Source organism: Typha latifolia, chromosome 5 (genome assembly GCF_019914945.1).
Source record: "Typha latifolia isolate L0001 chromosome 5, TyphaL0001v2, whole genome shotgun sequence".
In the NCBI taxonomy this organism is placed as follows: domain Eukaryota; kingdom Viridiplantae; phylum Streptophyta; class Magnoliopsida; order Poales; family Typhaceae; genus Typha; species Typha latifolia.
Genome location: NC_133090.1, coordinates 9,547,806 through 9,691,984, shown reverse-complemented (window position 1 = coordinate 9,691,984; position 144,179 = coordinate 9,547,806). Strand labels below are relative to the sequence as shown.

Genomic DNA, 144,179 nt, shown 5'->3' with positions numbered 1-144,179 from the left:
TGTTTTTTTGTGTGTGTGTGTATACTCTTTGAAAAATTTCTTATTTATTTTTATACTCCTCTAAAGTTGGTATTTGCATGTATACCTCTTAAAATATATATATTATTTGCATAGATATCCGCCCAAATAATTTAATAGAAAAAGATTAAAATACCCTTAACTAAGAAAAATTTATGGAAACTCATCTATTTATGTCTAAATTGTTCAAATTTTAATGGATATCCATACAAAAGAAAAGAAGGGTTTTTATGGATATACATACAAAAACTGTGTGTTTTAAAAGGTATACATAGAAATATCAAATTTAGAGAGTTAATACAAGCAAATAATACTATGAGAATTTTTGAAGGGTATGTATGCATAGTTATCACTAATTTCTTGGAGGGATTTTACCCATATGAAATTGGGTTTCTATTGAATTTAACTCTTATCTTTCTATGAGAAGTATTTTAATTTAAGAAACTTATTTCTAAGTCAAGTAGAGATCCACGTAAAGCCACGAACAAAATAGAAAGGATATATATATATATATATAATACTCTGTAACGTTAATGCTTATTGCTTAAAATCAAGCTAGAAATTTACTTGGCTCATTGGAAAATCTTGCATCTTCTTCAACTACTCGTATCTTTATATTGGTTCGCAGCGAGAGCTGCAATTTGACTGCAGAAAAGAAGAAGAAAGATGTGAATCAATAGCAAACTATAGACTTGTTTTAGTAACACTACCAATCATAATATCATGACAAGAATATATTACTCACGAACAGCGAGAGGATCCAAGCTCAATTTGATCACTCCAACGAAGAAGATAGGAAGAAGAAGGCAACCGAGGACGATAGCTAGAATGCGAAATTTCCCCAGTTTTCGGGCCTCGATTCGGCCTGCGATACCCTTAGGCGACTTCATATTGGCATCCTTGTTCTCCTTGCTTCTCTTGCATAGAGCTCCTGAGCAATGGTGATATGAAGTGTTAGATGACATCTATCCTTCCTTCCTTCCTTCCTTTTTTGCAAGCAGATTTAGATGTTTAATTCTTGTGAGAACTTTGGACCTTATAATGCACGCTAGAATCTTATAAAGTTAGTAGTTAGTAATCACATCCACGCCATCAAAGAGAGATGTTGACATTCCAATTACCACTTACAATTTTTTTTTTGAAAAAAAAATTCCTACGGAATCCAAAACTTGCTTTGCTGCTCTGTACGCTGTAGCAGATACATCTGGGTGATTAGTATAATCCTTTTGTTAATTTCTTTGATCATAATGATGCGATTAGCATCTAATTAATTATCTGTTTGATGGATGATTAGATCTTAAATTTAATTAAGGACTACAGCTATGCAAGAGGCCAAGTAGGTCTATTTTCTTTTGCTTTCACAAGCTATGTGGATACTAATCTACATGCTGTCTTTGATTCATACTGAATAGGACAGTGTTGTCCTAACTAAAATTCTCTATTTAGATAATATTTGAGGTTATCAATACAACCGCCCTATATGTTATCCACAAGTACATATATTATAAGTTTTATAAGATGAGACAATTATGTGGTCGATCGCTATTTGTAATGCAGTGGCGAAGGAGGACATTATCTTGAGATACGTTGTGGATCGAATACATTAAGCCCTCGTTCATTTCAGGAATAACTTTTTTCTTATTCTAGAATACATTTTAAACCACTTACCAACTTACTAATTTACTCTTAATATTTATCTCATTAATTTACTTTATATCAAATTAAAAGATATTTATAATAATTCTATAAAAATTAAAACACTTTTTTTCTAATATTTATCTTCATTTTAAATCATATCAAAAATAAATATTATACTCTTATTCTAAAAATAATAAAAAAGAATATCTATTTTTAGAATTGATCTCCTAAAAGTAAACAAGGCCTTGAGAAGAACTAGTCTCTTAGTCTAGACTATAGAAGCCGATAGAAAAGGCGAAAAATAGTTTCTTATACTCCTAACATTTCAACATTCAAAGTTTTAAAATTGATGCAATCCTAGCTTTTGGTGAATTAGGTTGCACAGGAAGTCCATAGTGGCTGCCACAATAAGGTCAAAAAGAACCTACAGCCAAACACATAGCTGACAAAGAGAATAATAGCAGAATATTGAGAAAAGAAAATGAACAGTTCATAGTTTGCTGCACAACAACCTCTGACACCTAAACCAAAGTAGTTCCAGATTGGTTTCATGGTTTCATAAGACAAGACAAGCTTAATATTCATAGGACTATGCATTATTACCACATGACCACCAATCATTGGCATAGTTTTTTGACAACTCATAGGAGAGTTCCAAGGAAGATAGTAGGTGCTTATTGGATCATGAATAATTTTTAAATAACACTCTATATTTTTTATTACTTTATAGTTAACATTTCATTTGCGAGCTATTTGTAATTTGATCTTTCATTTTTTTCTTATAATTTTTATATAAAATCTGGTTTAACTGTAACTAGTCAAATGAAGATGACTAGTTAGGGGTGAAAACTGATTGGATACGGACCGGATATTGCTCAATCCACATCCGGATCCATAATTTTACTCCGGATACGGATTCAGACACGGATATTAGACGGATAGTAAAATTTAAAACCATATCCTAACTAAACAGATACGAATAATTTTTCCGATAGAGGATTAGATCTTAAACGGATATTGATCAAAATTTAAACGAATTATAACTTTTTATTTAGACATAATTAACACAAAAATATTAAGAGTTTCACAAAAAAATAAATTTGTTGTATGTCAAATACATATAAAATTAGAAAAATTAATCTCTACAAATAATATATAATACATCATTAGTAATAATATCAATATTCACTATTTCAATAAATAAAATAAAAACTGTAAATTGTTCAAAAATATATGCGGGTAAACGAATATCCAATACTCGTATTTGAATATTATATCCGACCCGCATCCGAATTCATATCTGAATTTTTTTCAAAAATTCTATCTGTATCTGAATCGTATCCGAATCAGATAGAAATTTTTTATCTGAATCCAATCCGAATCGGATTGGATAGCGGGTCGGATAAGAGTTAATCCAACCCGTTTTCACCCCTATGACTAGTGCATATCCTCGGGTGAACTCCTTGATGCAAAGGTTATGACCCTAGCTGCTGTAACAAGTGGTCGGCTCAACAGTATTGAAAAAATTAACATGAAAATTTAAGAAGATTGGCATATTTTGATTGACTAAATCAGACAAATCGAGCTAAACCGAGCCAAACTGAATGTTAACACCTCTGGGGTACAAGTCGGTTGCTACAATGGCTTAATGAGCTCGAACTTAGCTTGAGATAGAGCTCCAAGTTAGTTGTTCTAGCTTGGCTTGTTTGCTTTTGAGCAGATTCTAAGACCAAATACTTCTATGCAACTTGGTTTACAATCAAATCCACCTCAACTTGAGCCATCAGCTGCCATATTTGCAATTTGGAGAATAGCAAGAGGAGAGACTCTTGTTTTCTTTTCTTTTTTATTTTTTTCTTTGAGAAAAAGTTCCGTATATATCTAATTAATGTTCAAAAATATGATTAATCAACCTATTATTATTATTATTATTATTATTTATTATTTATTTTTTTTACATAGATAATCTATAATAGCAAGACTGGCTTGATTATACACACTTGAATTATTGCATTAAAGTTGAATAATGAAAATGTGCACTCAAAAATAAGGAGTCGATTTTCCAAATTGAGTTTCTTTTGTTAGATTTTGTAATTGGCAAATTAGTAATTAAACAAAGTTACTCATATTGTACTCTCTAATTTTTACTGTATGAGCTATGGCATAATGTTTTATGAAGTTTGGAAGATAAATGGTGCTGGTGCGGTAGAGATTAAAGTTCGCTTGAAAGTTGTTCGAAGCTTGTTTGAAGCTTGTTCAAAGCTTATTCAAACAACTTCAAGCAAATCTTGCCCAAGAGATCGAGAAGATAAAGCTGAGTATTTTGTTCGAAGTTTGTTTGAACAAGCTTCCATTGGTCGAAGTTGTTCGAACAAAACTACTTCGAACAAGATTTTTCTGAGAGTTCCAAAAAATAATACTGAGTACATTGTTCAAAGTTTGTTCAAAGTTGTTCGAACAAGACTTTCCCAAGAGCCCTAGAAAAATAACGCCGAGTTGTTTCTTCAAAGTTGTTCAAATAAACTTCGATTGTTCAAAGTTGTTCGAACAAACTTCGAACAAGATTTGCTCGAGAGCTTTATAAGTCATTTAAAGTAGCTTTTAATGGGTTTGTTCGAAACATGTTCGAATAGAGATCATTCAAAGGGGGAGTTAGGGAGATCGACATTTCATCTTGTTTGAGTTCCACTATATTGAATATTCAATTCGACATTATCTCAAGGTTAGATACCAAGCACAGAAAGTGGTGCATTGAGGGGAGTCAAGTAATGCATCATCAAGAGGAGGATTGTGAGAAATAACAATCGAATTATAAGTGTTTTGTAACCGTTATTTTTATAGTGCTTGGTTTGATCTCATAGAAGAGATCCATAGTTTTTTTTATACTTGGTTGATAAGGAGTTTTTTTATGTTAAAATTGTTGTGTTTGATTGTGTCTTGTGTTTTATATTTTGATTGTCTTTTATCATTCAAAGTGAAATAGATCTTTTAGAGATAATTAAATATTTTCATCTTTAACCTTGAACTACTAATAGGAGATTCCTCTCTCGTCAAAGCTTCTCTCTAAAATGAGTTTGCAAATAAAGCCTTAATTAGGCACATAATTATTATATTTACTCTTTGAAAAGAAAAAGAAAATTAATTCTGTTGGCTCTGTGATATCAGACTCTTTGATAAAATATTATCCTCATTTGGCTCAGTCCAAATTAATTCTGTCGGTCCGATTTCACTTGACTCCTGTGATTTGAGTTAACATTGAGTCATCCATTAGAGGCCTTATATTTATGGTCTAAGGGCTCTAGCTTAATTAGATAGAGATTAAGACTACAATTATTTGTCATACTCATATGTTTTTTAGAAAAATATAAAACCTTTCTACTTATTTAAGTCATGTTCACCTTTTGGGTCTTTTAAAAATATCTCGAGTTTAGAAGCGAGGGATAATATTAGATTATAATACAACAAAAACATCGTATTTTATGATTTTAGAATAGTTGGTGCGTTAATAAAACCGTACTTTATTATCTACATAATGTTGCATCTAACATTATTCTACACAAATTAAGATTAATGCATTTGTTTTCTTTCAAAGCACATGAGAGTCTAGTATTCTTTCACATTTGGTAAAAATCACAGCAAGTGGCACATTAATAATGTTGAATATTCTTTTCTATCACAAATGCTATACCAAGTATAAAAACTAAACGTTACCAACAAATTATTGTCGACTCATTCAAAATTAAGCCTTAATTTAGTTGTAACTTGAGCTTTGCCAGTTTGTATGAACAGTAAAAAAACTTTGTAGGATTGCTAATAGGCCAAGGTGGGTCATTTAAAAACAATTTGCATTGTAGACATATATTAACAAACAAGAGGAAATGGTGAACAAGTAGTGCATATATATATATATATATATATATCATTCTGCTATTACCAATAAAATTTTCAACAAATCAAAGAAGGAAAAGGAAGGAAAGATGGTCATTTAAAGTTTATAAAGGAGGCCACACATCCACTAAAATTAAACTCTCTCTCGCCCTCTTCCACTACTTTCTAGCAGGCCACATATTGGGAGAAGTCTTGTTTTGTTTGTGTTGTCTTCTACTTCTATTTTCCTTGAGAAATATTGCAGAAACTCTTTAATTTATGTTTTAGTAAAAATCATAATATTGCCATTGTGCTTTACTGCTCATGTTATGGTTGTGATGGTAATGTGTGGCAAATTCTCTTTCTTGAGAGAAAATGAAGTCTAAGTTGAATGGTTGTGTTAATTCATAATTTTGGATGAATGATTCATGCTTTATTTCCCTATTCCCTACTATAATGACATGCTTGATTGAATCCGAGATAAGTTATGACTCTAGAAACTCATCGTTTTATGAAAATAAACTATGCTTTAATTTGGAAATAGATCTTTATGTATTAATTTACTTTTGCTTCATTATCACTAAGATATTTTATATCTATTGATGCATTGTGTTGCATTTAAGTAGATAGAATATGTCTACATGAGTGATGATTTCATGATTTCAAGCCATAAATTTAGGTGGATACTAAACCTAAGATTTTCTTAGATTATTTTCTCTCAAATATTTCAGTATATTTTATGATTAGTTTAAGATAACTCTTTATTATTCGCACAATTGACAATCTGTATCTATCTTACCAACAATCTTTAATTTAGATGCAATTATCATTTTCTCCTTGTGGATTTGACTTGGTCTTGCTTCTATTCTCATGTTTAATAGCTTAGATCTGATTTTAAATTTAAATTGTGTTATAGTTTTAACAACACCCATTTTCAAACGATCATATGAAAGGCTAGAAGCTGCTCTCATGTAGGGAGGCTTGTTCTTATTAAATCAGTTTTAACAACATGCACATCTTCTTCATGTCCACTATTATCTTTCCTAAGAAGCTTCTCAACTCACTCAATAATATCCTATGTGTCCCATCGTTAAGGAGCTAGAAACTTACTTACAGACTATTCCTATCTAGAGGTTTTGGTATCAGGGAACGTGAACCGATCAACCACGCTCTTATCTAAGCTGGCACTGAGGAAGACAACCTATGGGCAAGAATCTTGAAGGCGAGATACTTGGGTTTTGGAATTCTTTATTGCAGGTTAGAAGACGACTACGAAATTAAGGATACACATTGCTGGTTGGTGATGGAACCAAAAATCTTTATTTCTCATTGACCCTACTTCCTGCTAGCATCTATCACATTAGTGATCTCCTGCATGGTTCCAACTAGAATTACAATCGCATATTTGCATCATTTCTCCCTGACGTAGACTCTGCCATCTTGATCAAATGCCATGCAAACGCCTCTACAATAATCTCTAATGACATACTGGTGTGGACGCCTTCCAGATTAGGCAGCTTCTCCACCACATCTACGTACATCGAGTATCATTTCAGAGGGTGCATGCTTGGAGCATCAAACTCATCCAATCCAGGTGACACCTCTTCCTGGAGTGTAAGTACTTTTCGAGAGTTGTTTGGTTTGCTGGACTTTTGGTCAAAAATTAAGACTGTTCCCTCGCTCAGTTGGATAACTAGGTCACAGCCTTGGAGCTCTCTCCCCTCACTATCCTGGAGTGCACCTCTTGCCTCCTTGTGGGTAACCCTCTTAATTCCTTCCCCAAACTCATCTCGAACCGCTGCCCCATGCCTTCTCTAGGGGTGATTTAAATTAATCTGTGGGTAGTAAAAAGAAAAAAATTAAAATAGAATGAGATGATTGTATATTTTATTAAGATGAATCAAGTACATAAATATGAGGAGATTACAACAATCTCTCCTATAATTAAGCTTGTCTATCTAACAGATTAGGATAGAGCTGCTATATAAAAGAAAAGTAAATAACAAATAAATTAACCAAATCAATAACAATAGTAATAAAATCTGATTTCGATATTTCTTTTTAACACTCCCCCTCAAGTTGGAACCAAATCTGATTTCGATATTTCTTTTCAACAAACACTCCTATTCAAGTTGGAACCAAATCTGATTTTGATATATTTTTTTGAACAGGATGTGATATGGTGGCTATTTACTTACTGTCAGGAGGTGATCAATGCATTCAGCAGTCAGTGGCCTTGGAGACAAGGTCAACTAATTCACCACTTCTATTATCAAGGACTATTCTGACATGATCTCCACCCTATCTTAAGGGACTGGTCTTCTCCTCCCTTGTAATGGTTGTCAACTTAGATAACTAAAATACAATGTTAGACAGATAATTAGTATTTATGTCGATCAAAGATAATGATTTTTAACGCTCTCTCTCTCTTATACTATTGCAGTTATTAAGAAAAGTTGAATATTTATTGAACTCTGTTTTTCTCTTATATTTTATTTTATGTAGATAGCAAAGAGTTAATTATTAAAGAAAAAAAGACTAAAATCTCAACAACAGCAGGTTTGGCTGGCACCTATGTGGTGCAAAGGTCAATGGATCATAGGATGGCATTTCCTAAGCTTGTCATAATTTTATTCCACAAAATCTTAGCCTAAATTAAACTACCACATCATATGTTCGTTTGTTAAAATTTGCATGAATTGATTTGTATTGGGGAAAGATAATGCCTCAAGAGAAGTAAGAAGCATGCCAAATTATGATTATGATCTCAGGCTATTCCAAATTTACATTCAATTTGGAAGAAGATTTGAATCCTATGAACATTTTTATCCACAGTAGTTTATATTAGCTGTAACGCCCCCGCCCGGCACGGGCACGTGCACGCCCACGTGCCCACACAGCACGCACGGCGCACGCGATAGGTCGGGCGGGGCCCGTCACACACAAATACTCTCCTGTACACATATAATCATGACATCATCAAATAAAACCTGCTAACTTATCCATGATTATATAATTCATCACCAAATAAATCATACTATTAACCAAATAAATCGGTTAACATATGAATATCCCAGTCCACAATAATATACATTAGACCACTACATAATCTGGCAGGACCCATATAGGCCACAACAAATCATTAAGATACAACTAAAATAAGTAATACAAGAGTACACTATGATTCGACCTGTAATATTCAAATCATCGTCTAATAAAAAAGAGTACAAATATCAAATACTGATACAACTCAATATTTGGTTAAACTATCATTTATACATTCTCGCATCTATAGTTTACCTCATCATCGTTCTAAAATATCTTATCAAAATATCTCAAGTCGCTATCACGTACCACATATCTGAGAGGGTTAGAAAAGAAAATAAAAAGAGTCATAAGCAAAATGCTCAGTGAATAGACCTTACCCCGAATCAGTGATGACAAACAGAAAGTAAATCATATACTGGATAATATGAATCAGAAAGTAGCATGATGCCATGTAAGAACATGTATATATGTATCCTCAATGACATATATATGAATGAAATCAATTCTCATGAATGAGCATATTATATCCTCAACCAAAAATATATCACATGATAAAATTACCATATAACATCATCGAATATAACGACATATTATGTATAACAATTATGATCCAATGAAACTGGTCACATCAATGATGATGCATGATGCATGCCAACCACTAGATAATCGTATATGTCATAGCCAGATATAATCCACATATCTCTCACTATCACAATCAACCGTCTCAACTCTAAATATCATCCATCATGTTGGACTATGGTACCCAGCTCCAAACTCTATACATATCATATCACAAGCTCAGAGCATACACTGTCATACGCTAAGAGTATCTCTATAGATGAATCATACCCTGCCATACGCTAAGGGTATCTCAGAAGAAAATAATCATACCTTGCCATACGCTAAGGGTATATCAATGATAGTTGTACCTTATCATATGCTAAGAGTACAACCATCAGCCATCACCACACTCTGCCATACGCTAAGAGTATATTCAGTACCAGTCCGACCAGGTACCATTCTAGCCACCATATCATATCACATCACATCACATCACATACATATGTACTTTTATAATTTCCTATGCATGATAAATCATATGCATATATATCCAATACGACAACAGATCATGCAACTCAGGAATTTAGGTGGTAATGAAGCCAAGAGAAAAATGATGCAATGCCGACTCTAACCATGTATCTAACACATGTATACTTTTTCTAGTTTATCACATGCATACTCATGATAGAGATCATCCCAACATAAAAACCATAACGGTATAATCATCTCTATATATCACCAATGTACTTATATCTCAGATCATCATAATCAAATATATGATAAAATATGCTTGACTGAAATCATCTCTAGATAAAATCAAATAATCATACTGGAGGCCAAAAGATGCGTGTACATAAGATATAATATATCCTAATTTGAGAAAAGCGTCTAGGGGATAAGACTACTTACTGTCTGGATCGAAGACACAAACCACGCATTTCTCACGTCCGTCAGATAACCGAGTGACACTCATCATTAGCAGGGTCCACGGGGTCTCAAATAAGGGGGTTCAAGATCTGAAAATATTCAAGTAATATTAATTAGTCGTTTATCCAATTAAAATTAGTTCAAGTAGAATATAAATGTTTATTTGATTTAAATCACTTCTTTTACTTTGCACATAACTAGATTCACATTATAGGTACGATTCAATATTATGACATACTATTATTATAAAATGCTAGTTATAATATACGGAGAAAGATTAATTTCTTTTTATTTAATAATCTAAATATATAATTATAAAGTAAAAGCTAAACAATTATAAATGGGATATAAGTATAGATAAGATCTATTTATAATAAATTTATATTTCTTAGTCTATTTTGATTAATTAGAAGTTATATAGTATTTACTTAATTATGCAAAATAATTAATTAATTAATAAGACTAGTATCTTATTCTATGCACAATAGTATATAATAAATTGTTAAGATGACTTAAATTGTATATATTATGAATATCAGTACATAAATCTAATAATTATAATTTACAACACTATCTATTAATCTAATAGAAATATAAATACATAGTTACATCAAAATAAGTATTATCTATATTTATGCATAATATTTTATAACCTAGTTAATCATTAATTATACTATTTATAATTAATAATCATCATGTTGAAGAATATATATTATTATTAAAATAACTAATGCCTAAATAATTTATCTACATTAATTAAGGAAGTAATACCTAATTAAATAAATAAATAAATATAAAATAAAGTAGAGAATAAAACAATGTCACTAGTGTTGGGTTCGGCCCAGCACTGTGTAGAAAAGAAAGGAGTAGAAATAGAGGAGGAAGAAGAAAAAGAGAAAGTAGAAGAAGAAGAAGAAGAAGAAGAAGAAGAAGGAGAAGGAGAAGAAGAAGAAGAAGAAGAAGAAGAAGAAGAAGAAGAAGAAGAAGAAGAAGAAGAAGAGAGAAGGGGAGCTGAGGGAAAGAAAGGAGAAAGGAAGAAGAAATAAGAAAGAAGAAGAAGAAGAAGAAGAAGAAGAAGAAGAAGAAGAAGAAGAAGAGAAGAGGAAGAGAAGAAAGAGAGGAGGTGAGGGAGGAGCTTGCGGACCCAGGCAGGCGGGGAGGGCACCGGCCGCTGCTGGGCAGCTAGCGGCCGGCCTCTCGTCGGCGGCTCGGCTTCGACGAGCCCGAGCTCGGGCAAGAGAGAGAGAGAGAGAGAGAGAGAGAGAGAGAGAGAGAGAGAGAGAGAGAGAGAGAGAGGTGGAAGAGTTTCTTACCGCCGGTGGCTCAGCTCCGACGAGCCCGAGCTCGGGCAAGATAGAGAGAGAGAGAGAAAGCGGTGGAAGAGTTTCTTACCGGCGGCGGCGGCTTCGGGAAGGTGGCGGCGGGCCGACGTTGGTAACGAGGAGTGCGAAAGAAAGTCGAGAGAGAGTGGAGTGAGAGAGAGACCGAGAGAGATAGATAGATAGAGAGAGAGAGGAGGCGGTGGAGGGGGGTCGCATCGTGCCCAATTATATATATATATATATATATATATTGGGTTTGGGTTGTTACATTAGCTCTACTTGAGTTGCCATTATAGTTTGTGAGTGGATCAAGATTCAATAAGTTATTTAAATATCCAAAGTTCTACTTAAAGATAACTAGATCAATCTTTGCCTTTAGTTGATGAGGTGTAGCATTTTTTTGATTTAGCTTGTATGAACTATATCTGTTGAACTATAATTTAACTCTAGTAAATGAATGCTAGTGGTTTATTGCATGCAATTTTTATATTATGTTTTTTTAACTGATTCTATGAATTTTTGATCATCTGATTTGCTTGCATTCAAAATTTCAAGATAGTGATATCCTAATATGCTTGATGTTTATGTATCAAAAGTTAGTAAATATCAATACATGCTCATTAAGTTATTAATGTTTGGTATGAAAATCTCAGCTTTTTTTAATCTCTCTATTTTCTCTTTCAGTTATCTACATTCTCTTTTATTCTTTTGGGCGAGAGCGTGAACTCGTGGTTTATCGACAATAAAACAAAGGGCTCAATATTATTATTTCCTTATTTCAAACTATTTATAGTTTGTAATGGGTTAAGAATTTAATGTTGGAGGTTGGTAGTTGTATTGTGAACTTAAAATTATATCATGCTTATTGTAACGGAATAGTTAGATTTGAAAGTTAAAATTTAGAACAAAAATGAGTTGGAGTTTATAGAGACTCTGAAAGTAGGTGAGAATGCTTTATTTCTTGTCTCCTTGTTTATAAGAATTTTCAGTCTGATATAGTTACTATCTGCAAGCATATGACACTATATATTATATGTAGGTGCTCGAGAACTTAAACATTCGATCTAACCAAATATAATTTGTTGTCTATTTGAAAATCTGTTTATAATATTTTATATAGGGATGATTTCACTTATACCCCAACTATTTTTTTATTTTTTAAGGCAAAAAAATATATATAAATGCCTCTCTACTTATATTAGTATTTTGTTATATTGACATTCCTCTTTTTCTATTCTTACCTTACAAAATAAGTGCATAAAGATCAAAGGAGGCAACTTTTGAACGAGAAAAGTAAGGAAGAACTAACGGAGAAACAAATAAAATAAATTTGATCAAAATATAAGACAATTCTATCATCGATCAAAAAACTAAATGAAATCCAACAATACTTCCCTCGAAATATTTTTCTATAGTATAACTTTGATTCAAGTCAATCTTGAATTTTACTGCAGTTTTTTCTAATGGGATTAAATTTGATCCCGGATTTAACTTTCATGTCTTACATATATCAAACCATATAGAACTACACAAACACACATATATAGCTATACGGCAGATTGAAACTAATATTGCCATAGTTATCAAGATTGGGCTAGACGTTGATCCTATCAAAGATCAAGTCACTGGATCATTGGTTCAACAATTGGTTCATATGATCCAATCACTAATTTTTAAAAATATTTAAATAATATATAGATATTTCTAAATATTTTAAAAATTAAAAAATTGCAAAATATAGTATAATTGTATGTATATTGTAATAACCCAGAAAAATTTAAAAAAAAATTAAATAAATAATAATAATAATAATATAAATTAAATTAGAAGAAAAAGAAGAGACAAAAAGAAAGAAAGAAAGAAATATATATATATAGTGTTGCATGGCATGAGCTCGCGCCATGCAGATTGTGGGCACACGCTGAGGGCGCCACGTGCGCCCACAACCGTCGGCCCGGCCAACCAAGCCAGGCCAGCTGGCTGTGGTAGGCCCCGCCGCTGCCGCAGCTACCGCCCTTCCCCTCCTTCACCGCCTCTCTCTTTCTCCCTCTAAACCTCTCTCCCTTTCTTTCGGTCTCTCTCTCACTTATTTTTTTTCTCTCTCTCTCTCTCATCACCGTCGTCACTACCGCCAACACGGCACCCTCCCCTCACCGCCTCTCTCTCCCCTCACTGCCTCTCTCTCTCTCCCTCTTTATAGCTCTCTCTCCAACTCTCTCTAACTCTCTCACTCTCTCTCTCTCTCTTACCCTCCTCTCTCTCTCTCCCTCTCTCTCTCCGCCCTCTCTTTCTCTCCTTCTCTTACCGACGCAGCCCTGCCGCCGTCGTCGTCCCCATCGTTGCCACCGCCGCACCCTCCTCATTGCCTCTCTCTCCCTATAGCTCTCATTCTCTCTCTCTCTCCCAATCATCTTTCTCTCTTGAGCTCTTCTTTCTCTTCTTCTTCTTCTTCTTCTTCTTCTTCTTCTTCTTCTTTTCCTCTACTTCTTGCTCTCGTAGATCTAACTTCTTGTCTGACAATAAGGAACCCATCTAAATCACTTATTTTATTTAGTTAATCTAAATTAGATTTTCAGTTTAATTTTTCAAGAATAGATATATTTAGTAACATGGTTATTAGATAAGTGTAATTAGTGTAATTTCAATTAATTATAATCATAAATATCTGTACATAAATATATATTTAGTAACATGGTTATTAGATTAATACTGTCTTTATAATTAGGTGTGTATATATATACATACAACTTATTATACATTATTATGCATGTAATAAAATAGTAGGCTTACTTAATGTTTATATTACATGATTAAGTAAAGATTATTTTACATGCAACTCTTAATTTGTTTAGTAAGGGTAGTAGTGACAAAATAATTAAAGTATAACTATATAATATTTTATAATATAGGTGCTTGTATTTTAAATTATATTATTGTACATGTAGCTCTTTTACATTTTTTTAATCAAAAGAGATTGACTATTATATACTTAATATATAATTAGCAAACTATGGTTTTATAAATAAATCTACAATTAGAATAATAACATATTAATATTATTATAATTAAATATATGATATAGATCAAATCATTTAATAAAAATAAAAGAAGAAATTCTAAACCTAATAAATCATCATATGTTACACAAACAAATCCCAATTGAATAAATAACTAACTTTATATTACTTAAACATTTTCAGATCCCAACCCCCTTATTTGAGACCTCGTGGACCTTGCTAGTGATTTGTGACGATTGATCGATGGACGGGAGAGATACGTGTATTGGATCTTCTGATCAGACTATGAGTAGTCTTATCCCTTAGACGTCTTTCTCAAATTATGATATATTATATATTATGCATATGCATGTTTTGGCTTCTAACATGATTATGACTTTATCTAGAAATAGTTTCAGTCAATCATATTTTATCATGCATTTGATTAGGCTGATTTGGGATATGAGTACATTGGTGATATATAAAGATGATTGGAGATGACTATACTATTATGATTTTATATCGAGATGATCTCTAGCATGAGTATGCATGTGATAGACTAGCAGGAGTGTGCATGTGATAGACTAGCAGAAGTATGCATGTGTTAGATACATGGTTGGAATATGTATTACATCATTTTTCTTTTGGCTTCTTTACCACCTAAATCCCTGAGTTGCATGACCTATCGCAGTACTGGATATATGCATATGATCTATCATGTATAAAAAATTATAAAAATACATGTGTATGTGATGTGATGTGATGGCTGGAACGGTATCTGGTCCGGACTGGTACTGGACATACTCTTAGCGTATGGTAGAGTATGGTGATGATTGGTGGTTGTACTCTTAGCGTATGACAGGATATAACCATCATTGATATACCCTTAGCGTATGATAAAGTATAATTATTTTCTTCTGAGATATCTTTAGCGTATGACATGATATAATTATTTTCTTCTAAGATACCCTTAACGTATGACAGGGCATGATTTATCTCTAGAGATACTCTTAGCGTATGACAGGGTATGCTCTGAACTTGTGGCATGATAAGTATAGAGTTTGGGGCCGGGTATCGTAGTCCAGCATGGTGGATGATATTTAGGGTTAAGACGGATAATTGTGATAGTGAGAGATATGTGGATTATATCTGACTTTGAAATATATAATTATCTAGTGGTTGACATGCATCATGCATCATCATTAATGTGATTAGTATCACTAGATCATGATTGTTATACTCCATAGGTGTTATATCGGGTGATGTTATATTGTAATTTCATCATGAGAATTGATTTCATTTATATATATATATATATATATATATATATTATCGAAAATACATATATACATGTTCATATATGGTATCATGCTTCTTTTACATGATTTACTCTTTGTTTAGCATCACTGATTCGGGGTAAGGTCTATTCACTGAGCCTTTAGTTCATGACTCTCTTTATTTCTTTTTTAACCCCCTAGATATTAGGGTACGTGGTAGCGACTTGAGATATCCTAAGGAGAGCGATAATGAGGTGAGCTATAGATACAAGATTGTATAGATGATAGTTTATATAGAAATTAAGTTGTATAATTATTTGATTTTTGTACTCCATTGTATTAGATGATGTTTTGTATAATACAGGTCGAATTATATTATACTCGTGTATCAGTGGTTATAGGTTTTATCTTGATGGTTTGTCATGGCCTATGTGGACCCTGCCAGATTATGTAACTGTCTAGTATAGTTGTTATGGATACAGATATAAATACGTTACAGATTTATCCGATTGATAGTATGATTTATTTAGTGATGGATTATGTGAGCATGGATATATTAGCAAGTTTTATTTGATGATGTCATAATTATATATGCATAGGAATGTATCTGTGCATGACGGGCCCCGCTTGACCTGTCGCGTGCGTCGCGCATGCTGTGTGGGCGTGCACGTGCCGGGTGGAGACATTACATATATCCCTCAAAAACTATTTATATTTATATAGAGATCCTCATAGTTACTTTTCAAATTATGTTATTTAATATAAAAGATAAAGTTACCGTCGACTAAGTGTTATATTTGAAAATTAAGGATATTCTTATGTTTTCACATTTAAATTGTTTAAATTTTAAAGGTGGTTATCTCTTAGGGATATTAATGCCAATTCAAGTTTAAATTAAGTTGGTTAATATTGATTTGTAGTGTGCATAGATAAATGAGTTTATCTTTATTAAAGTCAAACTCAAACTTATCGAGGTAGAATTAAATTTATGGTCGTTTTGTATAGTTGAATTATGGTCACATGTACGAGCATAACCAAGCTGAGCTTGATCGATCTTAGCTCTGATTAAGCTTGAATTAAAAATAATTTCAAGCTTGATTGAGTCTTATTGAATCGAGCTCAACTCAAAGTGCCTACCATGAAAAATCAGTCAAAAAACCACACCACTCTTTTTTAGTATGTATCTCTTTCATTTATTTAAAGTTGAAATATTTTTCAACATATACCACATATTTGCAAATAAACTTCTTATCGACATATTCTTTAAATTAAGACGCTAAAAAAAATGATCTCTTTCATTGCTGACTTCTTTTGAATAAGAATGATCTCTATAGTGTTTTTTTTGCACTATGCATATTTAAAAATGGAACAACTCGCAATGCATGCGTACTAGGATGAATGATAGATTCTATGTTTCTTAATAATTGTATGATGCTAGTACCTCTACCAATCAAACCTTACTCATTTTGCTCCTACCTTCCTAAAATTTAAGTTGCTACATACCAGTATTCTAAATTAGTTAATTCATGAGTTAGCATTATCTAAGTTGATATAGTTCAACTCTGATAAATGTACATCGATAACTATTTTGTATATGAGAAGAAAATCACAATATTCTCTTTGAGAACTTGCTTCTATTAGTATTAGGGATAATAATATAATACATTCTATATGCAAGTAACTAATAGTTAACCTTTAACGTGTAATAATAGTGGATGTACTTTAGATTTGTTATGTTGCTTACTAAACATCTTAATTTTTTTTCTTTACTTGTAGGTTTCAATTTGGCTTCAAGTCACTCCCATATTAACATAGTATATCTTAACACAAATTTTATTATTATTAATCAAGTTCATGAAGATTAATATTATATAATTTATATACAAGATTGATTAATTATTTTGTTGTATTCATATATTTTGCTCTTTTCAAGAGATACCAAAGACTGAAATTGAGGTTACCACCAAATCGTTTTAGGAACATTATTAGTAAACTAAGTGAAGGTCAAAAGGAGGCAATCGGGAGCTTGGGTTTGGTTGCATGCTTCTTATGTATCCAATTAGAGTTAGACATATTCTATTTTTGTGGTTGGTTAAAATATATAACCCACATACAAGAACATTCGAAAGAGAAAATGATTCCATTCTTTTTTATTTGTGAGATGTTCATTGCCTCATGAACCTATCTGCTATAGGATGAAGATAAAAAGAATGGAAAAATGATCAAATAAAAATTTACATAATCTTTATATGAACCAAACTAAGGGAAATACTATTCTTGGTCACATAGCTAAATGTATTGAAGCATGAACTTATCTGCTATAGGATGAAGATAAAAAGAATGGAAAAATGACCAAATAAAAATTTACATAATCTTTATATGGACCAAACTAAGGGAAATACTACTCTTGGTCACTTAGCTAAATGTATTGAAGAAAACAGTGTTGCTGATGAATATTTTATTCATCGATTTATGTTAATAATAATTGGTACGATATTGTCACCAAATCTAAAAAAAATAAAGTATGATCTTGATTTTTAAACCTTTTGAAAGATATTTCATGTATTCAAACTCTCAATTGGGTTAATTTTATGCTTGAGTATTTGCTTGATAGTTTGACACTGTACAAATCCCAAGAAAGTAAGTATTTAATAGGAAACTTGGCATTAATTTAGATATTTTTTTGGCTTTGTTAGTTTTCATATATATATATATATATATGAAAAATTACACTTAACACCCCTCTTTTCTATATATTTGGTAAAATACATGGAAATATTTGTATGTATTGACAAGGTAGGATATAAAGTATAAATAATTAAAAGAGTATGGTGGTAAATGTAGAATTTTCTAATTTATAGTATATTTAATTAACATCTTCTGACTAAATTTTAATTATTAAATATAGTATTAGTATTTATAATATTTAAGAGCTATTAGAGATGAGTTTGAATACAGTAGTTATAAGTATTCACTAATGGTGGATTGTGATGGTAATGAAATTCTAAAAAAAGATCATATGATGGGAAATATAAAAAAAAGGACCAATTTAGCTAGACAAATTTACTTTGTCTAATTTTATTTTTCTTAAAATATTATTGTAGAATAAGAAGAACATAGTAAATATCAATGATGATGTTGATATTATTTGAGATTCCCAATTATGCGACTAACATATCAGAAGTAGGTAGTAGTGAGATCAAAAAGAATAATTTGGAGAAGAGATGTATATCCCTTGAAGACTCATTCAAGCAAGTAACTAAAATGAAACCACTACAACAAAATAACTTTTGGTATAATTTTCATACTTATGGTATAAATTTCTTTTAATACATCTAATTATTATTGTTAAATACTATTTATTTACTGTAAAATGCTCTAGAAATCTTATAAAATATCTATCAAGCTTAGAGCAGTCCATGCAACAGCATAATAGTAATAGAATATCGAATATGAAAGATGATGTAAATGTCAGTATAATATACTCATTAGTTTAGCATGATTATCCTATACTTTTATGGTATGAAAATTTACATATTTGAATATAGGAAATACTTCAAACACTAGATGCAATAGAAATGAATGTATTTGCCAAAAATATGTTCATGAAAATAATGTAGATAGTGTCAGAAATAGTTGCAAGCATATTACGAAGCTTTCATCACACAATAATTCATTAAATGAAAAACTTGAGGTTCTACAAGAACCAAAGAACCATGTCAAATAATCAACAATTGCAAAAAGAGTGAAAATTATATGGAAGGCATCGAGAACTAAGTTGATATCATAGATCATCATATTTATTGGTTGGGCATAAAGTTAGTCCACATGAAGAATTTGATGATATTATAAATGTACGCAAAGATTTTATATTTGAATTTGAGAATGTCAAGATAATGCAGAGAATTAGAATAGATTATAAAGCACCGATGCAAAAGATACAAGTTCTTAATGTTCCAAGATCATTACGTTCAAAGAAATTGTTGCTATCAAATACATGATAATGCATACTTTTTTAGATGAATATATTATTATTATGGAAAATATTATGCTGAAAGGTATATGAATGGAATGTCTCGTTACATATGTTAAAGAAGATAATATGAATAAATGGATATCAGTATTTAGCTATAAATTTTTTCTTATATCTAATTTTCTAGCACAATAAACTAATTAGTTATTTAATTATTGTTAGATTATTAATTTATATATATAATTTTTTAACTATGAGAAAAGCGCGGCTAGGTCACATGTTTTATGCGAAAGCACATATCAATATCAATGGTTGCATGGATTGGGAAAAAATATGAAAATAATCAACAATGTAGTAAAAGAATAGAATAATGAATCGAGAAGATTGGTGATAGTTATGTTAGATGTGACATGGTAAATTCAATTTTTACTTTTTAACCTATTTATAGTGTCTTTAATCATTGATTCAATTTGCAAGTCTTTATCCCTACGAATCGAGATAACAATTATTAGTTTGTTGCTATCCTACATATCTTATGTAAGGAGTTTCAAATATTGAAATCATTACCCTTTGGTATAAATTATTATGAAGAAGCTATATAGGACTTGGTACATATATTTTATATACTAAAATTTGTAAAATTATTCAAAGATGTTATTGTGAAAAACTAATAATTATTATATAGAGAATTGGCATATAATATTGCATGGAGGTAGTAATTAGTAGATCTTTTAAATCGAAAAAAAAATATGGCCATCCCAATATTATAGAATGGCCAATTGATGTCATTAAGAATATTCCACAACAACTGATAGGTTCTTTCTAGAAATTTTCTATTTTGTTTAGTTATATTTTAATCCAATTTATAGATATATTGTTTTTTTGTACTATTGCTCATGTGGTATATTTACAATAAAATATATGCAATTTTCGGATGGATTAAAATTGATTGATAATTTTACAAGTATTATTATAACATTTTTTGTTCATTTATATATTATATAATAGCCATTTCAACTAGTTAGTATAATAAATATTTATTTACTTTTATTTGATGTTTAGGCAGATATGGAGTATTTTAGAAAATACATGACACTACATAATTAATATTTTTGACACTAAATGAAAGGAACGATGTGAAACATGAAATAAAGATGATAATAAAGTAAAAGAAGATGGTTGAATTCGGTAACTTATTAGAGACTTGATTCGAAGTGACTTAAAGTTTGTTTGCATCCTGAGCCAAGGCAGTCCAAAGAGGGCGACAATGAACACCAAGTTTTTTATACTTCCATTTGATGATTTCAACTATTGTATTATGGACTGTCCTTAGATTACACTTTTATCTAAGCCTTGATGATACCACATAAGTATAATCTAATTTATTATGTTTAATGTCATGGTACTATAATTATTGCTACAACTAACTTATTCTTTGGTGTGAGTAGTTATTTATCTCATTTGTCTCATTCTCACTTAGTTGCACCCAGTTCTCTAAGTATATTATTTCATTATGTTAGCACTTGAAAGCTTTGCAATACAGCTGGTTTGATAGTTTCTTTTTAGATATTCAATTTTAATAAGAGAACTTTTTCTCCTTGATTATCTATGACTACAATCATTATGAATTATTTCAATCATACAAATACTATATATTAGATTCTACAGTAAATGATGCTAATAAATTTGCTGATTCTCCCCCTATACATTATTATATGTGATAGTTTGAATATATATAATAACAAATTTGAATGAATGCATTTTCATTGTTTATGTGCAAATTTGAGCCATAGGCATCTCCATGAACTTTTAGTAACAACTCTAGAACTCGGTTGATCCTATCGAATAACCTTGCTGAGCTTGTCTATAGGCAACTAAAACTTATAGCAATTTTAAGCTTTTCGTACTCATTCCATAGGAGCATCAGAGTCTATTTGCGAGATTTGCTTGTCGATGTTGCTGGTAAGTTTTTCACATAAAATGCTAAAGACAAATTGATAAACTATGCACGACAACATTCAAGCATAGTCTTCCATATCCTGATTAATCTATAGATACTATATAAATTGAGTTCACAGGAAGTCTAAACAAGATGTCCCGTATTAGATATGGTTACTACTAAATGAGATTTATAGATTTCAATCAGGATTGCAACAAAACAATACTATGGTATTAACAGATTGTCATGTTCTTTAAATCAAAGTAGAGTAAATATTCTAAACTACACAATCAATTTCTAAAGTCCCAATAATCAAAGCCATTTTATCCATAGTAGAGAAGAGTTAAATATATATGAAATCTGACAAATAACAAGACTACCAAAAAGTACAACATGGATTTACATAACTTCAAATAAGATCACAATGCATAGAGAGTTAAGTACCTTAATTTCATCATAGAGTTTTTTCTCCCATGCATACAGCCTAGCTAACATAGAAGAATGGCTTCCTAAAAATAATTACTCGATGCCATATTCATCAGCAAGTGATTGTCCTATTGCAGTTGGAACTGCCCGGATGCAATAAAAGCAACATCATCTATAATCTATATTTGTATACTGTCAAATATCACTCTCCAGGATTTACTCACCGATTAGCTTTATTAGCAACATTTTGAAGAGCTTAAATATATTGTTTATAATAGTGTTGATAGTAGCTCTGTATTTTTTCCAAAATCACTTAGTTTAACCCTTCCCTTTAAAGCTGGATCACTCTCTTAATAAGAGGAAAATACAAAATTAAAACATAAGGTCAATAGGAGGACATGCTGGCACAAAGTTTTCTAAGAAAACGCAACCTCTGCATCCATTAGTTGATCATGACAGCATTAATGCTAGTACTAGCTTCAACATAAACTAGAGTTAGGATGAGAACTATTCTAGTTCCCTGTCTTTCGATAAACTACAAACATATAAAAATGCATCATTAGATATATAGTTCAAAAAACTTTTTAGCGATATATCTACAGTCTCATACTTTACTGTAGTGGTTTGTCGTCTTCCTATGTCGTGTAGCAACTAAATTCACGATCCATATTGCATGAAGCCCTCACTTCAATTATTGCCTACAAAATATATAATAGTCTAAAAACACATGTTAAGTTTTTTCATCAATAAATATTATTATCAATTCAAAAAATAACACAAATATTACCTCATTTATTTGGAAAAAAGAATTTTGCTCAAACTCTGATTGCATCTTTCTTTATGGTGGGACATGTACGTCTTGAATGTCTTACTTTATTACAAAGTTTATATTTATATCTTCGAATCTCATTAAAAGATTTTATTATCTTTTTAAGTGCACCCTTAGATGTCACAACCATAAGATCAAGAACTTTATCTAATAGAGCGATATTTTCTTTTGATTATCCATCTACTTCAATATCATTATGAAATTCAACTCTCGAATCATGCTTAGATATTCCTTTTTGTTTTCTTTTTATAACTTAGACGTTTCATCCAGTTCTAAAACTCTTTTTCTGACTTTAATGCTTCAAAAAATACTTCATTGTTAAGACTAGTTAAAACATAGAATCTAGACATTTATTCATTCCATTGGATTGTACCACCCTTTCTATCAAAAATAAAACCTGACTTTGCACTCTTTGTATCCTTTTCAAATTCAACACTTTGAAATAATTACTTTATTAAGTTTTTTTAAATAGTAAAAGTATGGAAAGTATGCGTGTAAGGAATACCATCACGTTCTAACTTCAAACAATTGCAAATAATATTGTTGATACTAGTATTTTGTGTGACATCAACAAAAAATAAATCATCGACATACCTAAGTGAAGTTACTATGAACTTTGAAGACTCATCAGAATTTAGTATATTAATAACTTTATAGTTTTCCATCAATATAATCTCAGCCTGTACCAAACAAAAAAAAATTTGGAGTATACATTTGTGCAATAAAATTTTCTATTTCAATCATATCAATTTTATTTACTAGAATAGTTTAAGATGCTATACAACTATTTTCAGTCTTATTTCTGTGTATGTGAGATAAACAATATTCACAGTGTTCTACAAGATCAAATAATAACATAATTTGGTCAACATGCTTATATAATCTACAATTAAAATTCTCACTTCATTGTTTACTTCTCATTCTAGGAAAAGATTTGTTTTGTAAATATGTCGCTGTCTATAATTTTCTAATCTTATATATTTGACTCAACCATTTTATGATCTTAAGAAATTTTATGTTTGATAAGTCATAAGTCTTTCCATCTTTGCTTAAAATAATTGAATTGTTGAGGTCACATAGGTAATGATTTAAAATCATTTACATTTGAAGAACATAAGTGACGAGTAATATTGTGTTCAATATGCCATGTGCACAATAGATTAATAGTACTTGATAGTATACTTTTTATAGCTGTTCGCATTACTTTATCACCATCTGTAATTATAGATTTAGAACTCCTTTGATACATTGTTGTTAAAATTATAAATAACAACTATTTATATAAATCTACAGTCTCATATGAAATAATCTTACGTATAAAAATAATAGTCGAATGATGATAATTAACACCGATAAAAAGAATAAAAAATATTTTATATCAATTCACATGGTAGATACTACCAAACACAACAGTGTCAATAAATACTTGTCAATTTGAGATTGGCAATTACACCAAAATAAATTTATTAAATGACCTTTTGTATTGACTTAGTATTAAGAAAAGATTCAACATCCTCTTTTTGCCTCTCTCGCATAAGTTTAAGCACTGTATATACATCACTTTCAACAATCTTGAATTTTTTATTTTTATAGAAAAAATTATCTAAGTCCTTTGACACAAATCCAACATTTCCAAAATCACTATGTTGATGTTTCGTCACATCCATTATTTGGTGCTTTCGAAATCCTACTACTTCTAACAAAAATAATATTAGATTTTTAAACATCATTAATTTTACGATGAGAACATAAAAAGGAAATTTCATCTAAGCTAGCAAGATCATGATTATGTTTATCAATAAAAAATTTCACAAACTATTTTCCACTATCAAAATTAAGTTGGGTTCATCTATGAAAGGTAGTGACAAAGGCAAAGGAGCCTCAATGGGTGCCATACTACCCATGTGCGGATCACCATGGAGAGTCGCAAGCATATAGTGCCCCGCGTGTCGAATGTATATGACAGCAACAACTTGTCACTAGCCATTGCATTACTCGACGGTTCGGTTTGCTACGAGTATGGATACCTAAGGGTATACCAGTAATTTTTATATTATAAATTAATTAAATTTGAAGGTTGGTTAGTCTATATGAAGGAAACTAATGGTACTGGCTTTAGTATATAGTAATTGTAAAAAATAGGGTCAATTTAGACAGATGAAAAAAAAGAGTTGAAATAAAAATAAGACAAAATGAGGGGGCGGAATAAAAATACTTTGAGTCGTGCCCATCTTTTCATTTTTATTGACTTGGTGGTGATGGTATTTTGATCATTTTCTACATATAATTAAATTAACTAATATAGATAATTATTTTTAGTTTTAAAAAACCACTTTAAAGTGTTTTTAATAACTAAACCCAAAATGCTGGGCTTAAATGATAAATCATCTATAATAGGATGCAAATGATAACAAAAACAACATGCATAGTGTTTTTGATCAATTTCTCTATATTTTACTCTCGAACTTTGGATGAAAATTATTTTATCTACTAAATGAAAAGTGTTTTTGATCAATTTCTCTATATTTCACTCTGGAACCTTGAATGAAAATTGTTTTGTCTACTAAATGAAAATTATTTTATCTTCTGAAAATGTTATTAATAGAGATAACAAAATAATTTCAATGAATGATTTTTCTTAAATAAATACAAATTTCATGATAATTAAATCTAACTAATTTTGATAATTACATAGTTCTCTCAATAATTTTACATTAATTCTAATAATTAAATCTAACTAATTATGATTGAAACTAAATGTGGATTTAGAAATACTATTTTACGTTGCATTGTTACGATCTGATTGCATGAGTTAAATAAGTCAAATTAATTTAGTTAGTTAATTTTATTTTATGACTTTAAATATTAAATCAAATATATTATTTATATGTGGATTCAATTCGCTAGGACTTTAACTCATAAGTGGACATGGGTTGATTATTATCCTGAAATTGATCAATTTATTAGGTAGAATTCTTCTGAGCTTCATCATAATTCTGCTCTATTCTAATCTTTCTTTACTATTTTATTTTTAAGTTTTCACATGAGATTTATGTGACACCAAAACTACTGAAACCCTTACTCACGAGTATGCCGCTCATAAAAGTATTATAATTTTCTTACTTCCAAATTAGTCTAGATCTGATTCTTAACATTCATAAATTATTTAAAATAGTTTTAAAAGCTATAATTTTTTGAAAAGATCAATAAAAGCTATCCAATAGTACAATAGAAATATCTCTTTTGTATTATGACTATAATAGACTTAGTAATATTAGAGTATTTTTGTAGTAAAAATATTTTGATACAAAATGTTTATCAATAATGCTATTTGTGATGGTCTTTATGTATTGTATAAAATGGATTAAGTCAAATTAAATTTTAACTCAGAATTACAAAATTTAATCATGAGAAGATAATATAACAATTATAAAATGAAATAATATTTAAATTTAAATTTATTTTCCATTTTTTCTCCAAAAAAAACCCCTCCAAATCCCTGGGGAAATAATTGCACTCGACACGCTGTCAAAAGGCTCAAATCACATACACCGTTGACATCCACTCCACTTCTCTTTCTTCAACCCCTCCTCATGCGGAGTTCTCTCACCGGTTGCAGCCCTAGCCGCAACTGAGCACCAAATCCCAGACCCTACATCCCCTCCTCCCGATCCGGCCATGGCCTCCCGCCGGGTCCTCTCCTCCCTCCTCCGCTCCGCCTCCCGCCGCCGCTCTCCCGCCGGCGCCTTCTCCGGCCACCGGACCCCCTCCCCTTCCCCGCTCTCCCGCCCCTCCCCCACCGGATTCCTCCTCTCCCGCGCCCTCGAGTACGCCACCTCGGCCGCAGCGGCCGCCGCCCCGTCCCCGCCGTCGAAATCCACCGCCGCGGGTGGGCCGAGCGGAAAGATCACCGATGAATTCACCGGCGCCGGCGCGATCGGGCAGGTGTGCCAAGTTATCGGGGCCGTTGTAGATGTGCGGTTCGACGAGGGGCTGCCGCCGATCTTGACGGCCTTGGAGGTGCTCGACAACTCGATCCGGTTGGTGTTGGAGGTAGCGCAGCATCTTGGTGAGAACATGGTGAGGACCATCGCCATGGATGGGACGGAGGGGCTCGTCCGCGGGCAGAGGGTTCTGAACACGGGGTCTCCCATCACTGTACGGATGCTTACCTCTCTCGTTTTCGTTTAGATTTTAGTTTTTCTTTTATCTATCTGCGTCTTTGAATGTAGTATATGTGCAGTTGATGATGCATTTAGATCTTAGTATTGATAAACTTATTAGAAGATGAGTGGTTTTCATGTTAAAGGCTAGATCTTTTTGGTTGGAGGCAGCTGTGTATCTCCTATTCCGATCTCCCTCATCACCTTATGTAGATAGATGTGCTTTCTTGTAGTGGGTTTCTAGAATATCTGATTTTTTGACCTATTCTAAGATTGTATTATAGGCCTCTTATGTTCTTCTGTATGTACGGTGCCGCCAACATGATAAATGCTAGAAATGTATGGGATTTTTTGTCCTCCTGTGGTAATTTGTTAGGATATATTGGCACTCTGTTATATGTTAGGATTTTGAGATGTACGCTCATAATTTATGTTGTTTACCTGCATTGTTTGCTAGGTTCCTGTTGGTAGGGCAACCCTTGGACGCATTATGAATGTTATTGGTGAGCCAATTGATGAGAAGGGTGACATAAGTAAGTTTGCTTGATCAGATTCAGATTTACGTTAGTCAATTAAAAGCAGTATTTTGATCTAGTCATCATATTTTATTGTAAAGTTCTATTTTGATGTTTGTGGTCCTTCACATTGTTAGAGACGAGTCACTTCCTTCCCATCCATCGTGAAGCTCCTGCTTTTGTTGAGCAAGCAACAGAACAACAAATTCTTGTTACTGGAATCAAGGTAACCTCATTTCCATTCTGTTGAATTTGTTCTGGTATACTTGATATTCCTTGTGGTATGTTGTCAGATGAGACGGTTGTGGATTTTAGTTTGTAATGAGTTTTACTACTTCCAACAGGTTGTGGATCTTCTTGCGCCTTATCAGAGGGGTGGAAAGATTGGGCTTTTCGGTGGTGCTGGTGTGGGGAAAACTGTCCTTATCATGGAGTTGATCAACAATGTCGCTAAAGCTCATGGTTAGTCTCATTGAGACCTGATCCATAGTTCCATGATTTATTTTTGTCTGTCATTGATTTAATTTCTCATCTCAGGTGGTTTCTCTGTCTTTGCTGGTGTTGGAGAAAGAACTCGTGAGGGCAACGATTTGTACAGGGAAATGATTGAAAGTGGTGTTATTAAGCTTGGAGACAAGCAGGTAGATGATAGTGTTCTGTTCATCGTGCTAATTTTCACAGGTTGAATTGGTTTTCCATTGGTAGCTTCTTTTTCTCACTTGATGAATTTATTGGGCAGAGTGAGAGCAAGTGTGCCCTTGTGTACGGGCAGATGAATGAGCCTCCTGGTGCTCGTGCACGTGTAGGGTTGACTGGCCTGACAGTTGCTGAGCACTTCCGTGATGCTGAAGGCCAAGATGTGCTCCTCTTTATTGACAATATCTTCAGGTTTACACAGGTCGGGGTTTCAATATTTTTTCGCTGAAGGTTTATGGTTGCTATTGAAAGGTTGTTATGTAGTTTTGTTCAAATTTCCATGGATTACAGGCAAATTCTGAAGTGTCTGCCTTGCTTGGACGTATCCCATCTGCTGTGGGTTACCAACCAACCCTTGCTACTGATCTTGGAGGACTGCAAGAGCGTATCACCACAACAAAGAAGGGCTCTATTACATCTGTCCAAGCTATTTATGTGCCTGCTGATGACTTGACAGATCCAGCACCTGCTACTACTTTTGCCCATCTTGATGCTACAACCGTGTTGTCAAGACAGGTTTGTCTACCTAGATATATTTGAAAATACTATTGAAATTTGTAAATTCTGATGGCTTCTTTGTAGATCTCTGAGCTCGGTATCTATCCTGCTGTCGATCCCCTCGACTCTACATCTAGAATGCTTTCCCCCCATGTACTTGGGGAAGAACATTATAACACTGCTCGTGGTGTTCAGAAAGTTCTTCAGAACTACAAGAATCTCCAGGATATTATTGCCATTTTGGGAATGGATGAGCTCAGTGAAGATGATAAATTGACTGTTGCTCGTGCTAGAAAGATCCAGCGGTTTCTTAGCCAGCCATTCCATGTTGCTGAAGTTTTCACGGGTGCACCAGGAAAGTATGTTGAGTTGAAAGAGAGTGTGAACAGCTTCCAGGTTAGTATAGTCACTTCTATGAAACTCTAATTTGTAGTTTTTGTTCTTAAATTGCAAGTTTGCATCTGTTATTAATGGCTATTAGTATATTATAGTTTAGTGATGACTACACTAGTTCTTCTATCTTTTGGCTTTTTTTCTCTGAAATGAATCTATGAGCTGTTTGAGTTCACTTCATTTGACTTGTTTCGCTAAATAGAGGTTCGTAGTAAGTTAATTATAAGAATGTGGGGAACCTTGCCACATGACTCTTGCACTATTGTTGTAACCAAGCATAACCAAGCACATTCTAAAAGACAGGACGATGAAGCTTGATGAGGAGATAGAGTTACTTTATTTTTAGAACTTCTTCTTTCACACATTCTAAAAGACAGGACGATGAAGCTTTGATGAGGAGATAGAGTTACTTTATTTTTAGAACTTCTTATTTCAGTTTGAGGGTTTAACTAGTTTGGTTGCTCATATTATATTTATTCGCTGATCATCTGAAAATTGAACATCAGCCAAAGCTATGTTCAATCTCATACTCGTGCTACTTCAGTGAGGTTCATTATATTGTTAAACAATATTCATGGGAGTATGTTCTTTCTGTATTTAAACTCTACGACTGAAGCAATCTAATGTGTTACTAGATGGAGAATAGTTCCATTCGAGCATAGAGACGTCAGTTGCTGTATTTAGTTTGCTCAGAGTTCTATTCTTTCAATTCTTTTTTGTGCTTTATAGGGTATGTGCTGTTTCACTTAGGATAGCTCACCATATTGTATCACTTGCTCTACCTTTTCGACCAGAATGATAACATATTGGCAGAACAATTTTTGATTCCGATATCCCATTTTTTGTTGTTTAATGAAAGAACATTCTACACATAATCACCACCCTTTTTTTGATGAAGCTTGTGAAACTAAAGGCACAATTGCTGACTGTAGCATGAGAGGTATATATTGCCTACCATTTCTTCCATTTCAGTTCATTAGTACTTTCACCCACTCCAGATCTTCTGTTCAAAGTTCAAACTTTTTTGCTATCTGACCATGTATACTATGCTCTTATTATTGTCCCACCATATATTATGCTCTTATTATTCTTTTCTTTCTCTACTTCATTGCTGCTAGTAAACTATCATTGACGAAATGATAGAATTTTAAGGCTCTATCTATTGTAGAAAGCCTAAGACATCTATTTTAAACTCAAGTTTCATAGTCGTGAAGTCGCACATGATAGTTATACGATTGGTGGCTAGTTTATCCTCTTCGTATCATTATTATTATTATTATTATTTGCAGAAAGCCATTTTCATTGGAAGTATGAGCCTTATATTTGGAAAATTCATGTATTATTAGTCTTTGGGAGTATAATGAATTTCCATGCTTGACCCTTTAGAACATTAGACTTCTACCCTACATACCTCCATATTAAATTTTGGAGGCATCATAATAGCAAGAAAATTTTCTGTTCTCAAATCCTGGTTCCAGCAAAATGTGTTATGTGCATCACTTTTGCAATGCTATTGCACATGGAAGGCTGATATCCCCTAGTCCCTCGTCTTATTTTGTGTTCCCCTTGAATGATGCAACCAGACGCTAAATTCAGATTCACCTCCTTTTAGGGATTTGTTTAGGGCTGTTAGATCATTAAATTTCACTATAATTTCTCAAACTTTATGTAACACAAAATGATATAGTTTTCAGAAATGAAATCAAGTCTCCACTCAGTACGGTTTTGATTTCATTTATTTTAGGAATGGAAGGATCAATCTTTTTCACTTTTTAGATCAAATCAAGATTGATTTATTTAAATGGCAATTCTAAATTATAACATTAGAACTACTGGCAAATTATGAGAAACAAAGTAGAAGGGAAAAAAAATTTGATATGCAGAGGAAGAAGTAGCTAACTAACCAATCAACATACTATCTGTAGCTAACTAACCAATCAACATACTATCTTTCGACAAATGGAACCTCTGGATTACCTGGTGGATAGTGATGACTTTTATGGGTAAACCTCCATAATCATATATGCCTGCTTGGTGTTAATAGGCAGTTCAACTTCTTATCTTAGTTTTACAGGCCAATATAACAGTGGAGAACTTTGATCTCTCCCTTGCCTTCTGTATGATATATAGTTATGACTAGAAACTTATGAAGAGGTTTAGCAGTCTTCTTTCATTGTTATTGTTATCACTATCATCATCATCGTCATCGTGTTCCCTTGAGGAACTTGGAGTTTCTTCCCTTTACTGTGAAATTTGGTTTTTTTAGAGGCTGCGATGAGAATGATGTTAGTCATGCACTCCTCTGATGTCCTGTGCTGATAATAAGGCTTCCTATAGTCGTCTGACTGCTTCTTTCCTTTTGTTCTCCTTGGACTGTAGCTATTTTTTTCCTGTTTGGAATCAATCTGGAAGATTGGTTTAACTGCTATTAAATATTTTATACATGTTATATCTGTAATTGGCCTTTTATTTGATTAATTGTTGTAATTTAAGGTTCTGAATTTTCTCATATCTATAGTGTATTTCAGCAATAAAAGAAGTTTTTATCTTAATATACTGCAAATTGTAATTCCTTATAAAAGTTTTTTTTTGGCCTCTTCCTCAGATCTTTCAGAGTTTTAGTTTTCTTACTTCTTAAGTCTGCTTTTGTTTTACTGGAATTCATAGGCACTTTGGAGAATGGCCCATATTAAGTGGGCCATTAGATGACCCAACCATTTGACAGGTCTTCAATTTGGTGGAGTTCTTGTTATATTAAGTTTTTTGTATTTCTGAAGCCTATATAATGTTTTTTTAGCAATCATCTAAATTTTTATTATAATTGCTTGGTTTTTGTAGCTCATTGAAAAGGCTTTCTTTCTGTATGCCTTACCAACAATCTACTCTCATAGGCTTGTCCTTTTAGTTTCTACTGATTCTTATGGAATCATGGTAAAATTGACCGTATCTCTGGACCAGTAGGTGCCCCAACCATAATGCTGCCCAAATTGCACTCCATAAATAGTGTTATGGGATTATACTAATCAAATTTCTTATAAATGATAAGGTGATTTTATTATCAGAGAGCAATCGATAGTTGTTTAGTCAAACAACTAGAATTGCGAGAATAAATAGTTGATATTTACATTACTAGCTAAAAAGTTTAATTCAGGACAAGCATCTTGTAGTTTAGTTAAAACAGTTCTCTTATCTGCTCTCTTTGCTTACACAACAGGCTTAGCGATGATCAGAACCCTGTAACATTATAACATTATGTGCTTATGTCAACAGATCGGATTTTGATGTTCTTTTTGTAATATTCTTTTTTTCCCGTGTTATTGCTCCCATAGTGTAACTTCTTGTTGCGGTTGCTGTCAAGAGTTTCCTTGTTATTGTTCTTAAACATTTCTCTCTGATAATGCTAGGGCGTTTTGGATGGGAAGTATGATGACCTCTCGGAGCAGTCATTTTACATGGTTGGAGGAATAGAGGAAGTCATTGCCAAGGCCGAGAAGATTGCAAAGGAATCTGCAACGTGATAAAGATCTTTTTCTTTAAACAATAATTTATATCACGCAGGTGATGATACCTGTATCCTGCTAGTTCCATTTTCACGCCGGCTTTTTTTCTATAATGATTTTCATTTTCCTCCGTCAGTTGTCTCCGAACTTTTTTGCTTTTAGCATAAGAGCAAGTGCTTGCTCTGAGGAGTTCTTGTTACCCAATAAATAATTTGGGATTTGTTTAACTTGTTGCATCAAGATGACAAGCACTTCAAAACTACATATTCTGTGTTTTATGTTTGGAGTATTTCTCTAGTCTGATCCATTGTAGAGTTGGAAATTGTTTACTTCCTTAATTCTGCATTGGAAATTCAGAAACTAAATGATGTGGTTGAAACTTAACCCTGGATTCTTAGCATGATTTTGTAACTAATAGTTCGTTGCAAGGTTTTAAATGTTGGGTAATAAGGACGTGCACAATATAGTCAAAACGTGGGCAATCTTAGTCAAAATGAGATGCCCGGTGTGAGTGTTACGCGTCCTAGGTTGGCCATCATGTCCGGTTTCTTACAAGTGGATTGGCGTAGTTATCCAACTTAATTCTTTTGAGATGTAACGAGCCTAGACGCAGCCTCAATATGAAGCCTGAGTTCTAAAATTAGAATTGCCTATGTCATGTATTCCCTGAACCCTCGTCTAAGTTTGCATATGATAAAATTAGAATTGCCCTCCCTAGATCACCCATAATCAGCAAAACCCTTGCTACAAATGATAGAAGACGAATCAGGAGTTTATATAATATAACGAGGATGAGACTGCCTACAGGCTACAGCTAATACTCCCAGATCCTGTACTAGTAAAAGTCCTTGCCACTGCCTAACTTACCAAAGATTCACTCAACACTTACATCTGCAATTTTACAACAGAAATCTACATTTCATGTAAATTATGTAATCTTGAAGGCTGCCGGCTTCTGCCATTCGAGCCCACAAAATTTATCTCTGCATAAAATTGCCAACAGCACTAGCACTAGCACTAGCACTAGCACTAGCAGTAATCGGATGAACAGCATAATACTGGAATATTTCAACTAATATGCAAATATTTATTTAAAGTGTTCAGTATTTCGAGTTCATTCAACAACAGAGGACGCATGCCAAGTCGAAAGGATAAACTCACGTAGCACTTACTACCCACAACCTTAAAATGTAGAACCAACGATAACAAGAACATTCCCAACTAAATAAAACTCACACATACTACTTACTAAAAGCATGCAGACCAGTACGGATATATATATCGACTACTCTCATAGAAACACAGTAATAGTCTAACAGTCCAGGATGATGTCAGATACTTCACTCTTCCTCTGACTCAGACTCAGCGCTCTGCAGCCATTCCACAAAAGGTTTTGCATTCATCAAGACCTGAGTGCTTTTGCCATTTTTGCCACTTGCTGCACCTTCATTGTACCATTGAACTATGTTTTCTTCCTCAAGCACATCTCCATCGTAAAGGGCCTTGAGAACAAGTGCCACCTCCTTCATAGCATCTGCACTGCATTTGCTACAGAAAGATTCAATAGCTTGGAGCAGAAGCTTCTGAGATCCTTCATCTTGCACGGCAGCAGCAAGATAGTTCTTTTTCTTGCCCACCTCCTTCGCGAATCCTTTGCCAGCACCACCAAAGAGTGCCTCAAACAGGGCATTCATCACTTCCTGAGGAGGTTGAGCTACAGAATTCAGAACACTCTGGACTTCCCTCGGCTTGCAACCCTTTTTCAAATTAGCCTTAATCTCCTCAACCAGTTTAACAAAAGTATTAGCTTTAACACCATTTTGTCCAGCACCAGATTTTTCTTGGGACTTTGTGGTCCCATTAGTAGGTACCTCTTTCTTTGCTGCCTCCTTTTTCTTTTCCTGTTCATGCTCACTAGTTGAGAGCATTACCATGTCTGCAGTTGCAGCACTCAGTTGTTCTTGAATTCGCTGTTTTGCAGCCTCCAATGATGTATCCGTCTGCCACTGGATGTCATCATCATCGTCATTATCTGCAACACCATTATCGCCATTCTGACTCCCACCAGGTGAAGTTGAACGATCTTCATCAGAGCCACCACTAGCTTTCTTCTTCACAGCCGCAGCCTTTGCAGAAGTGCCATCCTTTGTAGTGACACCTTTCTTCTTTGCTTCCTTCTTCAACTTCTTCTGCTCCTCATCAGCAGCATCTCCTTCCTTCAATCGCTCCTTCTCTGCCCTTCTTAATGCCTTCTTCTCTTTCCCTCCTTTCTTCTGTTCAGGTGGGTTCTTCAGGATGAATGTTGTCAGCTTGTCCCTCATATCAACGTCAGATAAAAAGCCACAGGCAGCACATTTCAGTGTGATCATTTGTGTCTTGGTGATGATAATCTCGGTCTCAGGGTTGCCACATCCATAACACTGCACATACTTCTTGATGAAATTTTCAAGAAGACCAGCCAGCTTAGCAGTATCATGGGCCCCATTTACCAAGGAAATCCCAGTCTTTTCATCAAATTTGGACTGTGCCCCAAGCTCGCAACCAAAATACTTTGTGGTGTAGGAAGCAGGCCTGGCAAGTGCCTTTGCTATATCCACCATGTTCACAATGTTAGTCTTGATGCCATTCCCCCGTCCTTCTATTTTAGTTATCATCTTGGGCATCTTATACCTATAGAAGGCATCATCGCTGTTTGAAGCACCAATATTTTGCAGCGCCATGAGGTCAAAGTTTTTTTTTTAATCAAGAGATGCTAAGGATATAAGCGCTAGCAATAACCAGAAGCAAAAGTAGTGTTGTTTCCAAGAACACCAGTCTGATATTCTGCGAAGACAAGAGGTCGGTTACAGCAGCAACCAACCCTTTCTCTAAAATGCCAAAGAGGCTTGTGATGCATGCAGCCAAAACTCTCGAAGGAGAGCCCGTGCCTTTTTGTTGATAAAGGAGAGTATTCTCCAAGCAATCCAACTGATCCCAAATAGACAGAGACTTGTCCAGACATAAAAGAAACTTCAAGCTTAACGCCCTTCACCTTGGCAAGGTGCAACAAGAAGACTTGAAATGTGAACTTCCTGAATCAGAACACAGATAATATGTGATTAAAGAGGAGAAAACTACTAAATTATTGGCTATAAGCGGAATAACTGATTTTTCACACAAACTATTATAACAAGATACATTACTGTAAGAAAAGCATATTGATCATCTTGATGTATCCTGTAAATAGCATGACCTCATGAATAAGTCATTCCTCACTCTGACAGGGAACATTAATATTAGCTAAAGAAAGCTCCTAGCTCTCTTCATGACTTCATGAAGCAAGGGATGATACATTAGCTAACACCTTGACTGTTTGGTAAACAACATTCACTTTACCAAACACAAGCATTCTTCCTATTAGGTTACTGCTCAGAAGCAACTCGCCATGCCACTGACCAGGCGACTGGAGCAGAGCAAGGGAAAAAAGAAAAGAAAAAAGAGATCACAACATATTACCTCATTATATATATATATATATATTTATTTATATATATATTAGACTATTAGAGCATCAAACACTAAACCACCAAAAAAAGTAGATCTAGATGATGACCACCATTTCAGGAATAACAACAAAAGAAGGCAAATGAAATAAAAAAGCAAAACTAAGCTCATGGAAGCAGCACGAAAAAAAAAAAGTACTGTTATATTTTTTCACTACTCATAACTAATTTCTCCTCAGCAAGCAATTCATCAATTGTCACACTAATATTGTTTCACACGAAGACATGTTCCTACTGTATATGAACTTGTAAAATGAAAACATTTCATATTGGCTAAAGTAAATTACAATACTGAATTCAAATAATATTTTCTAAGTCATTACTTATATCTTCAAAGCATTCTGTGATGCCTTGATTCTGTAATTGTCATTTCAAAAGTTATTAACATTCCAGAATGTCTTGGTCAATCATTCCCTAACCATAGTGAATCAGACTCGACTGTTGAACTCCTCCTCAGGTTATTCCTCCTTTTGTTTAGCAGCATATGAAATATTAACAACAATTTCACTTATTATTCTCAATCCAAGGGCCTATTACATAGTAGCAAGGTTCTCAACCCCTAACCATTTCCAATTGTTGTTTTCATCATAGGAGAAAGGCTCCGTCCAGGCATTATCCAGGTTGTACCCAATGTTGAATTTTTAAGTACAATTTATAATATCTGTAAATAATTATATTCAATCATCATGCCTAAGTGAATTGCCAGCAGAAATAAATGCCAGATAAAGTTGATCTTTCACACCAAATCTAACAATGGCTAAACCTCTTAAAAGTATATGGTACATAGAATATAAAGAAGTAGCAATAGACCAACACTTCATATTAATTGTCATCAGCTTCCTCAGAGACCTACCTGAATGGAGAATAATACGCAGATAGAACTAATTCATGCTCATGTTTATATCCAATTACAAAAAAACTTTGGAACACAAACAGTGACAAGAAAAATCTATCGTAAAACAAGAATAGAGCTCAAACAAATGATAGCAGATTCCAGCATGTATTCTCATCATTGAAATCCAACAAAATCAACGAGTAGTTAAATTTATCAATGCCTTTAAACTCTAATGACTAGGAAAGTTAAGCCCTCATGTTCATCCAAAGCCAAACTACACTTCAAACTTCAATTACACAGAAGAAATAATAAACAAAGAATCATCGACCTCCGATCTAACCACCAGAAAAAAAAAATTGCACAAAGACAACCCTGACGACACTGAATCAAACAAAATAAAAAAAAAGAAAAAAGAAAACGAATCACCACAGATCCGATCCGATCCGATGATACGCAAATAAAAACTCCATGCAACAACACCAACATTTATGGGATAACCGATCAAAAGAACTCCAAACCGATTAGGGAGAGAGATCGAGATGAGAAATTTCACCTTTGATGGGATCGCGGAGGAGAACTTCTTAGCCGCAAACTGCAAAACGCTCTTCCGTTCTCTGGAAATTTGTGGGGAATTGGTAGCGAGATCGGAGTATTTATACGAGTGGAAAAGGAGAAAGGGGAAGGAAGCCCTTCGTTTCAAGGATTACGATTTAGGGCACCAGCGGTTGACGCATTTACCCTTCATTTTTTTCAGGTAAATTACAGGTTTGCCCTCTCTGTAGGTTTCCAAGGCGGTGCTGGTGGATTGGCATCCGCCCATAGACACCACTTCCTAATGTAGTCGTCGGATTGGTGGTTGGGTTGGGCCCCACTTTGTTAGGGCTTACGTGGGCCCAATGATGTTTGTTGGGCTGGACCATCCTTGAAGCCCGCTTGAGTCCGAGCTGGTCATGGGTGACATCTAAGCTGAAGTTATCCTAGCTATAATGTATAAAGATGTTCTTCTATTCATAGTGAAGTTTGCATCACAACTGTGGTTCGAGAGACGAGAATGCTAAAGATTTATGATTTATAGTCCTAGATTTATCAAGTGTAATAAGAATTGCCTTTCTGGATTGCTGTTATGCCAGAGATTATTCGAAGAATCTATTAATTTCCTCTCTTCAGACTACTAAAATCTACAAGTATTCTTACGAAACCCGAACACTCCATCCAGATAATAATCCTAAGAATAATTCCTTGAGTGGTCTCTTAGTTGACCACCCCAACACTGCATGCTATGTAGATCCCAGGTTCGTACGTCAATAATATAATGTTCTTTTTCTAGGGAATTTGATCCATTCTGGATCATTATTGTTGAATTACCAACCAAGATGTCAATGTGGCCAAATGTTATACTTATTTTCCCTATTGGCTTGGTACTAGATCTGAAGTTAGGATCTACAGAAGGTTGGATGTCTTGAAAGAAACAGTTCATTTTACCTATGTAGGCACTAAGATCTTCTATAATTGTATCAAGGTGGATATCCATAGAGACTTGTAAACCAAATTGTTTGCAAATTGGTGGGTTGGAAACATGAATAACCTATCCATTGCTGGCTGGCTATTTTACCTTTGAACTCCTAAGGACTTACCTTACTTTTTCTTTTTCTTTTTCTTTTTCTTTTTCCATCCTTCATTTAATTCCCAATTTCTAGCTGGATTCCTAACTCTGTTTTGGACCAGACCACTAAGCTGTCAAGGAGTTCTATATCAGAGAATGAGGACCTCTAGAAAGAGGCTTAACCTGTTAATTAGAATTTTCATCTTCAATCATTGGTTATGACAGGTAAAGTTGTTTTAAAAGTGCTGAACTCTTTTTAATTAGAATGAGGATTGGCTATGACAGGTAAAGTGATTCTAAAAGTGCTTAACTCTTTATATACATATATAAATACCACGGTTTTAATTAAGGGGTATGTGGTACTATAGTACCCACGGCATCAAAATACAGGAGTCATACCAAAATACAGGAGATAAGCCCCTTGTCAGGTACATCCATAACCTGCATGTCTACCCGTGTTAGCAAATCAATATGCTGCTTGATTTGCTTTTTGGTTAGTATGCTCAACACTATGTATTGGGATATAAGAAAGAAACACTTTGATCAGCAATAGAAGCTTCTAGGGAGTCGGCACTAATCTTTTGGTTGATTTAGAAAGCAATTGGTTGATCAGCAATTGAGTTGATTTGGCTAATGCTCCCATAGGGAGACCTAATCAAATTTAAGGTTTATAGTAGCATCCAACATTTGGTTGATTTAGAAAGCAAGAAATGGTAAGGTTTTTGGAAGGAATTGGATTCTCCAAATGTGGCACATGGAAGAAGAGCATGCGAATATCAAATGAATATTTTGATTGAAAAGGAGTTGATGGCCGAGACAAGGGAATTAAAATGGTCAAATAAATTATACCTCCACTAGGATGGATCAAACTAAACTCGCATGGGTGTTTTGTGTAATCCTCACCCCTTATTCTCGTGCATCCCACTGCCCACATAGCATGAGTGATGTACATTACAAGATAGACATGCGTCAATACCAAAAAAATAATTGTCACTATAAAATCTATTCCCAAAATAACTATGTCATAATCCAAACAAACTTCTTAACACAAAATCCCATACATATTAGAACAATATTAAACCACAAAATTTAACATGGCCTACATAGGATCATCAAGTTTACAACTTGACACCAATATAATAATAAATAACTAATGTACAATGTCACCTATTATTACGAATTAGTTCTGGACCAATCTATTTGTAAAATAATTTTATTATTTTTATAAGTGGTAGCCTCACGAGTTATGAATCTTTTAGCTTTAGTTTTCACATGATTCTTCGGTTGATGTCAAAATATATAATCGAAATAGTGGAGGAAGGTCAGATTAGGACAAAAATGGAACTATCTGATGTTGGACGACCATGAGATGATGGAGGTCGGTCGTAGAGTAGAGTGGCTCATGGAGAGTAATAGTGGCTAGAGTTTGGAAGCTTTGAAGGATTCTAAAGTTAAGATCTACTCCTAGAAAAGTAAAATGATCTAACAGCTAAGATAAAATAATAAATACAAGGTAATAGAATAACTTAACTCAATAATTATTCCACTATGATAATTAATCTATGACCACTCCTACTTATAGGAGTAGAGTCCTAGCAAATCGAGTCTACATATAAATTATGCGCTTTAATTTAAAATTAAAGATAATAAGTAAATTAGACTAACTAGACTCAACTCGACCCACGTGGTTAGATCATAATAATCCACTGTGCTTTTGTCTTGCATTTTTACCAAACTTATACATACACGAATGACTCTTTTTTAAGTAACACTACATATATCACTTTCAATGACATCTTGAATAATTAACATAGATTTCATCTTGAACAACTAGATTTAAAATGTAAGCACAACATTTAACATAAAAAAAACCTTGAAGCACAACTTCCCTTTAACTTAAAAGTTATTCATAATAATCTTAGTAACAACATCATTGGTGGAGTTATTGTCTAAGGTAATAGATGATATTTTATCCTCTATCTTCCAAGCAATTAAACAATCGGTAATAACATTTGAAATAGCAACTCCAATGTGTGGAGGTTCCAATTGACAGAAATTGATAATGTGTTTTTATAAAATCTAATTAGAATTAACAAAGTGAGCAATCAAAGACATATACCTAATATTTTAATTTGAGATCCATAAATCTAAAGTCAAACTAATTCTATTAGTTATTTTCAAAATCAATTTCACTTCTTCTTTCAGATTCATAAACTTTCATTAACATCACTCTTCATTGTGTTTCTAGAAATCCATTCATAATGCGGATTAAGAACCTTCAAAAAAATAGTGAACAATGTATGCTTAACCATATTAATAGGATACTCATGTACCATTATCATTTTTGCCATTATTTCTCAGACCACAGTTTGGTTGTATTCTAATAAAACTATTTTGAGATAATTTTCTTCTATAGTTGAAGCTCCAGTAACACTAGATGTAGAAGCAAAAAAAAACTTGCTTTTTTATCCTTTGCTTAACAAAGCAGTGCAAAATTCTACATATTTTTTTATGTGTGAGGCGATGACTTGCTTAAAAATATTAAATATTGACGAGCAAGTATTACATTGATACTTTTCTACTTCTTTTCCATTTTCTTTCACTTTAATCTGCTTGACATACAACCACACATTTAAAGTTCTTCTCCTCCCTTTCTTTTGACTATTACTTTCTTCTCCCTTATTAGTTTGATTACCCTCTTCATCAATATCAATTTCAAAAGGTTCATTTTCACTAACAACATCAAATGATTGAGAAATATTTTTAGTTATTGACTCTGATATCTATATAAAAAACAAAAATAAAAATAGATGTATAACTTAAATTCTTGTAATATTTAATTAGTACAAAACAAAAATAGATGGCTAATAGGCTAAGGATATGGTAGAAGTAGGGTGGGTACTTGTCTTAAAGGATCATGTTTACTAAGCAAGTATTATATTTACTAAGCGAGAAACTTAAGTCTTCAGTCCTTCACATGCAACAATAAAGAAAAAATAGATTTACCAAGCAACTAAAATATAATCATCTTTAACACAATTTAACACAAGTGAAGATGTAATAGACCCTCACTTGAAAATCTTTAGACTAAAATAAATGGTTTATTGAACATCTTTAGACTAAAATAAATGATTAGTTAAATAATGATCTAATTTGCAAAACAGCGAGAATATTAAGATATAAATAATAATATTAATTAATACTTAAGAATACCTCTTGCCAACCGATGGAGGAGGACAAGGCGGCTAGGAGGATGACAAGGGGGCAGCTTGAGGAGTTAGACGAGCACGGGATGGAAGCTTGAGGAGGAGTCAGCTTGTCGAAGGAGGAGGCGGGTTATGGTAGAGAAGGATGAGGCGACTGGACTTGGAGAAAGAGGAGGACGACGAGGTGGCATCTTGAGGAGGACGAGGCGGTAGCTTCAGGAAGAGGAGGCTGGTTAGAGAAGGTGGAGGAGGATGAGGAGGAGCTGAGTTAGAAGGAGGAAGAGCTAGGGAGAGTGAGGCTTTGAGCGGCTATGGGTCGACTTGGGATAGAAAGATTGAGAATTAGGAATTTAGGGTTTGACTTAAGAAATCCCTTTTATACTGAGCCTATCGAATTGAGACTGAGCGAGCCAGCTCTAGCTTAGGCTTGGCTCAAAATAATTTTTAAACATTCTAACCTGGCTCAGGCTAGGCTTAGCTCTAGCGGAGCCCAATCGAGCTTGAGCTTCAGTCAAGCCGAGCTCGAGCCAAGCCCGAGGGCTCATTTATTTTGACAGCCCTACAAAGCCCTACAAATGAGAGAATGAGATAGAGGCAAGTTTAATCCACTGCATAAAAATAAAATAAAAAAGGCAAATACTTCAATGCACCTTTAAAAATTAAAATCTTAATCCAACGGCTATAATAGCTAGTTTTTATATAAGAAAAATAGAATATTAATTAAGAAGATTTAATTACGTGTGCCTAACTTTCCAATTTTCTTATTATACCCTTGAAGATCTTAACCATTAGATCTTAATCAAACTAATTGATAAATAATTAACTTTATAGTACGAAAGAAGCTCTCTACACGTTTTTTTTTCTTTCGTTAAGATTTCTCTCTTAAATATAATTATGCCTTAATTATAGGAGATATTATTTAATATTAAATAATTTAAATTTAATTATTTGAAGATAAACTTCAATTTAAATATAATTCTCTATCTCTATCTATTAAATTTTAATTTAAATCAATCTTAAACTAATGAGAGATATATTTAAATAATCAAAAATAATCAAAAAGATAAAACGTAATTAAATTTTCATCAAGTTAATTATAAAAGACATCAATACCCTTATTTTGATATATATACATTAATGATATATATGTGTTTTACTTGATAAAATATTAAGATAATATAATTATTAAAAAATAATATGCAAGATTATATCTTTCATTCCTATTATACCCTTAAAGATCTTAACTGTTAGATCTTTATCAAACTGATTAATAAAGAATTAACTCTATGACACCCAAGAATAGTATCTTGGCCATAATTTTATTATCGGAACTCCAATTATTATTATTTAAAACACATTAATTTTTTTGTCAATCCTCTATAATCTTATCTTTCACGATGATTTTAAAATTTGACTTCTTAAGGGCTAACAATTTGTTGGAACATAGACAACTTGAAAAAAGAAATGTATTTGCTCCACAGATTTAGAGTATTTATTTTCTATAGATTTAGAACATTTCATACTGATTTTGGGCATTTTCTATATATTTAGAGCATGGGTTTATAAAGATAAATTATGGCAAGACAGGATGCTATTAAGGAAAATCCAAGAAGAAAAAATATTTAATTAGCCGGTTTAAAAAAAGTATTTTTTTTTCTTGGAAAGGACAATTTGCATATGTAAAGCAGACAAAGACGCACCTCTAAAACATTCTCTTCTGCGTGCCATCCATCCGCCGACGCCCGATCTCTACATCCCGCTCCGCCTTCGTCACTGACTCCTCCACCGGCACCAACGGCACCTCTCACTTGTTTCGGCGCCGCATCCCAAGCTTCCGATTGGTCAACCCCTCGGCCTCCCTAGTTGTTGGTCATTAAGATCTCTTTAGCCAGTACGTCTCTCTCATTCTCCCACTCCCAGTCCCTCTCCCTCTCTTCACTTTCTAATCTAAATGTCTGTCGTAAGATAAGATTTGGTGTCTGGATATTGGATATGACCTGAGATCCGCGTGCTGTTATTCTTGCAATATGTACAAGTGAACTTTAGATTAGGTTCTTACTCTTGATAGGCTCGTAGATCTGACAGTAGTTGGGTTACATATTGCCACACACCACTCTTAAAGGGAAAAGGAAGAAGAAGAAGAGAAAAACTCACAAAATTATCTTGTGGGTATAGGTTTTTTCTTGCTATAAACTAGGGGCATAACTTGGGCAGTTTGGGATAAATTACATGAGAATCGAGCTCTAACCACTCATCACTATCTTCTTTCCATTCTCCTTTACTTAGATGAAAAGTATTGTGGGTAAGATGCTTGTAAAAATGCTAAATGTTGCAACTTTCTGTTTCACTTAGGCATCTCAAATGTACTTAGCCAAGTATGGAAATTTTGAGTTATGCTAGCGGCTGATCCGTCTAAAGTTGAGTGCTGAGTAAAACCACAGAACATCACAAGTCTAATCTCATTGCACCTCTTATATAATAGGGGTTCCTTAGAAGTCTCTCATTATGCTGGTGATTAGGATTTCCTACGTACGATTGTCAGGGACTCAGGGGTAAGATTGTAATGCATTGGAAGGAGATTGTAATGCATTGGAAGGAGATTGAAATCTTAGACATCAATAACATTTTGGGGACATTTCAAGGGAGACTAGCATTACCTTAATTTGAAGTAAAGCCAAACATGAGCCATAACAAGCTGCTCAATAGCAATAATAGAACTCTGGATCTTTGCTGTTCGCCCCTTCTTGTAATAATGTCTCTGGGTTCGCAATGATAACTTATCTACTAAGTAACCGTACCATTACGTATAAAACAATATAAGAAGATGTAACAAAATATTGTTAATGTTAACTAAGAGCGAAGACAAATTCAAGTCAAGCTTGAATTTTTCCAAGCTTCATTTGGCGTGCTTTGAGTATTTATTTTTTGGTTTATCAAGTTTAAGTTGAGCAAAGCTTGAGTCAAGCTTGAAATAATTCAAGCTTAAATATTTATCCAATATAGCCTTTCTTGTGTTTATCTGCCTTTTACTATTCAATTGTGGCTTGAAATTAGTTTTCAGCTTGTGAAGCTGATCAAGCTCCGCTCATTTGAATTTAAACTATGCTTGAGCGTGCCACACAGTCGTGCTCTAGGGGTTTGAGTCTTTTGACAACCCTGTCTACCCTTGTGCCTTCAGTGTTCCTATCATGTGCAACTTGATGCCAAGTATTGAAAGCATGCTCACAGTTAACATCTGATCAAGTCTCACCAAGCAATAAAAGTCAAATTAATAATATAGTATATTTACGCAAAATGATTTATGTGGAAAGGACTCCAACTAGAGTGAATTGATAGGTTTGCAATTGATGTATTGTGAATATTTGGGTTACTTTATTAGTCTTATAGAAGCTTATGCCGACCCCTTTCTTTACCAAGTCATACTACTGCTACCAACTACCTACTCCAAACATATTTATTTTTTGATATATCATGAACCCAAATGTTAATCAAAGGTTAAACAAAGAGGATAGTTCTTCTCGATATATAGATTGGATAACTGGGTTGCTCTCTCTGATATATAGATTGGATATCTAGGTCAATTCTTATGGGAAATAAATTATAATTTATGAATTTATGAAACACAAATACAGATACAGGATATAGATATAGATATGACGTCAATAAATCTTAAAATGTAAGGATACAATATGCCTAGTATACTTAGCTCATTATATATAGAGAGAGAACATATATGAATTAATGAAGTTTTATACTTTTAATGAAGTTTTATACTTTCATTTTCTTGATTGAGGAATTCTATACTGTTTTATGTATGATAGTTTATATAAAGAGATCTTAAATAAATTTAATAAAGGAAATACCATTTCGTAACAATGAACTAGTATTACGTAGTATATTACTAACTAAGATATAAGATAAACAAGCAATTCAATCTATAAATGAAAAGAAATTGGCCATTGCAACATAATTTTCTAATATAGATCATAAAATAGAACAACAAACTCAATCTTTTCATGAAAGGAAACCTTCTAAATCTGATAAAAAAATGATTGGTTATAATTACCTTCAATTTGGCTTTTACTGGTAGGAATCTCAAAAGTATCTAAGAATTTTCCGAGAAGTATCCATAATATTAAGTTTATTTTTAAAACTTTAGATACTTCTATCATCTCCTTCCTTTCACATGAAGTAAAAAGAGATTTAGAGCCATTAAAAGCTCTCAAGTCTCAACTCTCATGAAAAAGATCGAGAGCTTTCTTAACCAACAGGATTTTCTAGACTTTTTTTGTTATTTAAAGAGGCCAAAATAAGAAAAAAAAAACTGAAATGCCAATCCAAAACTCTGAAACAGACCAAAACTTTCTTTTCAGGGACCAAAACTTCGAGAGATTTTCTTTTTTTTTCAGGGACCGAAACTGAAACATCAAACCATGCTTTTATAACAATCTCCGGTATTGAAATGGCAGATACAATGTCCGATATGTATTGGTTTTTTGGGTGGTCAATTTTAATCACAAAACCAATACATGGAAACTTGGACTGTTATAAAGATCTGCTTCCATGCTAATGTTGCATTTTGTAGAGTTCTCTAGGATAAACTTCCTATTTATACTTCTCTTTGAAGAACCGTAAAGTGCACATGTAGTTCTTGTGTGCAGATTTTTTATCCATTTGTATGTATATGTATATGTACATTTATGTTTACATGATGCATATGTAAGGTGTTATGCGTTAAACAGCACAGACATATAATGCTTATGTATATATATATATATTCATATGTCATTACTGTAATTTATGCAGCATGTGTTATTGCAGGCTGTAATGATACAATTGTGAAAAGACAATCAGAACTCAATCACTCATTTAACTCAACATATTTCTGGCTTTCTGTTATTATGTTTAACAGATTGTGGTACTATCAAGATGCTATGGAGTGTGCGCAATGTGTAATTCATACTAACTTACTGGTAATTTAGAATATTTTGACCATATAGGTGGACAATAACAGAAAATGTAACAAACGTTGTTGTATTGCTCCAAGGAGAAGCATAACTAGAAAGTAGGTTGTGGATTTTTTTTGACAGGGATGTGGTCATGTAATGATGATATCACTTTATTTTTGTTGTTTGGTCTTTTCATGTCATTTGTGACAAGCATGTAGTTGGAGACCTAACGTTGTCTAATTATTTCAGTTGAGGATATCGGCAGACATGACTCCCATCAAGCTTGAAGCTTCCAAACAGTACTATGCAACCAGTAGCCTTGTTGTAGGATATGCTCTCTGTTCGAGCTTACTCGCCATCATTAACAAATATGCCATCACAAAGTTCAGTTATCCTGGTCTCTTGACTGCATTACAGTACTTGACCTCTGCACTTGGTGTTTGGTTTCTCGGTAAGTTGGGTTTTCTTTACCATGATCCCTTTACCTTCGAGACAGCCAAGAAATTCTTGCCTGCTGCCATTGTCTTCTATCTTGCCATATTCACGAACACCAATCTCCTCCGCCATGCCAATGTCGACACATTTATAGTGTTCCGATCACTGACACCACTTCTGGTTGCTATTGCCGACACTACCTTCAGGAAGCAGCCTTGTCCTTCAAGACTTACATTCTTATCTCTTGTTATTATATTGGGAGGCGCTGTTGGATATGTGATGACAGATTCAGGATTCAACCTCACAGCATACTCCTGGGCAGTTGCTTATTTGGTGACAATAACGACTGAGATGGTGTACATAAAACATATGGTAACAAACCTGGGGCTGAACACATGGGGTTTTGTACTCTACAACAATCTTCTTTCATTGATGATGGCACCAGTGTTTTGGTTTTTGACCGGAGAGCATGCAGATGTATTTGCAGCCATAAAATCAAGGTCCCAACACTGGTTTGAATTTGATGCCTTTTTAGCTGTGGCTTTGTCTTGTGTTTTTGGATTGCTCATCAGTTTCTTTGGTTTTGCGGCACGGAAAGCAATTTCCGCCACAGCATTTACAGTGACAGGTGTTGTCAACAAGTTTCTTACGGTTGGTATAAATGTACTGATTTGGGATAAGCATGCAAGCCCATTTGGTTTGCTTTGCTTGCTTTTTACTCTTTTGGGGGGAATCCTTTATCAGCAATCAGTTACTAGAAAGGGAAGCCCTTCGTCCCAGCAGGAGACACCAATTTCTAAGCAAACAAATATTAGTGGAGGAACCAATGAGGTGGAAGTTGAGGATCAACTGTTGGGTGTATCTGGTAAGGATTCTAGTGTATAAATTATATTTATAGTTTCTTTTGTGCTGGTAAAAAGTGTGTTACAAAAGCCCAAATTTGTCACACCATAGTGATAGAAGACTCTCAATTCTGTTGTTGCTTGAGGAAGCCCTTGCTAGCCTTTGCATTGAAAGGCTAACTAGTCAATCCTATTTTCTGTGTTGCAATTATTGGCGATATCTAATTCCAAAAAGTCCTTGGTAGATCCAATTGTGCATTTTCCTCCTTTGGATTGTAGACTGTACAAAACCGTCTTATTCTATTTACAAAATTTAGGAGCTTTTGACCAAATTAGTTATGTTCCAAATTTTATTTACCAATTTATATTGCCTCTCAAACTTATAGGGGTCTATTTTACTGTAACTCGATAATATAAGTTGAACTCATAAGCGTTTCTCTTTTAGGGTAAGAATTCTATTAAGATAAGCATTTTTATATAAAAGTAAAATTTTAATTTAAACTGCTAAAACACTAATTTTAACGAATTCTTACAAATAAAATGCTAAATTGTTAGTGTAAAATAAAAATGCTAAATGTAAGACACTTATGAGTTCAGTGTTTTAGTTAAGGTTTGAGGAGCAATCTATTTTGATAAATAAAATTTAGAACAGGGCTAGATTAGTCGATCACTCTAAAATGTAGTATCCTATATTGAAATTGTTATGAATGATGTACGATATAATGATTTTGTCTATTATGGTAGATTTGTGCAATCCAAGTTATGTCATTCCTCTTTTTGTAAGTTGTGACTCAATATTATTGGTACTAGACAATCTAAAATGCAGGGATAATATGTTTTTTTATGAGTAAACATCTTTAATGAACTATCAATTTTTTACTAAGAACTATTTAGGATAAAATATTATCTCAGGCAATAAAAAGGTAGAAATACCCCCAAGTTACAAATATGAAGATTTTGAAATGGATTAATGGTGTCACTAGAAAAGATTAAGGGATTCTTACATAATTGTTATTGAAAACTTTCAAACTGTCGTAATTGTCATTACATATGTTACAATATTAGAATTCTCACTAAAATCTTTTGATTCGATTAGAATTGCTATTATAATTAATTTTTAATAGAATATTTCTAATAAATTATTATTAAAGTCAATAAACACGCGCAAATGACTGAAATTCATTTTCTTTTTTAAGTTTAGAAATGTAAAATATTTATCAACAATTTTTATCTCATATAAAATAAGAGATATATCGTTGTACTATGATATTGAGTATAATATTTGATAGCTTTTAAATTATTTTAATAATATATGCAAGACTAAATAGTCTTTTTACATCTAAGTTGTGTTTAAATCATGATTAGATAGCTTTAACTAACAGAATGATATTCCTAAAATAGCACCTATTATTTTAGTGACAATATTAATATTAATCTCACATGAAGCTTTATTGTAATTTACTCAATTGGGAATGTGTGGTTTCATCAAGGGAATCCTTTTCTAACTCTCTAAGTACAGAATTGCATAATTGTTTCTTTTCGAGATATTATTCGACAGATCTGAGATGCTATCTTTCTTAAGATCTGCTGAAGCTTATTTATTTCACTAAAACATAGGAATTGCTGTTGTTTTCTTTGTTTCTTAGAACCTCCTGGGTCAACAATTGGCTTGTCATTAGCTTCTTTTCTAGAGTTTTGGATACAAATGTTTTCGATGATGTCAGATTGTGTTGGATCAATTTCCACCCTCAGAGAAATCACTTGCTAAGCTTTTTTAGATGAGGTGGATAAAGAGTCCAACCATTCTTAGATATAGAGACACTTAGATTTTACCAAATTTTTTTAGAAAAAATATTAAAGCTTATAATCTATATTTTAAATTGTGTGCGTTATTGAGCTAATGTTCCAAACTAAACACTGTCGAGATATTGCTTCAAGCCACTAAACTACCGAGCTACTCTTTCAAGCAACTGCATCGTCGAACCATCAATTGAGCTAAGTAGTTTTTTTATTTATTGAAGAGCCCGAAGGATATATATAAGCTAGAGATATAAGCTATCCCTTAATACAAAGACAGTCAAATCTCACTAAGCTTTTAGCCAATATACAAAGATATTTAATCTAAACTCTAAGTTATTGTGCTGCTGAGCAATTGCTCCTAGCTAATTACCACTGTGTCATTGAGCTTCACTATGCTTTTAGCCAACACACATGTTTAATGTAAGCTTTAAGTCATTGTTGATGAGCAGTTGCTCCTAGCTAATCACTACTGAGTCATCGAGTTTCATTAAGCTTTTAGCCAACATACAAAGATACTCAATCTAAGCTCTAAGTCATTGTGTTGTTGAGCTATTGCTCCTAACTAATCACCGCCAAGCCATCGCTCCATGTAGTCTTGCCATCAATCTACTACTTTAAGCCAACAAACCGCCAAGTCATGAACTAACTCAAGCCAAACAGTCAAGTTAAGGCAACAACAACTAAACAACTTGGCCATAACAAATTTCCTTAGAGTTGGACTTTAATTTATGACCTCCTAGATCATAAGTGGGTACTATCTCAACTTTCTAAAGTTGGGTAGTTTTGATGAACTAAGTTTTTTTTATCTTTTATCATTTAAGAGCCTGAAGACTAGATATGGACTAGACAAAATGCCAACTCTTTCTAAATACATATACACATAAGCCTCACCAAGCTCTAGCCAACATATTGAGCCGCTTAGCCTAGGCTTCAAGCTGTGTGCTTCGCTGAGCTATTACTTCAAACTAAATACCACTGAGATATCGCTCTAAGTCATCGCGATACTAAGCTGCTCTTCCAAGCCACGGCACCGCTAAGTTATCAACCAAGTTGAGCTATTGAACTAAGTGACCAAACTAGTGAACATTTTCTCTACATAAATTATTTGGGGTTGGAGTCGGCCCTATAACCTCCTTGGTTATAGAGAAGATACCTACCAACTTTACAAGGGTTGGTATTAACTGAGCTAAGTTTTTCTTTCTTTGAGGTAAAGGAGTTACGATCAATTAGTATTATTTTTGCCTAGACTTTTGGCAATATAGTCCTAATTAAGCAGATTACATAGCTCAAGAGGGATAGGTTCGCCTTGTCTCCAAAAGATAGTATGGGAGCTCTTCTACCCTGACTCACAGCCTAATTGGCAAACCGCTTGCATTCTTAAAAAATATGGGAGACGCTAACTTTCGCTAAGAAAAAAAGAAGGGTAAAACACTCTAGAATAATATTCCTAATGCGGCAAGGAATAGATATCTCCTTCCGCATGATTCGCACTAGCTCCTTAGAATCATACTTGAGACAGATACTAGAACACAGTTTAACAAGACGCAAACCAAGCAGCTCACCTACACCTTCGCTAGCAAAGTGGAGACACCCATAGTAGATTCCCAAGTAACCGATATGATAGTGCTTTTTTCAGAGTAGAGGATAGCTCCCACCCCACTCTGACACTCTCCCAAGACAAACAACCCATCAATCTTAAGCTTGACCAACCTTGGGTCAGGATGGCCCCACTTGGCTTGTACTGGAAGGCCAAAACAACTAGGGCCAACATATTATCTTTGTAGTTAGCGACCAAGTAAATTGTCATGTGTACTGCAGCTCATGGCTGAGCTACAGTCCCACCAAAGCAAACTGCATTTTTATATTTTCAAAGAATCCAACCGGATGTAATCATACTCTTGACCCTCTTGTTCTTGCTAGTATCAATGAACCACACAGTATTAATTCAATCATGGTCAAGTCTAGTAGCCAAGTCGCTCACCTCTCTGTGCATGGACCTGCTTTTAGCCCAAACCTCCTATGCATACGAGCCTATTATTGGTGGTACTAGTGGAGTGGGAGGGGCTAGATCTCGGTCCCGGAAGCATGGGTCTAGCTATTGATCATGAGGGTCTAGATACAGGTATCGAACGGAAAAGTATGACCCAAAAATGATGTATAATATACTCATTATGCAGCCCACAAAGAGCACATTGCTCTCGATCCTCAAGTTGTATAGATATGAGCAGGTTGAAATCCTAATGCCAAAGAAGCTTCCAACTAAAGGTGCGCGCACTCAAGGTGCAACAGCTAAACTCCATAGCACTTTCCAACTTGGCCATATGTACATCAATGTAGGGGACAAAAAAAGAGAAAATGGAAGAAGCCTGAGGTTCTCTTTCTGAGTAAGGCCACCAAACATGTAAAGGTGGTGGTGGCATCACCTAAATGGAGCGACGTGATGTTGAAGGCGAGATCCCTACCCACCCTCGCTGATGAGCTGATTTGACCTCCAGTTGCCATCAACTGCTAAATATGCAACTAACAAAGTATCGAGCATAAGGCTCAAGTGGATGATGTGATGATACGATTCGGACTTCACCGACGTCGTCTCGAGCATGGATTCACTGTAGGAGTGTTTTTATTTCATATTTTAGTGTTTAATTTCCATTAAAATAAGTTTTCTGTAAGTCGCATTCGAACGCGGGTGGAGTGAGTTCGAATGCGGTTTGTGAACGGGGTTGTGAACGTGGTGAAAAGAATGTACTGTGCGTTCAAACGCACTATGAACGCCTGCATCGCGTTCGCAAATACCGACAAGCGCGTTCGGTTGCGCGTTCGAACGCCTGCATCGCGTTCGCAAATCCAGAAGAGCGAACTCAGTGCGTTTGAACGCGGTCGGGCGAGTTCGAACGCGGTCGGCGAAAATTGTGTTTTAGGGTTAATGTGAGTTGTTGGTTAGCCTATAAAAGGATGTGTAAGGCAACCAAAATTATCATTGATTATTGAGATTGAGTTTTGCCTTGCCTCCTTCGTCTTCTTCGCTCCCGTTCTCTCAATCCCCGGCGACGCCGCTTCTAACCTCCCTCGTCCGGCTAATCACCCTAGTCCCTTAGGGGTGGCCCTCTTCTCCCCCTTCATCCAATCTATCCAACACTTGCCCTAATCCTTCCATCAACCACAACCCTTCCATCATCACTTTTCACCGGTGCCACCCCATTAACGTCGGTCCTCCACCATCCACCATTACCTAGGATCTCGTGCCTCCATCCACGGATCCAAAACAGAGCATCCTGACGTTCGTCCACTAAACGAACGATATCTCGAGATCCCCAACTCCGATTCACCTGAAACTTGATTTATTGGAAAGCCCTTTTCCGGGCCTAAAACATATCAAAATTTCACGTCGATCCGACGGCGGAATAGTTCGGGATCTTATTTCAAAGTTCCGTGCAAGATCTAGTCCAGATCTGAGAATTAGAAAAGATCGATCTTTAGCCCTAAAGGAGAGATCGTATCAAGCTGGTATCAGAGCTCCATAGCCAGAGGTGTGATCGTATCATGTGAGGTTGACAGTTCCAAAGGATTGCCATGGACTAAGGCTCGACAACTGCCAAAGTGATCCACCCATTGCCGATAAGCTTGTGCCAGCCCATCCAAATAGCATTAGAGAAATTGCTCAAGACTCGCCACAACTAGAAAGCCTACTTTGGAATTGGGGATCTCGCAGATTTAAGACCTTATATTTGGCTGGCAAGATTTGAGTCCAAAGCCCATCCTTTCTATTGAGGATCTTGAGAACAAGCTTATCCATGAGGGCATCGTGGCAACTTTGAGATTCCATACTATAAGCCCACCTTCGACATTCTTTCTAGACATAATATCCTAATTAATGAGATGAAGCTCTTTGCCTGTGTCCAATTCCTAAAGAAAAGACCTTGCTTTCTTCATGATATCCTCTAACATAATATCTGAAGCCCATACGCAACTGAGTCAATACGTAGGAATGGCCAGTAACGTGGAGTTGATCATTGTCACTCTACCTACTATAGATAGTAGGATGTGCTTCCAATTGGTGAGTTTTTAACTGACCTTGTTAATTAAGCCAACTAACCTAAGTTTTTTTTAATAATTCAAGAGCCTAAAGGCTAGATATAGGCTGAACAAAGGACTAACTTTTTCTAGATATAAAGACACCAAGATCCCACTAAATTTTAGCCAACATAATAAACTGCCTAGTCTAGGCGTCAAGCATATGTATCACCGAACTAAATGCTGTTAAGACATTACTCTAAATCGTCGAGCAATTGAGCTATTCCTCCAAGCCTACCACACTTCTCAGCTATCGACCAAATCATCGAGCTACTAAGCTATTCCTCCAAACCTATCATACTTCTCAGCTATCAACTGAGCCGAGCCACAAAGCTAACTGAGCTAAGTTTTTATTTTTAATTATTCATGAGCTTGAAGGCTAGATATGGGTTAAACAAAGACCATCTTCCATAGATACAGAGGCACTTAGGCTCCATTGAGCTTTTAGCTGTCTAGTCTGAGCCATCAACTGAATTGAGTCAAGTCACCAAACCACTAAACCACTAAACAATTTCTCCACAATATTGTTTGGGGTTGGAGTCGAACCCATAACCTCCTTAGCCATGAGGAAGGTACTTACCAACTCTACTATAGTTGATTGATGTGAAAAAAAATACTTTCTTTTTGAAAGTAAGCTATATTTAGCTAGCCTATTCATTGGCTAGAGTCAAGGCATTGAAAGTAAGGCAATTACAAAAGGCATCAAAAGTAAGGCAATTACCCAAGACCCATCAAAATAGATTTAGACTCACACTTACCTCATTTGGCCGCCTAGTCGGCCGCATAGTTTCCTTCTATTAAAACATGCAACAAACAATAATTGAAAAAAGAGCTAAGTAGCATCGTGCACTTAGCAACTAGATGATGGAGTTTCCACGGGTAGTAGACCTCCGCCTTCATGATCCTCAGCAGTTCGAGGGAGTCGGTCTTGACATTGATGAAGTTGACCCCTCTTGCTAGGATTTAGGGTTGCCTCAAGTTGGTAGGTGACGGTTGCTCAACATGAGCTACAATCGATCCATAGGTCTCGTCGGTGCCTTGGATCAGGCAGCCCCGCTGCATTCACCCCAGCCTGCTGGATGAGAAGCTGATGGTGAGCGAGCTCACCCTAGAGAATGGTTGGACAAGGGACAAGCTGGTTACAAAAGCAAGTTCTGACCTAGCCATTGAAAGTAGCTAACTGCACCGAACACTGAGCCGGATGGATGGATCTAGTGGGCATATCACAATGGCGAGCAAAAGACCAAAGCCATCTATTCCTTTCTCCTTCCTTGCAACTAGCCTAGCTGGGAAGGATGGAAAGCTTTGTAACGGCTTGCAATGGTGCCGAGACTCCGCATGTTCATGTGGAAGCTCTACTGGGGAAGATTGCCCACTAGGGCCCACCTCCATGCGCTTCAGATCGGGTCAAATGAGCCATGTTCCTTCTGTGGGATTCACTAGGAGAGCATCAACCACCTTTTTTTTCTCATGTAGATATGTGATGGAAGTGTGGGACTAGCTGGCCTCTAACCAAGGCTAGGAGGATGATGGAGGGAGCCGGGTTGATGCAAATTGGCTTTGCATGGAATGGCACCGTGATCAAGCCAAAGATGAGGCATGCAAGGCGCTTATTGTGGATACTCTTTGAATGGTTTGGAAGCAGCGCAACGACCAAGTCTTTCGTGGCATCACTGAGCAACCAAGAGCGGTGGTGTGTCGAGCTGTGCAACTTGTCGAGGATTATGCCAAACCACTCGACAGCAGGAGCCTGCCAAGCAAAAGATAGGGTGGCAGGTGGCAAGCTCCACCCCCGGGGTGGGTCAAGGTAAATGTGGATGGCGCCTTCTCTAAGGGCGATTACCAAGGAGGGGTTGGCGCCGTGCTGAGAACAACACAGGGTGCACTTCTGCTGGTGACCTGGGAGCCCATGCATGGGGGCTCAGCATTGCTAGCTGAGGGTTGGGCCCTCCGGCTCGAGTTGGTCCGGGCAAGAGGGCTCAACTTCGTCGAGGTCGAGACTGACTCCCTTGAGCTACTGAAGATCATGAAGGCGGAGATCTGCTGCTCGTGGAAACTTCGCAGTCTACTTGCTGAGTGCAGGATGCTACTTAGCTCTTTTTTGAATTATCATTTGTTGCATGTTTTAAGAGAAGGAAATCATGCGGCCGACTGGGTGGCCAAATGGGTTTAACAACCAAACAAGGTGCTGCCAAAGTACCAAATTCCTACGCTTGAGAATGCATAAGATCCACCACACTATCACGGGGACATGACTATCCTTCTTTATCTTGAGACAAACTTGGGTTTAGGTATGACGTGTCCATTCTAAGAATTTCTTAACATTTAAATCCATCTCTAATTGTAATTATTGGAAGCCGACGTATCTTAAAGGAGTCCTTTTAACGTTCAAAAGTCTCCTAGTTCTTCGTTGCAGACTGGCATCCATAATATTATATAGTATATCACTAGAGATTCGCAGCAAATTAGGAAACGTTACATGCACCCACCTCCGCACTATCGGATAAGAAGTCTTGTTCTACTCTCGATTCTTGACCTTATCCATAGTTTATGTGACACAGACGTACAGTAGCTTCCTAGTTATCCGAACTTTCGCAGCACGTAATCTTTAAAGATATTCAAAGGTGGTGTCCTATGAACTACTATATAAAGGCATGCATAGATACACTATGCTTCATATCCTTCATCAATTCTATCTATAATCTCATCATTTACAAGCATGGAGCTCCAACTCTTAGCAAAAACACTCTTCCTCTTGCTCTCCATAACTACCTTACTCCCCACGTCGAGCGGTGCCGACTCTGATCCCGTTCAGGACATATGCGTCGCGGACATGAAGGCGGCCGTGACGATTAACGGATTCCCCTGCAAGCCGATGTCGGAGGTCGTCTCCGACGACTTCTTCTCCTCGGCCATCTCCAAGGAGGGCGACACCAACAACCCTTCAGGGTTTAAGGTGACGGCAGGGAACGTGCTCAGCTTCCCGGGCCTGAACACGCTGGGGCTGTCGATGAACCGTGTCGACCTGGCCATCGGCGGCATCAACCCTCTTCACGTCCATCCCCGAGCCACCGAACTAGGGTTCGTGGTGAAGGGAGAGGTGCTAGTTGGGTTTGTTACCACGTCCAACGTGTACTATTCCAAAGTCATCAAGGCCGGTGAGAACTTTGTGATCCCTCGGGGGCTCATGCACTTTGAGCTCAATGTCGGGCATGGGAAGGCACTTGAGTTAAATGTGTTCGATAGCCAGTTGCCTGGAACGCTCTCAGCCCCCCTATCCTTATTCGGATCCAACCCCGCTATTCCGACCGAAGTCCTTACGAAGACATTCCTGGTGGAGCCTAATATCATCAATCTCCTCAAGTCCAAGTTCGGAAACTAATAAAGTCTAATATATGCCAGTGGATTGTTCTGTGCTTAATTTTTTTTTTGTTTTCTTTAACTATTTGTGCTTAATTTCCTGTAACTTATGTACTATGTATTAGCATGCACCGATAAGTACCGTGTTGCACGCGATGATGACATGCATGCCTATGAAATAAAATGACGTTTATTGCAATAAATAAACTATGGTTGTTATTATTGTCGTTTTATCTTATTCTATGTAGATATACCATATATATATATAGTATTGAATCATTTGTCTAGAATATCATGGATACCAGTCTGTAAGAAAGCAAAAGCTAGAAGGTTTGTTCTGGATATATAAGTGTACAAGATACTACGACTTCGAATATAATTACCACTAGGGAGGGCTTAAATGTTAAATTCCTACGTAATCACTTAGTTCTTACAGATTGATCTCTTAGGATTACTTTGATCTGGATATGTATAGGTCATAATCATGAAATCAAAGAACACGTCGTATGTAAACAGAAGTTGTCTGATTAAGAACGATGCATGGTCATTTCTCCTCGAAATGGAGTAGTGCTTATATATTTCTCAAGTGACTTAATTGCTAGTCTTATAAAGATAGATTGTCATATCTCAAACCATCGCCAGTCTAGCTATTCAAGGTCTTAAATCCGTTGATGGATTTTTGTTATTCTTAATTTAATATATCCTTTGATGGATTGTTATAAGTTGCTATAATTTGATAATTAAAATAGCAGTAGATTCTCCACATTGCCATCTCAATGAATCCTCTACAGGTGGGATACTTGACAGCCTTTAACCTACCATCACGTTTGCTGATTTAGCTAGTAATTATAAAATATTGTATCTTTTCTCTTTCTATATAAAAAAAATAATCATAATTAGATGTATTAAAAAAAGATAGCAAAATGGAGCAAGTACTGCTTTGATATTTTTTTTCTCTATATTAACAAAAAATTGTCTTTATATTTTTCTGAGTACCATTTGATGATTTGTTTAGCCACTTTAAAGAACAATCCACTGGCATGTAGATAAAGAGATAAGTACTGCTTCCTTGTGAACATTCACACAGCTTTCAGTCCTTCAGAGTAGTTGTAATTCCACAAGATAGCACAATGGAGGAAGTTGGTTTCTTCTTTCTTTCTTTCTTTCTTTTCCATAATTGCCACTATAAAATTTTAACATATTACCACTACATTCTTTAAAAATATTATTATATTAGTTAAATCTAATTAACTATGATTAAAGCATAACTTAGATTTTAAAAAACTGTTTACACTTGTATATTGTATTTAAAATAGTTTAAAAAATTTATCTTCTTTTATATGAGAAAAAATTATTGATAAAATATTTTATATTCTAAACTTAAAAAAGGTGTTTTAGTCATTTACATGTAATTGCTAACTTTAATCATAAACTGTTAAGAATATTCTGTTAAAAACTAAACAGTAATTCTGAAAAGGTTAAACAAAAATTTAATGATAACTTTAATATTTTAAGAAATATAGTAGCAGTTATAATATTTTGAAAGCTTTCAGTGGCATAGAGAAAACTCTCTTTGTTTTCTCTGGCATTAAGAAGGTGACTGCAAAAATATCTCTATAACTACCTCCGAAAATTTAGATCAGAACGCGTCGCATATTGTATAGTTAGTAAAAGTAACTGGAGTTTTACACTAATAAAACCAACTCGTAGACCCTTTAATTTAAAAGAAAAAAAATTACTCCTGCTAAAATTTCAATTGCTCTAATAACTTTCTTAGTAGTTTTAACTTTTTGCAACAAATCAATATCTCTGAAAATGGAAGCAAAGGACTTATATATGGTAATCATATGTATTTATGGAATATATGGTTCCTTCCTAAGTATCTCTTTATTGAAAAAGAACAACATAATATTAGGCCTTAGTGGTTTGAAAACAATATGAAAGTATCATATTTGTTTCATCCAAATTTGACATAAAAGGCACCAAAAACTTTCAAAAATATTCTTAGTGGGATTTTGTGAGCTCGAGCTCAAGCCTAAATGAAACCACTTAAAAGTTAAAAACAAGTATATCTCATTCCAAGCCTAATTCAAACAAGATACAATTAAGCTTAATTACTTGATCAGTTGCAAATCGAGGAGCCAAAGTTGACCGGTCAAAGCCAGTAGCAGTCCCCCCACAAAATCTAATGTTGGATTCGAACCGGATAAAAATATACGCGCATCCTCATAAGGTTTTCCAACAAGTCCACATCTACCTTTCAATTGAAAATTATTGCTGATCTCCCGCAAGTCCAGATCATCTGCATCTTTCCATTTATAATCTACTTATTACAGTCGTTCCTCTGCCTTTGTTTTCTCGCCATCAGTTCAGTTTTCTCTTTCTATTCTATTCTATTCTATTATTAACTAACCATTTTTTTTCTTTTATAACAATTGGTCTCCTAAGGTATGGTTAAGGATTATGCATCTCTCTCCTAGCTCTACTAGGGTTTCCCACCTTGTATGAGGTTTGGCTGGCAAGCGCCACCCCACCCTTCCTAAAGACTAGAAGTACTTGTTCTCTGTACCCTCTTTCTCCTTCAATTTCCTCCACCCATCCCCCCAATAGACTTGCTTCACCTCTCCTAATGTCGGCCAATGAGGAGTTACTTCTGAAGCAGTTTGTAGCTCTCCTCTCATGCTAAAACATGAAAGAGGTCATCCCTCTCCAGGAGGATAATATAGTCCCTACGAGTAACCCAGAGCTTTGCCTTATCGGCAAGGTCGTCAGGGATAGGAAGTTTAGTGTTTTTGGACTGAAAAGCGCTCTTGCGAACAGCTTGAAACCCGGCAGGCCCCTGGAGTTCATTGAAGCTATAAAAAATGTTTTCATGTTGGCTTTTGAGAAAAGAAGTGATAAGTGGCAATAGGATTGAAAAGTGCTCTTGCAAAAAACTTGGAACACGGCAAGGTCTCTGGAGTTCATTGAAGGTAAAAAAAAAAAAATATTTCATGTTGGCTTTTGAGAAGGAAAGTGATAAGTGGCAAGTCTAGCTAGGCTCGCCGTGGTCTTCCAACAGAGACCTTTAGACTAGAAACGTCGGTAGAAAGTTGGAGTTTTACCTACAATGAGTTTTGGGTCCAGTTCTATAGTTTGCCCATGGAGTAACCTTTCAAAAACAAACATTAAGGAAGCTTGCTGAGCGGATAGGTACCTAGCAACCTCTAAAGCCCTCGACTCGGCGCAATGGTGTAGATTTATTACAACGATATGATAATACGATAATGACAATGTTGTGTATCGCAAAACACCAAATCTTGCAAATCAAGTGGATATCACTAAACTGTTAGTTGGCTCGCTCACAGTCTCCTTGCTAAATGACTCCACTATAGACATTGGCATCAAGTATGAGAGGCTTCCTCGGCACTGCCTCTTTTGCGGTCGTGTAGACCATGACCAAGCAGAATGTGCAAAGTGTGGATCTCTAAAAATAAAGATCAAAATGGACCACCTAGAGCATATTAACAGTAAGCTTATGGATCTCCTGATACTGCAATTCGCTAATTTGGGAGCTAGCCAAGGCTTGCCAAAGACCACCGACGATGGTAGTGAAGGGAGGCTGAGGCCAAGACACCGACACTTTTCCATGATGATCCCATTAGACCTCTCCATTCACTAGGAAGCTCTAATAGTGAAAATTGACTTGTTACATCAAAGAAGCCGAATGTGTTGACCAATGCTGATACCACATCTGGCGTGTTAATTGGCCCTGCTTGTCTTGGCGAGGGTGTCGCCTCTCCACAGGTGCATGCAAGCAAAACTTTGGAGGAGGCTTTTGTCGACAAGGGCAAATATAGTCATCAGACTCTCCGAAATCACATTGAGGGAGCGCAAAATCTAGTCTCGATAATGGTGAAGGTTGTGGAGACCAAACCAAATCGTGAAATCCATCCTGCCCCCTCTAAGGCTAGTTATATCCTATCAACAGTGGGGATCACCTCTGACTGCAACATAGATTTGCGAGCATTTATAATTAAATAGAAGCTTTCCTAGCAAAGCTTCAGTTTCTATTCCATCTACTGTTAGACTTACTATACTAAAAAGAGTAAGAATACTCGTCACTTCTCTCTACTTTTATAATGTCCCATGAGGCATTAAATGACAAAAGGGCAAATTTTTTAAAAATGACTTGCTAGGAAAAACTAAAAACAGGTTTAAGTGACAAAAATGAAAATAAGTGTGTTTTTGGTGCAAATTTTCCAATCAAACTAGATTGGACTGTAATAGCTTATTATTTTTAATATTTATTTTTATTGAAAATCACCCAAATATATTTAACCTTATTATTTTATTGATGTTAGCTCTTATAGGTTTAATTATATATATCACCATGAATAAAAAATATATATATACAATCCCCTCTATTTAAAATGGGCAATTTGCAGCAAAAAGCCCTTATGTTTTTTAATTGGCAAAAATAGGCCTTCCATTTATCAAATTATAATTTCAAGCTTTTTTTATTGATTTAGTTCTAACAAATTTTAAAAAGACTATCGTGTCCTAAAAACGACATGCCTCAATTATATTATACGTATTGACTATGTAAAATGTACGCTCTAATTTTTTTATAGATACGTATGGAGATTCTAAAAAAAAGTTATGCATCACTTATATAATTTATACACATCGCCTATACAAAAGGTACGCTCTAATTTAAAAAAAAACGTCACACATCACCTATATAATATATACATTGCCTATGTAAAATGTATGCTGCAGTTTTCAACGATATGCATATCAAGAGTTAAAAAAAATATTACGCATCTCATGCTCTCAACCTCTCTTATGCTTGCTCTTAGATGAGATATCCTTGCAACTCCTCTTCTCTGTGTTGTTGGTGGATATGTGGTTATTTCTTTTTCAGATTTGTTTAACTTATTCCTTTGGAATTTAGATGATATATTTATATTTTTGGCTTAAGAGATTCTTTTGGGGACCTTAGAAGGGTGGATTGAGCTGCTTGGTTATGGATTGCATTGAGACCTATTCCATTTTTACTACTCAATAGAGATTGAGATTCTTCTTGGGATAGGCTTATAGTTTGCATAACTCAGGAACCGCATTAGCACTCTATGAACCTTGTTTGAATTGAAGGGAGCTATGCATTTTTCTATCATCTTCTGATCATTTCATGTTTCTGTGCTATAAAAACTCTGTACTCACTCTCTCTTCTGGGATTGTAAGAAGAAGTTAATTTGCACTTCTTTTATAACTTCCTATGTAAAGAAGAAGTATCTCTAAAAAAAAAAGAAGGAAATAGCTTTGATGAAGTGATATCTAGATATGAAAGATTTCAATAATTGTTGACATCAACTCAATTTGCTGCTTGTAAGCTTTCCAATTGTTATAATTTTAGAGTATTTCTATTTTTTTTATTTTTTTATTTTTTTATTTTACAAGATTCTTAAACTTGGAATGAATATTTTATTTCTCCAATTAAAGTGCTACGTTGGACCTTCTTCCAATGGGATTTATTGATATATTATCTTTGTATTTATGGATTCGGAAAGTTTTTTGAATTACTCTGCATCTTCTTGCTATTGTTTTTCAGAATAATTACACTTGGACCTTAAAGCCTAACTTTATAGAGAAAAGTTTGATTTGTTAATCATATAAAACTTTTGAAATGTTTGTTTTGCTATTTTTTATTTAAAAATGTGATGTGATTAATTTTAAATAAAAAGAATAGAGAGAGAAAAGTTGATAGTAAAATAGTTATTTGATTTTTTTATTAACATTGATTCAAAGTATCAACAAATATTAAAAAAAATCATTTCTTTTTTGCTTCTATCATCGTTTACATCTTATCATAAACTCCACTCTTGCCGGTAGGTTTTACTGTCTTAAAAATATTTTGAGTTAATATTATCCTAGCAACAACTAATACATAATATTTTATTATTTTTAAAATAAAAATAAAATAATTCCCTAGATTTAAATTTAGTTCTCTCTTTATTTATATTTCGACCTAAATAATATATTTTAAGTATGTTACTGTCATTTTGTATTTATAGTTATAATAACTCATATATGTTAACTATAAGTTATAGATAGTTAAGCAGAACTAACTGTAGTGTTTTCGAGGTATTTTTAGTAATTGTAAGAGTATGATAAATATCTCAATGATAAGAAGGTATAAAATAATAACATCAAAAATTGGATGTTTTCGATTAATAATCTAAGACATAGTATGATAATAAGGTATGTCAAAATGGGCTATAGAAGGAGGACGAGGAGGAGGAGGAGGTCGACGGAGAGGAGGGCGTGGCACTGTGGTGGTGGCTTGCCGATGGAGGCCGACGGAGAGGGAGGAAGTGGCGGTGCGTGGGGTGAGGTTATGAGTGGTGATCAGGTGGATGAGGGTGAGAGTGAGGGCGAAGGTGAGTGTGGGGTGGGTGAGGGAATTGAGGATGGGGAAGGTGATATGATGGGCTGGGTGAAGTGATGGGTGAGAATGGGTAGGTGAGGGTGATAAATATTGAATGGGTTATCGGTGAGGCTTAGTTATAGCTAGTCAGGCTATCGAGGCTATCGAGCCTATCGAGCCGAGCCTAAGCGAGCCGGCTCCAACTCAGGCTCGGCTCGATATTAATTTCAAGCTTGTTATGACGGCTTGGCTTAGTCTCTAATTGAGCTGAACCGGACTCGAGCTTCACCTGAGCCGAGCCTGAGCCAAGTCCAAGCCACTCGTCAAGCCAGACAGCCCTAGATAAAGGAGAAAAACAACCAATAAATGATAACAAGGAGTTAATATATTATCTCCTCTCTTTTTTCTTATTTGAAAGAAAAGGTTAAATTCGTAGCTCCAAAAATGACCAAAAGCTTACAATTTATAACTACAACAGATTACATTTGGTCGCATCTCTCTCGCTAGGATTGCTACTTGGGATTTCTCAATCTCTCCCACAAAGATGGCAGTTGGTTAATCTTACTATATAATTAGCTAATGATCTTACAATATAATTAGCTGATTAAAATATTGACAGTTTTGTTAGCCTCCCTATGCACATCTACTAAGGTCTAAGAAGTGGTAGTTTTCTTTCTTTGATAACGAGCATAAAGCAATTCACAAACCACTGCCTAGAACAAACCCTATAGAACAGCACAGAGAGCATCCAGAGAACAACTATAACGTTTTAGAAATTTAAAGAACTTATAAAACGAGGCAAAGATAACACAATAACGATCCAAAGAGAAAAAGAGGACGAAGAGCTAATAGTAGTAATTCAGAATTGAAACAGCGTGGATGATCTAGCAAAATGCAAATTACTAGAGAAGAGAAGATTTCCTTGCAGAAGGTTTGCTTTTCTTAGGCAGCATATAGGAGTACAGATAGAGATGCTCAAATCAAGTTCACAAATTGAAGGATAAGCAAAGGAGCCAGCTTCTGAAGAGTTCAAGTGCAAAATAAAGCTAAAAAATATGCAGAAATTACAGTACAGTTGTATAAAACACAACCCATAAAGTTTAAAAAAGAATAACATATATAATGTAACATGGGTAGAATTCCGACCAATATCCTATCTACCATTATTTTTCCCAGATTGCTGGGCATTTCACATCTCGTGTTGATTTTTGCTAACAATATCAGCATCCTATCAAAAATTATAATCCATCTAGCTAAACCATCAATTACATTTTCCATTTTCGCCCTATAAAAACTCTCAAGGTTCTAGAGGCATGTTTGCATAAAGAAGAGTGTAAAATAGTTCAACCTCGGGCAGACTTTGGATAGTCTGGATGAACTTATTGCTGCTGGGCTCCTCGAGCAGTGCCAGACTCAATTGTGCAACTTGCGGCAAGAGTTTGGCTAAGGGTATTCCTGAGGGAGGACTAGACCCTGACCTTCCAAATTGAGCACTCATGGTCTCTACCAGAAAATCCACCACTTTCTTCAATGATATCTCCACAACATTTCCAAAATCAGGGCTGCAAGAAAAAACAGCAAAAGTTTACAATCATCGGAGGAAAATTATATTTATGCAGCAGCATAGGGGAAAATAAGAAATTACTTGACAAATTATGAATTTGTGGAAATATTATGAGCTGCAAAAATGCTGGCAGCAATTTTGGTAGGTAAAATTAAAAAAGAAAATCTTATGCAAGTCATACATATGTAATCAATTGTATATATCTAGCATATGTAGTCTTTCCAAGGCTTCATAATTCTCCTGAATTCACACATTACCTCGAGCTCTATTGCCTACTCTGATTGGGCACGCATAGCACTTTTCCACCTAAAGAACTAGAGATGACATATTTAGACACCTCATACAATTTTCGTTTCGTGGCATCTGAGCTAGGTCGGGTTGCTACCTTCAACCCCATCTTTATTGTCACTTTGGAGCAATTTCTTTTTTTAGTCCAACACTATCAATTCACTTTTCGGCAATTAAATCCTCCTTCCTTTTTATCGGGATGGCCTGTCAACAATGCACTATCGAGGCTTTTTGTCCATCATGTTTACCACCCTCATTTTTAAGGCTACTTCGAGCTCGATGAGCCAATCAGCCAAGCTTTATAATAGATCGAGTCAATCATATTCGCCGCCTTCCATCATAATGGTCAGCCTCTACCATCCTCACCTTTTCACTATCCTTTTTGTTCATCATGTTTACCACCAGCATTTTGAAGGCTACTTCGAGCTCGATGAGCCAAGCTCAATAATAGATTAAGTGGAGCTCAAGCTGAGGAATCACTGGCTCGAGTCGAGCAGTCAAGCACGAGCTCAGAATTCTTTAATTTCATAGCATATTCCATCAGAAGACTACACAGGCACCGATGAAGAGTTATTTATTCAAAAGTGCCTCAAGTAGGGAGTCAGACCTTCTGTGAAAGTGTCGAGAAGAGCCAAGATAACACTTGGTTAGTTAAAAACCTGATACATAGAAGAGCTGAGTGATTAAAACTGAGCTATTATCTTCCCTCTTTCATGAAGAGCTTTTTCTTCCTCTTTCCATCTTCATATTTCCAACCTTTGTCTACTCTCTTCCCACTCTCAATTTACTTCTTTAGATGTTAAAAAGTATCACTTCTTTTCATTTTTCTTATAACTTGTATAATATTCTCCCATCTTGTTCTATTATCTGCAATCCAATTCCTCTTATCTGATTCCTATAATATTATACGGCTCATCTTTTCCATTTTCATTCTCTCCTGTTGAGGGTAAACGTAAAATGTATTGCTCACCTCATAGATCAAGTTGCATATATTTATTTGAGATGGTATCATACAGTTTTCTTCGACTAACAAATGATCTTCCCTCTTCATGTTCTGAACTTCTTCACAATCAACTTATTGATTCCATTCATATAAACCAATATTTAAACCTAATTGAGCACAAGTACATCTATGTTAACATTATAGTGGAAAATAATTTGATTTCATGCAAACTGTACCTACTCCTGCCAAGGCCTCCTCAGAGAAACAAATTCCACTGACAGAACTTCCAGAAAGAAGTTCCACCAGGTTCTCCACAAAGAAATAGTTATTTGCAATCTTATTTATCATCCCCTCTCTATTAATTTGCAGAAATTAACTTTCTCCAGAAATCCATCCCTTCACTATTTTGACATCACAAACTCCTGTGAGTCCAACCTAGCCTTTCTTGCTTCTTTCAATGAAGATTCTGAAAAAATAAAGAAAAGTAGACCTTCCTCTGGCCCTCATATGTCCTTCAAAGATTTGCCATCACAATCTATCTTCTAGTACATAAACAATACCAAAGAACTATTATAGGAGCTTTCTCAGTGATCCTGCTCCATACACCAAAACACCTCAGGTTCTTCTAACGTTTCTTGCCAACAATCCCAAGAAAACTCACACTTCCATTTGCACTTCTATTCTACCTCATCTTTAATTCTCTCACATATTTCCTTCTGGTGAACCCCATCTCTCTTCCAACATCTCCCAATGTCTTTCTTCTCTATTCGATATTTTCAACAATTCTACCCCTGCTTAGTTGCCGCCTCCTTGGTGCGTTAAAATCTCCAATAACTCAAATAATAATTCAGTGTACTAATTTCTCCCACTCAAGGTGCTTTCCTCTCAATCTAGATCAATCATCAAGAAGACAGGTTTCAACTTCCAATTTCTAAACAAGAAAAAAATAATCCTAGGATGCTTCATCAGACTTTTGGTTGATATGCAAAATCAAAAGAATTTCTACGACAAAATTCTGTATGAGGTTTTACAAGCAAATAATCACATAAAGGTTCCAACTTTCAATTTCTAGACAAGAAAACAATAATCCTAGGATGCTTCATCAGACTTTTGGTTGATATAGAAAATCAAAAGAATTTCTATGACAAAATTATGTATGAGGTTTTACAAGCAAATAATCACATAAAAAGAAATGGAAACAGGTACAGAACTCTACAGATGAAAATCAACGAACAGCACATCAATACCTTGACAGCACTGCACGAGTCTCAGAAATTAGCTGCTCAAGCTTGCTCACATCCATTAAAAATGAAGAGTCATCAGAACCATCAGTAGACATGACCATCAGCTGTCTATATGCAGTTGCATTTTCAGGTACTAAATAACTCATCCAGTAGTTTGGTTCACCAATGGTCATGAACAACTCCAATATTTCCATGATTGTTTCATGGAGTTGTTCCATGCTGAAAGGATCCTTCAGCCGTTTTCTGCATATGACGTCAAACTTCATTCAAACTGTTCATTGTGGAATGAAAAATAAACTTTCATTTAGATGCAAACCAAGAATGCCATTATCCTAAACTAAGTTGTCAATGATAAGTTCCAGCAAGGCAGACAGAATGAGCAGATACTAAACTAATTAAATTGAGCCCAATGAAATAGACTAAAGCAAATGAATCAAGTTATAAGTTTGTGTACCATGGTTGAATGCAGAATATGGCAGGCATTAATTATTAGATATGTTCTTAAACTGCAGAAGCATATCAACTATACAACTGAGTGTTAGGAAAAGCTTAAAGATGGTTGTAATGAAATGCATACTCTTTCAGAACTGCCGTAGAAGCACACTGCATGTTCGTGATTAATTTATTGATGCCATAGCTGGAGAGGTAATCAGCAGTTGCCAGAAAATCTTGCTGGCCATGCTTGCTAAATGAGTCTGATTCGCCCTACAATGATCAATAAGAGCAACTTCAATGACCCAAAACATGTATTCTCTGAAGTAAATAGAAACAAAGATCAACAGTGAGGTTCACAAGAAAGTGGTTATTGCTGATCAATTATGCCATTAGGTTTATCCATTAATCATCATAGTGAATAGAAATTTTCCAGTGTTTTAGAATATATGTAACACACAAATGTCTATAAGTACAAACATTATTCTCATCATAATTCTTACATTGACAAACAAATGTTCTTTGCAAAGTACCATACCAAACCATTCTGCAGAAACTTCAGTTAGTTGATAATCTATGTGTGTGTTTCTCAATCGCAGGCAACCTTCCTTACTAAAGAGTATTACAGTAGTCCCTAATATGTTGCTTATGTGTGCTATGCAATTGTTGTGCAACATATGATCTGATATATATATTTATATATAGAAGCAGCCACATAGGCAGTGGCATCGGGTAAATGGACCCTCATATGTAGCAATGGATATAGGCCGCATATGCGTATGTGCCCCTTATATGGACTGCATATCTATGCACCGGGTTATGCATATGATAAGTTTAAGTCATATTGTTGATATATCAATATTATGTTTTTCACTTTTCCATGATTAGTATTTTGTTAGTGATCATCAACTAACTTGTTGCTTTACTTGAGTAATTATGTGATTATAATATGATCACATTTATTGATAGGATTTGAGAAAACATGATTCTCCTTATTATAGATATTTTACCTAAGGATTAGTTTATTACAGATAGAATATTCAAAATACTAATGTACTTTACTTGGACTATATAAGTAATACTTTATATTTAATTGGTAGGCTAGAGTGCTAGACCACATCGGCATGCCCATACCGCATTTGCTATATTTGGTGGCCTGACCACCCTGAATATCATAAGCATTTTTAAGTTTTAACAAATATGTATCACAAACAGATACAACTAATAGATATGTACAAATATATATGTGTGTGTGTTTATAATTTATTTACATAAATCTAGGTATTGTAATATATCAACATATATATGATTATGTGTATGACTCTCTTCTCATCCGCATAATTTTAATAACAAGGTTTCAAAACTCCGTGTTGGAATTGGGATCAAGATCAGCCGTTATAAAAAAAAATGATACATACTGGCTGTATTGGCAGTATCGATCGTATCGGCCACCCGTATCAAATTGAACTATTTTTAGTTATGTAAAATTCTAAATATTATTTAAAATACAGAAATTTTTTTAAAAATTTATAAAAAATAACAGAAAAATAAGAAATTAAAATTAGTCAAATATAAACTTTAAAAACTAAAAAAACTCACTCAAAACTATAATAAATTTCGATTTGAATTAGATAAATTTTTATACTCGTAGATTATTACTGTAGAACAATATGAGAGGGATATCTCTCTTTACTGTTGTTCTATAGCAGTTAGAAAAGAAAAGTTAAAAAGTGGGTGAGAAAAAAGGAAAAAAAAATAAGAAAAAAATTCATCCTAGTTCACCAAAGTGTGGACTAGCCAGACGGGTTCACCAAAACAGTTGCCAAATAAACTCGATGAAGTGTGAGAGTGAGAGGAGAGTGTGTATGAGAGATAGAGTAAAAATTTAAAATTTGAAAATAAGCAGTTGATAACATCAATTATTAATATTTCCTAGGTTAGATACGATCGAGTTTCGGCCGATTCGGCCGATATGGCTAATCTCAATCCGGATTGGCCGATTCAACTCAGGATCGGTCAATTTTCGAATCCATCGTTAATATATATAAGGATATTACCATCTTCAGAATTTCTAAACCCTATCATCATTCTCTCTTCCGCTCCCTCCCACTTTTCTCACTTTCCCTACCCAATGCTAGGATGTGTACCTATTCATCTGCATGTTGTTCAACCTAACTCTCACCTTGGTTTATCTATGCTCCCTTTTTCATATCATCTCCAAACACATACACCAAGTTGCCTGTACTATATTGGACAAGTAGGAATCGACATCATAGACACATTGTTGACTAGCCTAATACATTGCAAGCCAATTGAGGAGGTTGTTTTGCATAAACATGAAGACATCATACATAAAGACTGGCCAACAACCCAAGCAAGTACCTTCCATCCAGCTCTCTTTTATTTATTTATTCTTTCTCTTATGTATTAGCTTTGCTGAATATGTTATATTTATTAAGACTACCTTTTCTACCTTGTTGTGAATGGACTAGGATCCCTGCATGCTTAATGGGCATTTGAGACAATGGTTGCTCCTTCTGGTAGACTGATACGATCTATTTATCTGTTGTCAATTCACCTTATTGACACATATTGATATTGTACTCTATATATAAGTAGCATGACAAAGAATGGCTTGATAGTATCCAAGAGCCACATTAGGGTCAGTTGCTAAGATGATTACAATATGGGGCACAAGATGGGCCTACTAGTGCTCCTTAGTCAGATGATAACAGTCTGTTAGGCATGTTCTGATATGAATAATGCCATCACAACAAATGTGACCATTCACACATTAGAAAGAGATAAAAGCCTCTATTCCACCTAGATTTGACTAAGAATTTGCATGCAACTTAAGTTCCAACAAATTAATAACTATTGAATCTTGTTGAAAGCCCTAAATAGGAGATCTACATAACCATTCTGCCCATTTTTGTTTGACAGATAAGTGGAAATTTGTCCAAACTCAGTTCACTGCTCTGTAAACTTTGTATTGCATCACAAGCCTCATCTGACTATTCCCTTCAACATAGGAAGCATTAGGGAACTCTGTCCAATAAGTTGGAAAAGTACTCGGTAAGCAATAATTAAACTAATCAACGTGCAAACGCTTAGTTAACTCTAACTCCGTTCCCCAATGTGTATGCTGAGTTGCTGACTTTTATACTTATACTCAAGGAATTCATGTTTTAGACTGGCACCAATACTTAAACGATAGCAATATATATCACTGGTAGATATTGCATGGTACAAGATCCTGCAGCTTTTAGATCTATACTAGAAGAATTCTTTAAGAGGGCATCATTTAGTGAGATCATAAGGCACAAGGATTTCCTTGTTGTTGCCAATTGGCACATGTGTGATGCCACCAAAAGCCTAGCTGCAGGTCCCTTTTGTTGTTCTCATCCTATGAAATTTTCCTTCAACTTGAATGGCAACTTGGTAAGTTCATCAAGTGTGCATATCTATAGTAAGTCATACTCACAACCTCTATCACCTCAGAATGTGCAGTCATGGTATCTAGCTAGAAAGAAATCTACTCTTTACAATACCCAATAATATCTCTGCATAATCAAAAGCTGTCTTATTTCTGATGAAATTATGATTTGTGAAATTAATGAAACAATTATTGATCCTAATCAATTGGAGAAATTTACTCTACAACATATCGTTCATTTTAACAACCCCTTGGTGTTTCAACTTTATATTGCACATTAACGAGGTCATATACATTTCTCAATTCTCATATTATTGTCATTACACACATCAGCTTAGTCACTTACTCTCTAGATCAAGGTTATTATAGTTTTAAGTGATGGTTCTAGGGACAAAGCTATCTTCGTCTCCTCCTCCAAATGGATTCAAGCAAAATGTGGTTTTGTTTATTAGATTCAAGGAAGGTTGTGACTGAAGGACTGAGACTAAGGCCAATCGATCCATTGCTCTACGTATGTTTCTTGGATCCACTTATAACTAGAAATATGAAGTTTGTACTTCTTCCTTCTTGGGACTTGATAAGGAATGTTTTTTTCTGCAGAAACATTCACTCTGAAATCGAACCTATGTTCATGTTGCAGGTTAAAGGCTTGGAAGTCTGCAATGTGCCTTTCAAGATACTGATTTTTTTGTCCAACTCTCCAATTATTCTTCAAGTCATCTCAATAACTCTAAAACTGTCTAAAAAGAATATTTTTCTTCTATTGGGAAAGAAAATAAGAGACATAAGAAAACCTTTATTTCAGCAGAGAATCTAACAGAAATTAACAAAGAAAAGGTGGTTCCAGGAGAAAATGAAGAACAAGGAACTAAGAGAGGAAGAAGATGACAACAATGATCTTTGTAATCATCACCCAATAAAAGACTCCAAAAAGACCTTGTTGGTTAAGGCCCTAATAGGCTAATACTAAGATTGTTTCATAAATAATATCAAGAAAGGAAAAAAAGAAACAAGAGTAGAAAAAATACCTGCAAGCAGTACTCAGTACTGTTCATGCAAAAAGTAACAACCCACAAAACATTTATTACATCATTTGTTTCAGTTAAATAAAGTCCACACTTCATATTCAAATCAATCTATGAAAAATGGATATTATCACATTATACATATGTAGGAAGAAAAATCAATTGGTTGGATTTAATTAAATCCAAATTATTCAATCATCTTTAGAATAAAATATAAATTGATTGCAGAAAAAAAAAAGATTGTCTTCCTAGGCATTACCAGTACAGGTGAGCCATCTGAACCGCGAGCAGCGTCTAGGTAGAGATGTCTTCCTAGGATGTTGACCTGAACCCTGACATATAAGCTAAGCATGGTAACGGACCACAGAGAAGAAGCTGTTCTCGTGAAACCTGAGAGGAAAGGATCACAATAAACAAGTTTAGAATATCTAATCCTACCCATGTTCTATTACCACCCAAAGTAGCACCAAAGAATCCATACGCAACTTGGATTCCATCAATCATGCTATAAACTGTGAAGACACCAAGATTGAACAGAATTAACGGGCATTTTAGTTAGAGTATAGTTACAAACTTAGAACTTTAAGCATTTCCCAAAGCTCAATCTTTTCCTTAGATGGAAGAGCACTGGATTGGCCCTTCCCTTGCATTAGCTTCTCCGTCAAATGAGTAAGGTCCAACTCCTCATATATTCGTGATCGCAGATAGTGCACGGCATAAGGCAGCGTGGTTGTATCAGAAATTCTTTGTATGTTCTCAAAGTGGGCCTGCAATCTACAACAGATAAAAGCAAAGACAAGATCAAGTTTCAAGAAAAAAGTAAAACTTTAGAAGATGGTAGCAAAATAATGTCTCGATTCCTTACTGGGCCTTAATAATCTCATCGATTTCTCTCTCCCCTTGCAATTGCTGCTCCATATGATATAACCTCCTCCTCTGAGCCTCATAGAGCTTATAAATCAAATACCCACTTCCACATACTCCAGCAGCAACCAAGACTTTCCTCTTATGCCTAGTCCAGAAGCCCCTGCTTATGTGACAAAATTGTATCAAAAGAGATGAATAAGGAGAATGGGTTTGAATCGAAACTACGTGAGACAAAGATTACCTCAACGAAAACATGGCTTTTTTTGTTAACAAGCCTAGGAGGCCATGGATAATTGCCAATATCCGATATGCATAATCTGATGACAAGGTAAGGGATTTTGAAATGTCAAAGTAACTGTTGAATCCTCCACATATCCAAGAGAAGTTTGAGGGTTTTGGAGAAGAAACTTGGAGGAGGAGGAGGAGGAGGAGGAGAAGGGATTTCACTCTATTGGATTTGGGTCTCAAGAATCGAGGTAGAAAAGCTGAGAGAGAGAGAGAGAGAGAGAGAGAGAGAGAGAGAGAGAGAGAGGAGTGGAAGGGGAGTGGGGGGAGGATTCTTTTCGCTCGTGGGTGTCACGTGAGTCTACGTGTTGACCCTGAGATGGCTCATGGATCAGATCCAATCGGGTTCAATGGTTTAGGTTCGAATCGGATTATATCGGGTCCGATGTTGCACTACAATTATCGAGCTTGATCTCATGATCTGTGATCAATTTTGCACCAGCATTGACCCGACGCGAGTTGATTTCTAGGATCGACATGATTGAATTTGCTTATCTACTTTTCAATTGGGAACGGAGTTCCTAATAAAATCAATAATAATCTCAGATGCCCTTTTAAGTTTTTCTTTTTTTATGTCCTTTTAATTTAAGTAGCCAATTAATAATTCTGTGTCAAAATTAGTTGCCTTTTTGACAAATTAAATGCTAAATGGTTCCTTTTGTTTTTGAAAAAAAAGAGAGAGAATTCTCAGAGCATAACTTCTTTATTTTCTCCTTATTATTTTGTATAAAATCGGTATGTTTATCTATCTTATGCTCCCATGAGCATTTTAGTTTAAAAAATATATACTTTTTTTAAAAGAAAATAGAGCTTCAAAGTTCAAATTCATATTCTTTATTCCAAAAACTAGTTAGAATTTCAAATTATGATCTCAGATGGTCGACCAACGTAGATCAGCATAGCTTGGGAGAGGGTGATAAGAGTAAATAAATATGATATATAAACCAAGTAGAGATAGAGTCCTATTACGTAGTTATAGCAATAAGATCTTAATCTATGTTATTGTTATGTTTATAGTTAAAGGAGTCATATTCGGATCGAGATCATTAGGTTTTCTTCTTCTTTTTTCTTGTTCATCATATGGATCTCGATCTTATTAGGGACTCTTGTTTTATGGCCCATGCGCCCATCTCAACATATATAATTTCTTTTGTTCCAATGACTATATAAAAAGATCATCTCACAACACCCATAGATCCGCCTCATTTGAGGTTTTTCTAATTTCACTTGCTCGAATGACTAAAATTTAACTATTAGATAAATAATTGTGTGCTTTATCTTCCAACAAAAAAGATCATGTCTAATTAAAACTAAGAGATTTTAAATAACACCTTATATTTTTATCCTTTTATGATTAACTGTCTTTGAATTTTGTAATCCGATCTCTTCTTTTTTTCTATTATTTTTTTATGACATTCTAAGCTAAGTAAACCTAACTATTTTCAAATAGAAAAATATCAACTAAGAAATATTGTATTGGAATACTAAAGATAATTTCTAAAATACTTAAATTATCTGTGGAAGGATTTGGTATAAGAAGAGATTTTTGATTTAATATGTTGAGGTATGGCTTAAAATATTATGAATCAGATCAGGTAAGGTCTAGACATAAATATATAAAAAATTAGCGTCATGAGTTAAAGTTCTAATGCTTTAATCAAATGAGGTTAAAAGTTAAAATAAAAAAAATAAAGGAAGGGTTGGATATATTAGTAATTATCCAACATTGCAGCGGGCGTCGGAGGGTGGTAAATGGCCAAGAGTGGCGATGAATGGTTGTAAGATAGAGTAGGTTGTGAAGGTCATGATGGCTATAGTTTGAAGGTAGAATTATGGTTCTAGATTAAATTTCCTCCTAAAAAAATAAACGGTTATGATTAATTTACTTCTACTCATATATTATCTTACTCTTATTTCTAAGATAAGCTCCAAGCTAAATTAATTTTTTAATACTTGGATGCTTAAATGCTTAGATGATTAAACAAAGAAGTTCAACTCCTCTATATATAGAGGTTGGGTATAATGAATTTTACTCGGACGGGTAAAAGCTTATACGACTTAAACTATGGCTTGTCTTAGAGGCTTACATGACTTGATTGGGATTACCTTAATAGCTTACTTGATTTAACTAGACCTGCATTAAGGGCTTATCTAACATAACTAGAGTTGCCTTAAGAGCTTACATAAGAGATAAACATGAATCAACTAAAAAATAAATAGACTCGATCCATCGAGCCCAATGTCCCCATGATTTGATTTGATCAAACCCGAATCGTATCAATCCACCACGCTTCCGACATCTTATCATCAATGTGACTAATGTTTGACATCCTTGTACTCGTAGAGCTGATCATGCCAATTAGTGGACTTAAATTCATCCTCTTTGTGACCACCTAAAAATATGACATGGGTTGGTTGGCGCTTGTATTTATGACCGAGGTTAAATGGTCATCACAATAAAAACACAAGCCTTTCTTTTGATGCTCCTCTAAGTTATTAAGTATCAAGCGATGCATGATCTACCTACATGAGCTAGGTTAGGGTAGGTGTAGTCTCTAGTGGGTTGTGGGTTTAGGCCATCTTCCTTCGCTCCTCTTTGCAGATCTGTTCAGTTGATCCAACTTAGACTCCATCAGAACCACCAATAAGAGGCCTCCTCAGAAGTAGTGGGTAGTAGAGCCTTGACCTTAGTTTGAATGTCAAGCCTAAACCCAGTAATGAAGGTACTCTTTAATGTCGAGTCTGACTAATTAGTAACCCAACTACAGATTCATTCTAACTCATCTCGGTAAGCTTGAACTATTGTTAACTAAGTCAACTTAGTCAACATGGTCTAAAAGTCCTCATATTGGATAAGACCAAATTGAGCACAGATTGCATCCGTAAAATCCTACCAAAATTTGAATGGTTGTATCCGCTGAGCTGACTAGTACCACCTAATTATCACGCCATCTAAGTAGAATGATGCTAGCTAGACAATCTGGTGGCCGGGCATGCCATGCTTTGTGAAAAACTGTTTTGCCAAATAGGTCCAGTCCAATGGGTCTCCTCTAGAGATTTTAGAAAATCAAGCTTGATTGTCCAAGCTTGGATCCAAAAATGTGGCATGTCATCACGAGCCATGTAACCTCGTGGTTGAGACTGGTCATGTGGGTCATGGGCACACGAGTCTGACTCATGTTGCACCCGGGCTGCATGCGAGTTTAGCTCAATTTGATAGCATGAGCCCATCGAGTCGTTCTACCAGTCATCCTCAAGCTTGTACTCGGGCTTAGGGTCATGCACATAAGCCTCAAACTGGTTTGCATGAGGTGGTCGAATTAATTCGCAAAAATTTGGCCTGCCTCTCAATTCGCACACTTCCTATTTTCTATGCAAGTGCAACCCTAACCCTAGAGCTAAATTTAGATTTTGGCCTAGGAACACCACCACATGCCGTTGTAACCTCGGTGGTTGCTAGGTAGGGTAGGTGGCCGGTGACAGTCACCATCTAGTTGATCAGCGTGGCAGTGAGTGGTGATGAAAGGTCGAATCATGCTCAAGCGTGAGCTAGTTCTATGGTGGCTAGGGCGCATTGCCAGTTGGTCCACCGGCCACCAATGGCTATCGAAGGGACCTTAGTCCCACTGCTAGAAGGTCGCGATGATAGGAAGCACCAATGAGTCCATCCCAATGAAATGATAGCCCCTCATAGTGGTAGCCATCGAATTCGGCCACCCAACGGTGGTTGAAGGCTACTGCGGCCACCACCGCCTGTAGTCAGCCCGACGAAGCCAATCATGGCCATCGGTGGTCATGGAAGTACCGGACCCACAACCACCAACCAAGGGTTTTTTTGCAACATTAACCACCGTCATTGGTGGTCTTTCGATGGTGTTACCGCAAACGAAGCAATGGCTTGGGTGCGAGTGGTCCAAAGAAGGTTTCAGATGTGGTAGCTCAGGCTATGAACACCTGCTCCTCCCTCATTTGTCTTGGATCACGTGTTAACTATCATTCAAGGAATGTCGTCTTTGATGCCAACATTACGAACTAGATTTGTAAAGACCTAGAAGTAAGAAAATTATAATATTTTTATGGATTGTAGCCTCATGAGTTAGGGTTCTAATCATGTGAATCAAAGGTCAAGGTAAAAAATTAAAATTAAAATTGTAACACCCCAATTTAAAAAAAAAGAAAAAAAAACCCTGACTGACGCACGTGCCGAGCACGTGCGTCAGCCTGTCAGCCTGCCAGCCTGCCCTTCCCTTTCTTCTTCTCCTTCCCTTCCTTTGCCGTGCACGCCACCCATCTCCCTCATCTCTTCTTTCCCTCACCGCAGCCCCTCCGTTCTCCTCTCTCTCCCTCGTGGTTGCCGACAGCCGCCGAAGCCGCCGAGCTCACCGACCCCCCCCCCCCGGTAAGCTTTCCTTCCCCTCCTTCCTTTCTTCCCTTCTTCCTTCCCCTCCTCGGCCTCGTGCTGTGCCGGACCCATGCCGTCGCCGTCCCCGCGCTGCACCGCCGGCCTCGTGCCGCGCCGCCGCAGCCTATCTGCCTCTCCGCCTTCCCTTCGTCTCCTCCCTCGGATGGGGAATACCGAGGGGGGGTGGGTGGGTGGGGGGGGTTGTTTAACCCCCCGTGATCCCCCTCCCCCTTTTCTTTTGTGGGCTGCGGTCAGACGCAGCCCATCGAGCCTGGGTGGGCTGCGGTTCGACGCAGCCCACCGAGCCCCTTGGTGCGCTGCGGTCCGACGTAGCCCACCGAGCCCCTTGGTGGGCTGCGGTCCAGACCCCCAGCCCACTAGGCTTGGGTTGGGTGGGCTGCAGACCGCAGCCCACCAACCAAGCCTTTGGTGGGCTGTGGTTGCAGCCCAATTGCAGCCCACCTTGGCCCCTTGCCTATTAGGTTAGGTTTGAGCCTAACCCAATACCCCTAGCCTAGCCCTTTGGGAACTATTTGGACCCTATAACCCCGTTTACTTTTTTTGCACCTGATTTAATTAGCCTGATCTAATATCATGTGAATTGTAGGATGACATAAGACCCGCCCTAGGAGACCCTTGACTCATGTAATTGCCAACCATAATTACGCTAATAAGATAATTGATTCTATTAGTTGGCTAATCTTACATATGACTTTACTTGCGTGAATTAATAGGATTGACACCGCGTAAGACCCCCCAGGCGAGTAGAGTTATACAAATTTAGAATAACATAATTACAGTCATTATACCTGTCATGATACGGTAGGAAATGTCAGTATTAATGCATGCAATTGGTACTCCCTGTTATATCTTTTGCATATGTAGTTATTTATAACCTGTTCATCATAGTATCATGAGGATGTTAATGTGTATGATAATGCTTTACATGTGTCCTGTATGGTATAACATTGCATAGATGTATGATTGCTGTGAATATGGAATGTAATGATCATGATGACTATAACATGCTTTATACACGCATAAACACTGCACCACTTCCACCTATCATTAGTAGTCGAATTCGGACTAGGCAGTACCCCTACTCACTCAGCCCAGGGTTAAGGATAGAGTGTATCATATATGTCTATACTATTAGCGGCCTACACCTGAGGTCGGGAAGCCTGTGTGGCATTCAGGTAGTTATACTGCATAGTTAGGACTAGATTATGATGATAGAAGAATATGATTGTGAGACGGGGATATAACTCTAGCGGTACCCGACGACGCAGGGTTAGGGCGTTTGTTGATGAGCCGAGGGCTCCCGATTCTCCCGCCGAGGGCAGTGATGATTTAGAGAGAGTGAGATATGGGCTTACGCCCAGGGGTCCCGAGTCCGATGGCCACGGACAACCGGTCACATGTAGTGTCGCCATACACGTGTAGGTGACATTACAGCTAGATGTGTATATATCCCCCCTCGATGTATGAGATGATGGATGATTGTTTCTTAAGAGTATTTACCCTGTGTAGTGAATAGCTCGGTGAGCGATGATAAGTATGATTATTGCCTTGGTAGACATGAGATGACTAAACTGCTATTTTATTGCTATGCATAACATGTAAAACCTATGATTGAGATGTGTATGAAAAGAGATTGTCTCAAGCTTTATATCTGTGTGAACTTATCATAATACGTTTAGGAACTAGCATGTTCCAGGATAGTGATTGGTAATCTTTATCAATTGCATTGACTTAGTAAATTGTGGTAAGTCATTTCAATAAGCATATCGTTATCGTTAGCAAATATGGGCATACATTGGATATATACATGCGATGTCATTAATTTAGATTGTATGGATCCTACTCGCTGGGCTGTAAGCTCACCCCTCGTGGGGAGTAGCCGCTTTTCTTTCCAGTACGTATATTAGTGTATTAAGCCCCTGCGAGGGTGTGATGATGACGTTGTATTTTCTTGGACTTTAGCATTGTATTTTGGATGTATATTTGGAAGGCTTGTTGTGGCCTGTGGACTTGTATCCGGACTCTTATAATTGAGTTTATTTATAGTGAAATTGTGATGTTGTGTGCCTTGTGAAATCCTTGTACTGACAGGTCATGTGATACACCGCGTGGGGGGATTTACCCACGCGGTTTACACGTGTATTTGGAGGTTTGGGTGTTTCAACTTGGTATCAGAGCCTAGGTTCACCATAAATCCGGCAAGTCTTCCTAGATATCATTCAAATACATAGGAAATGAATAATAATAATGAATAACTAGGAGTAATGAATAATAGAGTCACTCGCGACTTGTGCTATACTTGTGAATTAAGAGCTAAATTGCTTTGAACTTAGCAGGAATGCCGCCTAGACGTGCTCGGTCTGTTCGTGCGACTGGTCGTGGACGGGCTCCAGCCCCCGTCGATGAACCAGCAGCCGGTGCTTCAGCTAGCATTGAGGCCCTGGGACAGCTTGTCAGACAGCAAGAGAGGCTCATCGAGGAGTTAGTGCGAGAGCGCACGGCAGCCATGTCTGGGATGCACATACCGAGGGAGCCGTCAGGGCATTTTACTCCAGCCGAGCAGATTGGAGGCGGGTCCGCCTGGTCGCTGAACCGGTTCATGCAGCTTAACCCCCCTTTGTTCAGCGGCACGACAGACCCCATGGAGGCTAATAGGTGGATGGTGGATATACGGAAGATCCTGATCGCTTTTGAGTGCCCGGAGAGTCGTCAGGTGAACTTTGCCACCTTCCTTCTCCGTGGGGAGGCGGAAGAGTGGTGGAGAGCCACTGAGCGCCTGATGCCGGACCTTGCATTAGTAGCTTACATAATTTAACTAAACTTGTATTAAGGGCTTACATGACATAACTAGACTTACCTTAAGGGCTTACATGACATAATTAAACTTGCCTGAAAGGCTTACATAAAAGATAAATATAAATTAATTAAAAGATAAATAAACTTAATCCAGCAAGCCCAATGTTTTCATGATTCAATCCAATCAAATTTGAGACATATCAATCCACCATGTTTCCAAACACATTGTCCTCAAGGTGACTAATCTTTGACAACCTTGTACTCATAGAGCTTATCATACCAATTAGTTGATTTAGGTTCATCCCTCTTCGTGATCACCTAAGAACATGACATGGGCTGATTGACGCTTGCATTTAGACCGAGGGTAAAACAGTCATCGTAGTAAAAATGCAAGTATTTCTTTCCTTGCTCCTCCAAGTCATTGAGTATCAATCGGTGTGTGATCTACTTGGGTTGACCTATCTGCATGGGCTAGGTTGAGTTAGGAAAATAAATGTGTATGATTAATTTACTTCTATTCCTAAATTATCTTGCTCTTACTCCTAAAATAAGCTCAAGGCTAAAATAATTTCTTAATATTTGAATGATTAAATAAAGAAGCTCAACCCCTCTATATATAGAAGTCAAGTATAATGAATTCTACTTTAATTAGTCGTAAGATTTTATACGACTCAAACTAGGACTTACTTTATAAGCTTACATGACTTTAATTGGACTTGTATTACTAACTTACATAACTTAACTAGACTTGTCTTAAGGGCGTACATAATATAACTAGACTTACTTTAAGGGCTTATATAAGAGATAAACATGAATCAATTAAAAGATAAATAGATTTGATCTGTCGAGCCTAATGTTCCTATGATTTGATCCCATTCGATTATACCTGAATCGTATCATAAAAAAAGTGGGTTAAAGTTAGAAATTTTCTAAGGGTATATTAGTAATTTAATTAGTAGAATTACATAAACTATAGACTATGATGTTATTTGACATAAACTATAGGAACTATAGTAGTTAATCAAATTAACAGTAGTGTATGGTTACAAAATTCTCAAAAATAGTGTGTTAATAAAAAAAATATTGAAATATATAGGATGTTATTTGAATTTTTTCCTAAAAATTATCACTTTCCCTTATTTAGAATAATCTTTTCGATCAAGATTTTACTCAATACTGTCGTATATCTTCCCTTGAGAGTAACCCTCTCCACCTTCCCCCTCTCCTGCGAGAGATTACCCCTCAAACCCCACCTTCCTTCTTTGCTTCCCTACCCTTCATCCCTCCCTCCTGAGGCTAAACATGTCTCCTCCTCATGTCGGCAGACGAAGAGCTCCTAAAAAGATTCTTAGAGCTCCTCTCTAAAGGCAGCATGGAGGAAATCAATCCTTTGTAGATAATACAATTCCTTCACGCAATCCCGAACTTTGTCTTGTGGGTAAGCTGGTTACTGAAAGATCATTCAACATCGCTAGACTCAAAAATGCCCTTTCGAAGGCTTGGAACCCAAAAGGATTGTTAGAGTTCATTGAAGTTGGGAAGAATGTTTTTCTTCTCGTCCTTGAAAAGGAGAGCGACAAGTGGAGGGTCTGGCTCAGATCACCTTGGTCTTTTAACCGAGACCTGTTCATTCTCGACCAACTCAGGCCTGACACCCCAGCGGACAGTTGAAACTTCTCCTCTAGTGAGTGTTGGGTCCAGTTTCACGAACTACCTATAGAATATCTATCTCATAGAGGATTGGGTCTCTGGCTACTTTGGAAACCTTTAATTTATCTCGTTGGTGCAAGTTCATTCACACGAGAGTCCAAATTGATATCTCAAAACCGCTGACTAGCTCGCTTGATGTCTCCCTGATGAACGGCAACACTCTTGAAATCCAAGTTAAATATGAAAGACTTCCGCGACACTGCCTATTTTGTGGAAGAGTGGGACATGATCAAGTGGAATATGCTTAGAGAGGATCCTTGAAAATAAAAATTAGAATGGAATATCCTGAGCATATTTAAAGTAAGCTCATGGACCTCCTAAAGCTCAAGTTTCTGAACCTGGGAGCAAATCAAAGTTCACCAGAGACCGCCAGCTCTAGGAGTGAAGGCAGGCCATGACTAGGGTACCGACAACACATCAGGCTGAGGGTAGACCTGTCACCTATCAGACCCCTCTACTCGCTCAGCGAATCCGATGGGGCTTGTCAAGTGGTCACATCGAAGACAGCCAACGTATTGATCCCCTTGACACCCAACCCTGAAAAATTAATGGCCCTTGCCCAAGCTAGTCGAGGTGTCGAAAACCCATAGGAGCATGTTGACACGATGCTTGCAGGAGCTATAGTTGAAAGGAAGAAGCCCTACCGCAAGTCTCCTCAAGGAAGCTCTATAGGCATGCAAAATCTGTGATGCTAGCGAAAAGCATATCCAACCATGATACAAAAGCGGCCCCCCCTCCAAAGCAAGCATTATTCTTTCGATAGTTGGGATTGACGCAGCCACCTACACTAAAATGGTTAGGCCTATTGGAAGGCAAGTACATCTAAAATAAGGCAACATTAATTACACAAGCGCCACATCTTCACCCACCATGCATGCAAACCTAAAGAGTACCTGAAATTGAAGCTTGTAGATGTGGGAGGTGACAAATCTACCCCTACACTTCTCTCCCCAAGTAAGCGCAAGGCTAATGCTTCCATCTATCCACAAGCCAAAAGAACCCTACCCACCAAGTAAACAAAGGCGATGATAGTCAACACCAAGCGGCGCGGAATGATTCGTCACTCGGTCGACAATGAAACTGCTAGCTTGGAATTGTCGAGGATAGGGAGGTTCCCCGACAATTTGAAACCTTAGAAACTTCCTCCGCTATACTAGATCAAACTTGGCCTTTCTTGCCAAAACAAAGTGCGGCAAAGTGAAGGTGACCTCCATTATCTCCTCTCTCCCTCTGCATAACAGCTTCATCATCAACGCTTCTAGCATCTCGGGTAGACTATGGCTTCTCTAGGATGATAGTTTGTCAGTTGATGTCCTAGAGGCAAACCAAAACTTCATCTTTGCACAGATCAATGAACCTAACCCTAAGTTAAGCTGAGTCTTTGGAGGCATCTATAGGAGACCCTTATCACTCGAAAAATAGTTTCATCTAGTCGAGGATCATGTCCTACGCCAAAAAAAAAACTATCTTTTGTTTTATTGCGCAAGTGATTTCAATTGTGTTACCTCACCGTTGGAAAAGGAAGGTCACATAGGTGGTTGCACCTAAAAAATGAGCGATTCACCACCTGGATTGACAAGGCCGGACTCATGAACCTTGGATTCGCTGGCCCAATGTTTACATGGTCCAACAAAAGATCCCCATGCAACCTAATTAGAGAAAGGTTGGACCGCGCCCTTGGCTGTCCGAAGTGGTGTGTTAGCTTTCCGGAAGCTCGTGTCCTCCACCTTCCAGCTATATCCTCTGACCACAACACAATTTTACTTGATACAATGCCTGCAAAGAGGAAAAACGAACCAAAGTTTAGGTTTGAGGCTTGGTGGCTAAAGAATGAGTACTTTCTACCCTACTATAGGGACTCTTGGATAAGATCTTATAACCCTAACAACTCCCTCAACGTCAACCTGCGGACTCTAACTTCCAAGATCAAATCTTGGGCAAGTGAGCGCTCCAACAACCTGCGGAAGCAACTAAAGATAGTGGAGCAGGAAATTCTTAATATCCAATCAAAGGGTTCCACATCTATTGACTGGGCTCGAGAGTGAGTTTTGTAGGATATCTACGAAGACCTTCTACTAGAAGAAGAAATCTATTAGCACCAGAGATCTCGAGTAAACTGGCTAAAGTGGGGCGACCGCAACACCTCCTTCTTCCAAGCTTCGGTGACTACTCGCAAGAGACACAACATCATGACTGCTCTCCTACTTCCCACAGATGACTGGACAAGGAACATTTGCCATATTATGGTGGCCTTTGTCGACTACTTCAAAGTGGTATTGTACTTCAAACCCTCCTTCACTCCTAAATTATTGTCCACAAGTTCTAAACTCCATGGAGAGAATCCCTCATGAGGCAACCACCAGCCTCTGTGCCACCCCTTCCAAGGAAGAGGTCAAAAGCGTTCTCATGAGCCTCGGGATCGGATAAAGCCTCTAGACCCGATTGCCTGAATGCAAGGATCATTCAAATCCTCTAGTCGGAGATTGGAGATGCAATCTTTAGTGAAGTGACGCAGTTCATCCATACTTGAACAATGGAGAAGGAGCTAAACTGCACAACTATTATCCTCATACCTAAAAAAGATAAGCCTAAAAGAGTAGGTGACTATCGCCCTATCAGCCTATGCAATACAACATACAAAATTATTGCCAAGCTGCTAGCACTGAGGATGAAGCCTTTCCTAAATTATATCATCTCTCCAGCCTAGAAAGCTTTTGTCCTAGGTCAGCAAATAATGGACAACCAGGTGGTGGCGAAAGAAATGCTCTGGTACCTCCAAACTTCTAAGAACTGCAAAGGATCTTTTATGCTTAAAGCATATCTATCCAAAGCCTTTGATCGTTTGTAGTGGAATTTCATCAAGGACTATCTGAAAGGATATGGCTTCCCTCCTATGTTTGTGGACCTCATCTACGACTGCATCTCAATCGTGTCACTCGCAATTGAGATAAATGGTGTTGCTGAAACCTCCTTCAACCCAACAATAGGGCTTAGACAAGGTTGCCCATTCTTGCCCACTCTCACCGTATTTGTTCATTTTAAGCTCAAACATCCTATCTCTACTACTGGAAGAAGGAAGGATAAAGAAAAAGATCAATGGCGTTAAGGTAGCTATGGGAGCTAATCCACTCACCCACTTAATGTTTGTTGATGACTTGCTTCTCTTCGGAAGATCCACAGCCAAAGAAGGCTCAAACTTGAAGAATATAATTGATCTCTATTGTAGTATCTCAGGGCAGGCCATCAACATTGACAAATTAGCAATCCACTTTAGCAAATGTGTCGATTAGTTAGGGTGTAACAGAGTCATAGCAGCCCTCCAAGTTAAGCGTCTGAAGGAAGGAGACCGGTACCTCGGCAATCCACTATTCCTTCCAAGATCAAAAGTGAAAGCCTATGCTGTTGTGGCAGAAAAGCATCTGCAAAAATTATCTGGCTAGAAGGCCAACTCTCTCTCTCTCTCTCTCTCTCTCTCATGCAGGGAGACTAATCCTACTAAAATCACTCTTAAGCTCCATCCCTCTCTACCTCATGGCGCTCCACATCTACCTAAGATACTTCTCTCAAAATTAAAGATCCTCATGAGGCACTTCTGGTGGGGTTTTTTGGATGAGAAGAGGCACATTTATATGAAAAGCTGGAAATCAATATGTAAACCGAAGAATGTTGGAGGCCTCGGTGACGGCTGGATTTGGTTAATCAGGCACTGATAAAGAAACTTTAATGGCGCCTGATCAAAGAATCAGACTCTGACTGGGCTTCCCTATTGAAGAAAAGATATTTTTGAAATAAATCCTTTTGGAATGCAAGATGGAAACAACATGCCTCCTAGACGTCGTATTCCACCTTAAAAATGTGCAACCAACTCCGGCAAGGTGTAACATGGCAAGTGAGCAATGATAGATCCATCAAGATTGTGGGCGATCCCTAGATCGCGCATGATCTCTCTGAAGTTCAACTCCGTCCAAATATGAATATGGTTGTAGATCTATTAAGCAGTCATGCTTGGGATGAAAGGAAAATTCACGAGATGCTTAGGATGCTGGTCAGGCTATTATAAAAATCTCATTAGCTCAGCAACCATTAAAGTAGAGGATCTCTAGTATGGACACACTCAGCGTCTGGAGAATTCTCTATCAAAACTACTTTCAACCTCCTTTCGAACGGTGACTGGACCAGCTCCACCTCATGATCGGATAAATGGAAACTATGGAAGACCATGTGGAGCTGCCAGAAGATCATACCTAGAGTCTAAACTTTTCTGTGGCAAGGTTTGAATAGATCAGTAGTTGTTGGGGAGGTTATCGCTAAGAGACTCCCCATAGTTGACACCACCTGTTTGGTATGCAAAAATGGTTTAGAGAGTATAGAACACCTCATCCTAAGGTGCAAATTTTCTCAGGCCACAGGCCACATGGTTACCTTAGCCTCAAGATTGACACAGCACCAGATCGGTTGGATGATTGGCTCATGCGCATGTTAGAAAGGATGGCGCCGGAGGATCTCGCTTACGCTTTCAACTTGATGTGGGAAGTCTCAAAATGACAAAGTATACCGTGACATAGAATGCAAGGCTTCATTAGTGATCAATGTTGCAAAGAAAAGCAATGTTGCTCTTAGTGCCCAGCATGGTGAGGAAATTCTCAATGATCCATTCAAGCTAACTGGAGAGTTACCGAAAGAGAATGGACTAGTTTGTTGGGTTGATGCATCTTGGAGGAGCATCAGCAAAAGAGGTATCAGAATTATGATTTACAGGTACTCGGACCGATTCTACAAGGCAAAGTGTATCCATATAAGCCACTGTACTAGCGCTCTAGCGGGGAATAAGGTCTGCTGGCTTTTCAGTGACTATCTCAATGTCATGAAGGTGATAAATAAAAGGTCTGATAGCATCGACTAGTCTATACGCCCATTAGTGCTTGAATGTAAATAGTGGATTTCTAACTACCGTAAGATCCGGATTTGTTTTACGAGGTGTGCTAACAATGGTGGAGCTCATAGATTAAGCAGTCTAGCTTCTTGAGTTTGTATTACTAAAGGCCAACTGATGAAGTAATTAACATTTTGACAAATGAATAACATTTTCTATATAAAAAAAAAGATTTTACTCGGTATACATTCTCTTTTTCCTAATTATTGGTTAAGTCAAACTACAGTTATGCCCATCACTCTAAGTGATGGTGACATATCAACCCACAAAAGGAAATCACGAGTTCGAGTATTCATGAGTGCAATTTAAAATTAAAATAGATTGTGCAATATGCACCTGCTTTGGCTTTTTGTCGCTCATAGTTTGGCTCCTTTATGACTTTTTTTGGGAGTTAATTAACAAGAGTCACTAATATTTTTTTGATTAATTTTATAACTAGCAAAATCCATATTGGAAAAACTAATAAGATTAAAAGCAACGAAAACCATAATCCTAAGTTTTGAGTGACTAATAAATAATACTAAAATATGTTTAGTGGCTACTATGAGATTGTTTTGGGCATGATTAAAATTTAGCACACATACAAACATTAAACATAATATCCGCCCCTACTAATAATTAAATAAAGTAAGAAACCGATACTTTTTTTCATCTACGGCTTATCATTTTCAACTTGTCTAGCTTTATTAATAGACTCATTGGAGTTCCAATTGATTTTGTACTTTTCATTCCAAATCTTTTAAACAAATCCTTTGTATATTTGGATTGGTAATAAAAATGGCATTTTTTTAATTGCTTGATTTGAAGTCTAAGAAAATAGTTTAACTCTTCTATCATGCTCATCTCAAATTCACCTTGCATACACTTAGGTAAAGGTGTTATTTAAAAAACTTTCGATTAATTTGAAAGAGAACTTGAAGGAGATGCAAGTTTTTCTCCGAGCACAATTACCCCGTGCAGCCAAAACTGCCGACCAACGCGAAACAGCCACCACCACCACCTTTGTTATGAACAAGTTCTAGACTGATTAGACGTAAGAAAATTATGAGAATTTATGTGATAGTAGCCTCATAAGTTACGAATCAAATCTCTTTACTTCACATAAATCTGAGGTATGAATGAAAAGTTAGAAATAAAATAATAGAAGAAGATCAGAATAGGATAGAAGTAAAATATGATGGTGGCTAGGGTTTGAGGTGCTTGAAGATAGATCTTGTAACAACCCAACCTTGAAAAAACAAATTTGGGCACGACGTGTAACTGTGGCCGGCCTCATGCCCATGCAGCTTGATGCTGCATGGGGTCACCATGCGTCACTTGCCCGGCCAGCTGGCCGCGGCGGGCCCCACCCTACTGCCGCCGCCGCCGCCGCCGCACCCCACCCCCTCTCACCGCCTCTCTCCCCCCTCTTTAGAGGTCTCTCTCCAACTCTCTCTAACTCTCTCTATCTCTCACTCTCTCTCTTACCTTCCTCTCTCTCTCTCGAGCTCTCTCTTTCTCTCCTTCCCTTGCCGACGCCAGCCTACCGCCGCCGCGGCTGCCGTCGCCACCGCAACCCCCCATCACCGTCTCTCTCTATAGCTCTCTCTCTCTAACTCGCTCGTCCTCTCTCACTCTCCCTCTTACCCTTCTCTCTATCTCTCTCTCTAGCACCTCTCTCTTTCTCTCCTTCTTGCCGACGGCTTCTCGCCATCGCCGTTGTCACCATCATCGCCGCCGCACTCCTCACTGCCTTCTCTCTCTTTTGTGCTCTCATTCTCTCTCTTACTCTCCTCTCTCTCTCTCTCAATCACCTCTCTCTCTCTCAAGCTCTCTTTCCTTTTGCTTACCGACACCAGCCTACCGCTGTCACTGTCGCCGCCGCCGCCGCTGCCTAGGTGAGCCTCTCTTCCCTTCCCTTCTCTTCTTCTTCTTCTTCTTCTTCTTCTTTCTTTTTCTTTTTCCTTTCTTCTTCTTCTTCTTCTTCTTCTTCTTCCTCGGCTTCTTCTCCTTCTCTTTCTGCACAGTGTTGGGCTCGGCCTAGCACTGTAGTAGGCAGTGCTGGGCTGAGCCCAGCACTGATGGTAGGGAGAGAGAGAGATCATAAACTATATGAATATGGGTAGGGAGAGAGAGGTTTAACAGCTTAGTATGAGGGAGCCACAAGTCCTTCAAAATTTTAACAATTTTGTCATCTCCTATAGATCAAGATATATTGTCCTTCAAAACCTCACACATTTTTAAGATAGCAGCCTAAGTCCAAGAAGGTCTTCAACCAACCTTTGCTTCCCAGAAGGAGGATTTGTGGAAGTATCTAGCATTGAGAATTTGAGCCTAAGGACTCACAGGGTTGCACACGCGTCTCCAGGCTAACTTGAGCACGAGGCTTTTGTTAGTGAGCTCAGGAGAGCGCACTCCGAGACTCCATTAGTGATAGGCCGACAAACCTGATCCCATCTTTTGAAGTAGATGTGAGAGCTACCCGGCTAAAAACCCACCAAAAGTCATGCATTAAACCCTTGATTTTATTGAGTAGGGTCTTAGGGAAGATGGTGGTGCCCATAAAATAGATCGGTATCGAGTTGAGCACTGATTTGATCAAGGTCAACCGGCCAGCGTGGGATAGCAATGTCGCCTTCCATCCAGACAGCTTATGTAGAATTTTGTCAGTGACATATTTGAAGGCACTTCTAAAATTATGTAGAATGTAGACTTTGATTTGGAGGACAAAGAGGGCAGCCCAGATATTTCTCACCCACTTCTAAACTCCTAACCTAGAGAGTAGACACAATGTGAGATCACTACTCTACGGAACAGAATAGACAACTTCTCTATATTAATTGCTTGACTAGAGACCTTGCACTAGAGGTCAATAGTCTACTTTAGCTTGAGGGCATCCTTTAGTTCTTTTAAATTTTTTTATTATGTATGTTTTCTGTTACTTTTGGTTTTAATTCTAATTATTTTGATTTGAACGATGACTGGTTTTGACAAAATATTTAATGTAATTTTTTTATTTTAAAATATAGAGTAATCTAATTTAATAATATAATTTAAATTTGAGATATTCAACATCAGTTTAAATAGTAATTGGCAATTGGCGTCATTAGTTTTAATTATCGAGGATAATAATATATTCTTGTTTTTTTTTCATACTCTTCTGTAAATTAAAGGGTAGAGTAAACTCAAGATATTGGATTAGTATGTTATCGGTTGGAATAAATCTAGCTTATCTAATGCTCTTTTATGTCCTAAAGCAGCACGGATCCCCGCAATGCATAGATCATCCGATTATTTTTTAAGTTAAATCTTAGTAATTTGATAGAACAAAATAAAAATATCTTTAACCAAGAAATATGTACGAATCGAAAATAAGAATTGTTTTATTTTTTTTATGTCTAATTTGTGCAAATTTATATTATTATAAATTATATATATATATATATGAATTTTTTATTTTTTATTTTTTAAATTATTTAGTTTATACTACCTTTATTCTATTTTTTTATTACTTTCGGTTTTAATTCTAATTATTTAAGTTTGAAGGATGATTAATTTTGAAAAAAAAACTTAATGTCGTTCATTTTTTATTTTAAAATATAAATAATTTATTTTAATAATATAATTTTAAGTTACGTTTAAATAATCATCATCAGACTAAAACTAATATTGGATTAGTAATAAGTTATCCGGTGCTAACTTTTCCTTGTCTAATCGCAACGAAAAACAGTTGAACGGTCCGAACTCCAGATCCGATAACCCAAAACCGCTTCATAACCTAACCCTACCAGTAGTCTAGCACAACTCTATATAAACCCTCCCCACCTCCGCTGCTTTCTCTCTATCCCAAACCCTAATAGGCGCCGCGCATCTCTTCATTGCCTACCTCTCACTCCTCCTCCATGGCGGAAACCCTAGTCCTCCGCGGCACCCTTCGCGGGCACACCGACGTGGTGACGGCGATCGCTACTCCGATCGACAACGGCAATACCATCGTCTCCTCCTCCCGCGATAAGTCCGTCTTGGTCTGGCGCCTAACCAAGGACGAAGCCGCCGCCGCCGTCGACCCCTCCACCGCGTCCTACGGCGTTCCCCTCCGCCGCCTTACGGGCCACTCCCACTTTGTTGAGGACGTTGTCCTCTCTTCCGACGGTCAGTTCGCCCTCTCAGGATCCTGGGACGGCGAGCTTCGCCTCTGGGACATTTCCACCGGCGTCACCACTCGCCGATTCGTTGGACACTCCAAGGACGTCCTGTCCGTTGCATTCTCCGTCGACAACCGTCAGATCGTATCCGCCTCCCGCGACCGCACCATTAAGCTCTGGAACACACTTGGGGAGTGCAAGTACACAATCCAAGATGCCGACGCTCACACCAACTGGGTCAGCTGCGTCCGCTTCTCGCCCAACACCTTCCAGCCCGTGATTGTCTCTGCATCGTGGGATCGCACCGTAAAGGTGTGGAACCTCACCAATTGTAAGCTCCGGTGCACCCTCACCGGCCACGGCGGGTATGTTAACACGGTCGCGGTCAGCCCCGATGGCTCTCTGTGTGCCAGCGGTGGCAAGGATGGGGTCACGCTTCTCTGGGACCTCGCTGAGGGCAAGCGGCTCTATTCGCTCGATTCCGGGTCTATTATCCACTCGCTCTGCTTTAGCCCCAACCGCTATTGGCTCTGCGCTGCCACACAGGACAGCGTCAAGATCTGGGACCTCGAGAGCAAGTCCATCGTGCAAGATCTCAAGCCTGAGTTGCCCGCCAGCAAGAATCAGGTATCGCTCTTCTATTTTCACTTTCTTATGCTCAATGTAATACTTCATGTTTGTATTTATGCTAATTAGTAAGTATTATCTTTCTTAGTGCACACATTATATGCTTATGAGTTTATATGTATAAGATTCTAAATGTACTAGTACGTTTTATTACAATTAGAACAATTAGAGAGGTACAAATGCTCTCTATATTGATTGTAAGCCACTTCTTCATGTGATTGCTGCTTTTGTATGACGATCTTGCATATAATTCATGTCATTGCTGTATTTTCTATGATTAATGTAGGACCAAGTTTTTTTTTCATATATGATTGAGTGTGTTTCATATATGATTAATGTAGGATCAAGTATTTTCTATGATTAATGTAAATTTGTTGTTTCCTGGAAATATTTTATCTTGCCTCAGTTACCGACAATATCTATCTGTTCTATTTCTGTGTGTACTCATCAATTTAAGCCTCCTAGTAGTAGGCTTCCAGGTTAAGGTTATTTTCTTGGAGTATTTTGTCAACTGGAAATGTTTTTTTTCTTAACTGATCAACAATATGAAGTTCTTTGTCCTAAAATGGTGCATGACAAAGTCTTCTAGTAAACTGGATGTGGATTTGCCCTGAAATACTCTGGTTTATTTTTCCGTCAGTGTTGTATGTAGAACCATTTCAAGTTGTTTTCATTTGACTTAGCAGCGCTTGTCATTGAGGGGCCAAAGTGGAAAGCTGGCTTGATATACATTAATATTGTATGCACAGGACACACTAGACATAGGACATGTTTCTCAGTTATTTTTCACACACAAGAACATATGTAGATAGATACACGCAGACATACATCTGAAGATTCTAAGCGCACATATATACATGTGTTTGTCCATCATAGAATCCTGTAACCCAAACTTTTAGGTAGAAACTAGAAACTGAAGGAACACCAAAAGCGTGCCCCATCAGTCTAATGTACATCCTGCTGCCACGTTAAGTTGGGCTTGTTACACCAAAAGCTCCTTGAAGTTAATTTTGTTATTTCCTATTTATCAAATGTACACTTTATTACCTATTTCACCTCTCTTGAGTTTACCCACCTAACATTAATTGTGTTCTCCTTGTGTTTCTTCTGATTTTGAAACAAATCAAAATATTTGTTCTAAATTCAGATGCAACTAGTTAAATCTTTTTAGTTTTATTTTTTTAACTAGTTAGATCTGTTGGCTGCTGTGTACTTATTGACCCCGCAATTATTCTGTTTGTAAATTATGCTACATTATTAATGAGGTAAGATGGATCAACGGAAGCATGAGACTAATTTTTTTCTCTTAATTATTCTGGCAGATGCTGTACTGCACAAGCTTGAGTTGGAGCGCTGATGGAATCACACTGTTTACCGGCTACACTGACGGCACCATTAGGGTCTGGGAGATTGGTCGTCAGTAGAATTCAGATGCAGACTTGAAGGAGGAGGAACATCTTTGGCCTTAGTTATTTTCATAATTTTTTCTGTTTCCAAGGAAGGACATGTCTTATTTATCTTTCTAGTATTGACTATTAAGGCACAACATGTGGTTGATTTTGTTTTGATTCTGTTTCTCATCAGGCTATTTTCTAGCTTCTATGCAGCGGCTTGAATCTAGTTTTGGCTGATTCAGACTATAGCTGAAAATCCCTTAGTTTGGTTACTATTGATGATCATATTCTTCTTTAAATTGCAACTGTCTTCAAGCAATGTTGGGATGGTTTGTGGGTTTGGGATTGCGAATTGGTTTTTATTTTCTGCGTAGTTCTGAACTTGATCTGCTTCCAAGTCGAATTGGATTTTATTTTCCAAGTTGGTTTTTTTTTTCTTCCTTCTACGTCTATGGAGTAGGACAGTGCTTATTTAATGATTGATTGTCCTAAGCTTGGAGTTTGTTGCGTTTTGCTCTCACCAGAGCTATGTCGTCTCTCAGACTGTTTCGGGCGGATCTCAACTTTGTTAGGGAATTCCAACGTTTGGTTTGTTGCCATTCTACATTTCTACTTTGCTGCGTGTATGGGATAATGGGAATAGTCTTCGGCCAAGCCTCTTCGGCTCGCCTGGAAGGCTGTTCTCATATAGTGATGTTGCTGGCATCGGAAGAGAAGTGTCAAGATTAATTCAAGTTAAAGCTGTGGATGGTGGTGGCCATCACCACCATCAAATAAGGGTGGATCTACACGAATAACATGGAGCGGGTGATAGGCGCTATATGGTTATGGGGGCATCTGGGAGATCTCAGGAGAAGAATATTTGAGGGATTTTTTGTCTACTCAAAAGAATGGAGGAGGTTGCTCATCAGGGAATATTATTGGGTTCGAAGAAATCTTTTGCACAGTGTGTCTATGAGTAGCACCAAATGTTAGGGAAGCTGGGAAATATTTATGGCCCTTAGTCATGGGAGCTTTGGAGGAAGATAGAAGATATGAAAAGTTGGCATGATACTGACTGGCTAATTGGAGGTGGTTTTAATGCTTACTAGATATTGCTGTGATAGAAGATGCAAGATTGTGGAAAGTAAATAAAGGAGTATCTTTAATGATATGATAAATGCCATGGAGTTAATTGAGCTGAAGATGATTGGGAGGAAATTCACCTGGTCTAACGTGTGAGAGTAGCTGGTACTTGTTCTGCTAGATAGAGTCTTTGCAACAACTAATTGGGAGAATAAATATCCTACAAAATTATTCACTACTGATTTTTGAAGCTAGGCTTTGATGAGTTGGTTCAAAAATAGTGGAACTGCTTTACTGCGAACAACTCGACAATTGATATTTGAAATGCTAAAATTAAGAAAGTGAGACAAGGGTTAAGAGGATGGAGTAGAAATAACAATAAGAGGATAAAATTCAAAGAAATGAATTGCTTGAACATAGAGATAAGAGAGGAGTTGGTTTTGAAGATGACTCAGTTGCGTAAAGAAGAAGAGCTACTATGGTAGCAGAGGTCCAGACAGAACTAGTTATTAAAAGAGATCTGAATACTACATACTTCCGCAAATGAGAGGAAGAGAAATAATACTATAAGTTCATTATTGATTGGTGGAGAGAAAGTTAGAGACGATCATACTATTAAAAATCATATATATCTTATTATCAAAATTTGTTTGGGGCAATTACTGAATGGAGGCTAAAGATGAAACATGAGATTTAGGGAAACTTCAAATAAACTGATGCCAAGGCACATGATTTAACTAGAGCTTTTATGGAAGAGTAAATCTTGGCTGAATAGAACGATCTATTCGTAGGATGATCTTGAGATTTTGATGGATAATAATGCGAAAGTGTTGGATCTAATGGCTTTGGAATGAAGTCAAACGGAGATCCAGATAAAAAGTTATGACGAAAATAGTAGAGCAAGATCAAAACGGGGCAGAAATAGAAAAAATCGACGTTGCGGAGGTCATCAAAGGATAGTGGCGGTTGGCCATATGAATGGGTGGCTCGTAGAGGTAGATGGTGGCTAGGGTTTGAAGGTGGAGATAGGGTTTCTAACTAAGATCTACTCCTAAAAAAATAAATAGCTACGATTGAAAGTAATGCAAGGTAAATAAACTTAACTTAGTTTAACTTAATATTCATTCCAAGCATAAACAATTAGAGCTACACTCCACATATCTATAGAGACTAACCTTAGATCAACTTTCATTAGAATTTGCCTTATGAGCTTTCCTAATTCAACTAGGACTCTTGCTTTAGGCAACTAGGACTCTTGTAGTAAGGGCTTTCCTAACTCAACCATGACTCTTAACTAAATTAAAAATACATTAAATAAATGCATAAATAAAATATAATTAGAAATTTAATCCTATTAGCTTAAGCTCAAGATGGTCTAACCGAGATCGTATCAAAATAAAGCACTAGGTCCTGATGGGTTCAGTATAAAGTTTTACTATCACTTCTGGAATTTAATTAAGCATAAGCTGCTTAATATATTCCAGGATCTGTATGAAGGAAATGAGTTTCTGCACAAAGTAAATTATGCTATGATTGCCTAAAAAGATAGAAGCTGAGAAAGTGGAGGAGTATAGCCTAATAAGTCTTCTAAATTATAGCTACAGGATAGTTATAAAAGTGCTTACTAGCAGGTTATGCAAGATGATTGGAAGACTAATTGGAGAATACCAAAGTGCTTTCATTAAAAAGAGATATATTTTGGATAGTATGGTGTGTGATCATGAAATTATTTTTTGAGTAAGGAGGAAGAGATCTTTTTGAAACTGGATTTTGCAAAGCTTATGATAAGGTGCGGTGAAATTTTTTGGCTGACATTCTTAAAGGGCTAGTTTCCTAAGAAGTGGATTAATTGGGTCATGCAATTTATAATTACTAGATTTTTTATGGTGCTCATGAATGGTGAAGTGGGAAATTACTCTACGTGTAGAAAAAGGGCTGCAGCAAAGTGATTCTTTATCACCCTACTTGTTTTTGTTGGTGGCAAATGGTTCGAATCAAATGATAGAACAAGCAAAATCCAAGGGTCTGTTAAGTGGCTTTAGAGATGATGCGAAAAAAAAAAGAATAATTAACCTACAAGGCATTGATGATACTCTCATTTTTTTAAGTCAAATGAAAAAGAGGTTAGTGTGCTAAAATTTATTTTATACTATATTAGAACAGTGTCGGGACTAAGAATAAACTTTGAGAAGAGTTTCATAATATACTTAGGAACCAATTAGGAAAAAGGGAAGAGATTGACAAAATTGCTGAATTGCCAAGTGGAGAAATTACCAATAAAATATCTTGGGCTTCTTTTACACAATAGTAAGCTCCAAAAAATGGACTTGAGTTCAATGATTGACAAGATTGAGAAAAAACTTATGGGGTGGAAAGGAAAGCTTCTCTCATTGGGAGGCCAAATTACCTTAATAACTTTTGTTCTTAGCTCTATACCCTTTTACTATCTTTCTTTTTTTAATATGCCTACATGGGTGAAAAAGAAGATTGATGGCATGAGAAGATCATCTCTGTGGTAGGGTACAAATGAGATGAAGAAGGGTTACTCTCAAATGAGTTGCAGGAAAATATGTTAGAGAAAAGAATTTGGGGGTATGGGAGTCATGAATTAAACTGATATGAATAGGCCCTTGTTAGCTAAGTGGTGGTGGCAGCTTTTGAATACTGATAATCACATGTGGATGGAAGTCATAAGGCAAATCTACTACAGAAGAGCTAAGGCTGATGCCTTTCATGTAAAGGAATATGGCTCATGTTTCACATTTTTGGAAAGGGGTTGTTAACACTGCTCAGATTTTTAAATGTGGGATCAAATGAGGGCAATAGGAGGTAAGAATATCATATTTTAGACTTATATTTGGATAGGAGTGCAATTTGGCCACTCAATTTTATTAGTCATATAATATTGTCTGGGATAAAAATATTACTATAAAGGATGTTTGGAATGGTCAATCATGGAATCTGAAATACAGAATACATTTGTCATAGAATCTTAAGAATGATGAGCAGGAACTGAAAGTACTGATTGAGACCAGTAAAAATGAGGGATCAAATGAGAGAGACGCTCAGCATTGGAGGTTTTCTCAAAATGAGATTTTCACTGCTAGATCTCTTTATAGGTTTTTAAATAATAGAGACATAATGCCTAGGAGACTACTAAACATATGGAACTTAAAATTTTCTTTAAAGGTTTGGGCTTTTATTTGGCTGATGTGTCCGAATAAAATTCTTACTATAGATAATTTAATCAAAAGATGGTGGAATGGGACTAGTGGACGTGTTTTCTGTTCTAAAGAAAAAAATAGTGAATTATTTATTCTTAAAATGCTAATATGTGAAAAGAAATCCTTCACAACGTGGGCTTGAATACTAGATTTACTGCCTTTCCTAATCACATGAAAGAATGATTTCTGGAAGATAGAAAGTTTCGCAAGCGAATCAATTCCAAGTTGGTTTTGAATTGGGTTGCAACGCTAATATGAAGTCTTTGGCTTGAAAGGAATAACAAAATCTAGAGAGAAATTGGATCTCATTAAATCATCAAATAACAACAATCTTCTTGCAATGGGCAAGCTGTCAAGAGAGCAGGCTTCGAAGAAGGCTAAAAAGTTTGTCCCAGGAGAGGTGGTGGATCTAGATTGAGCTGGCTAGAGCTTTTGGATGTTCTGAAGTTGGTTTTTTTAATTTTTCTATGTGCTCTTTAAAACTCTGTGATGAGATTCAGTGGTCTGATGGTTTAAAAACTCTTAGGTGGTTTGACTTTTTTTGCTGCTGGGTTGATCTGAGTGTTTTAGCTGTGGTCATAGATACCTGAGTTTTGAATTGCTTCTTAGATGGCTTTTTAGCCCCTCTGGTTGACTTGAAGATGGTTGGTAGTTGGTTTTGTTTTTTTGATAGATGCTGGGGCATATGGTGTGGATATTAGTAGATGGATTTTCCATCTACTTAATATGCTGTTGTTTGGTTGTTTCATGTTTCAATGAAACAAAACTTTGGCTTTTATCAACCCAAAAAAAAAACATCGTAGTAGCATACACGGATCAAAGATTCATGTTGCTTGCAAATGAAGGTTATTTTGGCTTCCCAATTGCATCGTTTTCTTTTGTCACGTGGTGGGGCTTTTATAATTTAATTAAATTTAGAATTTTTTAATTTTAATATATAAAACTGAGTACATATATTCTTTATAATTAATACGTATTTTATAAAAATAAAATATATATAATTTATATATACAATGCACATTAGAATCTATTATTATAAATTTTTAAAAAAATTAAATATGATTAAATTGCAGAACTCCCGTTGTCAGTGGTCAGACACGACCAAAATAATGTCCCTAAAAAAAGGTCTTATTGTGTTAAAGGTTTCTTCTATAACCCATGGGACTATGGGAGGCACTTCGTATGGAAAATAAATTTCCATCCATGCTCAAGTTTCTCATACCTGCTGGACTTTTCTGCCATCAAGGGAGTAGAATTTATCAGAAATTGTCATAAATGTCTGGATCCTTAATCCTGTTCAAATTTTCTTGCAAACTAAAACTTCTCAGCAGCCAACCTTTTAAATCAAAACAAATAACTGCTAACATAGAGTCCTAAATGGAAAGTTTCCATTCTATGTAAATGGATTCTTCCTATCCATCCTTTGATCTTCAAGAACAAGCACAGAAACTTAGATTTTAAATATTTAAGAGGAACTACTAACCTTTCCTGGGTGCCGCAGCAGTTATGGTCAGGAATCTACATCGTCGCGGGAGGAAACATGGTAGAACATCAATCATAGCCTGAAGATTTTACACAAACTCAGTTGCCGGACATATAAATATTGATGGAGATCCATGTACTACACTTCATCCATGTACGAAACTTCATATACCACGGAATTGATGACTGAAAAGCTTACATCTAGTAGAATTCAAGTGTGATGAGGAACTATACAAAGCTATGCCACACATATACTCCAATTACATGGCGCCAGAGAATCAGAGATTATAAAAACAGAATGGTAAAGCTTGAACAAAACAATAAACATAGTGCTTACATAAAACCAAGAGATTGTAATGCGGGGTAAATTATCAAGGGTCAAGATAAAAGAAATCTTCAAATTTTCTGCTGGAATAAGTGTTGTAGAGAAACTGAAGGAATTTGATGGGCTAATTAATCATCATATGAACAGTGTGGAGCAGCAGTGCAGCCAGGATCAAATGGATTTTCAGAGCCACAACAGTGCCAGTATTGGAACACTTTGCCAGAGTCAGGGGTGCTCATGGTCCCACCAGTATAAACACTTTCAAATTTTCTCTTCGTTTCGCCTAAAATAAAAAATGTGTCACAGAATCTATCCCACTATAAAGTAGTAAAGAACAAGATAGAAGAAATTCCTCAATTCATATATAAACTAAAACCAACATATCCTAATATACATCATTATGAATTTTGTTGCTTTGCTCTAGAAAATCTGAGGCATCATACTTTGTAACAACTATCTGAGATGCATTTTCCTTCAGAATAAGAAAAGATGCAAAACTAATTCAATGCCTACTAATTCAGAATATGATCAGTCCTATAAATTTTGGATTTAATATCTGAATAGTGGTTTCACCTTGTGCATCACTATGCATCTTCAGTATATATATTGAATTAAATATCTTTAAGAATTTTTTTGCTGCTCTCTGCATCAAATAGACTAGAAAGAGCAGGCGTGTCTGATAAAGTTTTCCCTTTGCTTTTTTTTTTCTTAATTGCATGTTTTTCCAAGGTAGTGATCTCTTACATTCACAAGAAGTTAAGTAGAGAGGAGATCTTCAGTGGAGAACATACTTTGAAGTCTGTTACCATATTAAAGGACAAGCAATTATTGCATATCATAAGGAAGGCAGCATTCCAACACTAAGTACAAGTTCTGGCACAGAAATCACTTCGACTTTAATTACAGCAATACTAAAGAGAGACCTAAGTAAAAAGATACAACAACCATGGGTTTTCAAATTAACTGAAAATGATTTAAATAGATTAATGTGCTCCAACCTAATATATTGAGCATTTGGGTTGATATGTGTTCATGTGTTTCATAACTGTCTCACTGAGACTGCACTATCCATTTTTCGAATCAAGTGGTACTAAAGTTGGTGATTTGAAGATCTTAAACCTACTCACGCACGGGTTTGGTGTAACCAATTTGTTGGCGCCCATGAGCATATCAGTTTTACTCAATGTGATAGTCGCAGTATGATACAACTGGAGAAAGAGTCTTGATTCAGGACAAGGTTGTCTGGGATTGACACACAGGTTTAGACAAGAGATATACACGATGATTCATGAGTAGTTAAAGGCACGAAAGGGCTTGGATCTTGTGGATCTGTGATTAAAAACATGTGGCTCAGGGTGGAGTTGGAACATGTTCATTTGAAAGAGAAATAGGATGAAAGGAAATAGGATGAAAGGGCTAAACTAGAGCAGCAAATTAGACTCAAGGGAGAACAAATTATGTAGTTGGCTCATAGGTCAAATGAGTAAATTATGAGAAAGATAGCATGTGAATTTTTTATTCTAGAGCTAATATGAAAAGGAGTCATATAGACTGATGTTCTGCAACCAAATACACTACTCTTTTGCATTTGATATGGTTCTAGATACCCAATGTCAGGTCTTTTGCTAGTATTGGACTCCTTGGTTACCTAACATTAATATATTGAAAAATGTTAATTGTTGCATTATGCACTGGTGTACACAAAGTGGATGGAAAACTTCTTTCTAAACAGAAGCTCTTAGAAAATGTCAAGACACTCTAAATGACATGACTACTTAAAAAAGAAGGGTGACAAGAATTTACAATTTCTTCCTCGTCATTTTCTTTTTCTTTTAATTTCTCTTTAAATTACTTAAGATGTACCAAAAGACCAAATAACATTATCTTTCTAATATCAGCAAATGGAACCATTGATCCAATCTTTCCTTCACTATGCAACCTTGTATGTAGAGGAATAACTCACTTCATTATATATATCATGTGCCAACATGTGAATGCATGTTGTTGTCCTTAGTGGTAGCAAGGGTTGTCTACCAGAATATAGGTATTCTTGAGAGTTGAAAGTTAATCTATCACAAATACTAACTAAAATCTTGTATATAAGGTTTTACCACATTTGCAATGAGATCCGAAAGAACATATTAGCCCCAACTCAAATCATTGATTGGCTGCTCTCAATTTTATTAAATACTTTCAAGCTTTCTCCAATTCAACTCATATTTTTTATGTCTTAGCTTTAAAATTACTTCACCTTTGCTAACTTAGATGCTACTACATATTCGCATCCAGCAATTCAACCACCATGCCATCAACTTGTTTTTTAGAAAAAGGATTGCCTTGAGAGGCACAAGGGAATGTCTGCCTTAGCTTGGCACAACATGTATCACCGGGTATCCTCACTATATCTATAACAATCTTTTATGGCCTTAAAATAGATTTTAGATGCCAAACAGAAGTCTTTTAGCACTAGATATTGGTGCAACTCATACAGTCTCTCTCTCTCTCTCTCAAAAATGTGGTAGATCTACTCAAATATATAGTAAGAAGATTCCAATTTGATATTTTTACCCAATTATTTTCGTACTCCTTCAAATTGGGAGGCATAACTTGGGGAAACAAGTATTTCCATTTTGATTTCTAGAATTTTAAGTGTAATTTATATAGATCAAATACTAAAAGCAAAGAGGTATCGAGAGAGATGAAAGAGACCCAATTATGGGGTAGACATGGCTTAGCACATGTGGACATGAGGGAATATTGATATAATCCCCTATATCAATACTGATTATTTGCCGGCATGATACATATCAACTTGTGCTGAATGACACGAGAATCCATGATTTGAAATTTGAACAATCCTCCACAACCTTTGTGATGCCTTTTTCAACTGCTTTCTACTCGAACCATTTGGCAAACTTAGTACTATCACAAACTTCCCTTTGCTCCTATATAACTTCACTACACGACCATGCTGATAAGCTCTGATACCAATTAATAAGCTCTAATACCAATTTGATAAGGCTCTGATACCAAATTGTTAAAACTCTGATGCCAAATTGTTAAAGCTCTGATACCAAATTGTTAAGGCTCTGATATCAATTGTTAGGCTCTGATACCAAATTGATAGGATCTGGAACCAAAAGATCGGCTACAGAACAATTCCTTAAGATCTGAATTTATTGCAGGAAGCAGTCCGCACAACCATGGAAAAATATTCATCAGATATTCTCCGATAGTCAGAAAATTACGAAACCAATTGGGTTGGATCCGTAACTTCCTAATCTATAACTTTCGTATTTATGCTCTTCGCAAATTCGAATTGTAACAGGGAAGAGAATACGGAATAACGTGGATGATGGTGGTGGTGACGGGTGGAGTGGATGTTAGAGTTATGGATGGGTATGGAGATGATGGTGGATTGTGGAAGTGATTAAGGGAAGTAGACGAGAGGAACGAAGTGGTCGAGATCCCAAAGAAGAGGGGTGACTCGACAGTCGAGGGAGATTAGAAGCGAGGAGAAACCTTGCTAACGGCAGATGTGGAAGGATGGTGAAGAGGGAGGAGGGAGACGTCTAGAGAGAAGATAGGAGGCAATAATCCAATAGCATAATGAAGTTAGTTGCCATTCACATATCTATAGAGGCTAGTCAACAAGTCGTAAAACAATATAAAACCATAATTCTAGAGGATTTCTGTCGATCGCGTTCGAACGCACTCAAAAAGCCCTTTCTCTGGATTTGCGAACGCGACATAGGCATTCGAACGCGGGCGTTCACAAGGGCGTTCGAACGCGACTCCACCTGTGTTCGAACGCGACCTACAAAAATTTTATTTTAATGAAAATAAACACCTAATACAATAAGAAAAAATCCTAACTAAGTGTATCACATGCCAATCATTGACCAAAACAACAACGATAGCATGACTTCAATGTTGACTGACAATTTATTCATTCTAATACCAATACTAGGATTAGCATGCGCGTGCGCACACACACACACATATCAATAATTGTGCACAAGCATTCAGTCATGCAATGTACATCATGTTCATATAGATTGAGACACATTAGCTAACATTAGAAAACATTGAATATCAATAGAATAGCTTATTCAATGATAATCGACCAAAGGACAAACCATTTTGACAATTGTCGGCAATATCACCAACATGTATTCAGTCTAGAACAAAATAATAAAACCAAGTCGAGCCAATCTCATGTGGATTAGCATGAGCTCAAGCCCCACAACATTTGTGCTCAATCTATCCCAAGTAGTATTGCAAGTGGATCAATCCTACACACAACCATCTTGACCAATTGTATAAAAATAAGAATACAATTGGTCAAAATATCATAACAGTGGAACGTTTTGGATCCATGACATGACGTGAAAATACTTTATTTTCTGAATAAATCATGCAATGAAAATCATGTCTTTAACTGTTCCTAACCTATATTTTGAGACTCTTAACAGTCTAACACTAACCAGCAGTGAAGTTGCATCACTCTATGCATTTTGGCTTCTTAGATTTCAGAATTACAACTCCTGGAATTAATTCAGAAGTGCAGGAGGGAAGACCATGGTCTATACAAAGTAAATATTTCGTATCTCTCAAACTTCTCCTACTCCCCCCATCTAAAAAAAATTTCAAAATTGGATTTCCTAGAAGTTAACTAATACAAGGAACCTCTAATCGACGATACCTTCTTATTCTCCAATCTATTATCACATATATAATATGCCACAACTCATCTTCTCGTGAAATTGATTTTGCCCAAGCACGATCTCATAGTTTAGCAAGAAGACCAATCAATTGATCGAAAAAAGCAACAAAATAAGAAACTAAGACAAGAAAGGGGAAAGGGACGAGAAAGATGAGAAGAGACAGACCACCAAAATGGGCGGTGTGGAAGCGGCAGGCGGTGGGGTGGTTGACGGCGGGATCGAACTGCGTCTTGCAGTTCTTGCAGGTCCGAAGAAGCGGGCCGGAGCCGCATCGGACGGCGCCGCCTCTCCCGAGACTCACTCTCCGAGCCCAGTCGGACCGGGCAATGAGGTGGACAGGTGAGGCGACGGGCCATCCGCACGCGACCTCAAACCCCATCTCTCTCTCTCTCTCTCTCTCTCTCTCTCTCTCTCTCTCTCTAATGTGAGATTCCAAACTAGCCTAACTAACTAATATTATCCACTATTAGAGCAATGATTCCAACTTCCTCATTTAATATTATTTTTTAAACATAAAATTGCAGGTTCAAACTATTTACACATACATTTTTCTCTCTCAAGACGTGGAAAAGAGAGTGTCCAACTGAGACTCCAACTAAGAGACGTCTTAATTCGATGAAGCAAAAAGTGCATCTAATAACTAGTACTTTTGATAACATATACAATAGAGACTTGCATCAAAGTTTGCGTCTTAATAAGAGATTAGAAAATTGTCTAGCAAAATAGAAGAATGAAAGTGTACCTACCAATCATTCCAAAATGAATTAATTATTCACCCAATCCTTGAGATAAAAGACATCCGAATAAAGGAGTCAATAGTTATGAATAATTGTTGAATAAGAGTTTTACAACAAATAATTTTTTTTATGTCAAATATATAAAATTAGAGAAATTAATCTCTATAAATAATATATAAATAATATTAATATTTACTATTTAAATAAGTATCCGACCCGTATTCAAATCCGTATCCGAATCTGAAAAATATATCCGACCCATATTCAAATCCGTATCCGAATCGGATAGAAATTTTTTATCTGAATCCTTCCATTGATAGATCATTATATACTAATAACAAAAGTTTAAAGGATCATTATGTACAAAAAAAAGTTCAAGCGGTCATTAATAGAGAATGATGATAGTTCAGAAGTGAAAAGGAATTATCTCATTAAATTTCTTATTATTTTATCTTAAATATTAGAGAAGTTTAATATTGATTATACGTGATGAAATGCTTTAAACTGGTGTGAGCAAATGAAAATTGTGACTTTGTCTTCACTTTCTCGTACTCCCTTCACTCTAATATTTTATATATTTAGTAGCAAGCATAATGCTAGTTTGCTACTAAAAGATATAATTTTTATTACTAAAATATTTAGCAGTAAAAGAATCATTTGCTACAATAAATGTTGTCGCTAAATCTTAGTAGCAAATTAATATTCACCGCTAATATTATAATTAATAACAACAAATATATTTGCTATTATAGGTAGAGTTTATAGTAATGATTATAATTTCTACTATTATTAATTTTTAAGATGGTAAAGAACTTATGGTAGCACATACCATTTGCCACTAAAAATCGTTTAGTGACAACTATATTTATTGCTAAAAATTTGAATTTTTTAGCAACAAAATATTTTTGCTACTTATATATATATATATATATATATATATATATATATATATATATATATATATATATATATATATATATATAAGCGAACACCATTCCTACTAAAAGTTAGGCAATAAAAGAATATTATAATTATATTAGATTTTATTGATTTCCAACGGCCATTTTGTAAAATAGAATATTATAGTTAGGCAATATATTTTCATATGCTCTTATTTAATATATTTATGCCATTTGATTATATCCAAAAATAGAAACATCTCAACAATATATGATACCTCCAAAATATAAATTTATTATGAATAATTAAAAAAATTCACGTAGTGTATTAAGTTCAAATATCTATATTATATATAGAAAATAAAAATAACATAATATGCTACAAGTATCTTGGTTTCCTTTAACATCCAAAATAAAATAAAAGAGAGAGCAATAGATAAAAGTGACAATTGTCTTACAGTATACGTAATCAACTTACAAAAAATAGAAGACATAAATTATCTTTAGTTATATAAATTTTCTAATATAAAAAATAAAATAATAAAATGATATTTAGTTAAGTAAGAGTCCTAGTTGAGTTAGAAAAGGCCTTAAGGTAAAAGTCCTAGTTGAATTAGAAAACTAATCAGGTAAATCCTAATTAAAGTCGGTATAAAGTTAGCATCTATAAATATGTTGAGTGTGGTCCTAATTGTTTCTGCCTAGAATGACATTCAACTTTAAGGCAACTGCTAAAATTATCTTAAACAAATACAATCATCACAAAAAGATATTAAAATTTTCAACATTAACACCAGAAATAACACCTTGTAATACTCTTATAAAATGAATTAAATAGTCTAATGCATCATATATATAAACAAGTTTTCACATAGAATTTTGATATATTGTGAAAACCTATAAAGCTGCCTATGAATATATATTTATTTAAACTTTGTAAAAAAATTTTGTACAAATTCATACGTTACACTAGTTAAGTTGTAGAAATTTTTAGTTCAACTCTATATAGAAAAGTGGTTCTTACAGCTTATAGATAAGAGAATGTCGTAAAAAATTTTTTTTTACTATAATCAAATAGAATAAAGTTTATTGCAAATGAAATATGAATGTAGAATGGCATGTTAAATCAATAAAGTGGGTTTAATGTATCATCATCAAACTTTAGGAAGTAATACAAAACATATGTTAGCATGATAAAATATTCAAGAGGAAGAGAGACAAAAGCTAATTTGCAAGTTTAACTAAAAATACATAATAATGTCATATCATAAGAATTACTATGTTAGACTATCAAACAAGACAATAAAGAAAAGCATTTATTATACTTAGAATAAGTAATCATGATGTTAGACCATCAAACAAGACAATAAAGAAAAGCATTTATTATACTTAGAATAAGTAATCATGATGTTGTAAGAGCAACTCTAACCGTGCTCCAAATTCTAAATTTAGAGCTCAGTTGAGCTCCAATGAGGCTTTAAAATTAGCTCCAAATTTGGAGCCCCACCATAAAAATGGAGTCGGGCTCCATTTGTCATTTCAACCTTTTGAAAATATCAAAATTGAATAATAATTATTACATTCAATAATTTTAATTTTATTTCTATCTTTTATTAAATAATTTAGTTAGTTAAACTGAATATATAATTAGTTTTACCAATCAGTTTTTAACAAAAATAATATCATTGGAAAGGTATCATCGATACTTTAAAATGAGTCTAATATTAAATTATTTTTAAGTTAATTTAAATTTTAAATTTTTTATTATTTATAAAAATGAGACTAATAAATTATGTGTCCTAAAATATAATTACTCAAAATTATTCCCAACGCAAATATTAAAAATTAAAATACATTAGATATGAAATACATTAAACATGAAATACATTAAAAATAAAATATATTAAATTAAAATTTATATTCCTTCATTCCCATGCCTCTGTCATAAGTGTTCAATCAGTACATTTCGAAGCTCAAAATAAGTCTCTCTATCTTGGATCTTTTTATGTCGAGCAAGGAATCGTTGAAATCGTTTATCATCATTGGCTTCAAGCTCTTCAACGATTAGAGGTTGAGTAGAATCAACAATATCAGGTTCCTCACAATATTCATTTTCAAGTCGGAGGTTAATCGCAATTAGGTGGATATAGTCAAAAAAGAGAAAGTGGCTATGGAATCGAAACCGGTGGCTACGGAACCAAAATCGATGGCTACGGAACCGAAACCGGTGGTTACAAAGATCACTTACCAGAATATTAAATATCTATTGTTTTTATTATGTTTGGTTAATTTCTGCTTATTTTATGTAATGTAAATTTTGATATTTTTAGTTAATGACATGTAATGCTTATTTCGATGTTTATTTCGTGTAATATAATTTCGATACGTTTAATTAAAAAATTAGTAATTTAAAATTACTTCTGAAACTATTGAATGTTAGTCTTATTTTAAAGATCTCGAAGAGAATTTTCTAACCATATATTTTTTATTAAAAAATAATAACGCTAAGATGACTTATTAAGTAATTTAAAATAGCTAATATAATAATATATATTATATTATTATTTTAATATATATGGAGCCTGGTGTGTTGGAGTGCACCAGGCTCTTGCTCCATTTTTGGCTCTATATTTGGAGCCAGCATTGGAGATGCTCTAAAGAAGTGAGAAAAATTATTGAGTTTCAAATATTAATTATCTATATTTACCATAGCTAACAAAATTATATCTAGTCATACTCTACATGGACATTAAGAGAAAAAAAAAGATAAAAAGGATAGAAAATATTTTTTCTAAGAGTAAAGCACTAAATAAAACAATTTTGAGCAACAAAACCAGCACTCCAATTTATGACAAAGTATTAGAAGGAAATTCTCAAATACTTAAAAGTGAAAAATCAAATTAAAAAAGGCTAAGCATCAAATAATATAACTTTAGAAAAAATATATGATGACTAATAATCTCATCCATTTTATCTACCCATATACTACATTCCACACATTCCTCTCTTCCAAGCCCACTACCACCACTATTTCTATTTAAACCTTAATCTTAATAATAAAAATACTCATCATGGTGAGGGAACCATGGTGAAGTGACTATGAGAAAGGACCACGGCGGGGAAGAGGGGACTACGAGACATTGAGGAATACTTATCTTTTTAACAAGGGGATCAGAGTGGCAAAGGACCACGACGAGGCGATTAACGCACCAAGGGGACCATGGAGAGGGGATCTTAGAGATTTTAAGAAATTTTAGGGTGTTTGGGTTGATTTAAGCTATAAATTACGGAAAGACAAATTTGGGAACCCATCTTATTGGATACGGAGCTAGATTTATGTTTATATTCCCACCCGATAGACTTTGATGAGTTGATATTCTTACACATTTGTTTTGTAAAAGTGTATTCCCTCTTCTACTATTTAAATAAATTAAATGAGTATATATATATCAAATGTAAGAGAAGAGTAAGAATAATAAATGAGGACTTTTTAGTTTTTGTGGGTTAATATTCTCATCTAATTTTTATAAAGTTACACTTCATCTTCTAATTAAAAGATATCAATATAATTATTGTTATGTAAGAACAAATAGTGGCATTTGTAAATGATCACTAAAAATATATAATTGCTGCTATATAAAAACAAATAGAAGCATATGTAAATTATTTCTAAAAATATAAAAATATGTTATGAAATAGCAATATTTTTTTATACATCACTACTTTATTTACTTATAAAGACTATTATGTCTAAACATAGTAATAGAGGAAAAGAAATAGCAACAAACTTAAAATTTACTTCTATATGATTTTTATATAATCAAATATTCTAATATGATGCTAAAAGTTTGTTGCTAAATATAATAATTCTTATAGTGCTCCCTCAATAAATCACTTTACATTTGAAACGAAACAAATTAATTTGAATATAATTCACTAATACTTGACACTTATAGAAAAATGAGTCATATAAGAGAGATATAAACAAAAGAACTAATTGTGAGACAAAACAATAATATTTAATTTTGTCTAATTCCAGTCATTAGATGAGGAGAGAGAAACTAGAGATTAATATTAAATATATGTCCTACTATTATTTCTATGAATTATATTTTACCTTTAAATAATATTCGCTATTTTGGAATAATTGTCTTCACCTTTAAACTATCACTATTTTCCATAATCCTTGAATTTTTTTTTTGTATATAATGACTCCTGAAATATCAGAAATATCTCACTTAACCTTTTTATTAGGGGATCATTATGTATCAAAAAAGTTCAAAGAGTCGTTATAAAAGAAGGCGATAGTTTAGAGGGTATTCACTTTAAACTAGTGGCGAAGTAAGAAATTTTCTTATAGAAGCCAAAATATTATAAATATTTTATATATCACATTAAATAATTACTAAATTGTAAATAAAATATATTAAAATAATAAAATCTAATAATAATACAAAGAAGCAAATGAAAATTCATAAAATATGACAAAATATGCTTATATAAAAAATTAATTAAAACACCATATTATGTTTAGTTTAATTTTTAGCATTCAAATGATAACACAATACAACTAAATAAATTTTTTACTAGATATATAATATATGACTTTGAAACATAATATAAGAAAATTCACAAAGTTCAGGAGCCAGGTAATCTAGGCATACCTTAAAATTAAGTATAAGAAAATAAATACGGTTCATCAATTCTTCTTATTCAATAATAATATGCATGGCTCATATATTCTTCTTACTCATTAACTATAATACAAGAGTGGATGAACTTCCTACAAAATAATTCATTAGTTTTTTTTAAGTTAATCTTTTATACTTTTCATTAGAGATTACTCTTGAAAAGAATAAATAAAAATTATAAAATGCTTACTAACAATAATTACTTCCAATACATGCAATGTGAATAATCTATGAAATATATATATATATATATATATATATATATATATATATATATATATAAACTATTTATCTATCTCTCCATCTTCATAATGCTTTGAGGTCTCTTTGCTAAGCCCTCGTTTATCGTAAAAATAATTAACGATATCATAAAATTTATATTTATCTATTTTAATTTAGATAAGCTCAGAAATTATTTGGGTTAGAGAAGATGCTAGGCATTATATTAATTAATAGTTGGTCGATTTATATGATATGAAAAAGTGTAAGAACATCTCCAACTATAATTCTATATTATTTAATGAAAGTTCAAAGAGTAAATAGGATGTAAAATATGAGGTCAATCTTCCTTACATATAAGTCATAAATGAGTTATATTACTTACATTTTATTTTTGCTGTACTCTACGTTAATTGTGTTATTATATAATTTTGGTATAAACTTTATCTAAATTCTAAGTTTTATTGCACCAATACTTTGCCACTAGAGGATCATCTTTTTTTTTCCGTTAAAAAACTTAATTTATTAATCAGCCATCACGAGTACACATCGCTCCCTTAGAGTTAGAGATCAAAAGTTGAGACAAATCAACAGAAAAACCTCCATCCCAAGTACAACCATAACCTAAAGATTTACTTAGATTTGCAGGCCAATCAGCAGCGTGATTTGCTTCTCTAAACATATGCGTGACTTTACAATTTTGATAATTGCAAGTTAGGTAAATAATATCTTGTGTGAGACTTTCCACCGGCTAAGTGGAAGCAGTATTGCCATTCAAAATGTTAACTAAACCATTTGGTTGTAAGATAAAGAAAAAATAAAGAAAATAATAAAGATACGAGGATGACACTCTATTTATTATCAACATTTAGTTGAAAAGAAATAAATAAGATGCAATAGTTATATATGATAGGAATAAAATGTCTGTGATAGTTAAGGTAAGGAATAAAAATGATTAAATTGACCTAATTAATGTTTCCTTTTTTTTTATATAATAGATGTTTGTAATTTTATTTCACATATAGAAAATTAAAATACTGTCCACTATACACACATAGTTAGTTTTGAGATTCATACCTCAAAATAATATGAATGAGTTAATCCTCATTTACATATTATTTTATATACCGGTCATAAATAATTTGATGGAGCCCATATTAATTATTTCACCATATAAATATTTTAAAACATTAGCAAGTGTATCTTAGCTTTTAATATCATAATAGTTAACATGAGCTAAACTTTCAAATAGGAAAGAGGCTAGAATTTGAGAGTTGTTGGGAAAAAATATTTAATAATTAAAAATCAAAACATAATTCCTCTCAACCACTCATTTGTCAAAACTGGAAATATTACTGGATAAAAAAACATGTCATTTGTCTATATTGGAATGTACAAGGGGTTATGTTAGAAAAATATGGGTTAAATATATTTATTTATCCACACTAAAATCACTTTAAACGGTTTGAACTTCCCATACTTTTGACTAAATTACAGACTATTAATATTGCTTACTTTTTATTTTAAAAATTAAGTAAAAATTATTTTATGCATACACGCAGATCATCCCATGAGAAAAGCATACCCGACATAGAGTAGACGTTCCAGATCTGTTCCTCAGGGAACCAACGGCGGATCCCTTTCGTCAGCATATTGAGATCCATGAGCTCGTCCGGATAGCCTCGGTGTCTATTCCGGTACCCTCACGGGAATTTCTATACGGACTCTCGCGTAGGAGATTTCTCCACGGCTCCACCCAGCCCCTCTCCGCCGCCCGAGTCGGGCTGCGGCCCGATCCTTGTTCTAATCCGACCAACTCGCCGGCGATATACCCTAAAGGATCTGGAAAGAGATCCCTTCCTTCTTTCCCTTCCTCCATCCCTAGGTATTTTTCTCTACTTTTACCAATATTTTTTTTACCATTAGGATCGTATACGATGATGGTTTTCGATGTTTACACCAGAGATTTCTCCACGGCTACACCTTGCCCCTCTCCGCCGCCCGAGTCGGGTCGCGGCCCAATCCTCGCCCTAATCCGACCAAATAGCGGGCGATTATCCCTAAAAGCCCGGAAAGAGATATATTCCCATCTTTCTCTTCCTCCATCCCTAGGTAATTTTTTCCCTAATTTTCCCTAACTTCGTTGCTGTTGTTCGTATGCTAAGATCAGATCCTTAATCATTTGCACTACCTATAGTCTGAGAGTTGAGTGCTAGTGTAATATCCCGACTATGAGAAAGTGAGATTTTTCAAATAGTTAATTGTGAAGAATGTTTTATTCCATTATAATTTTATTTATACATGAGGCTTTCACTAACTATTTTCATCTTTTTTTCTTTTATAAGAATGGAATTATCTGGTTCCTCTTCAGATAATGAATCCATAGAAACTGCTGAAGACTCTTTGAGTGAAAGAGAGAAAGATGATGAAGGGGTACATAGAATGCCAGTGGGGCTTAATTCAAGAGAAAATGATGCAGCAGAGGTGTCCCAAGCTTTAAAAGATGGCGAGGCTTCTAAAATATCAACTTTGAAAGAGCCAAACATTTTGGATAAGCAAAAGGCAGTTGGAAACTTTCAGTTGGAGCCAGAAGTTGGTATGGTATTTCACTCAGAAGATAAAGCATATATGTTTTATAATAAATATGCTCATAGAAAAGGTTTTAGTGTTCGTAAGGGGCATCTTGGTCGAAGAAAGGATGGGACTGTACGGAATAGGGTCTTCTTATGTAGCAATGAAGGTTCTCGTCAGAAGCATTGCACACATATGACGAAGAAACCACGCGAAGCTGTCAGGACAAATTGTATGGCTCGCATCGAGTACAAAGTAAGTCGTGATGGTATTTGGGCAGTGAGCAAAATCATCTACGAGCACAACCATCCTCTTGTGCGCCCACATAAAGCACACTTATTAAGGTCTCATAGACGGCTATTGTTAGCTCAGCGTGATGACATAGGTATTGTTGCAGAAAAATCTGCTGAGACTCTTGAGTTTCCTTTAGAAGAGGCTCGTGAAGCTGAAACTGTTGGATTTCTTTTAAAAGATCAAAGCAGCTATTTGCACACCACAAGAATGAGAGAACTTGAGAAGGGAGATGCCCAAGTTCTTTTAGAATTTTTGAAAGCTAAGCAGTTAGAAGATCCCTCCTTCTTCTATGCCATACAACTTGATGATAGAGAACAGGTCACAAATTTCTTTTGGGCAGATGCAAGATCAATAATTGATTACTCTTACTTCGGGGATGTAGTCTTATTTGATACGACTTACCGGTCAAACAAGAGTGAGCTACCTTTTGCACCATTCCTTGGGATCAATCATCATAAGCAATTTGTTATATTTGGTACTGCTTTGTTGTTGGATGAAACAACAGAATCATTTGTGTGGTTATTTAAAACCTTTATGATTGCAATGTCCGAACGCCAACCAAGGACAATATTTACCGATCATTATCCTGCATTATCAAGAGCAATTAGCATGACACTACCTGAGACAAGTCACCATCTTTGTTTATGGCATTTAACCCAAAATGCTTCTGTACATATTTCTCATATGTACAATAGCGAGCCAGACTTTCAGAAGGAATTTAAAAGTATCATATATGAATGTGCCTCTGAAGAGGATTTTCATAGTGCATGGGTTGATTTAGTTAACAAGTATGATCTTGCCAGTAATTCATGGCTACAAGATTTATATGTAGTTCGAGATAAGTGGGCGTTGATATATCAGAAGAACTCATTTTCTGCTTCCATGACTTCATTACGGTGGAGCGAGAGCATGAAGAATCTCTTTAAAAAACATTTCAACAGGAGGTTGCCCCTTTCCAAATTTATTGAACAGTATAATAAGACATTAATGAGGTTTCGTGAGAAGGAACTATATGAAGATTATAAATCAAGACAAACTAAGCCAGTGTTGCTGGTTGATATGCCTATGTTAAATGAAGCAGCACAGTCATATACACGGCTCATGTATAATGAATTTGAGGATGAGTTCAAGAGTCAGCTTTCCTGTCTTTGTGAACCAGTTGGGATGAATGGGACTATTTACACGTTTAAGGTTTCCCTCCCTGAAAAGCGTTGTTACGCCTTTGTTGAATTTAATCAATCAAATTTGTCAGTTACTTGCAGCTGCAGAAAGTTTGAAACCATGGGCATCTTGTGCATGCATGCATTAAAAGTTCTCAACAACAATAACATCCTTGACCTTCCATCTCAGTATATATTGAAAAGGTGGACAAAATATGCAAATGTTGAAGTGATATCTGATAAAATCCGACTAATGGCTGACACTGATGGTGAAGAACCTTTGACATTGCAGTATAGTCGGGTGTGGCGTAAGGCAATATCTATTGCAGTAAAAAGTGCATTTTCTGAGGATGCTCTGCAAATATATGAAAATGAACTTGATAAATTGATGGTAGAAGTGGAACATGTCTTGCGGCTTGCTCCATTGAACAGACAGACAGATGATGAAGATATCACCATGGTAGATGACATGCATCTGAATGCATTAGAAGGATGCAAGAAAAAGCGGGGCCGGAAACCAAAGGGTGGAACTGAGAAGAAAAGAAAGAAATCTCAAACTTTTTCCAGTTCAATCGACACCATAATTCGCCATGAACCTCCACAGAATATAGAAAATACAAGTATGTAATATTATTATAGGTAATACTGTATACAAAGTCATATCTTCCTTGCTTTACACTATGCATCTAAAACAGGGCAAAATGAGGCATCTGATCAAGTAATGATCAACGACTCATCACATATTCCATCTTATCACCGGAATGGTGCAACTTCATACTGTAACCCTATTCCGATGCAACCTACAGGATGCTCTTTTCCTCCTGACACAGTCATGCCTACTCAGGTTTGTATGTTTTGAACTTAAAGAATCATCTCAGAAAGATTCTAAGGTAGTTAAGTTCTGAATGTTTTATTCCTGTTGTACATAGGAGCCTTATATGCCCACCCAAGGTTTATTTGACCATACAATGGTTTCTCAAGCATCAAGTAACCCTAACATAGCATGGTGCACTGTCAGGGGTTCAGTTGGCGTTTCCATGCCTATCATGCAGGGCCAAGCTAACAATTTTGCCAGTTGGGTGGTTCAACCTCGTGGGGTATCCCATGTTGCCATGTCTCACAATCACCTTGATCAACCAATGGTACTATAGTCCCGGAAGTCTACACTACAATGTTTAATTCTTGATATATTTGTAGACCTGAGTTGTGATCTTTACTGTGCAGCATTCCACTGTCCCAACCCAGCACCAGTCATTGTCCCGCAAGCTCAATTTTGATATCAACAAAGGTACAAATACAACAGCAAATGCTCATGGTGAGACCAAATTTTCCTGGATGAACTGACAAGATGCCATTATCTGTTAGGTAACTGAGTGGGTCTGTGCAACAATTGTCAGTTGAGTTGATCGACTCAGCTTCAGGCTGATTATTGACAAAGACGATGTAATCTTTTTTTTCCGCATATTTAAGGAAGCCATCAAGCTTGTATAATATTATGTAGCATTTCTCCTTTATGCCATCCCTTTTTGGCGTTCTTGTCTGATCAATATATCCTGATCTTGTAACACCATGGGCTAATCATCTTTTATCAACAGTTTCTATTCATGGTTGTGATAGTTTATTAAAGATGGGGCTGATTAGATTTATGTTCAATTTCATGTACGAGAAGAGGTGTCTCATTTTTCATGCTGCTGATTTTCCTGATCATTTGTTTGCGCTTGGTGATGGAAATTTTGTAGTCTCTATATTGCTAACTTGCAACATCAGGTAATATCTCTTATCCCTGTTTCCATTGAACTCAATTTATGATCATTAAAGACCCTTTGTTCCATTAAAAGAAAATTTATGTGAAAAGTAATACCAATCATCCTCTGACTCTTTCTGGTTTGAAATTCACCTCAGCTGATGCAACAGAAAATGCACAGAACTAAAATTTGCAGGAACTGAAATTGGAAAGAAAGCAACTGTCAAGGATCAGAGAAATTTTCCCTGCAAAATACATGATGGATTCTTCTATTGAAGGTATCAGATGCATATTATCCTACATATACTGCAGACTTCGTAGTTGATTTTTGAAATTCTCCTGAACCTAGCCTTTTAATGTTTGAATGCTTTTGTATCTTTTCATCTTTTACTTATTTCAGTAATTATTGCCATATTTATTTATCTATTCCCTTTAAGCAAATTGTCTGTACAAAATGTATGAACAAGCTGGGAACATATATTCTTTGATATTGAACAGAGTTCATTATTAGGCTAGATTATGCAAGAGATTATTTTGTTGCATTTAGCTGCTCATATTTTATCATGGCAATTAAATTCCCTTGCAATTTGGAACAAGGACAATGTTATTTCTAATACAGGCTCCTTGGCTGGGCTAGTTATATTTGCTTTTAAAGTCTTTATGTTAATCATATGCTTTGTAAGTTCATTTGCCACAGCTGTGTAACTAGGCCTGTTTCCTTGAGAATCTAAAACTTGTAACATTCATCTAGACTATTATTTACTCTCTGGGTGAACTTTTGCATCTGAGAGATCAGTCTCCTTCTAATGACATAAGCCTTCTGTAATTGATCTTGAGGATAGTGAGTAAGACATTGCTCGAAGTTCCCATGTGGCAGGAGAGAGGTGTTTTGGTCCTAGAAAAAAGTCGATCTCCGAGAGTCCTACTCCAAGTTTCCTAATGTAAACTATGATATATAATGAAACAACAATACCCTAAGACAGTAAGACTTAGTATCTTTTGATTAAGTTTCTGAGTAGTTATTCTCTCCATCATCCCATAATCCTGACTTGTTATAAGCTACTTCTTTGCCACTCCAGCTTGGCTGCACCTCTCTACTACTAACATTGATTGCAAGATGCCCTGACAGTGCAAATCCATTGAAATAACCCTTCCCTTTGCCTTTTTGGTAATGACTACTATAATTTTGTTGTGTCAAGTTAGTAGTATATACTGTTAGCAATTGCTCAATACATTGATAGCTTTAATATGTTTTTGCACAACTGTGTTGGGTACAATTAATTTTATTGTGCCCTTATATTATGACTTGGAATTAATTATTCAAATAGGTAGATATTGATGTATTTAATTGTAAGGATTAGTTCAAAAGATTGTTCAAAAAGTTTCTATCTATTATTCATGTTTTCATTTTAGATAGAATAGATGTAGTTGACCTATTGAGTCATTGGTTGAACCAACAGATGGTCAAGCTGACTATTCATGTCTTGTCCTGGTGATGGTTGTTTATGCATCCAGTGATACTAGAAAGAACATTTTAGTGTACTCCTACTATGGGGATAGTGGAGATCTTTGATAGGGCTTAGCCCCGCAAATATCCCGTTAGGATTTTCCATGTAAAATTGGAGGAAATATTGTTAGATTAAAGCTTTACCCATAACACTTCACAAACTTTCTACAAAATTATTGCTATTGCTATTGTTGTGTTTTATTGATCATTGATTCACTTCCATTTTGGTCATGTATAGAAACAGAAATCCCCTTTTTCAACAGATTCCTCCATTGTCAAGTATACAAGAATTACAATTCATTTGGAGTTGGCTTTGATTTTTGTCTAGATGAACAGACTTAGAGCCTGTTTGGATGCTCCGGATTTGGAGTCCAGAGTAACTCAAAACTATAGAATTAGAATGTCCATCTAAGTGAATATTCTAGCAATAATCCCTAAAGTAATCACTTCAATTTAGATGTTTGTCAACTGTAGAATCAAATTACAGCAATTTGGCTTTCATCATTCTCCTCCAAATTCTACCTTCACTCACATCCCAACCCCATCCTATTCTCTTGGCTATTTTTTTTTCCTCCATTAACTGACATTAAAATTTGGCCACTCCCTCTCTTTTAAAGCTAAAAAGATGACTAGTTCTGTAGGGATTGCTGACTTGCAGTGATGGGGATGCCAATGTGCAGCGAAGTTGTGGATGAACCAATCAGATTTGGAGATGTAAAAGGAGAGGCTAGTGGTGGGTTTCTATAGTGCATCGAAGGCAGGTTGTGGGTGGCAAAGGAGGCAAAGGAGAAGATAGAAGGCTCATCTGCTGCTCATCGCTGATGAGAAAGGTGAGGTAAGAGGGGGAAGAGCAAGGAGGACAAAGTGAATAATAGAGGCAACCAACTCGAAGCTAAAGTTTACAGCAACTTACTCCCGACGAGATGGATGACGCGTGGGAGTTATGGTGGGTATTAGGGAGAGCCGGAGAGGAGTATTCTGAGAAGAATTCTTCTCAGTGAGTTCTGTAAAACAGTTACAGAGATCGGATAAGATTATTTTTTTACCCCAAAATTCAGAACTTTAGGGTAAAAATAGGTTTTTTTTTTTTTTTTTTCTGTTTGTCTGTTTTGTCACCCAAAACAGATAATGGAAATTTAAAACTCTGGAAACCTAAGTACTAGGGTTTTTTTTTTTTTTTTTTTTTTTTTGTTGAGAAAGTGGGAACTGTCAAGCAAATCCAGATAATTTCTTTTGAGAAATTTATAAATGATACCTTCAATTTTTTTAATTTTTGTTATTGTTTACATTTTAATTGTTGGACTTTCACAGTCTAATCCCTTCCTGTTGCTTTTATTGCCTAAAAAGGTACCTGGGGTTAAGCTTGACCGAACTCTTTTCCTGCCTTGTAGGCCTCTTGCTAAATGGGAGGAGGCAAGCTTGGGAAGAAGAAGGGAACCCCCTTAATAATATGTAAATATGTAAATAACAACTAAGGGGGATCGAGTTGAGCTTGGCGTGAATTAAATTTCTAGCCTAAGCCAATGATTAGATTCAATTCGAGCAGCCTGATAAATAGATTAGAACTTAATTCTAGTTAGGATTAAGTTTGACTTGTTTCAAATATGAGCCGAGCCTTAGCCCTTTGGTGGCTCAATTATTTTGAATGGAGCACAAGTAGGCCCTTTATTGAGGGCGATCTCCCAATCTGAACGTGGTATTGAAGTGTGACACTGATCCACCACTAAATTAAATCTTTTGGACGATATATCCTTCATTCTTTCACCGTTGAACGGACGACGCGACGCGCTTCATGGTGGCAAATCTCGTAAATCCTACATGTCCCACGTCCCCCTTTACACTCTCAAACGCGGTAATAACAAACAGTGGCGACTCTCTCTCCTCTTTTAGAGAAAACTGAAAAAGTAGCTTCTGGTCTCCCTCAGCTCTCTCCTCCCGTTTCTAACTGAAACCCTAAACCCTGATCGCTTGGGGTTTCTCGCAACCCATGAAATTAACCCCTTGGGAATCGTCTCGACCCAAAGGAACCCTCTTTACTGCTTTCAATTCCGGGCAGAACATTACCAATTGATTCTCTAGCGGTAGAACTTAGGAGACGTAGATGCCATGACTGTCGTCCCTCTAGAATCGCTTCCTTTAGGGTTCCGGTTCCATCCCACCGACGAGGAGCTCGTCAACCACTACCTCAAGGGCAAGATCACCGGCCGGATCAAGTCCGAGGTCGAGGTCATCCCAGAGGTAGATGTCTGCAAGTGCGAGCCATGGGATCTTCCAGGTATTCCTCTGGCTTCCTCTCATTCCTTTGACTGGGAGCAGTAAAAGTGGAAGATTTCTTCTAAAGATGCGATTTTGATTCGATTCTGATGGGTTTCGCGGATTCCCAGATAAGGCTTTGATAAGATCGGACGATCCAGAGTGGTTCTTTTTCGCGCCAAAGGATCGGAAGTACCCGAATGGGCACCGCTCGAATCGGGCGACGGAGGCTGGGTACTGGAAGGCTACTGGGAAAGATCGATTCATCCGATCCAAGCCTGCGGCAAAGCATGCTGCTATAATTGGCATGAAGAAGACGCTTGTCTTCCACCGTGGGAGAGCGCCGAAGGGCGTGCGTACTAATTGGATTATTCACGAGTACCGCACTACCGAGCCAGAGTTTGAGTCCGGAGATCAGGTTTAAGATTTGTCTGAATGCTTGGAATTAAGACTTATAGCTACTGATATATGCTGGTTTTTTTTTCCCCATTTTGGTTTTGAAATGAGTAATTTACTTCATTAATGCGGAGTTTTAGTCAAGTACATTGGAATTGGTGGTATGGTATGCCAATAGTTTCTGACACGGAGTTATCATGCTTAAATGGTTCTAGTTCTAAAGGTGTCAAATTTTACTGATCCTAGAGTGTTAGTAGATATTCTTCTTTCTGACATAATTTTGTGAGACCCTCAGTAAATGGAGTAAGTTACTTATGATGTGAAACATATTAGTAGCAAAGTTGTTTTCTTTTCTCTCGATATTGTATAAGGTTGGAGGTTTTCGGTTAGACAGTTCTGCATATTGTAGATGAATGGAGTTCTCTGATTTTTGTATTGCACACCTTGATTGATGCAGTAGAATACTTTTGATATTGTTGATGAGCAGATAATTAAGTACTTTCAAAATTAAAATTCTAGGGTTGATTGAGATTTTCAGCAGATATACATTTGTTGGTCCCTTGGTTTATCTACTATTTCTCATTCCAGTCTTCTAAATTAAAGTTAAGAGGCTATTGGAAGAAGCATCAATTTGAAGGAAAAAGGGTCTCTAGGGTGACAATAGAAGTTAGTGGAAGCTTTGGATCCAAAGATATCAGACCTTCCATATTCCCATTATACATGTCATAATAGTACTAATATATTGGAATTCTGGTGCTTCTGACCTGAAATTAGCTTTTCTCTAACTATAGATAATTACTAATTAATGCTGATAGAGCATTTTCTACAGTATTTGACTTTCCACCTTGTTTCCCAGGGTGGCTATGTTCTTTATCGCTTATTCAAGAAGCCAGAAGAGAAAAGTCTGAGCTCTGATTTGGAGATAGACAGGAATATCTCTCCGACGCCAACTAGATCCTCTCCGGATGATATACAACATGATGCAATGGGTATGGAAGAGATCGCAACCCCATTAAACCAGGAATCTCCGGCATCTGCTTTGCAAGATGATCCATTAACTTTGCTGCAATCTATTAAAACTCAGTCTGTTGGTATCAAAAGTTGGCTAGATGATAAACCTGATTGTTCAGCAACTTATCATATCAAACCAGATTTGAACTATTGCAAAATAGCTTCAAACTCTCATGCAGGTGAAGCAGGTGTAAAGGTAAGGATAAGCTGATCTAGAGTGGGCTAGGAAATATATATTTCCTTTTTGCCTTTCTTATCTTTCATTCCTTTTCTCTTTTATATTCTAAGCTATTGTGTTATTTAAATTTTTAGATGCATATTAAGAGGGCAACTTATCAATGTGTAATGGGATTTAACCATGATTTGAAGTATCGACTGATACCGATTCATATCAATATTAGCAATTGTCGATCCAAAACTGGAGTCGAAACTAATTTTCCCTTAGTATCGGTCCCATTGACTGTAAACACAAAATTTTGATTCTTTTTTTTTTTTATGTGGACTATATGTAGATCGTATCATAAATTGGATCTAACTAGAATCCAACTTCGGACATTGATTATAGACTCCTAATGTCTCGGGCGCACATTTTATGTTTTTTCCCATTTTTTTTTCCTTTCCTTTTTGTTTCTATATATATTTTTTTCATTCCACCACCCTTTTTACCTTTTTCTTTTAACACCTCCTACGATCACCTTTGTTGCAAAGGTGGTTGTTACCCTCATTTACAAGTGCCTTCCTACAACCTTTGTTGTGAGGTGATGACAGCAATGGGTACATGTATTTACCGAATCCATTCGGAATTTTCAGTATTGCTCTTAGCATTTTCAATCTTCATATTATGTTCTTACTATCTTATGTGAGCAATCTAAAATTTCTTATCTGTCATTTTTTTTGAACTTTTGGGATTTTAGAATTTAAGTTATTAAAAAATAGTCCGAGACTGAAATGGTTGATATAGTGGCTGAATGGCTGATACTGTTGATATATGTAATTTTTTATCGATGACTGATATTGATACCAATACTGATATTCAAAACCGTGGATTTAACTTTAGTGGTTAGTCTTAGGGACTAAAATATGGCTAGTTGTTTCCTGTTATTAAAATGCAGGGCAGTCTTCTACAGGACAGTTTAGCTCAGTTTGTTGATGCAGAGCATGAAAAAATTGAGCCTGACAGGTTTCCTAACATCAGTTCCCCACCACTGCCATACACAGACCATCCTTTCTTTGGCAATATTAACCAAGGATCACATATGGAATACCTTAAAGTTTGTAATTCCTCACAGGATTCATTAGATGTGTTGTTGAATTCGATGCTCACCAACCAAGACGAGATCTCTTCAAGGGGATCAATTGTTCTGAAAGATTCAGCTGATGAGGTAGTCCCACAGCAGAACATCTTTGATCTATCATCATATAAAGACAATGGGGCAAGCAGTAATTTAGATGCCAAAAGAGGATTTGTTCAGGTAGAATTGATTTGCTATACTGATCTATCAATGCCCATTGCCCAACAATACCAAACTCTTGTTTTCTTTTCTTATTTCAGGGAGCTGTTGGTCTAGATGTTTCTGATTGGCCGTATCCACATTGTGTCTTTGGGACTGAAGAATTACAGATGGATATTTCCGATGAATATCCTGAAATGAAGCCACGGCTAAGCACTCTCTATGAAGACATAAACCTGCTTCCTTATGATAGCACTGGTCAAGATGTGTACTCAGTGGTTTCTGCTGCAGAATCAAGTAACCAGAAGAATATGACAAGTAATGGAGATTGTCTTGAGCAACAGACAGATGCAAACACCATTGTTGCAGAGCAGGGTTCAGCAACAAGAAGGATCCGGCTACAATGTTCAGTTCAACATAATAACAGCAATAGCGAGTCAAACAGTTCTCATGATGATCGTGAAGTTGAAGAAGCAAGTACACATTTCCTAGAACTGTCTGGCATAATGGAGCGATTAAACATTAAGAGGATTCCTATCAATGGGGCCAGTAATGAGACTGGAATTACCATCAGAGCTCGACGACTGCGAGATCCGTCAAGTTCAAACAAGTTGGTAGGAGAGAAGGGAAAACCAGTGAGAAGGTTGCAGTTGCAATCTAAACTTCAAGTGGGAGCTTTTTCGAGAACAAATGGTTTATCAAGAAGGGGTAACAATATATGTGCAAAAAGAGTTGCAAAAGATGAGGTCAGAAATTCTGTTTACATTTGAATGATAAGGATATTTTATTTTATGCATGGTTCTTACAGTTTTCAGGAACCAATGAACTGTAAAATGGTCTGCGTGCAGGTTGGCAAGCATGTGGACCAGAACAATCTGGAAGGTGGCAACAAGCTTCAGGAGTTTTCTTTTGGTGGTAAGAGGAGCATTAACCATCCTGTTATATGGTTTGGTTATGCAGTCATGAAACTTACATTTTTGCTAACCACTGATTTGTATGTCATGCAGATGTCACACCTCCTGTAAAGATATTTCAAGAAGCTAGACCTACAAGGTCGTCGAGAAAAAGGTATGCTGGCAGCAATATAGACATAGTGAAATGCGCAAGAAAATCAAGCGGTTCTTCTATTATATGGGTTTCGAAGGGAGGTTCTGCAGCATCACTGTATATATTTTTGCCATTTCTGTCAGTGATCCTTTTACTGTTATATTTTGGAATGTGGGGGAGGTCTAGCACTCAATATGCATATAATGGAATATGGGAAAGGTCTAGCACTCAATATGCATATAATGGAATATGGGGGAGCCCTAGCACTCAATATGCATATAAATCAAGAGGATATTCTACTATGTGGGTCTGGAGGGGGGATTCTGCAGCATCATTTGGCATATTCTTGTCATTTCTGTCAGTGATCCTTTTTCTGTTATGTGTTGGAATATGGCGAAGGTTTTGGAACACTCAATATGCATCTAAACTAAGAGATTCTTCTAATGTAAGGGTTTGGAAGGGAGATTCTGTGGCGTCATCGTATATATTCTATTCATCTCTGTCAGTGATCCTTCTGCTTTTGTATGCTGGAATATGGATGTTTATGAACAATCAATGTGCATCTAAACCAAGAGGTTCTCCTATTATATGGGTTTGGAAGGGGGATTCTGTGGCGTCATTGTATATAATCTTGTCATTTCTGTCAGTGATCCTTCTGTTATTATGTTTTGGAACATGGAGGAGGTTTACAAACACCCAATCTGCATCTAAACCAAGAGGTTCTATTATATGGGTTTGGTAGGAGCTGCATCATTGTGATATTTCTTGTCGTTTATGTCAGTGATCCTTCTGCTATTATGTGCTGGAACATGGAGGAGGTTTATGAGTAAATATTTGCTGATGGAGGATCGCCTATCCCAGGTTTTGTAAATATGCACCCTGTGTATGCTTAAGAGTATTCCTTTTAAAAGTCCTAAAAAGTTCTGAAGGGGTGAAGCATCTTTATCTTTGTATGTGTGTTTATCTGCTGTCCTTGACCTATGCTGGCTAGAGGAAATCCATAACGTATGTTGCAGTACTTGGAACTAAGCTAACTTGAACAGAGATTATGTAGTGGAAAGCATGTTATATTTCTGTATCTATCTATCTATCTAATGGATCAGTGTTAATGATCCTGGGTTCCTGGGAGTAACAAAGTTGTTTCCATTATCATTTCATAGTTGGATGGGATGTCTACCTAAATTACCAGGAGGAAAAGAATGAGATGAAGCTACATATGATTTAGAACCAGTTTAAATGAAAACTGGAAACGTAGTCCTGGACATATATCAGACGTGTCGATTAAAATAGCAAACCTTGCGCATATGTATTTGCCAGATCTTGACCACAGGGTGTAATCTAGCCGAGTGATTTGAAATTAATTTCGAGTCTAATTATATAATCAAGCTTGAGTTGAAATAATTTTGGTTCACGTTCAACCCAATTTAGAGCTCGAGATGAAATAAGTAGATCAATAAGCAATTTTAAATCTTAGTTAATTTAAGCCTAAATCAAGTTTGATCAAGTTTGAATTGAATTAAGTTTGATTCCGATTTGAATTAAGCTTGAAATATGCCTAATTCAATGGTGGAGGTTTAAAACTTAATATAGTAAAATATTATGAGTTTTGAGATCTATTAAATTCGAAATTAATTTTGAGCCTTTCTATGTATCAAACTTGAATCACCTCATTTTTGAGGAGTTTTTGACCAAACTAGTTATGTTACAAAATTTTGTTTACCAATATAGACCGTCTATCCAATTTATTACCAAACGGGGTTTATTTTATTATATCCCTAAACTCATAAGCATATTACTTCTGGGAAGTTTTTCTTACCAAAATAAGTATTTTTATATAAAAGTAAAATTTTAACAGTTGAAACACTAACTTAAATGGATTCTTATAAATAAAACGCTGAAATGTTTAGTATTTTAGAGTGAAATAAAAACGCCAAACTAATCATTGTGTAAAAACGTAAATTGCTTATAACCTGAGCAATTTAGTTAGGACTACAGTAAAATATACTATTTCTTTTTTGGTAATAAGTGTGAGAGGCAATCCATTTGGTAAACAAAACTTGGAATATGATTAGTTTGGGCAGTCACTCTATTTTTGAGTTGAGCTTGATTGAGCTCTAGCGTGTCAAACTCGAGCAGGCTCAATTGTTTGAGTTTTTGACCATGCTAGCCATGTTTTAAACTTTATTTATTAAGGTAAATCACCTATCGGACTTATTATTAAAATGGGTCTATTTTACTTGTAGTCATATAAAAAAATTGAACTCATAAGCGTTTTATGTCTAGAATAAAAACACTATATTGTAGAAAAGTAAAATTTTAACTTAAGTTGCTGAAATACTAACTTAAATAGTTCCTACGGATAAAACACTGAAATATACAGAGTTTTAGAGAGATAAAATGCTGAACTAATCAACGGTTGCGTAAAAACATAAAACCCTTATGAGTTCAGCATTTTAGTTAGAGCTACAGTATATTTTGCTCAATAAAATTGGCTCTAGGCTAGTTTGGTCAATCACTCTAATTACTTTGACAATTACTTTGACAACCTAATGTGAGCATAGTATCAGTCTGCTTTATTAGGATTCGGACTGGGATTTGATAATTTATAGAGTAATTTACACAAATCTTAATTTAACTTTTTTTTTGCCTACAACTGGCTGAATCTAAATCCTGCAGTACAAATGCACACCAAACTAATAGTTGTTAAGCTAATAATATCAACAACTTTAATAGTTTTTATGGATAATTTTCTTTTCATTTTTGAACTATCACCTATTTTCTCAATGAGCTATTGAATATTTTTTGGTACATAAAAACTTCATGAACTGGCTCACTTTAGTAACAACTCTTACCATACCTCTTTCCCTTTCATGAATATTCCCACCCAGATGCGTGAATTTTGTTTTCTCTGAAGATATATCTTTGTTCTCCTCTTCTTCAGGCTGTTATTTATTTTTTAACGAAATTTCGAAATACCTTCCTACATGGTTCGAGCCCTACTTTATATATATATTTTTTCCTAGAAAGTCCCCACCTTTTATAAAATAAAAAAATTTAGTTAATATCTTGAGTTAATTTTAACTCACCAACCTTAACATAAAGAATTTAGAAAGAAATATTCGATCTTATTTAAGGTGATAGTTTTAAAACTTCTAAGTTGCCCTTATCAGTCATATATACCCATAAGACCTGATACTTAATAGTTTGACACACACAATTATATAATTTTTGTTTCAATCCTCTAACAAATTTTATATTTTTCAATTTTAAATTGTTCCTATCTCAATGGGCATTCAAATTATTATCTGCAAAGATATGTTAATAATCTGAGAAGTATGCTTACTTAATTTGTAATACACTAATATTATGTGCTATAATATAATAGTAGAGTGTTAATTAGACAATTTTTTTTTGAAAAATGTGTTTTTTTTTTAAAGGCAAATCTATTTTGCCAAGTGGGTAGAAGAAGAAGAAGGTCCATTGGAAGTGATCTTGCTATCTTGCAAGGGAATTTCAATGTTGATGTTCATATACTTCTCTTGGTTATCTTTTACTCTCTTCAAATGTTACTACACCTTTTACTTTCTACCATTGGTTGGTGAAATCTTTCCACTCATCTCTTTAATTTGACATTCTATCAAATAGTGAGGTTGTAACTCAAAGAATGATTTTTTTTCTTAGAAGCATGTGTACTTGCCTCTAGTATTATTTAGAGAAGATCTGTATTTCTCTACACATAGTGAAGAAGTTTGCGGGGGCAAGGCTTTGTGGTTTTTCCAATTTGGGGTTTCCACGTAACAATCTAAGGGTGATTATTTGCTTGGGTTGCTATTACTCCATTTTGTTGATTGCTCCGTTTTAACTTTCTATAAGAGACTTGTGTCTCTCATTTGATTGTGCATAGATAAGGAAAGCTTATTTCCTTAACAAGTGGTATCAAAATCTTGGTTAGAGGTTTTTATTGTGCACATTGGAATGGAGTCAAGCACCTAAAATAGGATGATTTTTCTCAATGGAAACAATCGAATAATATGAAAGCCCAGGATGGAAGGTCTTCCTTATTGTAAATATTTGTACACACCAATTGAAAGGAGTGAACACAAGCGTAAAGACATGTGGGATGATGATTGGAAGAAGGTATATCGAAAGATAGTCACTAACATCTGTAGATGTTTTGTTTCACTTATTGTAATGAGACGTCCGCCACATGTTTGTGGAAAAAGCTACATGATTTGTATGAGAAGAAGACCGTAGAAAACAAGACAATTCTCATTCGAAATTTTGTAAACTTGAAATACAACGAGGGAGAGCCTAAAGCAGAGCATTTAAATGAGGTCCAAAGCATCATGAATCAAATTGCTTTGATGAAGATGGTGCTAGAAGATGAACTCCAGGTATTGTTGATATTGAGTTCTTTACCAAAGTCTTTGGAGACTATGGTAGTCTTTTTAAGCAATTTGGCATGAAGGGCTTGTAACAATGAGTCAAATTACAAGTAGCTTGCTAAATGAAGAGATTAGAACTTTTTTTGGTAAATCTATTTCGCAAGCTCTAGTCACGGAGACTAGAGGTTGGTCTCATGAGCGTGACAATCGTTACAAGTTAAGAAGCAAGTTTAGGCCAAGAAAAGATCTTATTTGTCATTATTGCCACATGAAAGGTCATTTCAAAAGAGAATGTCAGAACCTAAAGAAAGATTAAGAAGGGAAAGGCACGGAGGAAAAGACAGAAGCCACCATTGTGACACTAAACAATGATGTGAGTGTCATAAATTATTGCGATGAAGAATGTATCAATGTTGCCTCTACTTCATCTCACATTGATTGGATCAAAGACATGGGTGCCTCTTTTCATGCCACACCACATAAGCATTTCTTTACATCTTACAAATCTGGTGACTTTGGCTTGGTAAAGATAGAGAATAATGGTTGCTCTCAAATAGTTAGAAGGGGAGATATGTGTTTGGAAACCAATGTTGGGATGAAGGTTATCCTCCTAGATGTTCATCATATTCCTGACCTACATTTTAATCTCATTTTGCCGGGGTGTTTGGATGATGAAGGCTATGTATCAACCTTTCGTAGAGGTGTATATAAGCTTACCAAAGAGTCTTTTATTATGGCAAAATGTAAGAAATATTGCTCTCTTTATTAGACATTGACAAGTGTAGCTAACAACGGCGTTATGACACTCATGGATCAGTCCACTTCAATCTTGTGGCATCAAAGGCTTAGCCACATGAGTGAGAAGGGCATGCAAATTCTAACAAAGAAGCAATTTTGCCAGACATCAAAGGTGCGTCGCTGAAATCTTGTGGACATTATTTATTCGGCAAGCAACATAGAAATTCCTTTGCTAGAATAATTCTAAGAAGAAAATTGGTCTTACAATTAGTTTATTCCGATGTTTGTGGTCTTTTTGAGACTAAATCTCTTGGTGGCAATTTATACTTGGTTTTTTCATTGATGATGCTTCTAGAAAAGTATGGGTTTATATATTAAAATCTAAAGATCAAGTATTTTTAGCATTTTTAACTCTTTTATGTCAAGGTTGAACAAGAGAAGGGAAAGCTTCTCAAATACCTTAGAAGTGATAATGGAGGAGAGTACACATATAAGGAGTTTGAAACATATTACAAAACACATGGCATCTTACATGAAAGAACTGTTCCTTGCACCCTACAACATAATAGTATAGCGGAGAGGATGAATCACACTATTATTGAGAGTCTGAAGTATGTTGTCTATGGACAATATACCCAAGTTATTGTGGAGTGAAGCAATAAAGATGGTTCACTTGATTAATCAGTATCCCTTATTTCCCTTGGATGATGAAATTCCAGAGAGAGTTTGGACTCAACAAGATGTTTCTTATTCACACTTGAAGGTCTTTAGATGTAGACCATTTGTGCACATACCAAAAGAGGATAGAACCAAGTTGGATGATAATGCATATACTAGTATTTTCATAGGGTATGTGGATGAGGAGTTTGGATATAGATTATGGGACCCAAAAAGGAAAAGAATTGTTAGAAGTAGAGATGTGGTTTTCTTTCAAGATTAAACCATTGAAGACATAGATAAGCCAATGAAGAAGAGTACGGAGAAGCCATAATATGTCGCCAATGAATTGCTAGGTTCTTCTATAATTCCTCTTATAATGCATGATGAAGGGAGAGAAGGGCAAGAAGGAGAAGATGTGCCTATGGTTGATGGATATGGTGACGGAGGAGAAGCCACTATCAATAATGTTCCACTTGAAGAAGAGCATGCTCAAGCTGATTCAGTATTCTTCCAATAAATATGTGTTACTGATAGGGTTGAATTGAAAAACTACCATGAGATTATGTAAAGTGAGCAAAAGGGGAATGGATGAAAGCTATGCAAGAGGAATTGATGCCATGCATAAGAATCATATTTGTGATTTGGTACCATTATCATAAGGGAAGAATGAGGAGAAGAGCTCACAACCAAGATAAGGAAAGGTTAGTTGTAAAAGGATTTGGACCAAAGAAAGGAGTCAACTTTGAAGAAATCTTCTTACCAATAGTGAAGATGTCATCTGTTTGGGTGGTGTTAGGTCAGTGACTACTATGGATTCGCACATTGTACAATTAGATATAAGGATTTCTTTGTAAGAATTTGGAATAAGAGATCTCTATGGAACAACTCAAAGGTTTCAAGATCAATGGGGAAGAGCACTTTGTATAAAAATTTAAGAAGAGTCTCTACCAAGACAATGATATAAGAAGTTTGATGCCTTCATGATAAACATTGGCTACAAGAGAACCACCTTAGATCATTATGTCGATGTGCAAATGTTTGGTGATAATGACTTTCTTATTCTTTTGTTGTATATTGATGACATATTGATTGTAGGAAAAGATCCTCATAAGATTGGAATTTTGAAGCAAGAGTTGAGCAAGTCCTTCAGTATGAAAGATTTAGGACTAATGAAATGGATTTTGAGCATAGAGATCTCTTGTGTTCGGAAAGCTAGAAAGTCATGGTTTTCACATGAAAGATATATTAAAAAAGTACTAAAAAGATTTGGGATGCACATCGAAAAATCTGTTGACCACTTGCATCTCATTTAAGTTAAGTGCTAAACAAAATCTTTCAAGACAAGAAAAGAAGGCTGAAATAAAGAAAATTCCTTATGCTTATGTCATGGGAAGTTTGATGTATGTCATAGTATGCACAAGCCCCAACATTACATATACGATTGAGTTGTTGGTTAGTTATCTCTTAAATCTAGAAAAAGAGTATTGGACAGCGATAAAATATATTTTTAGATATCTTAAAGGGTCATCTAAAATGTGTTTGTCTTTTGGAGGAGGCAATCCCTTCCTAGAAGTTTACACAGATTTAGATATGGCTGGAGAGTTGACTCATAGAAGTCCACTTCAGGTTTCTTGGTTACTTTTGTAGGGAGAGCCATTTCATAGCAATCTAGGTTGCAAAAGTGTGTAGCTTTAGCTTGCAAAGAGTTGCCATTATCGAAGCTTGCAAATAGTTGCTTTGGATGAAGAGGTTCATTGGTAAACATAGATTGAAGCAAAAGAAGTGTGTTATCTTTTGTGATAGTCAAAGTGCCATTCATCTATGCAAGCATGCAATTTTTCATTGTCATACCAGACACATTAACATGAGATAATATTAGATCCGAGATGTGTTTGAGAAAAAAATTGTCATATATTGAGAAGATCCACACTGATAAAAATGTATCTGGTATGATGACAAAGCCTTTATCAAAGGAGAAACATGAGCTGTGTAGGTGCATTGCTTATGAGTCGGAGGGGGGAGTTTGTTATATTTGGTCCTCCTTATAAGCTAGGCTTGAGCCTACTAGAATTGGGTTTAAATTAGCCCAAATGGTAAAATTGTAAATATGGCCATCTTTCAAATATTTCTTAATATAGTGGATGAGAGGATTTAGTGCATAAGTGAATATGAGATAGTACATGTGTAAAGAGGGAAAAGAAAGAAGGGTTTTGTCTAGTGGATAGAAGAAGAGGAAGGTGACATTAGAGGTGATCTTACTATCTTGCAAGGAAATTTTGATGTCGGTGTTCATATACTTTTTTGGTTTATGTTTTGCGCTCTTTAAAAGTTCCTACACCTCCTGCTTTCCACCGTCGGTTAATGAGATCTTTCCACTCATCTCTTTTCTTTGGTATTTTGTCAAATGGTGAGATTCTAGCTCAAAGAATGGTTTTCTTTCAATAAGCATGTATGCTTGCCTCTAGTGTTATTTATAGAAGATTTGTATTTCTCTACACATAGTGAAGACTCCATTGTGTTGATTGCTTCCATTTTAGCTTCTTATGGGAAATTGATGTTATTTGATTATGCATAGATACAGAAGGTTTATTTCCTTAACATGAATTGCCCATATACGACAACACATTTGCATATATACAAGTAAATATGATACGATTCAGACTTCACTGATGTCGTCTCGAGCATGTATTTTAGGGGTGTCTTTTATTATTATTTTAGTATTTATTTTATAGAAAAATAAGTTTTTTGTATGTTGCGTTCGAACGTGAATAAAGTGTGTTCGAATGCGCTTTTGAACGCTTGAATTATGTTCGCAAAAATAGAGAACACAAAATGTGTGTTCGAACGCGATCGAGCGTGTTCGAATGTGGATGGAGTGCGTTCGAACACGCTTGTGAACACCTGCATCAGGTTCACAAATACAGAAAACGCAAACTGTGCGTTCGAACGCGATCGGCGAAAATCTATTATTTTAGGATTAATAATTGCCATTTTTGAATTGTTTAGTTAGCCTCTAAAGGTGTGGATGGCAACCATAGAATCATTATTGAATGAATTGAGTTTTGCCATTGTCTCCTTCATCTTCTCTCTCGTTCTCTCATTTCTCGGCGACGCCGCTTCTAGCTCCCTCGACCGGCCAATCACCTTAGTCCCTTAGGGGTGGCCCACTCCTCCCAATTCGTCCAATCTATTTATTACTTTGCCCTAACCCTTCCATCATCCATAACCCTTCCACCTTCACTTACTCACCGGTGCTACCCCATTATCGTCGGTCCACCATCCTCCACCATCATCAAGGATCTCATGCCTCCATCCACAGATCCAAAGACGGACTCCCTGACGTTCGTCTACCGATCGGACGATATCTCGAGATCCCAATGTCTGATTTGTCTGAAACTATATTTTCTAGAAAGCTCTTTTCGAGGGCTACAACATTTAAAAATTTCACGTTGATTTGACAGCTGCATATTTTGAGATCTATTTTTAAAGTTCCATATCAGATCCTGTCCAGGTTTGAAAATCGAGATAGATTGAACTTTCACCTAAAGGGGAGATCATATCAAGCTGGTATCAGAGCCACCGTTTCTCGGACACGTACTTTCTATGACAACAACCAGAGCCATGGCTGCACGGCGAGATGAGGAAGAAGAGATTCTCTCAATAGAGGAGGGAGAAACGGTTGCGGGGAGTTCCACCCGTGGAATCGCCCGACCAAATTGGAATACGGAAGAGCCTACCATTCAAGCCATTTTAGGGTCTTTTTCCGAACAAATGGCCATCAACAACCAGATGATGATGGACATGATGCGAGAATTATGGGTGACAAGGGAAGCCATGGCGAACGGGAATGCACCATCGACCCCACGACGCGAATCCACCCCTATGAACCCGCCGCCACCGGTTCAAAATTTGCAACCATAAGAGCCTCTGCTGCCACCACCCTATGGGCAGAGACAAGGAAGGATGGTTCCACCCGGCCCAGTTGCAGGTGAGCCCATCCGACGAGTGAACCACTATGGAGATCGTCTTGGAGATCTAGATCCGTAGGCAGGGCAATACGAACCAGAACCGCGTCGAGTTAACCAAAATTGAAGGAGGGATCATCAACCATTCATGGTGCATCCTCCTCCGGTTAGACAAGGACTTGGATATGATCTGGATTGATACAACAGTATCCGTGGGCAAATCATGCGTCTCAAATTTCCTAAGTTTAAAGTTGGTGATCTAATCGATTGGTTGTATAGAGCAGAACAATTATTCACGTAGTAGGGTACAACAAAGAAATATAAGGTGACACTTGCGAGCTTCCACCTTGAAGATGCGGCGCTTCATTAGTTTCGAGCAGCCAATGCCCATGAGATGATTGAAACTTGGGCTGACTTTTGCGTCGATATCATGCGACAATTTTGAGTGTCGGGGTATGAAGACTTCGATGCTCTCCTCTCAAAGACGGTGCAAAGGACCATGGTTGGGGCATACCAAGAAGAATTTGAGAGGATAAGTAGCCGATGTCAACCCCCATGGACAAATCAGCAACTTCGCAGCACCTTTATCTTCAGGCTGCGGGGAGATATACAAGCCGACATGAGGGCTTTAAGGCCTAGAACCTTAAAGGAGGCATTCGAAGATGCAGTACTCATGGAAGAGAAACATTGAACCATGAAGTTATACCTCAAACAGAACTGGACGAGCCAAGGAAGCTGCAATCCAACTCAATAAACAATAGCGACAGGAAATGTAACCGACGTATCAAGAACCGCTGTTGCAATGGAGCCTTCTCGAGCACCCCTGAAGCCCTCCCATGATGTGAAGTACGTGCTTAGAAGTCCGGGATGACCACTCACACCTGCTCAAGTGGAGGAACGAAGAGCCAAAGACCTATGCTTTCATTGTGATGAGAAGTTTGTACCCGGGCATCGCTGCGCTAAACCGATGGGATCGGTGATGAAGATGAGGGTGTGGCTGGACAGCAAGGAGGAGTAGCTGAGGAGCGACTTATGGAGGACATGATGGCCAAGATCTCCCTCCACGCCTATTCCGGGATTGCGGGTGAATGATGTAATCAAGTCAACCATAGTGAAAATCTTAATGAACACCGGGCCCACTCACAACTTCATTAACAAGAGGCTTCTTAGGAAGATTGGGCTTGAGTCGGACCCCATGGAAGGGTTTGATGTGACGATTGGAGATGGCACCACATTGCGGGCAGATTTCATTTGTGGAGGTGTGGAGTTGAAGGTGCAAGGCCAAATTTTCACATTGGATCTTTATCCGTTGGCCTTGCGAGGTGCCGACATTGTTTTGGGAACTCAATGACTTTGAAGCTTGGGGCCGTGATATTTGACTTTACAAACCTCACATTGACATTTTGGAGGAATAACCAGAGAGTGTTGCTGGATGGAAGTTAACCGCTATTTGAACTTCCAAGTGTAGGGGACGCAAGGGAGCTCGCTTCTTTCTCGGCACCCACCTTTCCTTTCTTCTCAGATCTGCGGAGAGCCAGCATAGAGGATAGTGATCTGGTTCGACTCATGGAGGAGCTGAGAGAGGACCCATCAAGCCACCTCGAGCACGAGGAGCGCGATGGGTTAGAACTCGAGCGCGGGCGGATCAAGGTACCCGCGGACGAAGAGCTACGAAGACCATTAATAACATACTTCCATGATACTCTTATAGCAGGCTATGAAAGGGTCTTACGTACCTATAAGCGGCTGGCCTAAAACTATACATGGACAGCGATGAAGTCGGACGTGAAGAAGTATGTGCGTGAATCCCAAATCTGCCAACGAGTCAAATCGGAGACACTCAAGCCCAGCGGGCTATTTCAACCACTGCCTATACCGGAGCATATTTGGGAGGACATCTCCATGGACTTCATCGAAGGGTTGTTGGAGGTTTAAGGACAATCAATGGTGTTCGTTGCAGTGCATAGGCTGAGCAAATAAGCTCATTTCATAGCATTGACGCACCCGTTTTTAGCGAAAAAGGTTGCTGAAATTTTTGTTCAAGAAGTGGCGCGCTTGCATGGGATGCCTAGAACGATTGTGTCAGATCGGGATCGCATCTTCATCAGCGAGTTTTGGTCCGAGTTCTTCAAATTGCAAGGGACTCGAGTCAACCTTAGTTCAGTTTATCACCCCGAGACGGATGGCCCAACCGAGGTGGTGAATCGCGGACTAGAGCAATACTTGCGATGCTTTGTGGCAGACCGATCAAAGGATTGGGTCAAATTCCTTCCATGGGCTGAGTGATCATACAATATAGCTCATCACTCTAGCATCGACATGACCCCCTTTGAGGCGGTTTATGGGTGCACTTCCCATGTCTTGCATGACTATGATAGACTCGCGGCGGTGGATAGGATTGAGCTTGACTTGGATCTTGCTAATAGAGATGAAACCTTGAGATGACTTAAGATTCACCTAACAACAGCCCAAAACTGCATGAAGCAGACTCATGACAAAGGCTGGCGTGAGTGAGAGTTTGAGGTGGATCAATTGGTGTTTGTTCGAGCTCAACCGTACCGGAAATCCACATTTGAGGCTAATTTTGAACTAGAAGTTGGGTCACAAGTACCATGGTATGTACCGAGTGCTACAACGAATCGGTCCAGTGGCTTACTAGTTGGACCTACCTGAGGGAACCCGAATCCATCCGATTTTCCATGTATCGGCATTGAAGGCCCAGATTGGGCCTAACCATGTAGTGGGTTCGGCCTTGCCCGAACCAATGGAAGAAGATGGCCCAGCTAAACCGGTCCAAGTCTTAGGCCGTAGGAGAAGACGCCATGGATCCAGATTGGAGATAGAAGTGCTGATCGAGTGTCTAGGCAAGCCCACTGACGGGTCTACTTGAGAGTTAGAGTCAGATATCATGGATCACTTCCCTAATTTCAAACCTTGAGGACAAGGTTGCAGAAACGTGGTGGATTTATATGATTCAGACTTCACCGATGTCGTCTCGAGCATGGATATATTTTAGGGTGTCTTTTATTCTTATTTTAGTATTTATTTCATAAAAAAATAAGTTTTTTATATGTCGCGTTCGAACGCAGATGGAGTGCGTTCGAACGCGCTTGTGAATGCCTACATTAGGTTCGCAAAAATAGAGAACGCAAAATGTGCGTTTGAATGCAATCGGGCGGGTTCGAACACGGATGGGCGCGTTCGAACACCCTTGTGAACGTCTACATCAGTTTCGCAAATACAGAGAATGCAAAATACGCGTTCAAACGCGATCAGCGAAAATCTATTATTTTAGGGTTAATAATTACCATTTTTGAATTGTTTGGTTAGTCTCTAAAGGTGTGGATGGCAACCAAGAATCATTATTGAATGAATTGAGTTTTGCCCTTGTCTCCTTTGTCTTCTTCTCTCTCGTTCTCTCATTCCCCGGCGACGCCGCTTCTAGCCTCCCTCGACTGGCCATTCACCCTAGTCCCTCAAGGGCGGCCCACTCTTGTCCCTTCTTCCAATCTATCTATCACTTTGCCCTAACTCTTCCATCATCCATAACCTTTCCACCTCCACTTACTCATCGGTGCCACCCCATTATCGTCAGTCCACCATCCTCCACCATCATCAAGGATCTCGTGCCTCCATCCACAGATCCAAAGACTCCCTGGCGTTCGTTTACTGATTAGATGATATCTCGAGATCCCATCGTCCGATTTGCTTGAAATTAGATTTGTTGGAACCTCTTTTCGAGGGCTACACCATACCAAAATTTTACTTAGATCCGATGGATGCATATTTTAGGATCTATTTTCAAAGTTTCATGTCAGATCGTGTCCATATCTGAAAATCGGGATTGATCGAACCGTCACCTAAATGGGAGATCGTATCAAAATAGTGCATTCCCTAATGACAGTTGTCATATTATATACATATAGTTTCATTTTTATCCCCTGAATTATTATTTTTTCTACTAATGATTTTCTAAATTTTTTTGTGTGCATAATGACCCTTTATACTTTTGGTTTTAGTGCATAATGACTCCATAATAGAAGGAATTAAGTGAGGTATTTCTAATAATTCAAGAGATTATTATGTACTAAAAAAAGTTCAAGAAATTATTGTAGAAAAATGTGATAGTTCAGCGAGTGAATTATCCCTATTATATATGCAATATAGAAATCATAAACTGCATACCTTCTAACTATCTGCTCTACCTAAATATGGTCATCTCTGAAGTAGAGACTTTAGTATGACCATAATTGGCATGCCTCATGTCAGAGATGAAAGAAGAGTATGAGCACGCACCTTGCTAAGATATAGTTATGCATTGTTGAGGAGAAAGTAACCACTAGGTGACCATTAATTCCTTAAAATACTATGTAAATCACTTATTTGTGGAAATGATATACATACCTTTAACTGTAATTTGCACCATATTTTATAGTCTTAAAAGAAGGGAGAGAAGAGGAGGTAGCTTATATGCAATGCTTCAAAAGCATCAGTAGAATATAGATTACTCAATTGATCATCAAATTCCTGATGAGATCATATGACTAACTTATAATGCGTTCTCTAAGTTGCTCGAATATATATTGTTCCACCTTCATATTTTGGCGCTTTAATTGTCTAGTTTTATCTCCCTTGCATTTTCTATCAAGAGAGACATATTGTGAGGTAAGAGAGGGCTAGTTTAGAGAGGAGACAGGCGATGGATGTGAGAGGAGAGCTATATGAATGGGAGAGATACGGCTCGGGGGCTGAAGGTAATTGGTGAGATGTAGACAAGAAAGAAGTGAGTGCTATATATGGCGAGGTGAGAGAGGAGATTGATCTTCGATGGTGAAGTGAGCGAATGGTTTTGACGTAGCGCGAATAGATTTGATATCAAGCTGATGAAGGATGATATAAGAGAATAAAAGATTCAAGAAGAAGATCAAAGATGAGAAAAAAAATAACATTTGTATAGACGGCGGAACATTGCTGCAGTATGTGTTTACTTACCAACTACTATAAAATATGAAGTTATTAAAGAGTAATAGTTTCTATATTTTATATTTTAATATTTACTTTTATTTCTGAGCTAATACATTTTGTTGGACCAACAAGTGAATTTAATTTAAATATGTGGAGTTTTATATTTTAAGCAAAAATGTGTATGGTATGATTTAAACGCATGACCTATGGCACTGATATTATATTAGCTCCCTAATTAATCTAAAATTTTGTGTTGCTGTTAAAGAATAGTTTTTTTTATATTTTTATTCTAACAGTATGGACAGTTCATTGCCACAGTATTAAAACTCAAATAAATAACAATAATAAGAAAATCATAAAAAAGAGATAACTTGAACACGCTTTGGAGGGTTTCGCACCCGTGGTTTCACACTTCACATGAAGAAATTGCATAAAAACTTATACTCACTAATATTTTTGTTCCAAGATTAATCTCTATACAAGTAGGGTTTGATTTTATATAATAGTAATTGTAATTTTCAGTATTACTAATTTACCATTGTCTTATACTTTGTTAGGTTTTTAGTGCTGACAATTGTGTATAAAATAATCTAAGTGATTTTCTACATATATATGAGCATTTATACAAGTTTTGAAAGTATTTGGATTGAATAATTTCAAGATCGAGAGGAGAAAAGTCACTGTATTCGCATCACGTTCGAATGCACCCAAACGGCGCTTGAACGTGGATTTAGGCATTCACAAATACAGAGAATGCGTTCTGGTCGTTCGAATGTGGGTTTAGGCGTTCGCAAATATAGAGAATGTGTATTAGTCGTTTGAATGCGTTTACACATACAAAGGAGTGTATTTGCGTGTTTGAACTCAACCTGCATGAGGAACTAGATCAATTTACTAGAAATGATGTTTGGTATTTAGTTCCTAGACTTGAGAATATGAATGTAATTGGAATAAAATGGATATACAAGAATACAAGTGATGAATATAACAATATAGTTAGAAATAAAGCCAGATTAGTAGCATGGAATTATACTCAGGTTAAGGGTATAGACTTTGACGAGACATTTGCACTTGTTGCTTGACTAAAGTCGATTCGTATACTTCTTGCTATTGCTTGTCATTTAAAATTTAAATTATTTCAGATGAATATTAAAAGTGTTTTCTTAAATAGTATTTTGAACGAAGATGTATATGTAGAACAACCTAAGGGTTTGAAGATCATAAATTTCTTTCTCATGTGTTTAAATTGAAAAAGACTCTCTGCGGGCTAAAACAAGTTCCAAGAGTTTGGTATGAGAAGTTGACCACTTTTTAAGTGGATGTAGGGTTCACTCGAGAGGGAGTGAACAAGATTTTGTTCATTAGACGTGTAAACAAGAGTTTAATTGTGGCATAGATAAATGTGGATCACATCATTTTCAATGCAACAAGTCAAAATTTAGCTAAAGAGTTTGCAAGTCTTATGCATAGTCTCAAGGGTTAGTGTGATTGGAGATTAATCACGAAAAATAGTGAATTGCCGAATCTAGCAATCAAGATTGAGGAAACAAAGCCGTGGGATCGATAGGTTGTTTTTTAAGTTAGTCTTGTAACTGCTACAAGTTTAATGATTGGTTTTGATCCGAGTTTGGACCTGTGGTTTTTTTTTTCATTTGGGTTTTTCCACGTAAAAATCTTAGCTTTCATCTTTGTTTTATACTTTGGTTTTTATTCTGCATATTTACTTAAGCAAAATGTTAAAATTATTGCCTAGGGTATAGATACATACGCATGTATAGGTTTTTTCATATTTCTTATTACAAAAAAATAGAAATAAACTTAATACGACTCAAATTGACTCAAACTAAACCCAAATCAAGTATAAAAGAAAACCAATTAATTTGACCCAACAATGAAGTTATACCATATACATCATCTAGATCCTAGTAGACTCAATCGAAAATCAAATTCCGATCCGAGAAGGATTGAATTAATCAATATAAAGAAAATAGTTCCATCCTAGCTAATCAGATTTAGAGACTTTGATATTTCTTCTAATAAGGCAAATAAGTGCAGAAGCCATCTTTGACTCCACCAAATTTTGTTCAATGGGGATGTGGGAGAGAAGTAGGTTCGAGGATGAGAGTGATAGTTAGCTAGGCCATCTTTAAACAAAGTAGTCTTTGGGTGCTAAGAACATAAGTTTCGATCCTAGGTGACTAAGAGGAATATAAGTGAAATTTTGTAGTAAATGATCTGTAAAGAAGGTTAGTGTTGACAAAGATATTTATGAAAGGTGATTTACTTTTATGATCCACAGCTACCTGATAAGCCCAGATAAGCCCTTCAACAGAAATGATTGACCAGCATATTCTCTACACATTTGTTATCTCAATAACATATCTGAAAATATCTCCATTAGCTGATTTACTTTTTTGTTAGGTAGAATTATCTACCAACCTATGATGTTTTCTGATTATACTAATATCATATTTGTCCATACCCTGTGAACTGCACTATTTGATGAAATAGTAATCTTTAACTTACAAATGTTGTTCCTAAACAATTCTTTAGGCTAGTTTTGGAGGAAAAATTCTCAGCAACAAAGAACTGAAGATGATGGTGGGGACCTAACAAGAAGTTAAAAAGAAAGGAAGTCATTGAATCCTATAGCTTGCTTAGGTTGGACCAGCAATAGATATGTTACCACCACCACCACTTTCAAGGCGACCTCTCAAAAGCTTGCCATGGAGGTAAGATGGTCTTGCATCTCTAACCTAGAGATATAGAAATAGGATTATAGGAAGGTCCTTGCAATGGATTACAAAGATGTTACGTGAGAGAGATTGGCATAAGAATTATAATCAATGAGATGAGCAGATGTGATATATAGAGTTTGAATCTATTAGTCACCTCTTTTAGATGACTTGGACCACATCAATGGTGTTAAGGAGATAAGCCTATCTTCTGCCTGTCCTCATCCTCATGCACACAAGCCAATATATGCGACGAAAAGTATCTCCTTTATTCTTAATGTTTCTTAGAGGAGAAGACCTACCCATAGTCATCATCACAGTCTCAATGCTAGGATGTTGATTTAAAAGTTGATATTCCTGATATTGATGGATATAGCTTGAAGCTAGAGGAACTGCTGGATCGGATATATGTTGAAGATATGCTACAATCGAGAAGGAAAAAGAAAAAGAAAATCGTTAGTAAACAAATTTCAAGAAGAACATCAGGCTGCTTTTACTCTATTAGGATCCTGAAAAGCCTTACCAAAATCATGTGTTTTTACTCTATACGTCTACATAAAAACTTTTGATCGGACTTTGGATCGAAATCTGAAAGAGATTAGGTGATATTATAAGGGAAAACAGTTTCTTTCTCTCTCTTTGTAGGAATCTTTGATCTTCTCTAATTCTGTATTTGTTCTTGTTTGAGATTCTTTCAGATTTGGAGACCTCTCAATACTATAAGGCCTTGTATTCAGTGAAAAGAAAAGGACACCGTCTAGTTTTCTATGTCATTCCCTTTTCCTCATCATCTGAGTGTTGCATATTGGTGTAGTTCGCTTTCTTCTCTTAGTTCGAACCAAAGAGAGGGAAAAGAATCATCACATTTTGACAATATATCACAGGATGTAAAATAAATTGGACAAAAACATGTAATGCTAGCAAATATATAGACGTGGTTACAATAAAGCGATATATTCTTCCTATATGATTATATTCTTATTGTTATATTAAAGTCAGTATTAAAGAATCAATAGACCGCTCATAGATCACTATAGTCATTTGTAAATAATTTAAACTAACTGAAGAAAAAAAAAGAAAACTAGACTAACCGAAACAACTTGTATGCTGATTGGAAGTTACGTTATAGACGATAAAAAGGTAATACGTACTGTCGTCTACCTAAGGAGAACTTCTATATTATGTCATGTTAATGGAAAATCAATGCAACTCATATGATAATGTCAAAATGTATATATACCTATGATATAACCTGAAGGGCTTATTTAAAATTACATATTAAAAGTAATAATCACAGACAAATATATATGATCCAATCGAAATTTGGAGGCTTTCCATAGAAGTGATCAATTCCTTTCTCCTCATCATTTGCCTGACAATAAGTAATATTTTCCAACTTATTCATTAAAAAGAAAATTGATTATCTTTCTAAGAATAAAAATCCTTTGCAGAAAGAGTCAAGGAAGAAGAAATAAACTTTTGAGTTCATCTCTTCGCAGATGAGAGACCCAATGAAAACCCTTTAAATTAAATCTATTAATTTTAGTGAAGTCTACATCAAAGGCTTGGACTTTAAATTAGAGAATAGTTAAAAAAAGTAAGAAAAATTCTTGAGTTTTATTTATTCTTGTGGGCCTAGAGCACTATTTATAGGATAAACAAGATCAAAACCTATATTACAAAATAAAATAAAAAATCTTTCTAAACATACGAAGTCTTGACCTAGCTAGACTGATAAAATGCTAACTTCAACTAATCAAGCTAAATACCTGAAACAATGGAATCGAATTCCAAATTCTGCAGAGCAGAACATAAATAAAACAGAAAAAAAAAACTAATTTGAAGGAATAAATGATGAACCTCAGCAGAAAAGATAAAAATATTATCACTTTTAATCCTCTTTGCCTAGGTCTATAAAGTTCCTTTAATTTTCATTCGGCTAGATAATGTGCATATCCTAATAAATCAAACTTTCGCACCATTTCCAAGTCCTTCTTAAACATGAACATTTTCAAGTCTCATGTCATTTATTTTTTGAGAAATTTGGAAACTTAATGATGCGCACTAATCTGTAGAGATTCGAGAACACTCACACAAGATACAACATGAGTCATTTTAACCACATGAGCACTTTTTTCTCATTGTTACAAGTCTCCTCTCATTTATTGATTGTGAATATATGAATAGTCAAAAAGAGGG

General features: G+C 36.0%; 10 protein-coding genes and 1 long non-coding RNA gene across 14 annotated transcripts in view; 7 read left to right on the top strand and 4 right to left on the bottom strand.

Annotated features, from left to right (window-relative positions):
• The window catches only part of LOC140789518 (beta-1,2-xylosyltransferase XYXT1-like), a 5,987-nt gene extending 4,783 nt beyond the window's left edge, over positions 1–1,204 (bottom strand). For both annotated transcript variants that reach the window (XM_073139241.1, XM_073139242.1), the window contains exons 1-2: positions 764–1,204; positions 586–663 (exon numbers count right to left, since the gene is read on the bottom strand). In XM_073139241.1, the coding sequence (XP_072995342.1) occupies positions 586–663; positions 764–983 (298 nt within the window). In that variant the 5' untranslated portion in view covers positions 984–1,204. The remainder of the gene's footprint in view (positions 1–585; positions 664–763) is intronic.
• Positions 1,205–26,343: 25,139 nt separating this feature from the next.
• LOC140789619 (ATP synthase subunit beta, mitochondrial-like) lies at positions 26,344–32,848 on the top strand. Its single transcript, XM_073139388.1, has 9 exons — positions 26,344–26,979; positions 27,442–27,517; positions 27,637–27,725; positions 27,844–27,961; positions 28,037–28,140; positions 28,239–28,397; positions 28,487–28,711; positions 28,778–29,089; positions 32,491–32,848. Exons 1-9 carry the CDS (start codon positions 26,500–26,502, stop codon positions 32,602–32,604), a joined length of 1,677 nt encoding a protein of 558 aa, XP_072995489.1. The 5' UTR covers positions 26,344–26,499; the 3' UTR covers positions 32,605–32,848.
• Positions 32,849–33,652: 804 nt separating this feature from the next.
• Positions 33,653–37,745, bottom strand: LOC140789618 (eukaryotic translation initiation factor 5-like). The gene is made up of 2 exons (XM_073139386.1): positions 37,517–37,745; positions 33,653–35,657 (listed from the first exon to the last, which is right to left on the bottom strand). The coding sequence occupies exon 2, from the start codon at positions 35,304–35,306 to the stop codon at positions 33,927–33,929; it is 1,380 nt and encodes a 459-aa protein (XP_072995487.1). The 5' UTR covers positions 35,307–35,657; positions 37,517–37,745; the 3' UTR covers positions 33,653–33,926.
• A 5,695-nt stretch (positions 37,746–43,440) lies between these two features.
• On the top strand, positions 43,441–48,249 carry LOC140788208 (GDP-fucose transporter 1-like). The gene is made up of 2 exons (XM_073137376.1): positions 43,441–43,663; positions 46,971–48,249. The coding sequence occupies exon 2, from the start codon at positions 46,989–46,991 to the stop codon at positions 48,039–48,041; it is 1,053 nt and encodes a 350-aa protein (XP_072993477.1). The 5' UTR covers positions 43,441–43,663; positions 46,971–46,988; the 3' UTR covers positions 48,042–48,249.
• Positions 48,250–56,551: 8,302 nt separating this feature from the next.
• On the top strand, positions 56,552–57,436 carry LOC140789330 (oxalate oxidase 1-like). Its single transcript, XM_073138994.1, has one exon. The coding sequence runs from the start codon at positions 56,589–56,591 to the stop codon at positions 57,249–57,251; it is 663 nt and encodes a 220-aa protein (XP_072995095.1). The 5' UTR covers positions 56,552–56,588; the 3' UTR covers positions 57,252–57,436.
• Positions 57,437–64,713: 7,277 nt separating this feature from the next.
• LOC140787999 (peroxisome biogenesis protein 3-1-like) lies at positions 64,714–73,941 on the bottom strand. The gene is made up of 7 exons (XM_073137074.1): positions 73,679–73,941; positions 73,436–73,597; positions 73,145–73,344; positions 72,830–72,960; positions 68,255–68,382; positions 67,681–67,920; positions 64,714–65,200 (listed from the first exon to the last, which is right to left on the bottom strand). The coding sequence occupies exons 1-7, from the start codon at positions 73,690–73,692 to the stop codon at positions 64,936–64,938; spliced, it is 1,140 nt and encodes a 379-aa protein (XP_072993175.1). The 5' UTR covers positions 73,693–73,941; the 3' UTR covers positions 64,714–64,935.
• A 17,454-nt stretch (positions 73,942–91,395) lies between these two features.
• LOC140788672 (small ribosomal subunit protein RACK1z-like) lies at positions 91,396–94,028 on the top strand. Its single transcript, XM_073138043.1, has 2 exons — positions 91,396–92,335; positions 93,658–94,028. The coding sequence occupies exons 1-2, from the start codon at positions 91,466–91,468 to the stop codon at positions 93,757–93,759; spliced, it is 972 nt and encodes a 323-aa protein (XP_072994144.1). The 5' UTR covers positions 91,396–91,465; the 3' UTR covers positions 93,760–94,028.
• A 5,609-nt stretch (positions 94,029–99,637) lies between these two features.
• Positions 99,638–127,082, bottom strand: LOC140787923 (uncharacterized). The gene is made up of 3 exons (XM_073136957.1): positions 127,079–127,082; positions 104,718–104,965; positions 99,638–100,108 (listed from the first exon to the last, which is right to left on the bottom strand). The coding sequence occupies exons 2-3, from the start codon at positions 104,929–104,931 to the stop codon at positions 99,954–99,956; spliced, it is 369 nt and encodes a 122-aa protein (XP_072993058.1). The 5' UTR covers positions 104,932–104,965; positions 127,079–127,082; the 3' UTR covers positions 99,638–99,953.
• LOC140788251 (protein FAR1-RELATED SEQUENCE 5-like) lies at positions 112,820–116,749 on the top strand. Of its 3 annotated transcripts, none has more exons than XR_012108992.1 (7): positions 112,820–112,983; positions 113,062–113,210; positions 113,444–115,743; positions 115,819–115,967; positions 116,142–116,265; positions 116,348–116,411; positions 116,489–116,749. XR_012108992.1 is itself a non-coding variant. In XM_073137431.1 (7 exons), the coding sequence occupies exons 3-7, from the start codon at positions 113,445–113,447 to the stop codon at positions 116,494–116,496; spliced, it is 2,733 nt and encodes a 910-aa protein (XP_072993532.1). In that variant the 5' UTR covers positions 112,820–112,983; positions 113,062–113,210; position 113,444; the 3' UTR covers positions 116,497–116,749. The 3 variants fall into 3 exon arrangements, 2 of the variants coding, with proteins under 2 accessions (XP_072993532.1, XP_072993531.1); XM_073137431.1 differs by having other exon boundaries at positions 116,053–116,265; XM_073137430.1 differs by having other exon boundaries at positions 116,053–116,265; positions 116,348–116,749.
• On the top strand, positions 116,755–119,644 carry LOC140788253 (uncharacterized). The gene is made up of 3 exons (XR_012108993.1): positions 116,755–116,890; positions 117,026–117,145; positions 119,016–119,644. It is a non-coding gene; the product is annotated as an uncharacterized lncRNA (long non-coding RNA).
• LOC140788252 (uncharacterized) lies at positions 120,152–125,668 on the top strand. Its single transcript, XM_073137433.1, has 7 exons — positions 120,152–120,649; positions 120,759–121,045; positions 121,880–122,230; positions 123,147–123,506; positions 123,587–124,231; positions 124,334–124,400; positions 124,493–125,668. The coding sequence occupies exons 1-7, from the start codon at positions 120,481–120,483 to the stop codon at positions 125,272–125,274; spliced, it is 2,661 nt and encodes an 886-aa protein (XP_072993534.1). The 5' UTR covers positions 120,152–120,480; the 3' UTR covers positions 125,275–125,668.
• Positions 127,083–144,179: the final 17,097 nt, after the last annotated feature.

Coding starts and splice junctions, on each gene's coding strand:
- LOC140789619 (XM_073139388.1), top strand. CDS start 26,500: ATGGCCTCCCGCCGGGTCCTCTCCTCCCTCCTCCGCTCCGCCTCCCGC. Junction 27,726..27,843: donor TTCTTGTTACTGGAATCAAG/GTAACCTCATTT, acceptor TACTTCCAACAG/GTTGTGGATCTTCTTGCGCC. Junction 27,962..28,036: donor CAATGTCGCTAAAGCTCATG/GTTAGTCTCATT, acceptor TTCTCATCTCAG/GTGGTTTCTCTGTCTTTGCT.
- LOC140789618 (XM_073139386.1), bottom strand. CDS start 35,306: ATGGCGCTGCAAAATATTGGTGCTTCAAACAGCGATGATGCCTTCTAT.
- LOC140788208 (XM_073137376.1), top strand. CDS start 46,989: ATGACTCCCATCAAGCTTGAAGCTTCCAAACAGTACTATGCAACCAGT.
- LOC140789330 (XM_073138994.1), top strand. CDS start 56,589: ATGGAGCTCCAACTCTTAGCAAAAACACTCTTCCTCTTGCTCTCCATA.
- LOC140787999 (XM_073137074.1), bottom strand. Junction 73,345..73,435: donor GATGAGATTATTAAGGCCCA/GTAAGGAATCGA, acceptor TATCTGTTGTAG/ATTGCAGGCCCACTTTGAGA. Junction 72,961..73,144: donor GGAAATGCTTAAAGTTCTAA/GTTTGTAACTAT, acceptor CTTTCCTCTCAG/GTTTCACGAGAACAGCTTCT.
- LOC140788672 (XM_073138043.1), top strand. CDS start 91,466: ATGGCGGAAACCCTAGTCCTCCGCGGCACCCTTCGCGGGCACACCGAC. Junction 92,336..93,657: donor TGCCCGCCAGCAAGAATCAG/GTATCGCTCTTC, acceptor TTATTCTGGCAG/ATGCTGTACTGCACAAGCTT.
- LOC140787923 (XM_073136957.1), bottom strand. CDS start 104,931: ATGGGGTTTGAGGTCGCGTGCGGATGGCCCGTCGCCTCACCTGTCCAC. Junction 100,109..104,717: donor CCACACCGCCCATTTTGGTG/GTCTGTCTCTTC, acceptor TTTTTATTTTAG/GCGAAACGAAGAGAAAATTT.
- LOC140788251 (XM_073137430.1), top strand. CDS start 113,445: ATGGAATTATCTGGTTCCTCTTCAGATAATGAATCCATAGAAACTGCT. Junction 115,744..115,818: donor ACAGAATATAGAAAATACAA/GTATGTAATATT, acceptor CATCTAAAACAG/GGCAAAATGAGGCATCTGAT. Junction 116,266..116,347: donor ATCACCTTGATCAACCAATG/GTACTATAGTCC, acceptor TTTACTGTGCAG/CATTCCACTGTCCCAACCCA.
- LOC140788252 (XM_073137433.1), top strand. CDS start 120,481: ATGACTGTCGTCCCTCTAGAATCGCTTCCTTTAGGGTTCCGGTTCCAT. Junction 123,507..123,586: donor CCAAAAGAGGATTTGTTCAG/GTAGAATTGATT, acceptor TTCTTATTTCAG/GGAGCTGTTGGTCTAGATGT. Junction 124,401..124,492: donor TCAGGAGTTTTCTTTTGGTG/GTAAGAGGAGCA, acceptor TATGTCATGCAG/ATGTCACACCTCCTGTAAAG.